The sequence below is a fragment of the Seriola dumerili genome, unplaced genomic scaffold (genome assembly GCF_002260705.1).
Source record: "Seriola dumerili isolate Sdu_G_001 unplaced genomic scaffold, Sdu_1.0 BDQW01000533.1, whole genome shotgun sequence".
In the NCBI taxonomy this organism is placed as follows: domain Eukaryota; kingdom Metazoa; phylum Chordata; class Actinopteri; order Carangiformes; family Carangidae; genus Seriola; species Seriola dumerili.
Window position 1 is genome coordinate 2,501,504 of NW_019174788.1, and position 131,486 is coordinate 2,632,989.

The 131,486-nt window shown below is 39.9% G+C and overlaps 10 protein-coding genes and 1 long non-coding RNA gene across 14 annotated transcripts; 5 read left to right on the top strand and 6 right to left on the bottom strand.

The window, feature by feature from the left end:
• Positions 1–9,401: 9,401 nt before the first annotated feature.
• Positions 9,402–10,468, bottom strand: LOC111235766 (hepcidin-like). Its single transcript, XM_022764299.1, has 3 exons — positions 10,175–10,468; positions 9,996–10,073; positions 9,402–9,827 (listed from the first exon to the last, which is right to left on the bottom strand). Exons 1-3 carry the CDS (start codon positions 10,259–10,261, stop codon positions 9,720–9,722), a joined length of 273 nt encoding a protein of 90 aa, XP_022620020.1. The 5' UTR covers positions 10,262–10,468; the 3' UTR covers positions 9,402–9,719.
• A 9,675-nt stretch (positions 10,469–20,143) lies between these two features.
• LOC111235811 (upstream stimulatory factor 2-like) lies at positions 20,144–32,418 on the bottom strand. 2 transcript variants are annotated; one of them, XM_022764369.1, is made up of 11 exons: positions 31,929–32,416; positions 31,384–31,424; positions 30,994–31,100; positions 29,663–29,782; positions 28,773–28,926; positions 26,432–26,525; positions 24,799–24,837; positions 22,843–22,901; positions 22,331–22,425; positions 22,093–22,221; positions 20,144–21,185 (listed from the first exon to the last, which is right to left on the bottom strand). In XM_022764369.1, exons 1-11 carry the CDS (start codon positions 31,961–31,963, stop codon positions 21,096–21,098), a joined length of 963 nt encoding a protein of 320 aa, XP_022620090.1. In that variant the 5' UTR covers positions 31,964–32,416; the 3' UTR covers positions 20,144–21,095. The 2 variants fall into 2 exon arrangements, with proteins under 2 accessions (XP_022620090.1, XP_022620091.1); XM_022764370.1 differs by lacking the exon at positions 24,799–24,837 and having other exon boundaries at positions 31,929–32,418.
• A 1,966-nt stretch (positions 32,419–34,384) lies between these two features.
• On the top strand, positions 34,385–40,339 carry etfb (electron transfer flavoprotein beta subunit). The gene is made up of 7 exons (XM_022764272.1): positions 34,385–34,513; positions 36,087–36,245; positions 36,828–36,986; positions 37,118–37,180; positions 37,927–38,085; positions 38,376–38,591; positions 39,675–40,339. The coding sequence occupies exons 1-6, from the start codon at positions 34,460–34,462 to the stop codon at positions 38,544–38,546; spliced, it is 765 nt and encodes a 254-aa protein (XP_022619993.1). The 5' UTR covers positions 34,385–34,459; the 3' UTR covers positions 38,547–38,591; positions 39,675–40,339.
• A 1,498-nt stretch (positions 40,340–41,837) lies between these two features.
• Positions 41,838–46,832, top strand: vsig10l (V-set and immunoglobulin domain containing 10 like; the record flags this gene model as incomplete). The annotated part of the gene is made up of 11 exons (XM_022764364.1): positions 41,838–42,009; positions 42,565–42,837; positions 42,945–43,211; positions 43,509–43,754; positions 43,856–44,134; positions 45,252–45,344; positions 45,670–45,888; positions 46,000–46,119; positions 46,204–46,244; positions 46,436–46,522; positions 46,625–46,832. Coding segments are annotated over 11 exons (1,872 nt in total), but the record flags the coding sequence as incomplete, so codon positions are not given.
• A 5,745-nt stretch (positions 46,833–52,577) lies between these two features.
• Positions 52,578–56,725, top strand: LOC111235754 (lens fiber membrane intrinsic protein-like). The gene is made up of 5 exons (XM_022764282.1): positions 52,578–52,616; positions 54,161–54,373; positions 55,802–55,951; positions 56,174–56,308; positions 56,664–56,725. The coding sequence occupies exons 2-5, from the start codon at positions 54,196–54,198 to the stop codon at positions 56,723–56,725; spliced, it is 525 nt and encodes a 174-aa protein (XP_022620003.1). The 5' UTR covers positions 52,578–52,616; positions 54,161–54,195.
• On the bottom strand, positions 56,459–60,279 carry LOC111235753 (free fatty acid receptor 2-like). 2 transcript variants are annotated; one of them, XM_022764281.1, is made up of 4 exons: positions 59,986–60,279; positions 59,385–59,453; positions 58,537–58,605; positions 56,459–57,994 (listed from the first exon to the last, which is right to left on the bottom strand). In XM_022764281.1, the coding sequence occupies exon 4, from the start codon at positions 57,983–57,985 to the stop codon at positions 57,083–57,085; it is 903 nt and encodes a 300-aa protein (XP_022620002.1). In that variant the 5' UTR covers positions 57,986–57,994; positions 58,537–58,605; positions 59,385–59,453; positions 59,986–60,279; the 3' UTR covers positions 56,459–57,082. The 2 variants fall into 2 exon arrangements, with proteins under 2 accessions (XP_022620002.1, XP_022620001.1); XM_022764280.1 differs by lacking the exon at positions 58,537–58,605.
• Positions 60,280–66,276: 5,997 nt separating this feature from the next.
• Positions 66,277–74,658, bottom strand: LOC111235781 (sialoadhesin-like). The gene is made up of 9 exons (XM_022764324.1): positions 74,633–74,658; positions 73,976–74,027; positions 73,269–73,616; positions 72,776–73,087; positions 70,783–71,046; positions 70,242–70,556; positions 69,238–69,316; positions 68,513–68,612; positions 66,277–68,427 (listed from the first exon to the last, which is right to left on the bottom strand). Exons 2-9 carry the CDS (start codon positions 74,019–74,021, stop codon positions 67,999–68,001), a joined length of 1,893 nt encoding a protein of 630 aa, XP_022620045.1. The 5' UTR covers positions 74,022–74,027; positions 74,633–74,658; the 3' UTR covers positions 66,277–67,998.
• Positions 74,659–75,471: 813 nt separating this feature from the next.
• On the bottom strand, positions 75,472–84,744 carry LOC111235724 (peroxidasin homolog). Its single transcript, XM_022764238.1, has 6 exons — positions 84,699–84,744; positions 83,722–83,982; positions 77,520–77,570; positions 76,644–76,958; positions 76,248–76,338; positions 75,472–76,135 (listed from the first exon to the last, which is right to left on the bottom strand). Exons 1-6 carry the CDS (start codon positions 84,742–84,744, stop codon positions 76,027–76,029), a joined length of 873 nt encoding a protein of 290 aa, XP_022619959.1. The 3' UTR covers positions 75,472–76,026.
• A 2,429-nt stretch (positions 84,745–87,173) lies between these two features.
• LOC111235818 lies at positions 87,174–88,228 on the bottom strand. Its single transcript, XR_002665699.1, has 3 exons — positions 88,157–88,228; positions 87,744–87,830; positions 87,174–87,260 (listed from the first exon to the last, which is right to left on the bottom strand). It is a non-coding gene; the product is annotated as an uncharacterized LOC111235818 (long non-coding RNA).
• A 4,335-nt stretch (positions 88,229–92,563) lies between these two features.
• Positions 92,564–97,437, top strand: LOC111235790 (sialoadhesin-like). Of its 2 annotated transcripts, none has more exons than XM_022764341.1 (8): positions 92,564–92,619; positions 93,479–93,880; positions 94,380–94,691; positions 94,787–95,050; positions 95,815–96,087; positions 96,546–96,648; positions 96,741–96,906; positions 97,030–97,437. In XM_022764341.1, the coding sequence occupies exons 1-8, from the start codon at positions 92,577–92,579 to the stop codon at positions 97,183–97,185; spliced, it is 1,719 nt and encodes a 572-aa protein (XP_022620062.1). In that variant the 5' UTR covers positions 92,564–92,576; the 3' UTR covers positions 97,186–97,437. The 2 variants fall into 2 exon arrangements, with proteins under 2 accessions (XP_022620062.1, XP_022620063.1); XM_022764342.1 differs by having other exon boundaries at positions 96,741–96,877.
• An 828-nt stretch (positions 97,438–98,265) lies between these two features.
• Positions 98,266–119,090, top strand: xrcc1 (X-ray repair cross complementing 1). Its single transcript, XM_022764385.1, has 17 exons — positions 98,266–98,767; positions 98,900–98,992; positions 100,941–101,048; positions 101,155–101,313; positions 101,701–101,778; positions 102,209–102,332; positions 102,566–102,672; positions 104,643–104,805; positions 104,892–105,135; positions 106,550–106,666; positions 112,389–112,470; positions 112,577–112,679; positions 115,368–115,413; positions 116,611–116,747; positions 117,034–117,124; positions 117,231–117,306; positions 117,947–119,090. The coding sequence occupies exons 1-17, from the start codon at positions 98,717–98,719 to the stop codon at positions 118,052–118,054; spliced, it is 1,887 nt and encodes a 628-aa protein (XP_022620106.1). The 5' UTR covers positions 98,266–98,716; the 3' UTR covers positions 118,055–119,090.
• Positions 119,091–131,486: the final 12,396 nt, after the last annotated feature.

Below are 131,486 nucleotides of genomic sequence, written 5' to 3' on the forward strand. Positions count from 1 at the left end.
ATGAAGAATAAAGAGCGGAGTGCCTTGGGACAGGATCTTGCCAGCAGTGGGGGAGGAGAGACAGAGGAGGAACGCCCGATCGATGGATGGTGCAACCCAAAGCTCATTTTTAAGTCCGAGAGGAAGTTATTTGTGCAAGAGCCGTGGCACTGGAGACGAGGGGGAGCAGTAGACACACGCACATTTGCCTACAGATGCGATGCCGTCAGCAGGAAACATGGCTCTCCTGGGACTCCGAACGGCCTGCTAATATCTGTCCCCACTGTACGGCCAACACGTGACCTTACAAATCACCAGCCTCGCAGCATTCAACTTGCCGCGCCACTGTCAAGCATATACACCGAGGCGGCTAATCGGAACCATCCATTATACGAGGGCATGCTTGTTTCAGGCCACCGGCCATTCATGGTGATGGATGTGAATGAAGGCCGAGGCAGAGACTAAGAAAGAGAGGGACCTTTAGAGAGTGAGAACAGATTAAGTAAGTCATCTACGGCATTATAGTATTACATGAAAATGCACTGATGCATGATCTCAGAGCAATGTATATTCCTTGTATTAGTTTATTACATAAATCCTGGACTAATTTGTCCACTTAATTCCTGACATGCTCTCACAGCTTAGCAATGCTTTGCTATAGAGGTGTGATTCTAGGTGTGACTCTTTACATTAGAGCACTTCTGACATGCACCAATCGTCAAAGCGTCTCTGTGGGCTGGGGTCAAGGAAAGAACCTCATTAACCTTTTTTTTTTTTTTTTATCTTTCATGCTGATCTGAAACAGTTACATTTATGCAGCGACGCTAAACGACATCCACTCTGGTGTGTCAGCGCACATTGGCTGGTAAGTGATGGAACGTGTGTGAAAGCCAGAATGACAAATCCACGCTGTATGATTTTGTAGCACCGTTACATTGACTAGAGACACACAGGGGAGGCTATACAGCTCCATAGTGGAGTGTGAGCCAGTAAAACAATGACAAGCCCTATCTATCCACCCCAGGGTGGCTCCTCCGAAGTCTGGCGTATTAAACTGAGCCCTGAGATAAAGCTGCTTCTTGCACAGTTCAGCCATGGGGGAGATGCGCCCACTCTCCTTATGTATTCCAGTCGTGTTGCATATTGTTTGATATAATCAACGTGGACCAGGGGGTACTGTGCTGCACTCAAACACATGGCCCTCCCAAGGGTAATATAATTCTGAGTAACACTGACATGATTTATGGAGATTTCAACACATGGCTATGTGCAATATCGCATGTGAGGGGACACAATTTTCTACAGGTTTTGGGAGCCACTGAGATGCGAAGAGGCTGCTGGGTGACGTGAGAGTGTATAGTAGGCCTACGCATATTCTGGCATGTGTACATGTGTGTATGTGCGTGTTTACAGTGTGTGTATGGTCACAGTCCGAGAGAGAGAGAGAGAGTATAGCCCAGGGGTATGTTCGGTTTTGTCGTGGCAAAATGTGTCAGAAGCTCGCCCAGTGGCTATGCTTCACCTCAGATGCATTATTTTACCCACGCAAGTTGCCTCATATCCCAGTGCAGGCTGGAAGAAGTGGGAGTGCACAATAGTTTTGTACACTGTATACGTTTCCACAGTTTGACTGGGGCTCAAGAAGCCTTGGAAAATGGGGGGGGGGGAGAAAAAAAGTTCCACATGTCTGAACCAAGATAGGACTTTACATACCAATGGGATTGCCAGAGTGTTGAAGGTTTCCAAAACACTGGACTTATTTTTCAGAACTAAGTCCGACAAAACCTCTGCAGACGCCCCCCCCCCCACAGTTTGGCATACATGCATTGTGAATATGCAGCAGAGCCTACGCTATTCCAGTAGGCTGGAAGGCTGTGTTGAGTATTTGACAGCAACGGACTGGAAAATTTTATAGGTAATGTAAATCATGGCATATGCCTCGGTAGAAAGGAAGGAGAGGGTGGATGGGGGTGGGGGGGGGGGGGGTGAGGTTGGAGGCAGCAGAGCGATTCTATCAGGAACCAAATCCTCCAAATGCAGCTTTGAATAAGAATGAAATAGATAAAGCTTGGAGGAGCCATCATAGGAACTGTAATATTAGACAAACAGGAGATTTGCAAGACTGTTTTCTGAAATATCACAAGACATTATCAGTGCCTACCGGCTAATCTCGTGCTTTTGCCTGAGTTTAGAGGACGGTGCACTTTCTTTCCCTCTACTTCAGCTAACAAGGCGTTTGCAGTGTGTGTGGGTGGAGTGTCGGGGGTAGCGTAGGTGATTTCAGGTCGTATCGGTGCAGGGTTGGAGAGGGGCCAGGCGATGTGCGAGGATGCTGAATCTACTGCTCAACTCGCTGCAACTGTCACAAGGTTAATTCCATGAAATGTCTGTGGAGAGCTGCCCACTTGATGAACCATGTGTCATTCTCAGTCAACTGACATTTCCTTCTCTCTTACAGCCAACGCAGATTTCTACAAAGGCTTCAAATGGTGCTTTATATGAGAAGATCTGCTATTGTATCAGAGCAGTTGGAACCAGAATAGGAAAAAATGACTTTAATTAACCAATCCAACTGAGCTCATCAGTATGTTGGCCTCAATATACGATTTCTTTCCCCATCCAAATAAACAATCCCTTTTGAATGAATGCAAGAGTATACAATTGATGTGGTAGAATGAGTCATTGTGGAACTGCTATATCAATTAAATACCAATAATAAAAGAATACATATGCAGCAGTATGTGGGAGCCTCAGTATTCAGCTGCTCTCCTCCAGAGGGGATGAGTGGGTGGGAGGGGAGAGGAGCTCCTATCACTCCCCTCTGCTAATTAAAACTAACGACTCCAGGTGCTGCACGACGCCGGGCAGAAGAGCGGCCGGGCGGCGTGTTTGTGTTGGTGGTTCGCCTTCATTACTGGCTCCATCCATTCTCCTTAGAAGCCCACCGCAGTATCGACTCGAATCCCAACACACAATGTGCAACGCAAAAAGAAAAAGGAGCGATCTAAATGCAAATGGTATGGTGTGATGCATTATACAGGGTGTGAGGAGAAGTGATATAGGCAGCTGGAAGAAGATCCTTTCTTTTAGTAAAGGCACTGGAATCTCAATGATGGCCACTGGTCAATAGCAGTATCAGGCTTCTAAATGTTCTCCAAAAGCTCGGGAACGGGGGGGAGGTTGTTTCTCAGCAGTCGATTAACACGTTCTCTCCTCGGCCTTTGAGCAAGCCCGTGATCAATGGGAGGACGGGAAGAGAGTGAGAGAACACCTATGTCTATTCTCAGCCTTGTCTTTTTAAATCACACCTGGTCTCAAGAGCCCTTAGGTCATCCCAGCATTCCTCTAACGCACACTCACACTGTGGAGTGTGGCTTTACCCAAGGGCTGCACCGCACAGATCCATAATTATGACAAATAGTTACCTTCTCGATACTGCCGGCAATATCACAAGTGGGAAAATACGCCTGAATTTAAATCTGAAAAATGGATTAGAGTAAAAGGCAGTCTGGAGGAGATGATGGTCTTTTAGTTCAAGCTGAATTCCCACTGACAGCAGGTATCACATCCAGCAGAAATTTAAAAAAATGACTAGAGGATTAAGAGATTTTAAATCAGATTTTTTTTGTGCACGCCAGCTGTACCACGATCTTACTGAAATCGTATCTGTCTGTGATATAGAAAGAGAGAGAAATGGTGTGTTTCCTGCAGATTCCGCCATCAAAGTATGAAGCTTTTCCAACACCAAAGTGTTTTCCCCTGTGTCAAAGACGCTGTAGACACAGAGGCAAGTGATCAGTGTAGAAAAACAGCTTCCTTCAGAATGATAATCGCTATTTTAAAAAGCAGCAAAAAAAAAGAAAAAAAAAGGCATTTGTGATTTGAGGTTTCTTCAAGTGAATTTGAAGATTAGTATGAAGCTTCCATGCTATTCAAGCTCTAAAACACAAGAGCTGGCTTCAAAAAACCCTCATGAGGATATCAAACATTGTCCCTGTCTTGACCACGGCTGCACCATCTCCATAAAAAAAAAAAAAGAAAAGAAACGCAGCATATTCATGTAACTTGTAAAGACTCATTTGTTCGGTTGCATTGTAAGTTCCACAATAAAAGAGTTTTGCAGTTTGAGCTGTGATCTTTTAATTCAACACATGATGGACAAATTGGCAAAGCAGCAGTGTAACTTCAGTCTGTTTGTAATTTCACAACATATCCAGGATATCTAGCCCAAGTTAGCGTCCGGTTTCCGCTCCTGTAGCGTCGGTCCACGTTATGTGATGAATATTATGCGACTGGCTGCGAAGGACACACCGGTTATATCCTCTAAGCTCAGTCAACCGGAGGCTGCATTTCTTGGAGACACTTCTTGTGCTTTCTTGATCTTTTAGGTTGGCATAAAATTGGGAGTAGAGGGCAGGCCACATCCAAAGCACTTCTTCAGGTGCAAGATCAAAAACTCAGACAGACAACAGAGACCAGACAAAACAACCTCACGCTGTAACTACAAGCTCCCAATGAATTCAACAGAACTTTACAATTTCACAGAGATTATGGATTTTTTTTTTTTTCATGGAAGATATTGTGACACGTCCCTGTAGGAAAAGCAGAGGTGTAGATAATAAAATTAACAATGGTTGAATTCTATTTATCTGCTCTGTTTTCAGGATCCTAGTATTGTGTATATTGGCCGTCTGTCATGCATCATGGTTTGCTGGGGCCTTTGAACCGTTAATTATGTCATGAGTAACATCTGTGCTTTTCCTTCTATCACACATCACAGTTTTACTCGTCATAGGTGAGACAAACTTGGTTAACAATGGCTCAGTGTCTGAGTAAATGCAGCCATCATTACTGTTCCTGAATACACCTGTGTGACAAAATGTCTGCTGTGAAAAAAGGCTGCGGTCAAAGAGTCTTTTTGGCTCAGGAACGTTCATAACCGAGTGAAATGAAAGGCAAGAATCTAGGTGGCAGTTTATGGTCGAATTCTCTAAATGATAAGGAAAGGAGCTTCAGTGCGTCCTATCTTATCTCCCCTAGCATAGGAAACACTGGACCTTTCTTTACGGAAGGAAAGGAGAAAGTGACATCCCATAATTCCTTGCTGCAGCAACATTTAAAACGACGCAACCTTGTCAGAGCCACGTGAATATAGAAACAACGCTGCACCTGTTTTATGTTTATGACACGATCCTAAACTTATGGAAATCCTTGTGTGATTGACTGAGCACCATATCATCATCATAACAAAATACTATACACATAAATGTAGGTCAGCCCCCCCCCCCCCCCCCCCAGTCTCCCCCAGGAAGTAGTGTACACATCAACACTCATTACTCAGGTGGCTGCAGTCTGCATAATTAAGATGAACCTGCTCCCACACTAAACACACACTGTTAAACAACCAGCGGATGAAAAGTATATCTCTGTGTAAGGACGGCAATTGGAAGATGTTTGTGCAAAAATGTGCAAAGTTTTCTTCCATTTTGACTTTAAAAGATGTGGCCCCATGAGTCGGGACACAGCATCTCTGTCTCAGCAGGAGGAGCCTTGGTCCCGTTGTGCTCTCCACGAGGGATTGTCCTGTTCTTGTAGAAAAAGGGATGGAAGATAGTGTTTGCACACAGTTTGCCCCATTCAGTCTGGTTGTACCCGGCGGTGGCCCTACCTGCCCACTACACACCTGCAGTGAGTTTCACCTGGCGACTCCCTGCTCGAGAGTATCTCACATGTTTTTCTCACATCATTTAAGTTGTGTGCCGGCTGAGCCGTTCATGTCTTGCCTGTTGATATTTCCACTGTTTGTTTGCCTGGTTCTACCCTCCCTGCTCGTTGCCGGCTTTGTACTTGCTCTTACACAAAGCAAACTTCCTGCCGAACCCCTTGACCGCCACGTGTACCCAGAGTGGACTCTTCACCACTTCTTCCTCCTACGCGTAAAATTCCACACACGCATTTCGTCACACTCGATGAGGTAACTTTAATTTACATGAAATGCAATAAACAAATTTGCCTGGAGTGGAACTGCTAAGCTATCAAGGATGAGACAACACAGGGATCATTTTGCATGTTACGCCTATGGCATCCTTGTTGTGTCATTAAAAATTCTCCTTTAAGTTGTATTTGCCCTCGCCGATATTGATTTTCTGACTCCTTTTTTTCTTGAACATATTAAAGGCCAGGTCCTGGCTTTATTAGGTTTATTGGAAGAACTTGGACTTGCACTGAGCACTTCAGGGTTTATTCAGCTATGTGCCTCTATTGTGTTGAGAGGAACACCAGTATGCAGCAGTCGCATGAGCAGCGACCGGATTTATAGAATAACTCCAGGTCTGGTTACTATAACTCTTATTAAATTATCGGAGGGCACAATATACGGGGCTAAGTTTGAGTAACTCTGAAATAAAACCTTTTTGAAACAATGGATTTCTCATTTCACCAGCCACTTAAATGAAAGGGCCTTTTAATGCATGTTGTTTTTCTTGATGAATCGCTTTTAGAAACCGAAATTTAGTCTGGCCAAAATAATGGGGATATCTTTTCTTGAGCTGGTTCCTTATTTGACGTGATTATCTGTGATATTTTTATGAGAACAGTCCATTTTTTCTACTTAACTGCCAGTTGATAAAATGTAATGGTGATTCATGAAAGCTTTTAAACATATTGTACTAAACAGTTCAAGGTAGAGCTGATCTGAAAGTGTCGTATTGCACATTTACACCAGAATGATGACCATTTATCAGCTAAATTTAAAAAGGGGATCGTATAAACTTTTTTATTTATTTAACGCACTTGTCTTGTACTTAATGTCTTTTGCCTTTTTTCCATTTGTCTTTGATTTTGCTGTGTGCAATTTATTATTCTTCTAAACTATATTTCCCCGTAAGGATCTGGGAGCGTGGGTTGGGGTGGAGAGGGAGGAGGGAGCGGGGAATTTACTATTTAAAATTATTCAATATGTGATTTGGACACATTTAAACTGGAAATGTAAATAAGCTGTTTTTTTTTTTTTCTTTAAATCTTCCAATTTATATGTATGCTCGCAGACAGATTGAAAAACAACTAATCAGGCCAGAATTTTAAGGAAATATTTCACTTCCACGTGTGTCCATCATGTGACAGTGACAGACCCACTTACAGATGGCTGCTGTAAGATTATGATAAATATTGAAGCATGTCAGTTGTAATATTACTTTTCAGTGTACGTGGCATGTGTGATGACATGACGCTGCACAGAAGACACGGCAATTTATAAAACGATCACCTATCCAGGGACCTTAATTATTATGAAAATGATTGTCAGAAGTGACTGATTACAGTCAATTCTGGCTGTGTGTGTGTGTTGGTGTATTTATGTATGTGTGAATATGCTTCTCATGCACACACACACACACACACACACACACCACAGTCTGCTGTGTGGCAAACATTAAACGGGATGCTTTGTGGATTGAAATAAATAAGACTTTTTTTCCTGTGTTAGCATGCTGGTCACAGCTTATCACAAATTATGTGCTTGTTTATTCTGGCAATGTCTCTGATGTTACTGTTGTCGGCTCATTGCTGTAGAGTTGTGCTGCACTTCCCAAAGATGATTCAGTAATAGCAGCTTTGAAATGTGCTTAATATCTTTCAAGGTCTGGTATTATTATAATAATAATCATAATAACAATAATGACATGACATCAGTGTTACTAAAAAATGATCAATTTTCATGCTTTTTATTTATTTGTCCAGTTGGGGGCAGTGGAGACGATTTGTGAGCACAACACTGACTTTTCACATCCAGTAGCTGGTGAATAGAGGCCCAGCATTCCCTCGCTTTTACCTCCGTTTTTGGTCTCTACCAACTCCTCAGGGAAGTACCTGGCTCTTTACATGCTCCACCAGCTAGTGGCTAACTGTGTCTGTTGCTTGGTGCTGAGGTGGTAGTGTAAAGTGGGTTTGTGGAGTGAAAGCATTGCAATGGGCCGAAACTCTAACTCTATAAAGCTTTGCAAACCTGCAGATTCAGGAGATAATTCTCACTACAAGCAACTCTATGTGTTGTTGCATTGTTTTCACTTTATCATTGTTAAGTTGATTGCAGCTGCTTGAAGTTGAAGTATATTTAATGTTAATACACACTACAGCACTACAGGAGAAACCTGGATTAATGAGTTGAGAGACAAAATGGTTCGATGTGTTTGTACGTTATACAAACAATATGTTATTGTCTTTACAGTCACCAAACATCCAACCTGACGGAGCACCTATGGGAGATTTTGAACAGTCGTGTTAGACAGCGCTCTTCAGCTGTGACGGAGTATAATCTGGAAGCATACAGGCCGGACGCTTTGCTAAGATGTTGTTCTTCCTTTTAGTTCATCACCTATTTGTATATAATCATAGAAGTGATGGATTATGATAAAAAAAAAACATTTTTGATTTTATTATTAATGCTTTTAATGTACGGATGATGGAACATTAATGGCTGTTCGGAGCACTTATACATGTCACTGCTCCACTGTGTTTTCACTCACTATGTCTGGGTTTTTAACACACACCACATGGAACAAAATATTGTGAACTGCTGTGAGGAATAAATCAAAAGTTGCAGTTTTGATTTTTTCTTTTTTTTTGTTGTTGCTGTTGTTTTTAATCCAGATTGAAGTATCAATCAATCTGTCTGTGAGATCAAATGATGGTCTGCTTCATTTTTTCTTGTAGATGGAATTTGAGTTTCTGTATGTGGTGCTCTTCCCCTTTGTTCTGGTCCAGCTGTGGTGTCTGCCACTGCTTTGCTTTGTTTGTGTTTTCAATTCTCAAATGAACTACATCAGCAATTGCTTGATGATACCCAGCATGACTTCCTTCAGTGGTTAGTTAATAGCAAGTAATAGCAGCAATGTAACCCATGCAACACATACAACCTCCTGTAATTACTAAGACAAAATATATAGATTTACTGATCACGACTTGAAAAGGACGGTTATATGTCCTGTGTAAATCTGACAATCCAGTTGATAATCCTTTTTTTTTTTGAGACCTCCTACAACACAACTGTATTTATCCTCCCCGGCTCGTATCGTGACTTGCCAGGGTTCAGCTGCGGATATCTCACTCACTGTGGTGGAATAGTGAGGGCTACACATTTCATAGTTATTTTTTGGATTTTCACCACCAGAAGCTGCAATAACTGGCTCAGCAAGCAGGGGGCGTGCTGTCGATATTAGTGATCTGAAAGGCCTCAGGATTTGTCACACAGATACTGAAAGAGCCTCTCTGCCGCTCGCACAGCAAACAACCTTAAACAAGACTTCAAGCTCATATTCATTTCATGTAGGTAACATGTGAAGTCATGATGAGGATCTACATGCCCTGACGGTGACATTACTTTTTGCTGTTTTAAAATGCCTTTTCTTATTAATCACAACAACATGTATGTTTGCTTCAAATGTTCATTATTTATTACAGATTTAATTTAGATAAAAAGAAACAGTCTTGACATGCCATTGAGTTTACAAAAAGAGTTCCAGGGTGAAAGTATTACAAACATACAAAATAAATACACAGAATAGCTTCTCATTTGTTTCCAGTGCTCTTCTATGAATCATACCTCTTTTAAAAATGATACAAAAAAAAAAAAGTGAATATCACAGGCAATGCATCGGAGAAAGAAGTCAAGAAAAAGGGTCATTTCCTGGGGTAAAGCAAAAAGCGTAAAATAAATTAATATTTCGAGGCTGTGGCGGGAATCCTCAGAACCTGCAGCAGAAACCGCAGCCCTTGTTGGCCGTGCAGCAGTTGCAGCACCAGTGGCACATGGAGAGGTGGCTCTGGCGCTTCTGCCTGACGGGATTCGGCATCTGCGTGGAAGACAAGAGACATGAGACAAGGTGTTCCATCTCCAGCGTTTCATCCTCCCCTTGTGTGGAGAGAGCACAGGGGGAATACTCCGTTGGGGAAAACGCAGCCACTTAAATTTTAATTTGCTCACAGTAATTGGTTTAATTCATCCAGTCAATTGAACATACCATCCACGATGCCACTGACATCTCTTGACGTGCCACAACTGGAGTGTCATTGCTTCCTGCCTCTTCCAGCTCTCGCACCTGTTAATGAATTACACACATTTAGGAGCCGCGTCTTAGCATCCTGACAAAACATTTATAGCTAATAAGCAAATTAAGGGAAGTTTAAGTCAAATTCTTACCCCGTGGAATGGGACAGCAGAGCTCTCCAGAATGCAAATAAAGGCGAGCACGAGTGTCACTGCAACTGCAATGCTGAATGCCTTCATTTTATGGGATGTTTTAAATGATTTAGTGATTAAATCCTGAGAAGATTAGAGTTGAGGGTTCCTCTTTCTCATGGGTGTCAGGCCACCGAAGAGCACGACTGCGTCTCTGTTCTTCAGCTCCAGTGATGGATGGCGATTGTCTGGGCAAGTGGATTTCTTCAGATCTTTTCTGTGACCCCTGTCGGCTCCTTCTCGACTCCTTCCGCCGTCTGATCTGTGGATGCAGAGTGTGCTGGTATTTATACACACTCGGTGTTGCCTCATCACTCCATGAGGCCCAGCCCATTCCTGGCAGCGGTTACCTAACTCCACTGGGGAAGTTTTGGCCTCCTCATTTCTCCTCTTCAAACTTCTGCAACAATAGGGGAAATTCTCTGATCTATTTTTGATTATGAGGTCCACTGCATGTTCAGCAATATCACACCAACTAGCAACTTTTAAATTAAATTACTTTCCACAGACAGAACGCACAATTCCACTCCTGAGCATAGTTGCTGCTGGAGATAGTTTTTTACAATACATGAGAGCAATATGATTCTGTATTGTAGTGCTTAATACTTGTAGATGTGACTTTTCCTGGAGCAAACAGAGAGGGAGCATTGGAAATTCCCACAGCAAAGGCCACGACTGCATGGGTCAATGTATTGCACGGCTGACTGAGCTGCACTTGTTTTTGACCCAGGAAATCCTTCACTAAGGAGAGGGAGACACTTTGGAATATCCATTGCTCGGTCTAAAGGATGTAATTATAACCTCTCAAATGGAATAATTAGCCCCTCATTTTCAGCACATTCAGTTTTTGCATAATACACAGGAACCTGCAGTTGAACCAAATTAAATCCCTTTGAGAGCAGCAGAATAGTAGCCAGGATTAAAAACTTGTATTCGAGAGTCAAGGTGTTTTCAGTGTGCATTAGTTAAAGAAGAATATAATGTAATCTGATGAGGTTTAGCACATCTGAACAGGTAAAAAAAAAAAAAAACATTACTTCAGGTGTTTTTCCCCTGCAGCAAAACAAAACACAGCACATACATATACAGTACATCTCATGACAGTCTATTGTTGTGTGTGCTTTGTACTTGATTACATCATTCTTACATAATGAAGATCCGAACATGCAGGACATTCAAAAGCACGAAGAACAGCTGCTTTCGTTTCATTCATTTCCTGCCACATAGCTGTTAACAACTGTTGATACTGTACATTCATAGATGTTTGAAAGAGTGAAATGAAAACGCTGTGTATTCAAAGACAGTGACACAATTATAATAACCCAGATTGTTAACAATTGCATAGAAAAAAAATCCCCACAAATCCAAAACTGTGTAAGAATGATTTCTCCCCTTATCACAGAAACGGCAATAAACACCTTTAGATTAATTAACCTGTCAGTGCAAGAAAACTATTGCACAACAACACCAGGCTGTGAATAAATACGAAAATCAATAACAGTGGAAATGAAATAACAAAAAGGCGAAATAAAGGGACAAACTGATAAACGGTGGGCTGTGCACGTTGATAAAATCAGGGGCCATTTGAATTCTCATTATACCTTCAAAGTCTCTCCAAATTGCCTGCGCTGACTCAATTAGTGACACAACATGTCGCAGGACCCCTGCGTCAGTCTGTCTCGTTCACTGATAACCCCGCTGGCCCGTGTGCTTGCTTTGGATGACCACAACATCAGTGTCAACACATACAACCATGAATGGCTCCACATCTGTTGGAAGCTGCCCATACTATTCTTCTTTTTTTTTTTAATGAAGGAAGGACATCAGATTATCTTTCCCTTCATGAAGCTTGGTTTCTGTGTGTATGAGTGAGGGACAGAAAGGAGGCTCCATCTACACTTTGGACTAGCACATCATCTCCACTCAGTCACTTTGTTTGCCTTGTTTCACAAAGCATGACTCAGCTGAGAGAAATGTGAGTGTGACACTGGTTAACTGTACTAGATATATATCCCGACGGTCTGCGAGTGTGTGAGCACGTGACAGAAGAGGAAAATACACAATTTTTAAAAAATAAATAAATAAAAAAAGAGTCAAAATGTAAAAAAAGCGAGAGTTTATAGATCTGGGTTTTCCAAGTATGTGTGTTCGGGCTTGTGTTTTCCCGAGCATGCGTGTTTCTTCACAGCCACCGAGGCTATCAGTAATCTTCTGGCCAAACAAAGCCCGGCACCAGCACGGCGGACAGATTCACCTCAGCAGGCGCCACTCTACCTTTCTCTCCCCGGTCGAGGGCATTGCCCCCATCTGTCCCTGTTTCATCACCGTCCTGTGCTCCTGTCCCTGTTCATTTCTCACCCCCTTTCCCCTCCCCCTCCTCTTCCTCTCCGTCCCACCACACAAAACACTTCCTAACCCCCACAAAACATTTGCCCTCAAAGCAGCCGAACTGTGGCCCAGAGTGTTTACATCTTCCTACAAAACTGGGCCACAGAAGGACCAGTGTTTACGGGGCTGGACAAATGCAATTTAACTGTCAGACTGAGTGAGCAGTGTGGAGCTCAGGTTGCTGCACTTTGACAGTGGCGACTGTGGGAAATTCCCCAGCCGGTGTGGAATGAAAAGCATGTTACAATATTTTACTGGAACTTAGTGAACAGGGCCAATCCTAAATCCATGCCAGAATGAGTCATAATTCCCTTCACTCCCGACAGCGTATATGATATTAACTATGTTTGACTAGTTAAGTGTTTTTTGTTGTTTTTTTTTTCATTTGATATTAGCTGCTTTACATGATGTTTTACTGCTTGAAAAGTTGTTCAATCATGGTGATATTATATCTATTTTTGACCTTTGTTGCAGCTAAAGTGGTTGTTGCCCAGGGCATCGTACAGTTAATGTGCTGAGCAGGCGCCAGCGAGTGAATTAAATGCATCCAGAAGCCGACTCAGAACTGTGATATGTCTGAAAATGCACTCTAAAAAATACAATAATGATCAGAAATACTGATATCAGACAGTAATATTTTCAATGTGTATTCCCTCCCTATTCCCTCGTATATTAAACATTTTTTCAGGCACTGCCACCAGCCCATACTATTTCTTCGTCATGTAGAATCTGATCCTCTAGTTCAGTGTCTCTCCACTGACTGCAGATGGTTATATGATGTTGAGCTGAATCGCAGTAATGTCTTGTCACAATCATCTGTTTACTGTTAATCTGGTTGTTGTACGCGGAATCAACCGTTTCATATACAGGCCTCACCGAGTGACTCAAAGGAGCTTAATGGATTAATGATATTAGAAAATAATCATTTCAGAGAACACAGTGTGATTTCTGCTGCGGCATCTCGAATCTGAGCCGTGCGACGTTCCTGTTTTCAGTGTTTGTGACCTGCAGTATTTTGTTAAACATAATCACTCCCCGCTCTTTCTTCTTCTTCTTTGTGGGTTCAATCCAAACCATATGCCCGCAAGCTTTGAGGTGGAGTCAAATAATATCTTTTGAACATATGCAACATAAAGAGAAAATGTTGAACTTTCCTGATGGTTTGATCAGCGCCCGAGATACTATTGAATCTGAGACTGTGGAAAAAAAAAAAAAAAAAATCTGAGCTCATTTCTATCCCCCATCTCCTGACAGCAGCAGAATACATACCTTTGTGCTGGTGCTACTATTATGAGCAAGACAGGTGCTGTGTAGTTATTAATGTTAGTCCAAGAAAGATGAGAGTCACTGTGGTACACAAGGTATGAGGAGTATGGTATGTCAGACGGAATGAGGCTCTTTCTGTCAGCCATTTTCAACAAATAACAACCTCCAAGAGAAAGGGAATGTGGGACCGGCTGAGGCGGTGGACAATACCCGCTCCTGACAGTGAGCTCCTGTAGCTCAAAAAGCACAAAGGTAAGACAAGCCTATACGGGACGTGACGCGGCAGCAGAACGTGTTGGCCAGCGTGACTTCAGTGAAAACCCGTCAACCTTGTGCTTTGTGCTTGTGCCAAAACAACAACAAAAAAAACTAAAATTGAATAAAAAATAAATAAATAAGGGGGGGGGGGCTTTTCTAATTCACATCAAGGATTATGCAGCAGGCGGCTTTGTCCCTCCCTCCAGGCAAACATGGAAACAGACATTTGCTCAGTACTGACCAGACATAAACCAGTGTTTCAAATCCATTAAATATAATTTCAGCAATAATAATTTATTGCTCAAAGCGGAGACACTTCCCCTCCTCCAATTAATACTTCAATTAATTGTAAGTGAATTATCTGCACTGAGAGGTGAGAAGTGACATTCCCTGGTACATGCTGAACATTACATTTGTCAGAGAAGAAAACCTCATGTCTGTATGGTATTTAGATTTCCCTTCCAAACTTTTCATCATTTTTTCTTTTTTTCCAGTAATAATGATTTAAATCACAATTTCAGAGGGACAGGGGCTTTAACTATTTTTTTTACCCGGTTCATTTTACCTATAGTACTAATTCTTTTTTATTGTAAATACTTTTGTCATGCAGTAAGGCGAAACAAAGTGGGACAAACTGAACAAGCAGACACTGCAAAGCAACTAGACAAAATGTACACGCACAGATGAGACAAGACATTGAAAAGCCGAGCTAATTATCAAATCCGTACAGGCGTAGAGTTAGGTACGTTGCTGGGAGACAAAACATAGTATCAAACCATCCAAGATACAAAAAATAATACACAAAAAATACAAAAATGGACATATATATTTTGTAAATAATAATAAAGTATTAACACATTACAAATTAGCATAAAAACTAATATTCAAATTAACAAATTTCAACTGGAAATGGTTTGTGTGACACACTTGGTTATACTTGTGAACTGTCTGTGTAAAGTGACCTATGTGAGTGTGAGTGTGTGTGTGTGTGTGTGTGTGTGCATGTGTGCATACCTGATGCCCTCTACTCTCTCCATTCAAAGTCTGCACTGTTTGTGATCAATGAAAGAACCTTGGCATTGACGGACTGCTGCTTTTCAGATTTCTTTTTCTACATCTCGGTTCCCTTGTCTTCATTTACCTTGAGAATCTAGTGCTGCAATTCTGTGGATGATCCAGACACTAATTGAATTCACACTTGAAGTAAAACTTGGAGTCAAAGGGAAACACTGATCTTAAATTGACTATTGATCAGCGGTTATCTGTGAATTACAAGCGTTAGTTTGAAAAATACAAGCAAGTATTTGGAAAGTTACACACTTACAAATTTTAGGGGTTTAAATTTAATTGGCTACTAAATGTCTCTCGTGCAGCTGTGTGTCAGTTCGGTGTCGTGCACGAAGGAGCGCGCATGTGACTCTGAGTTGACAGAGAGTTGAGGGTTGCCGTTCAGTTTGAGCTGAAGTAAACGCGCCACAGCCCGGCTGAGAGTGAGTCTGGGTGTTTACAACCCATGACAAAGCGAGAGCATTATACAAAAACAGAATGTGGCACAAGTTTAATCTCCATTGTCTCGTTTTCATCATCTTCACAGGCTTTTAACGTGTGTCAGAAATGTGTCCGAACCTCCACCGCTCTTTGGTTTAAGATAGCATTGACTTTGAATCGTTTCACTTCAAGTCTTACCTCGGCAAGAATCCAACAGTTGCTCTCAGTTCTGGTGGATAACTGATGTCGAGGCAGGGGCATGTCGCAAACATCAGTATGAGGGCAATGCCACTGCAATCATGAAACGTCTCGCTGTTGGAGGAGAACTCCCTACGGCACACAACAGAGGAAAGAGTCAAAGATAAAAGAACAGACTAACATGGTGACTGTCAAAAAACTGCTGTAGAAATATTTTGCCATTATTTGGCTACAGCTTTGCACAATAACAAGAAAACATTCACATCTTTATAACGCTCTTATCCGAGTTTTACCTTCAGATCATTCATTTAGTTGTTTATTTTTACTGGTGGTCACATGGTCAATTACGCAATCAGTGAATGGTGGTGCATGTAGAATCCCTAAATGCTGAAAAAGCTCGGCATGACCCCAGAGAGCCCTGATGTTTTGTTTCATGACCTCTTATTCCCATCAACAGTCTCAGTTGTTTGGTTTTCAAGGGCGTCTCTCCCATCTCTATCAACAAGGCAGGTAATGGAGTAGTGTGAAACGCCCCAGCGTATATTCTCAGGGCTTTAGCTTGTACAGTATCCAATTTTTTAATCACTGTAGGTGATCCATAAGCCATGCATCCATAATGAATAACCGATCTAATCATTGCTCTATTAATCATCATTGACTCTCTGTCAGCCCTCCAGTCAGAAACTGCTACACACCTACGAACATTTATGATTTTTTTCACACTTCTGTTTGTACTTTTCACATCATCCTTTCATCCAACCACAATCTCCATCTCATGTAGGTCACTTCCAACCCTCACCTCTGCTGACCTTCTAACAGATTTTTCTTTTCTTGAATATTGGGAGGCGTTAGTTCTCTGGAGAATCACAAAGTGATTCATCAAATCTCTTTCATCCAGCGGTTGATTCAGTCAGTCATACATTCAGGTGTTGACCATGCCTTCCTCAGTACAATGACCTTTTAATGTTGACTCTCATTCATTTCCTCTGCTCCCAGCGTTATATGGAGAGAATAATAGTCATTTGACTGATATCAAGATACAATATGGACACGATCCTCGACGGCTGTATTACTGCAACCTGCTCTGTTTGTAAATAAATGAGTTGCAACATGATGGCTTTATGAACTATTCATAGAGTCAGTGTCATAGTTGACTGATGTGTGTAAACATGCCGCTGGAGGAATAGTGGTTACATAACATCCTTAGAAAATGAAAAACGTACACGTCATAGGTGCGCTCCTATACTTAAACAAACAAATAGCACTGCACCCCTGGAAGGGGGGGGGGGGACTTAAATGTGTGGTGGGTGTCATGGTGTGATAGGTGTATGGGAATGTGTGGGTTTGTTTGGAGACGGGATCAAAATGAAAACATTTCAACTCGGTTCTCTTCAGAGAGCTTTTACAGGTTTGGGGTGGAGGGACGGACAGACAGACAGACAGACAGACAGACAGACAGAAAGACAGACAGATAGATAGACGGACAGACAGAATGACAGATAGACAGATAGACAGAATGACAGACAGAATAACAGACAGACAGACAGATAGATGGACAGACAGAATGACAGACAGAATAACAGACAGACAGACAGACAGACAGAATGACAGACAGACAGACAGAATAAGACAGAATAACAGACAGACAGACAGATAGACGGACAGAATGACAGACAGACAGACAGATAGACGGACAGAATGACAGACAGACAGACAGACAGACAGACAGACAGACAGACCGTATGTCCCAATCAGTGAGGAACGTGGGATCAGAGATCAGCCACTTCAAACAGAGACAGGGACACACAGACGCCCGCCTGCCTGGTTAGCTTTGTGTCTTTGAATGGCAGCCGACAAGCATGAAGACATTGGCGGGGGGGGGGGGGGCACCAAGACAGAAACCGAGGCAAATTTAACTCATGGTGTCAGCCTAATGAACACTGATAAATAATGAGTCTTTATGTTATAAATAGTCTTACTGTTTGGACATGTGCAAGCTTCCCAGTCTGGAGTTAAAAGATGATCCAAACCCTGGCTGTTCTCTTCTCTAAGAACAGAGGAATGATGATTAAATGTCTCAGACCTGCGGCGTCAAACTCAGTGTCACTGAGCACTGATATGCACCTTTGATCCACGATTGATCTCTTTCACCCAAGGTCCCCGCCATGTGTTCAAACTACTTACTGGTTTCACTTTTACCAGCTTGTTGATCTATTGATTTTATGAACTAGAGAGCATGCGGAGGCTGCGGATTTCCTCCAAGGACATGCAATCCTCCTAAATTTGTTATTTCTGTGACTGAACATGACTAAAACATTTTATTTGCATCCAGATCTGAGCTCGAGTAAACAGTGAATCATGGTGATTTTTATGAATGTTTGGGAAGGTAAGAGGTTTGTACGAGGATGAATTGCGCACAATCTCAAGCGGGATTTTGACTGAAGTGAAATGGGCTCCAATGGAAAAGGTGATGTTATGTACGTCTGAGCACCGGGGCAGGATGCAGCATTGTTTGAATCTAACTCTGAACAACTGGTGGGCTGTTTGCTCATGCTGTGTGCAGTTCATCAAATCACACCAAAACAGTCCTGATGATGCAGATCAGCTGATTTTTTTTTATTTTTTATGTGAAACCTTGATAATAATAATTACTATCCTTACTGTTAATACTATTATTATTATTCTTATTATTAGAGAAGTAATTTTTTTTTCAAACAAATGCCTAGGATCTGACATCAGCTTTTTCAGAGGTTTAATTTTTTTTTTATTTTATGCACCAAATTTGTTAAAGATTGAATGAAATGTGTAGCACAGCTGAAGTTGTTTTGTGGCTTAGTGAACGACTTGTTCAGATGCAGCAAAACCTGAATTTTGTTTTTACACAAAGAGACAAAACATCAAGTGAACCCAAGGTTTTTGAGATGTTAGGGCAACCGGATTTGGGACTGAAACCAACTTGACTAAAGTAATAAAGTATTGATTTTTTTGATGTCTATGGCCTGGGTAAGAACAATGAGCCACAACCAAAATGAATCAAGGTTATTGGCTAGTGAAAGTTTTATTTTCCACCATTTTACTTAGAAAAGATGTCTTACGGTCTAACCTGAGAACAGTGAGGCTGCTACAGAGAGGAAAGGAGTCTTTTTTTTTTTCTTTCTTTTGCCCTTTCAAAAAAAAAACCAAAAAAAGGAAAAAAAAAAAAAAGAAAAAAAAAAAAAGGATTAGCCACGAATGACCTTTCATTTGTGAACATCAGCCTTCCAAAGCATTATTCATGTCTTCACATTCTCTGCTGTCCTCTCACTGAGGTGTAGAAAAATCCTACTGCAAAACATCTATCATTCAACTTTGCCTAGGAGCCTTGTTTGATAGATCAGACACTTGCACTATCCGTATCGGGTTTGGATCTAGCAGTAGTAGCAGAACAGCACTTCCAAAGCGCAAGCTGTTAACTGACAGAGTCAGAGGTAAGAGATATTAAAATGTGATAAGTCTGCCTGATTTTGCCAGGGGTCTGAGTGTTGGTTTTGCTTTGTTGCATCCTGAGCTGTTGATACAAGGAGAAGCACTCGTGCTCTGGTAAGTGGCTCCGAAGCTTGATATCTCTCTTCCACTTTCACTCACACGGCCCCAAAGCGGAACAAATACACATCATGGATATTCATTCACAAAATCATCAGCAATGTTAATATCGGCTTTCTGCTGTTTGTACAGCCAATTACAGTTTACTTATTGTTCGCCTGAGCGGGTGGAAAAATGTGAGATCACTTCCAAGTTTCCCACTTTCCAACTATTCCATCTTTTCATGGAGAATGAGTTGTGCTCAACTAAGAAGTGCAACAGAGAATTTCTGTATACTCCTTTTCCATAGTGAGCAGAGTCTTTGAGTACCGCTCTCCAGGGTGCCTCTTCCCCCCCTTGTGCGTCGAGCTCCATTTGAAGTGTTGCAATACCAAAATAGAGCAAACAGCTTGAAATGAAACATGTGGGGATTATTCCTACACATACTGAGACACAAGTAAATCACACGTGAACAAAAGATGAAAATAAAACCCACAGTACCTATATATATATATATATATATATATATATCGTTTGGCAAAAGTTGGAATATGCTCTGCGCTCCTCTCCAGTCCACAATCCGAGGCGCTGGGTTTGTCAGTCGTCTGCGTGTTCCACACTTGTATGTTTCCGTGTGTAATTGAAAAGCATTTAAAACAGTTGGATCTTTACAAATTATTTTGGTGACTTTTTGTTGAGTTATTTTTCCGATTAAGCAAATGCCCAACAATTCAAGTATACCACTATTTTTTTTTTTTTTTTTTTTTTTTCTCTCCAAAATCACGCTTCAAGATTGCACACACTTCATGGTAATTACTATGACAAAGGGCCAGCATGAAGTTAATGAGTTATTGATTGTTTACTCCCAGACATAATCTGCTCTAACATTCTGTAACATCTGTATTAAAAAATGAAAAGTGATATTTACATAAATCAGCCCAAAAGCAAAGGCCAGCACAGCTCCTTGTTCGTCTTTGGGTCTAGATAGGCTGTGTGTCGCATTATTTTCTGTCTGCGGAATCATAATGTTTTGCATACTTTGATGTTTCTTTTCACTTAAAATTCAATCTGCTTCTCTGGGGTGCATGAGCTTCAGTGTAACTGGTCTCCATCAAGGCTTCTGTCAGCAAGCGGACTAATAAATTAAAGCAGCTAAAAACAACATATTAATACACAACTCAAAAACACAAACAGAATAAAAGCATAGACTAAGTCAAAATTAATAATTGGAGGGGGAGGAGGGGGAGGAGGTGTGTGTGTGTGTGTGTGTGGGGGGGGGTGGGGGGGGGGGTACACTGACAGGAAACAAAGTTAAATGACAAACTTCATAGTCCATGAGTGAGGCTACATAAATACAAAACAAGGGAGGAGTTCAGCAGAGGTTGTCTTTCATAGCTAGTGCTAGTGAAGCACTCTGATGGTGGTGAGTGGGCATCTTTTCTTGGAGCACGTTTCTACTGAGTTGTAACGGGGTGGTTATCTCAATATGATTGGAACAGTCAAGTACAGCCACAATTGGCCAGTGAAGGGTTCGCGACCTGGGAATCCAGGGAAGGATGCATTCACTAAAAAGAAAGTGATTCTTCACAAGTCCTTGTTTTCCTCATCATCATCATCATCATCATCATCATCATCATCATCATCATCATCTCGCCGCCTCTTCCGCCATGTCGGTTGTGTGTCTTGAGTGGTGGTGCTCGTCCCTGCTCTTTCCGTCTCTCCTTCACTGCGGTGGCGTCTCCCCAACCATCTCGATGCCGTGCTGCTGGAGTTGCGCTCGGAGCAAAGCATTCTCATTCTTCAGCTCTTCAATCTTAAGAACAAAGGACAAAAAAAAAAAAAAAAAAAAATCTCATTATCAATATCCTCATCCCCGTGACAGCTAAATATAGCTCCAAGTTTACAAACCAAACTTTTTCGTTTGAAGACTGAGCGCCGGCTGTGTGTAATGTACACACAGGGCTATGCAATCCCTGGGATTAAAGAGTAGTGTGTGCAGCCCTTTTTAAAGACACCGCTGTCCACAACCAACTGGATTATCACATCTTGATGAGGTATGTCATCTCCACTACATTTCCCTCGAGTGAATCCCAAATTCACTGCCTCCCAGCTGAGGGACTGAGGAAAGGATATTGAGCTTTGAGCATCAGAATAAGAATATATTGCCGAGTGCCTTGCAGGCCTGGGATTCAATGGGGGAGACGTGGCGGGCTCAGAGCTGCAAGATCTCACAATACTTTGAGTGCATTAGCATGCAGTTAGTTCTCACACAACCCCTGTGTATATTATTCCCACAGTCTCTCAAAGCACTGATTTCAGGTAACACTTCTCATTATATGAGTGCAAACTCTTTGATCCTCTTTGTCAGGCTGCGATGATCAGCTATACGGGCTGAAACCTCGAGGGGGTTTGTTTTGGAGAAATGAAGATGCATATGGGGCTTGGTGGTTTTCATGCGTCTGAGGTTTAAGTGAAAGGATGTAGCAAAGCAAACTCCAAAGCAAACTAATCAATTCAATGCAGTGGCAATCTTCATAGCCACATACGCAGCCCAAGATGGCTGCCTTATTATGTATAAGTTTATTTATCTGTCACACCCAACCACCTCAAAGGAAGATTTGGACATTATCATTCATAGACCTTCTTTACCCATTATTGAAGTCACAGAAACTTCACTTGATGCTACATTTGCAAGCCGCAGCAAAGACTGGTATTCATACCTGCTGCCTGCACAACTCATTGTCCACTTGTATCCTCTCCACTTCCTTCAGACTCTCCTGCAGTCGCTGGTTGCTTTGCCTCAGCTCACGGATGTAGTCACAAGCTTTGGACAGGATGCCACCTTTGCTCTAGAAGAACGGAGATGTTGTCGCACGGTCGGAAAGGTGACATTTTAAAACAGAAACATCATTACGAGGTTGGCAGCAGTAGTTAGGAGTCAAGGAAAAGACTGTTTACCGCTCCGGTCTTGGTGCTGTCCATACTGCAGTCTGGGATGATCTTGGAAAGGGTGACAATCCAGTTGTTGATCTTGTCTCTTCGCCGCCTCTCAACTGATGGAATGTTATAAAACAGGAACAGATTACAGAGATAAAAAAAAAAAAAAAAACAGGTATAAATAAAAGCAGAATTTCCTAATTTATCACGTTTATAATGAGACATCAGAGGTAATTTTGGTTTGAAGAGCTGCGGTTTCATTTCCAGGATGTTGTCATGTCAGTGATTGGAGGTTCCTCCTGACTTTGACAGCTAAACAGTATCCTCTAGTGGCCAGTCCTAAAACATATGCTGTCATCTATTCTTAATAGAATATTTTGACAGGGCTGGGTGTTTTTTTTTTTTTTTTTTTTTTTCAGCAAAAAAAAAACAAAACAAAAAAAAAAAAAACCCTGCTGTATTAAGGCACAACGCTGCATTGTGTTTTGCACCGTCTTATGAAATCAAAAGCCGCAATCATAGCTATCACACACCTTCATTATGTTGCGCTCTTCTCCTTTCATCTCTTGGTGTTCGTGGTCCATCCATTTTCCTGCAGACAGACGGGAAATAAAACAACTTTTCAAATACTACAACATCTCACATCTTTACCTGCCATACAATCAGATACAAATTCAATCTAATCCCCCCAAATTCACCTAATCTTGTGCCTATTAAAACCTGTTCTTCAATGTTATCTCTACATTCAAGCCTTTTGTGATCACATCCCTTTGCCACTACCAATGTGCTATTTAAAAAGGAGCCTCTGAAGTTGTGTAATGCCTTTGGTAGAAACACTGAGAGATACGCAGCCATATGAGGCTGTATATTCAGGGCTGGACTGCTTTGACTAGAAACCTGAGAACCACCCAACCTTCTTATTCTCGCTGGCTGTCCTCTTCCCAGGTGTGGCCCGGAGGGAGCGCATTGCTTTATTATGCTGTAAAATTACAGCACTGTAGAAAACCAGATGCTGTCTATTGGAGTCTGGGTGTACGGCTAATGACACAACTGTCTCTTGTCTCTGTGTCTTCCCTTAGGTATTCTGTTAATTAAGTTCCTGAGACGTGACAGGGAGACTTATCCAACCACCCGCCACGGCTTGAACAGGCCAATAACACACAGGTGGCTCGCATGGTTCTGTCTCACTATTAGAACAGAATATACTTAACTCACCAACCATGCTCAACCAGGCAAAAGAACAGAAACAGATCAGAAAAAATATCTTTTTCCATAGGAAATCTTGTTCTGAGACACGTAAGGGAAAGATAATTAATGCAAGTATTGTTTAGTGGACATGTCTGCCTATTCGTTACATGTAGTTAATAAACTGTAAGGTGACTCTCGCTCCTTGTCTTTCCTCCACAACACATCTTTATTCTACAGCAGTGAATTTGTGATCCATCAACACAACTCGACTGCTTCGTCTGAGATAGGCAGGCAAACCTAACTGCAGTCTCTCTTGTATCTCAAGACATCTTAATGGGATTTCAACTGTATTATGGATTCAGCCCAACAGTACTCTTAGGCAGAGCATTAAAAAAAAAAAATGTGGATGACTGTAGGAATAACTAAATGTACAGGTCTTTTTTTTTTTTCCTACTTTCACAACTTATGGAGGCACATCTCAAATAAGTGCTCCTGAGAGTTATTGCCAAAGGAATCCAGAAAATTAGCAGAGTGCAATTCCACAGCTGATGCACTTTATCCATATAATTTGAAGCATAGACTAAGATTGTAAAGTCTTATATTGATCTTTGAAAGAGAAATACAATTTTCACTTCTCCCTGCCTGGCTACAGTATTACACCAAGCCAGGGCCTGGACAATGAGCCAGGAAAGTGTTCATTGAGATACAAGGGACTGTAGCTCAGCCTTGAAATTCTGTCAATGGATGATATGAACAAAGATGAGCCTTAGTGAGCATTAACTGCTTATGTGCTGACAACTATGTAGAAGCGATACGCTGATATTGACAACATATGGTTTTCATGGGCTTAATTTGTCCCAAGATTCAGGTTTTTACAAATGTCAAATGTTGTCCAAATAGTGAAACCGCTAACTTGCTCCAAACTAGGCTAAATGAGAACAAAACTACAACAGAGGACACTTTGTAAATGATACTAAAATAAAAGTGCGGAGCGAGCCATTTGTTTCCAGATGGAGAACAATGACCTAATTTCTAAGTCCTAATGGAAAAAGACGTTTGCCACAAGCACAACTAACAACAATGGATCGAGGTCAGCAATGAAGAAACGCTACATCTGTGTCTCACACATCAAGAGCAGGGAGAATCACCGGGGACTTATGGGAAGGGAGAGGCGGAGAGGAGAGGTGGGCAGAGGTTTGTGTGCTTCTTCTCTCTTCTTGTGATCTAATTTGATTAGTTCATTTGCTGTAGGAAAAAAAAAATAAATAAAAGAGTGGGAGAAATGTGGAAACTGTCCTCACCAGTTTAAACCTTCATGTTGCAGCAGCTCGTTTTCATCTCTGCGAACGGCAGATAGGGTGGGAGGTTTTCATTCATTTTACTCACATGTCAATGATAATGTCACTGTTCATTAGATTACACCTAAATATAACTCAAGAGGCTTGTTTCAAAAATCATAAATAATTAATGTCAGAGGAAATAAATAGAAACACATATTACAGAAAGGCATTCAGAGATGAAAAAACAATTCTCTTCATGTTTCAACACAGCAACGCAGACATACACTGCAACAAAGCTTTCTTTACTCATGACTGGAAAGCAGTCTGTTGTACGCTGTGAACATCAAGCAACATCAAAAATGGCAGAGCTGCTGCCAGTTTTAAGGCGGATCTAGAACTCCCCGTAAAGCTGCCCACAAGAAAGGAGCTTAAATCTTTGAGAAATCTTTGAGAAGTTCTTGAAAATCACAGAAGCACAGAAGCAGTGAATATCCTTGTTGTCAAACCGTATACCGTGCATACCCAAATGGACAAACAATAAATGAAAGGCAGAGCCTGTTAATAGTGTGCTGTGTCTCCCGCTTGTGCAACGAGAAGGTAAATGTAAGTTTATATGTTCCCCACAGTTTCACAAGCTACAGTTTAAATATAAGCCTGGTAGAAAATGAGGGACCATTCACTTGGGTTATCGCTAACTCAATTTGATAATGGGTCATGTGTTCATTTTGGGTGACCAAACAAGCACATGGCTGTGCCTCAGCTTTTACAAAGCGAGGAAAAAACACAGATGACATTTAAGAATCCTGCACCCCTTATCACTATTACCCATGTGCCAGTTGGTACAAAAGTGCACTCTGAAAATAAAATAAACCATGCTGGAATTCTTTATCTGAATAAGTACCCGCAGCAGGCCAGAACCAGGCTGGTATGATGCAATTAAAATGACAACTCAGTTTGTCTTTGCTCAGGTGAGCCTGCTGATTATCTTAATAACAGCAATCACCAGCATGTGGCTAACAGTTGGAGTGAGTCTGTCATGGATTCTGTTTGGATGCATGATTATAATGATGCATGTTGTGAGTTTTAGAGAGAAACAATCTGAGAAGATTTCAGAGGAGAATGAAAAAGCAGGCCAACTGGGGTGTGCTAAAATGAAGATCCTTGATACCAGAATGATATTAAAAAAAATCAACCTTCACAGCGAACGAGGCGAGAGACGAGGAAGACTCCCGCAGGAGAAACACAGTCAGGAGTAAAAGAAGAACTACAGCAGCACTTCATGTTATTCAGCCTCACTGTAGTTAGGATAGGCGTGGAGGTTGTTCTATAGTCACATTTCCATACAACATCCATCATATGAAACTATATCAAACATCTAGGTTGTCCTTTTAAACAGTTCTTTCTCTCCGCCTACACTACTGCAACAAATTACACCCCTACCCATGTCTCAGCAGTTTAACTTCCACCACTTCCCCATCCTGCTCCTGCATTTCGATTTGTGTGAATTCAGCATGCTTTGTTCACTCATTATGTGTTGATGTTCATTTTAATGTCGTCGGGAGGGGAGGGGGGGGGGTTCTTGAACTGGCTGCCAAAGTCAAATGTGTGTTGTTGTTGCAATTATTGGCTAAAGCCTTGAAGGACTGATACTTACGCAGGGAAGGGCTGTGTGCGCGGGGCGATGGTTCGTTGCGTGCCTGTCTGAATGACGTCAGGTGGGGTCATCATCACGTAAAACTGACCTGTGGCTGTGAAGGGCATGGGAGTCATTAGCAAAAATTAATATGTTGTTTATTTTAAAAATCAAAAATGTGATTAAAAGATAACATGGCAAAATCTTGATGTAATTCAGTTGAAAAAAAGCCTCTAGCCTTTTCAAAAACCCCTTTCAAAAAAACAAAAAAAAAAAACTTATGATGAGGGACTCCTGCGCACAATCAGCAACTCTTTGGCATGTTTTGGTGAGAAATACTATAAAATAAAATAGAAAGGTCAAGCACTTCCCACCCCTGGGTCCAGAATGTGGTTCATCGTCAAAGCCTCCAGCACTATCCTCCACTATCCCTCACCTCATAGGAGAAGGCAGCTTGTAAAAGACTCTCCCACCTACACCCTACAGTGCACTCCTCAGCCAGTATGTCATGTCTGCTTAAACTGCCCGTGGCTCAGAGACGAGAAGGACAGCAGCCCACTTCCTCCTGCGAGGCCCTGGCTTTAACTGTCACCCACAGCGGAGAAACCTCATGGTCTTCTTCCCCTTCCATGGCATCGCCAGGCAGCCACTCACAACCCCCAGAAGGAGAAAAACACAACAAAACAAAACAAAAATAAAACTGCATTTCCCCAATGAAACCAGCAAGGTCAGTGCAGAGTGTTGGGCAATCACTCTAGTTTTCCAACCTCCTGTTACAGCAGATTTTCCCACTGAGTAAAGCCACAAGCTTAATGTTTTAAGATTCTCAACACACCTCAAGCGCTTAACTTCATACATCAAACTGCTTCAACAGTCAATTGATATGGCCTCAAGGGTGTCAGACTGCTATGGGTGTGTGTCATGTGATTCAAGTAGACACACAAAGCTCAGTGAGGGAGACAAGCAGGGTGTGTGGATGCGCTGCGTTAGCCTGACAAGCAAAGTAAGTAATCAGTAAATGATAGAATACATTAAAAAAATGCTAAAGGGGAACTCACCATGAATCTAATAGTTTGGGGAAACACAATGACCTTGTATAACCCTTGATCATGCCTGTACATTTGGTATTTTCTGGAATATGACTAAACTGCAATGTCTAGCTGGGAAAGATGTTGTTGGTTTACAAGCCTGGTTTATTTATTTTTTTTAAAAAGGCAAAAATGAGCTTAATAACTAACAGGCAGGATAGATGGTTTATTACTATGAAATGTTACGGTGTCATGTGCTGGTACGTGGCTGATTTTTGTGTAACAGTACCGCCACAAACACATGAGGGAAAAAAAAAAAAGTTTGTTACTTATTGTAAGCTATTGTATGCTTTGTTTTGTGGTCAGCGCTGCGTTATTCTGGGTGTATCTCATACACCTACATTATTTATTCTGTTGGATCCCACTTTCATCCCTTTTCAGACCTCAGGGCCAACAAGGCAGCAAGAAGCACAGAAACTCTGGATTATGAATTAAAAGTTCCTTCCATAACTCCTGTCCAGGCACTGCACTCTCCCTCATAAAACCTGAAGAAACCTGCAGTGTTCTGCTCCTCTAAAACCTTCAGAAAATAATCACAATGCACCACTTCAAGCGCCTGCCATCAGCAACACTGTGTCTGCTAGATCTAGATCTGGCTGAATAATACAGAACAAGCAGATGCTGATCGTGTATAACCGAACCAAAAGGCTACATCTTTTTCTCCAGGTCAACAAAGCCCTGACCCCCCCTCATGGAAAGCAGAGGACAGCAACCTGCAGCTAGTGATGTTCTCCAGATAACAACATATGGCAGTAAAGAGGAAGAGAAGAGCGGGTGGACATGTGACGTGGAGACAGTAAATATGATCAGCGCAACTAATTTCATTTCAGATAACATTTACAAAGACTGTTACTGTTAGAGGAAGCATATTTCAAACTGTTTCTGACATATTACTGAGCAAGGAATCTGACATTGAACAAAATATCCTGCTGAGTGCATATGACAGAAAATCTTTAATTATTTAAAGCCGTATTAAGCAGCATCTAAATATCTTTCAACAAACAAAAATACTGATGCACTGTTGGGGGACATTCTGTGTCCACCTGTATCACAAATCATGTTTCAATTACAGTGTCAGCGTGAAAGAGCAATATAACTGACAATCTACAGCGTCCTTCTTTCTTTCACATCAGCCAAAGCTGTGGGGATCACGGTCCATTTACAACTACTGAAAAAAGGACTGTTGCTCAGTTTGTCACTGAAAATAATGTCTAAATTAGCCCCGTAGCACTGTGGTGAGCTTCAACCCAAATTAAGTGTTAGAACTGACTCACCCCCTGCCTGTGTGAGTGTGGGGTCCGTGGCGGCCTGCACAGACACAGTCCCATCGCTCACCGCAGTTGCGGGGAAGTAAGCGAAGCGCGTCTCCCCTCCCACCGCCTCTCCTGCTGGGCTTCCTCCATTACTGAAAGGGTTTTGGATCACAGCCTGTGACAGATAAGACAGAGACAGAGGAGAGCTTGAACAAGTAGCAATGGAGCAGTCACAGCAGGTAAACGCACACCTCAGTCTCTGTCAGACTCAATTCCGGTATCCCCCCTAGACCCCCAAGAAAGACACAGTGTGGTTTGACAGCTGGGATAAAGGGAGAGGGGGAAAAAGTAGCAGTGATCTTGTTAGCAGAGATAACAACAAGTCCGGTAAAGCCATGAGTGCACTACAAAATGAAAACAAATTTGTTCTGTTCTTCCGAGGAAAAGTACATGTTTTTGACTAAAAACATGTTCTAAATCTGGCTGGAACTGTTGTGCATTAAATATTTAACTCTGCAAAGGCATCTTTAGTCTCTGTGAGTCACTCTGCTTCGGGCAGATGCAGGCACATGCTTCTTTACACCACTATGCTAGTTTTACGAGCTCAGAGGAGTTACCTACACTTGAAACTTTAATCAAAACAAAGGAAACTGGATGTCTCTTTCAGATATTTTTAGAAATGCTTGTAAAACACTGGAGTTGTGTGGCATCAGTGACATCACACTGTGCCTGCAGAAACACAACTTGTTATTAGGAGAAATTCATTGTTGGTTTTAGTCTTTTCCTAGCGAATGTTGGAAATAATAACACTGAAATAGCAAGTCTTATCCTTTGAGACATGGATAAAGAATACAGTTAGTCTTTAAAAACAGTCCGTGTTACCCGTGAGTTCTAGGGGAAGATTGAGGTACCTGAGCAACGGCCTGAGGAGCCCCAGTGAAGGCAGCTGTTGACACAACGCTCACTGCTCCACCCCCATCATCTCTTCCCTCGAGGTGCTGATCGGTCACCTGAACAACTCGATACGTCACCTGCAGGGTGGGATGAGACACGGGTAAAACAGAGAATGAGGGAACAAACAAACAAAATCAACACCAGTTGTTTTATGTAATTTTTTTTTACAGTCCCTATGGTGGGTTTACCATGCACAAATCAAAACAATCTTACCTGACTTGCAGATTTGTTTATCATATCTACTGCTTCAGTTCAGCTGAGCCAAGTATCTGACACTATATTCCCAAACTCAGTACTGCACTGCTCTCACCATCCCACACAATACGCCTATGCATCAGAATGTGCCTGATTCAATTTTAAAAACAAGTCTAGAAAATGAGCTTGTTAGTTCCAAGAATCAGTATTTGTATCCCTCCGTCATGTGACTCTCCACCTGACTGACATGTGACAGCAGCCACATGCCAATCCTAGACCAGACTGGAATCACATGATCGCTGTCAAATGAGCCGCATGGATCATTGACTTAATTCCCTCCAATGTAAATCATCCATATAAGGATAAACCAACTTGTATTTCACACTACTTTTTCCAGTTTACTTATTTGCATCACTGACCACCGATGCTGTGAATACCACCATATTAGTGGACAGCAAGGAGACACTTTTGACAAAGGTCACCAGTCAATCATGGGACTAGAAAAAGGAAAGCACACATTCAGACCTTCAGGCAATTAAAAGCTTGCCATCCTCCTGACTTGTCTTTGGAACAGGGGAGGGATTTGACGCACCCGACGAAAACACACAATAGTGTAAGAAAACGCAAACTTACACAGACAGACAAAACTATTCATGGGAGGAACTCAGGTTTTCTCACCATGAGGCGACAGCACTTACACCAAAACAATCAGAATGACAACGCTTAAATCACAATGAGTGCTCTAAATAATGAATACATACACGTGGTACAAAATGTTGTTTACTGACAATCATTTGATCTTCCACTGTCTTGATGCACTATGCTAAGTGGCTAAATCCTTTCAACTACATTTATCAATATGTAATGTGACGCTCTATCAGAAGCTAATTATGTCTCTGCACAAACACCCCTTGGACATTTATTCAACATGACGTCTAAAGTACTTTTTTGTGTTATGAGCACTGAAAGGATGCAATCTTACCCTAAAACTCTAGGCCCATATGACATTAAACGCACTGAGTGTCTTTCTGAAATGGGCTGTAAAACAGAACAATCAAATGTAGTGTCACTATCCCATCCGTTAGTTACTTACCTGCCCACCCTCAGTGCGGAACTGATATTGTATGTTATGGTCACCAAATGCTGCAGCCTGCTGAACACTGGCTATTGTCACAGCTGTCTGCTCTTCTCCTGTTCCGTCTGAGGCAGCAAAGAAGACAAAAGCCAGTTGTGAGAATGGAAAACTAATAAAGACAGCTACCAAGCCCTGTGTTCAGCTGCATAAAAACAGTATTGCCACTGCATGTTTAACAAGATAATGAAATACATGCGATTTTGCTACACGTCTTATTTACCAAATGAGACAGTTCATAATTATGTTGTAACGATCATTGTATGCCTTGGGCTATTAAACAACCTATACACATCACTGCTGTGCAGGTTTCAAATGTTGTCAATGACGGTTTGGTACATAACTTCTCACCTTCAGATACTTGGACAACTTCTTCTTCTTGTTTGTCTTGGCTGCAAACCAAATACACAGATAAGTAGTTTTAAAAAAACAAAAAAACAACGCAACCAGCTTACCTTCTTGGGGATAAAATTAATTAATAAATTAGTTACCCTAAACTTCGCCTTTCGTGATGCAAAAATCGTGCAAGAAGTCAGTCAACCAACAGAAAAATCGCAAAGTAAAACACAACATTGCTACTGTTACCTACAGTGGCTGACAACTGAGTTTTGTTTTAATAGCTAGCTGAGGCTAACTTAGCTGTTATACTGCTATAAGCTAATTATGATCATGTTTTTTAAAACTTGACGTTTGTCGTCTAGGATACGACTAGTCGAGTATCTCGCTAGCAAAGTCTCCCACCTCTCTTGCTAACGTAAGTACAGTCTTTACATTGAAATCGTTTTGACAACAGTTTTTTTAGGTCAGGCCTTGTTTAGCGCCGTAAACTAGCTATCCGAAATAGCATGTTGTAGCTAGCTTGTCTCAGTTAGCCATTTTGACCGACTCTCGGTTACCTTGCGGTGTCCAGACTCTGTTCAAGCATATCCATCAGGGTTACAATAAAAGTGATATTCGGTGTCACAGACGGAGATGGAAGTGCTGATCACGGGAACAAACACTCGGGTCATGTGAGAGAGACAGCCCAGGACACGTGAGGTATGGCTCGGTGTCGAAGTTAAAATGGAGGCCGCTGCTGCCGCTGGGTGATCCGAGGTGACTCCGCTCGGATCAGCTGACGCGCTGTAGGATTTGCAGTTCACCGGTGACCACGGTCATCACGTTCAGAGCAACTGTTTCTCCCACACGAAAACTCTGACCACAACATCATGAGACATTGCCAGCTAATGTCATATCTGCGATGATGGTCAGCTGAAGGGACAGTGGAAAGGACAAAAACAGTTACAACAGACCATTAAAAAAAACAAAAAACAAAAAAAACAACACTGAATCGTCTGTCTGTGACCTGGGAGCAACATAACTGTCTGTAAATGGATGCATCTGTATAAAGTATCTTTAATGGGTAATTTTAGATGCATTAGGTAAAGGCTCGTTTAATGGTCTGGCTCTGAACTGAACAAGTGAAACGTTTATGATACTTTAATATTATTACTATTGATCCCCAGAGACTGAACATACCAGTTATTTGATACCAGAAACCAGAAGAAAGATCTAAAGATTAAAACGAGCTTTGGATTCCGATGTAGGAGACACTGCATTTTGCAACCAGCCTTCATTCTTCATTCTCCGGGGATCAATAATAATAATATTAAAGTATGTAGTAAGTAGTCTCTTTTCAGTTAAACTCCGTGTCCTCTTCTAAATCTCTTCTTAAAGCTCACTGTTATCTTATAACCTTTTCTTAACCAATGGTATTTCTTGTAATTCTTTTAATTATTTAGACTGTACTTGTTTTAGATTCATGTTTTAGGTTTATTACTTTTATTCTATTTTTTTCTTTTTTTTTTTTTACAGTGAGGCACTTTGTAACTGTTTGAAACGTGCCCCATATTATTATTCATTTCAATTTTAATCACTCTTACATTGTCAATCAGTTTGTAATTTTGTTTTTATTGAAAAGTTATTAAGTTTATTTAAGCAAGGAAAGTCAATACGTCCAGTAACTCACATGGAAAAGTGTGTGTAAAGTGCTGTGCTCATACTTTTGCTGAGTGTTCAGGTTTAAGGTATTCTGCCATGGCCCATAACATGCACTCACTTGCCAGTTTATCAGGTACATCAAACTAATGCAGTCTAATACAACAGCGACAATAAATCGTCAGTTTTTGTTGAAAGTGCTGAGAGGCAGTGAAACCTGGCAAGTTATTTAAGATTATGGTCATTTAGGATGCTGTAGTTTGACATAATAGTCTGACATCGCTGAATTCTGTAATGGATGTTTCTAATATTTTGTGCATCCTGTTTATGTCAGTGAGGGTAGACTTTTGGAAATACCTCTCAGTATACAATGCAGTATATTTTAATAGCACCTAAACTACAGCTTTGATACATCTTTGATATTAGAGACTTGTTCTCCAAGGAATAGCCAGACATAATTAAAAGATAAATGTCAAAATCTTAAACTGTCATCACAGGTCACTAAGTCATGCTTATGTGTAACTTGGAAATGTGTCATTTAAAGCTAAAGTGACTTGACCCACACTAGACTCAGTTGGCAGTTTATTAGGTACACATAGATAAAACTAATGCAGTCTAAAAAACAGTCCTGCAACAAAACCTACCTTCAAGAAGGTTATAATGTTCAGGTTTTATTGAAACTGTTTCAAAGATGTGTTGATTCAACTTTATGGTCATTTTGGAGGCTACAGTTTATGGTGCTGTTGAATTGTATCGCATTGCATGGACATCCGTTTCTATTATTTTTCCACGCTATTTATATCAATAAGGGTAAAAATAAACACCGCTCTGTTAAATGCAATGCAGGTCAACAGTACCACAAACTACATCCTCCAGAATTATCATATAGCTGAATCAAGATGTCTCTAAAACTGTTTCAATAAAAACAGACCATTATAATATTCATGAGGTTAGGATTTATTGAAAGACTGTTGTATTAGACTGCATTAGTGTGAACTTTGCCCCACATAAAGCGGAACCTTTCTTCTTCGGGTTTTGTTCACGACACAGCTGTGTGAAGCACCACATTATTCACAGGTAATTTGCATTAATTCGCACATTTTAAGCACTTTGAGCAATAAGACAATCGATATCGTACATCAAGAGAGATTACACGCTCATTATTAACAACACTAAACAGGTTTTTAGCTATTATTCACTCACTTGACTGAAACAGCGGCATCGACCTACTTTGTGTTGAATTTAACAACGAATTCAATCGTATCTCGGCCAATTGAGAAGGGAGAGTTGTTTATTGGCAGCCTCTCATTGGTTGATACGGTAGGCGGTCCCCTCAGCTCCCTCCCCCTGGTGTCACCGTAAAAAAATTCCGTCCTCTCCTCCTTGGGTGAAGGTTCATTGCGGTGACAGTGTTACGTCTCCTACAGCATAGTTAAACGTTTTATCCACAATGTCTGGTCGTGTTCTCGTTGGAGTTAAGCGTGTCATTGACTACGCAGTCAAGGTAATGTGCTTCTACTGTTTCGACTGTCTTATTTACACTTTAAAATGTTTTTTTCCTGTGCTCACTCATTTGACTTTCTTCGTTCTACTAGCTTATGTTAGCGTGCTAACGTCAGTTGACTGTGGCACAGGGGCTAAGCCACACCACTGACTGTTCACATATTTGACAGATAACCTGTCAATCTGCAGGTAAACTCATTTACGGGATGTAGCATGATGAATAATTGGGATTGTAGTTGGCAACACTGCAGTGTGTGACTTCCTGCTGCGGATGTTTACAAGTTGTGTAACCTAATGATAGACTGAATCATAGGTAAGTCCTCCTAAGAATCAGCTTAGGAGTTTTTCCCCCATCTTAAATTGCTCTGTGAGACAGTTGTGAACGGTGTAGACACACAATTACTGTTATCTCAAAGTACTTCTTTCACTTTTATGGCTCCTGGAGATGATATGAGACACCATAATCATAATGTGTTTGCAGCTGTTTCATGTAACAGCAAGAACACTCCTGCTTCAGCTGCCCTCAGCAGGATCTGTACAGTGTCACTGCTCAATACTGACACTGTATACCTTTTGAAAGATGATAAAAATATTATGAGTCAGGAAAAGTACTTTTTGTTTGAATTTTCTGTTATTTTGAAAATGTTAATTTTTGCTTGTAATATATGCTGCCATGTCAGATTGTGTCTTAAAAATCAAAATCAGTGTAAAGTCAATGTTTAGTCATTAAGTCAAGTCATTTGTAGTGATAGGTCATGATGAGTTCCATTACATTCTTAGCATCATGCTTCACACCTGGATCAAATATTGCAAGAATAAATATTTTAAACTTATTATAAGTTATATAAGTTAGTAACTTATAGTATTAGTATTTTGTATATGAAAAAGTATATGATACACATGCTATATTTGGCCAGAAGTATATGGGCATCCTTGTATACATACTTTTGTGTACATTTAGTCTGGCGCTGTCTTTCATAGATTTTCTTAAAGTTACATACAACTCCAGTAGACAGACGATATACTTCCAAAGTTGAGGCAACAGTTTGGGGAAGATCCCTTTTGTTTCAGCCTGACAATATCCCGTGCACAAAGCCAGGTCAAATTGGAACATGAGCTGTGAGCCAGGCCTTATCGCCCAATGCCAGCACCAGACTTCACAACTACCCTTGTGACTATGTGGGATCGAATCCCTGCAGCCAGGTTCCTGTTATAGCAGCTCTTCAGTGCCCATGGTTTTTGAATGAAAACCATGGACACTACATGCTTTATATTCTTAAGGGAAGTTACTCTCGATCATTATCTGGTGACAAAGCAATGCAGAGCAATAAAAGTAGAGATGACAGCTTTTCCAAAAATGAAGACAGCTACAGGGCTCCTGTTTTAAACGTGCATCAAAATGTCTCACCCTTTTCACCTCTACATACTGTGGTGGCACAGTTTCTGTGTGAGTTTCAGTCATTGTGTCCGACAGTTTGCCCTAGAATCCAGACTGCCTGAATTGATTGTCAGCTGGCACACCCACAGCTGTCACCGCTGTAGTGACTCTGTCCCGCTGTCTTGCTCCTCCTCAGATTCGTGTGAAGCCTGACAACAGTGGCGTGGTGACGGATGGTGTTAAGCACTCAATGAACCCCTTCTGTGAGATCGCTGTAGAGGAGGCGGTCAAACTGAAGGAGAAGAAGCTTATAAAGGAGGTTGTGGCTGTCAGCTGCGGGCCACAGCAAGCACAGGTGGGTGAGATGGGGCCAGACTCTGCACCCCCTGCCTTGTTAATATCCTGGAGAAATGCACTGTGGTGTGATAGGTTGCATAGTTTTGGAAGGTGTGTTTCTAGTGGTTTGGATCTTGTATAGTTCTTTGCTAGGCTTTAGCATTACCTTTTAGTAGAATTGTGTTAAATTACTTTGCTTATTTAATGTGTCATTAGTGTGTATTGCAGATAAAATTATATACTTACATTGTCATTATATGCCGTAGTACTTATTATACACTTTTCATTGAAATACATTGTTTTAATCCCATGTATACACGTATACATACAGTGACATATAATCAGGATTTCATGTCCAGAATGATAAATTATTCATACTGTAATTCATCAGGGCAAATTTCAGAAGCAAGTCGACATGATAAAGGCAATATTATACACTGACAAAGCAGTTATTATTACACTTACTGATTCTGAGATATATGTAATGTTTGTGTTTTTGTCCTTTTGGGTTTGGTTGTAAATGGGGAGCAGCACCATCCAATTATTCTAACCCCCCTCCCTCAAAGACAAGTTCTTTGACCCATATTTCCCCCTCACTCAGGAGACCATCCGCACCGCCCTTGCCATGGGGGCAGACCGTGGCATTCATGTGGAAGTTACTGGGAAAGACTATGACACCTTGGGACCCCTCCAGGTCTCCAAGATCATGGCTGCTTTGGCTAAGAAGGAGGACGCACAACTCATCATCCTTGGCAAACAGGTTAAAGATCAGGATTAATTTCACTCAATATCCTCATTTAGAATCTCATAACATTTCTGCTCTCATACTCTGATTAACACACGTCTTGAACTGCTGTTACCTTCATTTAATGACTTGTGCTGCTTTCATAGGCCATCGATGATGACTGCAATCAGACTGGTCAGATGACAGCAGCCTTACTGGACTGGCCTCAGGTGAGTTCTAACTTTAATGCAGTCTTTGAATAAGTCATGTGAAATAGGACCAAGTCATCTTGTCCCAAAAATAAGTCTGTTTTGACCTAGATTGATCTGAGTGAATACTTTAAGTTAGAGTAAGTCAGCTGCTATTTTCTTCTGTTGGTTATCACAAGTGTCACATGTGTGACCTAGTTGTGCTGATATCAGGCTATGACACTGTCCACACTGCCTTATCAAGGTTAGTGGATACTAGTTTGAGTCAGTAAGAGCTACAGTGAACCTGTACAGATCAGCAAAGCAGGTTAAAGGCTACTTGGACAGCTGAGGTTCCACTGGCTGACCAGTAGATAGAGCACTTTGACATGGTGTATACATACAGACTGAGCAGTCTGATGCACAGATGCAGTTTAAATCCAAACATTTTAACCAGCCCATTTCCAAAGTTACCAACATTTCATGTGTGTTGTGCCATTTTCATATAATTATTTATCACAATTTATGACTAGTGTTATTTTTTTATTGCGAGCAGTTCATTTTAAAGACACATTTATCTTGGATTATTCACAATATAAACTGTAGTTACACAGGCAAGCCAGCAGATGGGGCACAATGACTACCTCATGACCTCAAGTAAACTCACATCAATCTTGCTTACTCTTTATGTAGCAGGGTTAGAAATGATTTAAGACAATGTTCCCCCTCCCCTGGTTAAACAATAGTTGTACAGTTTTATGAATCACTGCTGTATCCTCATATTTCAGGGCACTTTTGCATCAGAGGTGTCAATGGATGGAGACAAACTTAAAGTGGTGAGAGAAATTGACGGTGGCCTGGAAACTATTAAGATCAACACACCGGCAGTGGTGACTGCAGACCTTCGACTCAACACCCCCAGATATGCCACTCTGCCTAATATCATGGTAGGTTGCAAGGAGGAAACACAAGAGGCAAAAAAAGGCATGAAAATCATACTTTGGTTGCCAGGAATACAACTTGGATTTGTGTACAGAAAAATAAACTGTTAAAGGTTCAATAAATCCAGAAATAATTTAGATTCGATACAGCATTCACTGCATTCATAATTGTTGAAATGACAAGTACTTTTTTTTTTAAAAACAAAGTCTTGCAAACACAGACTCCTCAGTTAAGATATTTTTAAGTATTACAGAATATGTACATTGCCCTTCTCTCTGTGTTTCCTTCCTTCCAGAAAGCCAAGAAGAAGAAGATTGCTAACGTGAAGCCTGCAGATTTAGGAGTGGAACTCACATCACGGTTGGAGGTGTTGAGAGTGGACGAGCCCCCGCAGAGGCAGGCTGGGATGAAGGTGGAGACGGTGGACGACCTGGTGGGCAAGCTGAAGGAGGCAGGGCGGATATAGAGACACTAGGAGTGTAAGCAGGGGAGCACCGAGCCGACCAGAAGGGTGAGTGTCACTGTAAATACCAGTGTATAGTCTGACTTGAACTGGATTTTCATTACTAATTAATATCAATTCATATTTTCAGTAAGTGTAAACAATTTGCAATGATTTGTAACAATATACTTCATTATGCTAGCTATGGCTACAATCAACAAATGTTTCCATGAACAACTAATCTGTTGATTATTTATTTGATAGTTTAATAAATTCTCTGGGAAAAAGTGAAAAACGCTGATCTCTTCATCCAATCAATATTCCAAAACCCATAGATGTCAGTTTATAATGACTTAAATCAGAAAAGCAAATCCTCAAATCCCAGAAGCTGGAACCAGAGAATTTCTGGTGATTTTTGCTTAAATTGACTGACACAGTTAACTGATTATCAAAATAATTCATAATTTTTCAAGCCTTTATTAAGCTTGTTTTAGATAAGGCCAGTAGAGAGATAACAGGAAATGAGTGTGAGAGACAAAGGTTTCCAGTCAGACTCAAAAATGAGGCTGTTAATGGTTGTCCCATTATCAAAATGGTTGCAGATTAAATTTCGATCTATTGACTAATCAACTAACCACTCTAATGTAAGATGGTGACATTAGATGATATACTGGCTCTTTATCAATAGTTCAGTTTCTTCTTAAGAATCTGAAGTAACAACCTGTAAGTTTCATTACTTGCTTAGGGATGAAAATCCTTTTTATATATTATAACAAGAAGTATTTGTAACATTTACATATTTTTGACTAGGTAACAGGCCAAGTTTTATTTTCATATTTTCTGGGAAAGAAAGCAGTGGGAATACTCTATACCAAAAATTAAATATTCTTGATAAACCTACCTTTTGATTATTACTTGATACAAGCTTGTGTATGCAGAAAAGTTACCTCATGTGATGAATGATAGAATTGTTTTCTTGGAATATTAATATCCTTTTTATATCAGCGTCTCCTCATGGCAAAAAAAAACCTAATTAATTGCTCTAACAAAGAGTATTATGTGTTTTGCGCTTACAGAAGCAAACCTAATTAAAGATTTTAATTGCAGCTCTTGTCTTGAATTACATATCTACATTCTCTGCTCTCTTTGCAGGACTCTTCAAAGAACAACTGGACTGCATTACATAAGCTTACCCAGAGGACTAGCTCATGTATCGGCCTAATCCCTTTGTTGAAGACTGTGACTCCTGAGGATATGCAGGGAGGTAGTTACAGGAGAGGAGGAATACTGAGAAACACTGTCCTGCAGCAGACCCAGACAACTCCAAAAGGATCTTCTTGTCTTTTATGTGCATCCTAATTTACATGGATGATTCCTCTATCATAAGCTATTCTGATAACTTTAGACAAGTAGCCTTTATGCAATAAATTAAACCCAGAAACTTCACTCATGCTGCTGTTTGTATTGCACTGTACACTGTACAGTACACTTGACTCAGCTGTTTAATTTTGTACATCTGTTGTCTCACATGTTAAGAGGGGCAGTTTTTGTAAATGATATATGTAGATATGGACCCAAACCTGTTGAGATGATTATATCCGCCAAGATTAGCATCATGTCTACTGGTAGTCTGTATAGTTTGTAATGTAAAGTCTCACTGGGTTTCAGTGCTCTGCCTAGACGGTGTCTCTCAGTATGAGCAAGGGAGGATAACCATAAATCTGAATTTTACCATAAGCGCCTCAGTTCTCAGTGGATTGTACAGAACATAACCATGACAATAAAGAAGCCAGTCTTTTTCATATCTAAACATGGTACACATGTGACTGTTCTTTTGGTCTTTCTTTTTGTTTGGAGTTAGCAGTTGCTACGCTGGATGGATGCTTATGAGGATTGGCACTGATTAGTAAACTCACTATTTATTGTCCACAAAAATCATGTCATCTCAACACTCAGATTTTTACCAGTAGTAGTATTCTTAACACCTATAAATAAATGTGTAACAAATTGTGGTATTCAACATTAAAAACCATGAAATTGTGAAATAACTTAATCCAATTCACAATCCAGTAGAATTTATTTCAGGTCATTCAGGTAATTTCATTCTAGTAATTCTTGTTTCAAAAACGTAATAGGCTCTTTCAGACCAAAGCAACAGCCTCTTCCCAGTTTGTTTCATTTATGACATTTAACGGTCTTTTGGAAAAATGACACCGTGAAATAAACTGTTACTGTAACAAGAAGCAGGATGAAATTACTTTTCGTAAAAAATGAGCGTGTTAGTGAGTTAGTGTTAAACATTTGCTGGATTATTTCACAATGTCATGGCCATTTATTATACTTGTATTTATCCACATGATTATTTATTATCGAATTTCTTTTTTATTTTTATTTAATTAAACATTCGAGGTCTCTACACAAAGGTAAGAGTAGTGCAGGGCTTTTATATTTGACTGCATTCATTTTTGCTACACAGTGGTGGTGGTACAACAGCATCAGGGTCTTTTCACTTTCTCACTTTACTAGTTGTCAAGCTGACTCCTTTTGCTAAGGGGGCGGGGGCGTGGCCTCACCTGCACAATCAAGTCTTTTGACTCGGCACAGGTGAGCTATTCACGCGCCGTGATGTCAGCTCCAGCTCGAGAGCGAACACACACAGGTGGCTCAGTCACTGCTGTCCAAGACACCAGGGACATTTCTTCACCAGTGGTTTTTTTTGTGTTGGAAATATAACTTAAAAATCAGACGACTCTACTTTGTTACAGGGTTCTGTGGTATTTTTGAAATTGATAGCTGCTCGGCTTCCGTCCTGTTTAACTGAAATGACGTGGTTGGATGGATTTGGGAGATTAAGACCCGTTTTTCTGGGCATTTTACTTAGCTTTTCTTTTCAAGGTAAGATTAAAACTAATTTCCAGGTGTGAGTTTTTAAACGTGTTGCTTCCTTGCTGTGCTTTGTCGAGGACTCACGTTGAACCATAGTAATTATATTCATTTGTGCTTATTTAAAAAGGAATACACGTATAAAATTGCTTTATATCAGTATTGACTGCATTTGACTGTTTTGAAATGTGTCCCTATGACTGACAGGCCATCACATATTCAGAGAAAGAAGGAATGAATGTTTCCTCTCTAAACTAATTACTTGGCTCCATGCTGACAGGTGTATGCTGTGAACTGGTGGTTTCTGCTGCTGGTCCTACTTGGGTGAATGCAATAGCTGGCAGCAATGTGACTTTGGCTGTGTCCTTCAGTGGTGCCCCTGATCCAGCAGTTACCTGGTTTAAGGAGAATTTACCTGTCGTCACATGGACTATTGGCTCCAGTGCTCCCCCAGACATAGCCAACAGGGAGGTGCTGAGGATTGAGCAAAATGGATCCCTTACCTTTGTAAATGTGCCTCTCAGCTCCACCAGTAACTACACTGTTGAAATGACAAAGTCTGGACTGGGTATAGCTGTGATAAAATTCACTCTGACAGTATTTGGTGAGTACCTGACTGAGCTCTGATTTGGAAATGTGGTGTTGTAATCACGTCGCAATCACTAGGTTTTGTATACTTGTTCTACAGTTTATATTCACTTTTAAAAATAGGGAATCTGGCAACATTGGGATCTTCTGTAGTAGATTTTAAAACCTGCTATCGAAAATCTTCTATAATCTCAAGCAACTGGTTGTGTTTACAAAAGCAGTTACCTCAAGTAAAGATGGACAGCCATGAAAAATTATTTGAGTCAAACCACACACGTACTGCAACAATTCAATATCTAATGACTGTATATGCCATTTAATATATAAAAAATGCATGAAATATATTTTTCGGCAGCGGGGTGGTGGAGGGCGACTACATCTCTACAGGACCGTGGTTCAATCACTGTTTCTGGATTATGCTAAACCTAAACTCCTTCCCAGCTATGCGCCTGCTAATAGGTGGTTGCCTCTGCACTGTGAAATGTGAAAGCAAGAAAATGGGTATAATAACCTTCATGACTTAAATACTTAATCCTCCTGTTCCACCATCTCTTCACCTTTTCTTTCACAGAAGAGATCCAGAATGTGACTCTGAGCATGCAGCCTGATTTTGTCAAAGAGGGAACTGACCGGTTCACCCTGCAATATAGCTTTTCGCAAGGAGTGGTTGAGCATCAAATGTGGCTCTTCAGTGGCAGAGAGATAAAAACCAGCTCGCACTACTTGGTGGAGCAAAGGAGCGTCGTGATCCTCAAACCAAACCGAAACGACACGGGGCGGTACACAGTGTCGCTGACGAACCCTTTCAACCACGTGCAGGCTCACATGAATGTCACGGTGCTGTGTAAGTTTAACAACACTGATTGAAATGTCTTCACTGCATCCATCCTGAGTGTCTGTTTGTATCCTTTCATTTTCCTATAACTCTCCTCTCTATTCTTTTTGTTATAGATGGACCAGATGAGCCTGTACTTGAGGCCCGTCCATCCCAGTCTTTCTATGTACTAGGGGACTCTCTGAGCCTCTCCTGCCAGGCTGAGGGATTCCCGCAGCCGACAGCTGAGTGGGAATTTGGTGGTCAAACCCTTTCTGATTCCCGTGAAGGAGTCCTAAATCTAACAAACGTACAGACCAGTCAAGGCGGCGTTTACACGTGCACTCTGGTCAATGAGCAGACAAATGAACGGCGCCAGAAGAGCATGATTTTAAATATTTATGGTATTTATGGCATGAGTTTTATCTTTTCAGTGTGTCTGTGTAGTAGGATTCAGCATTTTCCATGTGTCCATATTATAGTAATTTGTGTTAAATTATTCTCAATCTGATTTAAAGAACCAGAAAGTTTTAAAATTCTTATATAGTTTGTGATGTTTCAATGTTTTCAGGAGATCTTATAAGATTACAAAATCTTCTCACAAGCTTCTCACCCGACATTGTTCATGTTTGTTTAGCTTTATGTAAATATGGACCCAAACACAAATAACTAAGCTTTCAGTCAATTTCCTCGGTGAACAGAGAAGCCGCCGGGCAGCCCGACATGCTCTGTACAGTCGGCGAATGGGAACGCCGACCTGCAGTATCGCTGTCGGTGGTCGGGGGGAACCCCACAGGCCCAGCTGTCTTTCCCAGCACTAAGCAACACGAGCAGTGGAGCAGGGGACTTCAACCTGACCGTCGCTGCCTCAGATAACTTGAACGGCAATACTGTCACATGTATGTTAGTCCACCCAGTTGAAGAAAATCAGTGCAACGTTACTGCACGTAAGTTTCAGAAGTTTCATTGATTTATCAGTTGAGGATTTGTAAATGATCAAACGGTTGTTCAAAAAATTAAAACCTCTGCCAATCCTCATCTTCCTCAGGTAGTCCAATGGAGTTCCTCCCAACTGTGGGAACCACAGTTGACTCTGAGGGCAAAATAGTGGTCGCAATCCACTGTGTCAGTGCGGCTTCGCCTGAGGCTGTGGTGTCATGGTCCAAAGGCAGCGAGGCTGTCACCAGCGGGACAACTTACCAGATCAGCAGTGACACCACACAGCTCAAGATTCGCAGTTACAATGTCAGCAACTTTCTCCTGCAAAACTACATGTGCACCTGCCGCAACCCACTGGGCACCCAGAGACGGAAAATACAGTTACGAGGTATAGTGTTGTTTATCTCAGCAGGACAGGAACCAGGTACTTACTCCAGTACTGCTGTTACATACTATTTTAAGGTACTTGTCCATTGATTATGTTCATCTTGTGTAACTCTTCTACATTTCAGAGGGAAATATTACTTACTGTACTGCATTTACAGTATCAGCCCTCAAACTTAAGTAAAAGAACAGAGCTATTATCAGCAAAATGTACTGCAAGTACCAAGAGTAAAAGCACTTGTTCTGCAGAAAAATAGACTGAGATGTTATTATATTATTAGACTTATACAGAAATGTGTAAGTAGCATTTTACTGTTGCAGCTGCCTGAGGTGGAGCTACTTTTAACTACTTAACTAACATAGTTTTGTTAAGTGGTTCCCAGTCTTGGGTTTGGGCCCCTCCAAGAGTCACAAGATAAATCAAGATCAATGTGATGGGTCTTGAGATGAATGATGAGGTTAGAAAAAGGTTCTGACACAACACAAATTTGTTTTGGATCTTTGTTGTTTTGTGAAATATTGAATCGTGTCTTTAGGCCTCAAACATGCGCTTAAATGAAACGGTCTAAGCAGTTTTGATATTTTTGTTCTGCTCATAGTAACCTGAAGTGTGACTACAGGACAGAGGACCTCAAGTTAGTTAAGTAGTAAATCGACAGAAATTTATCAACACCTTGAGTGAACGCAAATTTGAGATCTGTATTTTTCACAGGAAATTTTGTAGACCAAACATTGAATTGATTAGATAAAAAAATGAACAACAGCTCACTAAATAATTGTAAGTTACAGCCTTACTTCAGTGTGAGCACTTTTACTTTTCATGTTAGACTTTTCTCCTTTTACGTAACTTCTTCCGCCACTGCCATATGGTACAGTGTGTTGTCCTTCTCTTTAAATACTGTAAGGATTTTGTTGCCTTCAGCTTCTGATTTGGAGTGCTACTAACATTACCCTCAGACAGAGAGCTAAGTAATACCCAAGATTGCTCTTTCCCTTTTAAACAAAGCTCTCCAGTCTTGGTATACCCTCCACCCCCCTCGCCTGTCCTCTTGATCTCCCCACTCGTTCACAATCTCTCTCTCTCTCTCTCTCTCTCTCTCTCTCTCTCTCTCTCTCTCCAGGGCCGTCGATCTCAGATTCCAGTTTGTTCCCTAATCACGAAGGAACCATCGTCACGTTGACCTGGGAGGTCCCTCCTACCTCTGTTGTTACAGGTAAAGCAATAACGTCAGCAGATTTGCTTTGGGAAGAATGCCACCACGGTGTTGAAAACAGAAACTGTACCTAGAAGATAGGGGTGTAAATATTATATCATGTGTGAGCAGCGCTCAGTGTTTGGGGAAAGATATTTTAAGAACAAAAGTACGGTGAAAAGCAAATGTCAGTTTTTGTTTTGTCTCTTTCTCTCTCTGTTTGCATGTACATAGAATAACAGCAAAACAGGCCTGTAACATCAATCAGTGACATCTTGACATCTGGCACCGCTCTCTGGGTTTGGTCAACTTTGATGCTGTTAACATTTCTTGTGCTTTTGCAAAGGGTTTGACATCCAAATGAAAGGACCAGACCTCCTGAGCGGGAATCGTACTCAAACTAGAGGCACCTCAGACAAATATCGCACCATCCAGTGGAAACCTGGCTCTGCCCGTAGCACGGACATCTTTGTCCTCGATCCCAACTTGACGTACCGGTTTCGGGTCATCCCCAGAGCTCGTATGACTGAAGGAGAGCCGTCTGAGGTCCATAGAATTGGTCCAGGTATGGTAAATTGTTAGTGATTGTGTTTAAGCATCACAATTCTTATTACAGGGTGAGGGATGATGCTACAGTTGTAAAATCATTGGTCGCTGTCTGTCCCGTTGAGACTAGGTGAAGGGCTGAGTGGTCCCGCCATTGCTGGCATCGCAGCTGGAATCCCCTGCAGCCTTCTCTTCCTGCTCCTGCTGGCTGGCCTCATCTACCTCTGTGTCTACTGCAACAAGAACAAAAGTATGTGAACCCTTTTTAAACACGGTGACTTATTTTCTTTACATTCTGTGATAAATCATTTTGACTTTTTTCTCTGTTTTGTAGGTCGGCAGACAAGATATCCAGTGTCCAGAGCCGTTGAGAAGGTTAGAATCAGTGATCAATGTTAAGGAATTTATCTGGGTAACTTCAACACCAGCAGATGATATAGTTACAGTTGTGTACCATACTCTTCATACCATGCATCAGATACAGTGTGAAGTCATTCACTTAACGTGTTCCACAATGAATTATGCATCTGTCACTTTGTTTGAGCTTCTTTCTTCTCACTCAACAGGCAATAGCAACCCAATCAGATCCAGCTCCTCACAACCTGCTGACAGGAGGGCTGAAGTCTCCTCCTGACTACAACAGATTGCAGCAGGTAGTCTTTCTAGTAAAAACCTTTCTAAGTGGAAGATTGCTTCTTTTCTTGATTTGCAGTAAATAAATTGGTTTGTGCCTGTTTTTTTGTTTTTTTTTTCAGACTCCCTCTGAAAGATCAGGGGCTCTCCCCACATTCGTCCCTCCGCCGCCTGTCAGAGTCGCTACAACTGTCTAAACTCCAAAATTTTCTTTAATGTGTATATTACTTTTGTATAGCATTCTTTATTGTTTATGTTTTATTTTAATCTGGGATTTTCTATATTTTTATCGTGATTTTAAGTAAAACGAAGATGAATGCCGTAAACTGATCTCCGCTTTGTTACAATATTTATTGATAATAAATATAAAAGTGATGTCTGTACATTTATTTACCTTGTTCTTAAGGAAAGCTTTACAAGTTCTCAATAACACAACTGTAACTAACTGTATTGATTTCATGTCCCAAGTCACTCAGTACATCATGGCACACAAACTCCTTTTTGCTCTTCATGATCAAAATATTGATCAATGTAATTTAATTTCTGCTTCCATTTATAGTTATTTTAGAGAGGTAATTAACAATTTGAATATTTACTTTATAAAATGTAAAACAGACTACGCCCTGAAATCTCTTCCATAGTCTGAAAATCAGTCAAAACACTAAAACACTCGCACGTTTATAAGAGAAGCTGTGACCACCGTCCTCCCACACACTGCTCTCGGTCAGCAACATTATTTAATGCTCATCCTTAACGTTTCTCTCCCTCTACATCTTCATCAGAAATATTTTACACACTTCTTACAACCAGGATGTTAAAAAGAGATCATGCTGCACCCATCATATGTGTACACGTGTAGACTCTCACATGAGTGTCTCTTAATATTGACTGTGTGCTGTCATATTATATTTCACATATGTGTAAACAAGTGGGATAATACATAAACAGTATACAAGATTATTTACCAGAATTATTATCTATTGAATGAAAATCAGCCCTTTCTCAACGTGGGTTCTTTCAAAAACAAAACGCACAGATCGAAATTGTTTCCATCACACGGGGTCTATCAAAAATCAGTTTTTCAGACTCGGATGAATTTGTCACACCACATCAATAAAATCCCTTATTTTATTGACAAATTGGTAGATATGAATCAAAGGTTTCCAGAGCGGGGTCAACCATCTGATTGTGTGGAGGAAGCATATCGTATGGCCTTACAGAAATCAGGAAATGAATTGTTTACAAAAGAATCCCCTGCAGAAAAAGAAATGCCTCACAGACTGGGCTCGGTTATTAAAAAACACCAGCACATATTATCATCAGATCCAGCAATATCTATGGATTTGAAAGCACCGCCATTCATAGTCTACGAAGCGGAAATAATCTCAGAGATATCCTGGTACATGCTAACATATATCAGGGAAAAAAGTACATAGGCCTTGTTCAAACCTCTTCCAAATGGATGCTATCAATGCAAAGGATGTGCTCAGTGCAATAATATGATCAAAGGTAACAATTTTACTCATCCTCATGCTGGGAAAAAGTACTTTATCAAGGAGAGTAAGTGAACACAGGTTATCGATAAGGAGAAATGATAGAGATTACCCACTAGCAGTAGGTTTTATGCGTTTTAAACACGGCATCTCATCTTTTAGGTTCCAGGGCAGTGAAAAGGTGAGTGGCAGAGAGAGGTGGGAACGCTGGGAGTCAGTGCCGTCCACTGGGGGAGGTGGAAGGTGTTTGGTTTATTAGTCTGTTTTGTTACGGTCTAGTGATACAAGTGTGCGACACTGGGGAGATGGGACGTCTTTTGTTTGGTTTGGTTTTGTGTTGTTACGGTACAGAAACACAGGGCTGTGTCGGCTACATTTTCTTATTACCAGTTAACATTGAGCATGACTTGGGGGAGATGTTCTGTCACCTTTATATTTATTTGTGTTATTTAATGTCATCTCCATTTTACATCATTCTCATGCTGTGGTTACTCTTTAGTACAATCTCTGACACTTCATTGCCTTCAGGACTACATGCTGTATAAACTGTTTTGGGCTTGCTGCATGATGCATCAGACAAAGTGGAAGTACTGGTTTGGTTCACACATGGAAAAAGCAGTGGGTGCAGAAAACACTGTATCAACTGTAAACCAATAAGGACTCTTTTCTTATGTTTACGCTTTCCCTCAGAACAGATCATGACCTGATCATTACCCCGGGCTTTCCCAGAGGGCCTCGCTTCCTTGTTACTCAAGGTATTCTCTCCTGGAAAAATAATTTCTTGAAAATGTTTACAAATTTCAAGCTTTGAGATAAGCTACAGAGACAAAGCATTTATAAGGATGCCAGATGTTTTGTTTTCCCGAGGAGCATATGCTGTTGTTGCTGCTGTCATAATCCTCATGCTGTGTGTGTGTGCCTATCATTCTCTCTTATTTGCTTGAGGTTTGATCAGCTTCCTCTCTGTTCGTGGCTGCACAAGAAACACATACCTAGCAACTAAATCAGCAGCTAAATCAGCGATGCGAGTCAGTGGGAAGCGTGCAGAGGGAGGTGTTGACAGGTTTTCCTTTGAAATGAGCAGCTCCTGTGTCTCAGCAGCTCCTCCCTTTCCCTCACCTCTTCTTTGAGAAGTGCAGAGTTGAAGAGGTGATGAACAACACAAAGAAGGAAAATGTTGAGTGACGCCTCCAACAATAATGTTTGATGCCTAAGCAAAGGATCATGGACAAGTATTTGGCTTTAAGGTGAGGTCACACACTGAGGAGAACAGCTTGCCAGCCTGAAAACACTGAGTCAGTGTTCAACCCTGATGTAGGCAGTCTAATTTTGTTTTGAGGAAACACATTTTAACGTTTATAGTTTAAATATAAACTGATGTTTTCTGTCTGTGCAGTAGATGGTGCTGTTGAGTGTCTCATTTCTTCATCCCTTGATCAGCTTTTACCAATATTAATATCAGTTAAACGCTTAACTGAATGAAAGGAAGTTACAAGGTTGTATAAAATATAAATCAGCATTAACGTGTGAAAGACTCAACCCCTGATCCAAATATAAAATAATCTCACTCTCAAACATTAAAAACACAGGACTCGTCTGCTATCACTCACAAACTGATTGGTATTTTAATGCAACCATTTTATAGAAATACCAGTAGGAGTCTACAACCCTACAGACTGCAACTAAAAGTAAAGTTGCAACAAAACAAGGTTACATATTGAATTCTGGTCAGTTACAAAATACACACACACCATGCTCAGCCCGCGCTTTGAGAAAGTTCACCTGCTATGATGAGAAGAGGAAGGCCGTATGCTAATTGCGGAAAGTGACATTGTGGATTTATTATTATCTATAGTTTGCACAAAAATGTTGATCTTGTGTGTAAAACAGAAGGAAAAAAAAGAAAAAGACAACAGTTACACTTTTGTTAGTCCTGCAACTGCATCACCCGAGTCTCCACGTCAGGCAGCGGTGTCAGATGTCTGTCCCATCTCTATGTGCACGACAGCGGCTCAGTTTGGTGTCACTGATGGTAAGCAACCAGCTAGCTGCTTCCTGTGGAAAAATATGAAGGGTGGACTTCTCACAGCTCTTACCCGAAGAGCACAAATGTGAAAATATTTTACATTTCACATCGGTCAACGCCCTGGGCAGGGTCATTACAACAGGGAGTTAAATAAGTTCATAAGATTTTTAAGTAACACTCATTGCCTGTTTCCACACTCAAATACAGACCTAAATGAACATAATTCATGTGACAATTCAACATGCTCTAATGTCCTACCTCGGGTGAGACAGCCATTTGTGCTTCAGGTCAGCCCTTTTCGATCACGTTGTTCACATGGTTTGCAGGCAGACAAACCTGAGACCACTTCTGCTTCCTCCCAGAGGAAACAGTCGCCTGCAGGTCTGACCTAGAACATTTCTCTGATCTGTTTGGGCAACAGCAATCGTGGTCAGCGTGAAGTACATCTGCATCATCAGAGCTTCTCAGTCTTTTGTAAATCTCTCTACATTTAACACAATCCCATTATATGTTTCTCATCATGTAACACATCCATGAGGAAAAGGGGCTGAATGTGTGAACAGTGCAGTATGGTCCCCAATCATGACGAGTTATGAATGCTCTACTGACTATGCAATATTTTACAGGGTGCAAGACGCTTTTTATTGGTCGCTGATGGAGGTCAGTAAAGGTCAGTAAAGGTCATAAAGTAACTGATGGTTGTTTTAAGGGAATTTTTGATTTATGATTTATACACTATCATGCCCATCTCTCTCTCTCTGTCTGCCCAGGGCTCTACCATACACACCGTGCTTGGCGGTGGTTGGGTGACTGTGTGATTGATCCACATCCAACATCAGGCCAACACTACCTGGACACTGCTGCAGGCAACTAAAGTGGAGGATCCTGACATTAGTTCTCATTAGATCAAAGAGCAAAAACTTAATAATAACCATTGAAACCTTTTTCAGAGCCCTTAAGAAGCAATTCCACACTATACATTTATACACATTACCATAACCATATAATTTAGGTCAACATATCATTTATTTTGGTATTTTATTTCATTTGTGGCACATGGATTGTCTGTTAGATTTACTGGGTGCTAGTGCCTTGTTGCTAGTGCTCCTGTTTATATTCTGATTGTTTTGCACTAATCACAGGCAAGTGTAGGTGTTAGCTCTACCTGAGCAGACAATGCAGACATGAGACGTAGACCACATTTGAGTTTGGTTTTATTTCTTACGAAAATTGTGGTGAATGAACTGTAGATAACAATGGAGATAAAATTATACTGAAGAGTTATGTGTTAACCACAAAACACTTACTTGCTGTTAGAGTGTTAGTACAAGATAAACACATCAATAGCTGTGTGCAGTTTAAGGACTGAGTTCATTTTGACATACAAGACAAAAAGATTGTCAGAATATTTAAATCATTTTTTTCCTGCATCCACAATGGAAATAAACGTTTAATCTTTCATCTCTATTCTTATGTTTATCTTTAGCAATCTTTGTGCTAAAGGCAGTTTGTATTGGATTATTAAATAAATGTAATTCTTTAAAAAAATCCCTTCAATTAGGCAAATAGTTGCAGATAGAATTGCAGCTCCCAGAAGGCAGAGGTCCCTGAATATAAACACAGACCGCCCGAGGTGAAATCATATGTGTAATCAGATCTACTGCTATTACTTGATTCTTTTCTTAAATAATCCATCCAAGGTAGAAGCTGTGACTATTTAGACCCGGTGTGCACGCCAGGAGAATTACAGTCCCTCGCTAATTTATTAGCTACACTTACACCATATAGTGCAACCCAGTTCAACACTTCAGCAAACTACAACCTCAATAAAAAAACAAAAACAAATAGTGAAATCAGTATAATAGCTCTCTGACAGTGTCAATAAAAACAAAAGACTATTGTCTTTGTGAAGGTAGACTTTATGGCTGAGTTGTTGTATTGGACTCCATTAGATTTAACAGGTATGCTTAATGTTATTGTTTCTGTGATATATTGGTCAGCCTTTTACTGTCGGTGCAGTGTTTCCACAATATGATTACATATTCATGGTTAACATTTATAGCACCCTCTGAATGCGGTGTTTCATTTTTATTAAGCAGCTCTGGGGTCATGTGTCTGTTCTAAGCGTGTATGTGTCCCCATGACCACACCCCGGCTGCCCTGAAAGAAAGTGTGCACTTCAGCATGTTCCATTGACCACAGCAGTACTGCAAGCCTTTGCACATCCACAGTTCCAGAACGCCTAATAGAACAACAGACAAGGACTGCGGTGCAGCGGCCTCGCATCCCAGACCCTCCCCCATCCCCCAGCACCATCACCCCTCCCCTTTCCCCTGACCCCCAAAATACTCCCATGTAGTTCAATGTGGAAGAGTCACGTGGCCTTTGGCCCACCAGCTCAAGTGCATTTGTTCTGTGCTGATTGTTTTAAAGGATTTTGCCTCCATCAACAGAAAAGTGGAGGGGATAACTTTTTGGAATTCAGCCTAGGGCTTCCTCTTTGACATTTGCTCACTCCTGGCTTGCACTCTCTCTCACTCTTTCCCTGAGGAGAGGCTGACACTTAAGAGGGTTAATATATCCTGAGGAATTCAGGTAAGATGACGTCGGGTCTTTTGTTAATGGCTGATAGAAATAGGAAGTAAAAATAACAACGTAGAAAGCATACCATGGCATGCTAACCAATGAGTCTCAATATGTCTCACAGGTGGAGAAAGAGGGCCTTCACGATGTGACAGCTACAAGCTTTCAGGATTTTAGCTCAAATCATTTACATTCAATGTGAATATTTTGTAATGCATGTTTGATAGATTTTTTTTTTGTTGTTTTTCAGAATATCCATTTTCAGTATTACACATAGGTTGTTTTTACTTAATGATACGTTTCTAAGGATTTCATGTCGATCTTGAGATAAAAGAATGATCTGGTTCCATTCACGGATACAGATAAATCTATGGTATTCAGACCCTCAAGCCAAGAGTGTGGATGATGATGTATGTTGTCTCTGATAGCTTAGAGCAAAACTGACACGACTGACACAGATGTCTGACGTCTTCTGCTTTGAAATGCTGATTTCTTCACATCACTTATCAAACTCAGAAGCCACACAGGACAACAGGATTGAAGCTGTCAATATGCATTTATCTTCAAGGGGTCTGACTAATTTACGAAAGAAATGGTCCTATTCGTTTTCATTTAAGCTGATGTCATTGTCCTTGTTTGTTAAATATCTAATTCTAGGCTTCGTTTGTATCAGTCATCAGCGTCACTCACAGCATTGTGAGTTGTGTGTGAGCTGACTGCGGTGCTCTTGGGCAATTTTCTCATTTCAGTTTTGTATAGTTAGTGTAGGAAGTATGCACATTTGTGGCTTGTGCAGTAGTGTGTATATAAAAAAAGCATGTTCAAACAAAGAGAGCTGAGGTTCCTATGACCTGACTATATTGTGGTTGGTATAATTACTCCATGCCAGCAACTCTCATGGCAAGTTCTTTGCTTTGTTGTTACAGCTAACTGTGCAGTCAAGACAAATTGAAATGCATTCATAGATAGACTAGTTCCAACATCCCCATGTGTCTTCAGGCAAGAATGAGGAACTGCAAATGTTGCTGCTAGTAGAATAGAGAAGGCCCAGTATTCATAGGACAAATATAGCTGATATGACAGTTGATAACTTTGCACACTCACAGATAGTCTACAGGAATGGGTCGCTTATGCCTTTGAGTAAATGCAGTGGTATAAATTCAGCGCTGTTTCCTTTAGGTCAAGTAATGGCTAGTGAAGATGGTGTTTGCCAGAAACAATGGTGGTTCAAGCCCCCAGCCTTGCTTAGTAAATCTAAATGGGAAATATAAGTGAATGTCTTCCCTTCATCAGATACTTAAATCACAGTGCCCTAATGCTATCTTAAATTATTATTAAAGATAAGCCCCAACCTGTGGTTACCAACATCACTGACTACATTTGACAGCTTCTACATATGTCAGGCTTGCTTCCTGTCTTTGCATCTACACCTTCAAACCATTTCTGTTTCCTCAACCCTTTTCCTACTGAATGAACATTCAAACCTCTTCTTTGAAAAATTTTAACATCATTGCTACAAGTTCACCACTGAGTCTTCTTATTTTCTTTTTGCACAGTGCATAAAGCCTTAACCGCTGTCATAGTGTCACTCATGATGTACAGCTTCATGGGAGGGGGCCTCTTTTGTGCCATCGTGGGGAACATCTTGTTGGTGGTCTCTACAGCCACAGACTACTGGATGCAGTACCGTCTGTCTGGCAGCTTTGCCCATCAGGGCCTGTGGAGGTACTGCATGTCTGGCAAGTGCTACATGCAGACTGACAGCATTGGTAAGTGGGAAAATATCTTCTTGGACCCTTAAAAAATTTCCCATCGGATCTCCCTGATGCACAGCAAGAGTCCAGGTCTACACATTTGCATACAATAATAATTGTCCTTACTTTTGTGGAACAATAATAAGAATTTCTAGGTGACTCTCATAGCACGTGGCTGCCATACTAACAGACTAGAGCAATAGTAACAATGGTGTAAAAAAAATATACACATCTCTCATTTAAGAATAAGAGGCTACAGTCATGCTAACAGCTATTTGAGTCTGTACTTAGGCACACTGATGCTTTGAGCTAAATGCTAATGTCAGCATGCTAACATGGTCACAGTAACAATGCTAACATGTTAATGCTAAGGAATATATAGCCTAATGTTTACCATGTTCACCAACCTGGTTTAGCATGTCACCATACTAAAAGCTGCAAATAGCACAAACACAAAGGTAAAGAGCAGGACAATGGGGCATGTGTTAGGCTATTTGTTTTGAAGGTATTTGCTCATAAACCAAAGAAATTGACAAATAAATATAAATAGATGAAAAGTCGTGAGATCGCCCAAGTTATTAGAATTCATGAAGGTCTGAAGCAAATTTCATGGCAATCCATCCAACAGATGTTGAGATGTTTCACTCAAAACCAAAAATGTCAACCTCATGGCACCACTAGAGAAAACAACAGTGGATAACCAAAGTCATTAGGATATGTCATTTGGAAACCATGAATTTCTGTAGAAACTTTTGTGGCCAGTGTATCTTATAGTTTCTGAGATATTTCAGTCTGGACTAAAAGGTTGGACTGACTAACTCACTGACCGACATTGGAATCAGCTGAGCCACACAAGCAGTGCGGCTAACAACAAAAATATTGCAATATAATGTACGTTATCATTGTGTTAACCTGTGTTATATTAACTTTCTGAACTTCCTCCTTGATTATTTCACGCTGTGCAAGAATAGGCCTAAGTGTCATGACATTTAAAATGGAGGCGTACAGAATACACAGGATGTGCAATGCTGTCATACAGTCTGAATGGAAAATTCTCAAGCAGCTGAATTTATCAGCTTGTCTGGGTAGCTACTGAGTACAGTGGTGGCTACTTGTAGCACTGCATTAAACACATAAAACCAATGCTTTACATGTAAAATATTATTGGTACAGTAACTGTTGTTGCTGCTACTGCTGCCAGATAAACAGTATTGGTTTCAAATTTAGAGAAGTTCCTTTGAAATCTAAAAATGTAAAATGTTATGAGGAACAAAATGTTCATGTTTAAGGTGTTTAGATTCATTCCCAGCAAGTTTTGAAATGGCACTGAGTGTGTTTTAGAATGAAAATGTTCATATCAGATGGAATGATTTATAATTTTCAAATATATCTTATGCATGTCTTTATAATGTTTTTTCTTTCTCTTGCTTTACTCCTCCTCAGCCTACTGGAATGCCACTCGTGCTTTCATGATCCTCTCTGCCATGTCATGCTTTGCTGGCATCATTGCAGGAATCCTCTCCTTTGCCCACTTTTCAGCCTTTGAGAGGTTCAACCGCTCATTTGCTGCTGGGATCATGTTCTTTGTTTCAAGTGAGTCACAGTTACAGTAACCACAAAAAAAAAAAAGAGGAAAAAAAGTCATCGTAGTTTTGTTTTCAACATCACATTTGCAATGATTTGCATACCATGTAACTCTCGGACAAAGTTTCCAAGGCTTGCCATAGATACTGTGCAAACTAATCTTCAACTGAAATGACCTTTACCATCATGGATATTCATTTTAATATGTGCCACTCTTTGCCCACATGCCAGCTCTCTTTGTCCTGCTTGCAATGGCCATTTACACTGGAGTGACAGTGAACTTCCTGGGCAAGCGTTTTGGTGACTGGCGCTTTTCTTGGTCCTACATACTAGGCTGGGTTGCACTGCTCATGACCTTCTTTGCAGGTTTGTTCATAGTGCAAAAGAGTTCCATGAAATGATTATATCTTTCTGATTGCAAACAGAAATTCTTCTTCTTACGACACTTCTGTTTGTTCATGAGCAACAAATGATGAAAGCACAAATATGCTGATGTCACACAGTGTCATTTTCCTGAAATTTTATTGACAATAATTCTTGTAAATAAGTTGCTATAGTTTGTTATGCATTAGTGCACTCTCAGTTACGCACTCGTGAAAATGTCATCTATATATTTTCAAACTCACACATCAATAAGCTTTAGATACAACAGAAAACTCACAAAGCTCTTGCCATTGAAACCCCATACCACTTTATAACTGACTTATGTTTTGTTTTGCAGGTATATTCTACATGTGTGCCTACAGAATGCATGAGTGCAGAAGAGTGGCTGGCCCACGTTAAAAAAAAAAACGGAAATGCTGTGTCCAGGGTGCAAAGGATCACAGGTCCCATTCAAAAATAGAGAACCTACTGTAAAATAATAAAATTTGGAATTTTGCATATGCATAAAACATGCTCTGCCTTGGTTTTGTCATAAAACAGTCTACATTGTTTGGGATGGAAAGCAGAACAGTCCCAGACATTGCTTTATAAAAACAATACATAAACAACTGTTAAATACGGCCACAGGTCAAGTTACAACAACTGTTAAAGAAATCTGTATTGTATTACACATTAAGGCATAATGTCAGCAATATAAAAAAAATAATAACAATGAAGCTGGATATGTAAATATAGCATTGGAAGTGTATCTTGCTCTTAGCCAGAGCTTGTGGCATGCTTCTGTAATCCTGAAACATGCTTCCTGAAAATAGACTTTTCACTAGTGCAGCGGAAGGCGGAGGAGGAGAAGTAGAAGATGATGGGATCAATACAGGTGTTGAAGGTGCTAAGCAACAAGGTGTAGTACCTCCATTTTGGGCTATCACCCTGGAAGTAACCGACTAAATGAGAGACATTGTATGGCATCACACAAATGAGAAACACGGCTAGAGTCCCTAAGGCCATGCCAGTGGCCTTCTGCTTCTGCATTATGGGTATCCTTGGGCGGCTGTACAGGATTATTATGCAGCGCAAGTAGCAGTAAACACAAACTAGAAGAGGTATAAGGCAGAGCACAAAGAAAAACTCCAAACGTACTGGGAGGAGGATGTCAAGCTGCGTCTTGGTGAAGTTCTCATAGCAGAAACTGGAGTTTTTGCTGGATAGGGATGGGTGGTGCTGGGTGATGAAAGTGATGCTGCAGTGTGCTGCTGATATTAGCCAAATAACAGCACTGACCACTACTGCGTACACAGGTTTGTGCAGCTGATGATAGGTGATGGGGTAAGATATGGCAATGTAGCGAACCACACTGACCGCCATCAGCAACAAGGAGCTGGTGTAGATTGTGGAGAAGAAGGTGAATGAGGTGATTGAGCACAGGAAGTTGGGCAGATTCCACTTCATGCCGGACGCTGCCTCATACATCTTGAGAGGAAGGATGATCAAGAAGAGAAGATCAGAGACAGTCAGATTAAGAAGCAGGATGTCTGTTGGAAGTGGCTTGGAGCGGATTTTGATACTGAAGGCGTAGAGAGCGAGGAGGTTGGTTGGCAGGCCTATCAGGAAGGAAATGATGTAAACCGAGAGAATGACTTCACTCTTCACCATTTGCTCCATATTGCTACCCTAAACAAAAGAGAAGTGAACAAACACCAACACCAACTGTTAGAAATGACAGACTTGATAAATCAGTGATGTCTGTATGCATGATGTAGTCCAAATAAACAAAAACTTGTAGCTTGTTTCTAATAATGAACAGAGAATGAAGTCAGCCTCGGCGTTAAAACATAATCAGATCTGCCATCAATCGCAGAGTAAATGAGAGGTATTTAATAACTGCTAATGCTGTAGGTGATACGCTATCACCAGACAACATATAAGTTATTAATTTTGGTGCAGTTATATGTTTATTTACAAAAGGTATGTAAATATGTATGTATGTATGTAAATATACTACAAATATATCTAGTCAACTCAGTATCTTTAAATATACTTTTCTATTTTATGAGAATGGATAATGTTGGTTAGGAAAATGGCTTTTCATGATTCTGATCACAGACCAGTTCCAAAACAAATCAGCCATTGTCAGCTCCAAACAGCAGATGTGGAATATCAAGAGCAAAAAGGATCTCAAAGTTAGGATTAATAAGGTAATCATATTCACTTACCTGGCAGGAGTGGTTTTCAAAAATGTCACAGCTTTTAAAAATGCAATTAGAGCTCAGCTGTGTCTCCGCCTTTCATCAAAGACAACCAGTTTATAACTTGTGAGTTCAAAGATAAGCTGATAAACAATGTTATAAGCCGGAAACAGAGAGTCATACACAGTTCAGTGTCACACACTCCCCTCTACCTATTCTATACTGAGCAACAAGCTGACACCAGTTGGTTAATATTAACCAAAATGCAAAACTGCAGCTCATGCTGACTTGTATGTTGGATGTGTTAATAAAGGACCTCCTCCTGACTATATCAACCCTGAACCTTAGATTATTAGGTTTGGATTCCATTGAGCCACGAGCCAGCATTTGTTCAAGGTTACACCTACACCACAAGCTCTGAGAGTAAGTCATAATTTCAGATAAACAGAAAATATTTCCAAATAGACGATCAATTTAGGGTTGTTTTCTGAGTTCAATTCCAGCTTGGCATCATTACTATAAAATAATTTGTGTTTCAGCAATAGAGTGGAGGATAGCTACATAGCCTTAGCATAGTACATTTGTTTTCTGCTGCTTAGGAACAATTTGACTATTGGGTTTCCTTCCTTTCAGCATATTTACATTATCATGGTTTATCACTGCAACAGGAAATAAATACAGCCTCCCTTTGTATTCTACTTAAAATGGCCACAGACACTTCTGTGTATGTAATTCAAAGTCTTTTGCAAAACTCGAGTCGCTATGAATGATATGTTTAAGTCTGAATATTTATCTATCTAACTAGCCATGCTCAAGTCAACAATGAATTTGTTTTAAGCAATGCACATAAATGGGAGCTACTGAAAGGAGCCTACTGTGTGCGAGCAGCAGCAGATGTCCTCTGATCAGCAGTTTAGATATATGTCCATATCACAATCCACTCCCTGTGGGAAGTCAAAAGTATAATTTCAATACCTCTAAATGTTTGAACAATAAACACACTAGCAGAAAAAATACTGATGTGAGACTTAAAAAGGATGCTCATGGTGGAGAGACTAAACAATCCATATTCATATAATCCAGCTATAAATCAAATTTGATTTTGTGAATTTAGATCTATGTGTCACAGTCTCTGTGAGCTCCCAATCTCATCCATGTATAGTATTTTCATGTGATTTATGATTAAAATAAATGATGGTCTACAGAAGGCAAGTGAAACTTTTTTTTTTTTTTTTTTGCCAGGATAATTTTCTAAATTTCTTTTTTTTCATCTGTATAAATGACCCTTGAGAGGCAAGCAATTTTTTTTATATATATATATATTTGTTATTTTTATTTATTTATTTATTTTTCACTTGGCTTTTTCACAGATGAAAATGATCCTGGCCAAAAAAAAAAATACTTGCCTTCCAGGACTTCCATAATGGTCTGTTGTGAACCTTTGAACATTTTTTTCATCAGTCACATTCACTGCACCTTTGCGAGTGGCTGTATTCCACCTCGTCTTTGGAGGGCTGTTTCATTATTCTTGTGCTGTTGAGCTCTGGTTGGTCTACGCATTTCTTCCACATTGTCATAAACACAGGAAAGTCTGTCCACCTCAGGGTTCCTCTCTGATCCACATGGACTTGATTGTATGTCTTCATCTTGCCATCTAATAGGAAGAGAGAGAAGGAGGCTATTCACACTTTTCTTCAGCTTCCTCACTACGTACTCAATACCATATTAACACATAAAGCCAAGTATGTCACGGCTCTGGCAGTGTGTTAGTTTTTCCTCTGTTTCCTTGTGTCTCCTCCTCCACCGTTTCTCTGTTATGTGGGTGTACATGTGTCATGGGCGTGGTTTACTGCTCCTGGCTCCTGGTATCTCTACACACCTGACTGCAACCAACTCATCTCCGACAGTTAAAGGACTGCCAGATTGTTAAGTCTGCTTCAGTGGTAGAGAATCACTTGGTCACTCAAGTAATTTCCTCTGTTCTGCCTTGCGCTCCAAACTAAACTGGTCCCCTTCCTCAAACAGCCAGCGTGCCGCCACCCTCACCCTTGTCCACCCTTCAACTCCCTCCTGAAACTTTTCTTAATATACCAACCTCAACCTGTATCCTGTTTCTGCATCTGGGTCCAAAAATAACCTAGCTGTCACAAAGTATTTGTGCTGAGACTGACAATGAAATTGTTCTCTTTACCTTTGAAGACTGTTGTGTCTTTTTTCTTGTACACAACCATAATCTATGAGAAGGAGAAAAGTCTACCAACCTGTTTCTGCGATATTTTCTGTAAATGAACACAAATGCAAATCCAAACAGCAATAAGGATCCAAGGATCATCGAAATTGACAATGAAATGGACAAAGAGGCTGTAAAAGGGAATTAGCTTGATTAATATGATACACATACACGCACAAACACACACACACACAAAACGAGCTGTTATTCGCACTGAGTAACTTACATGACAAGTTGCCTTTATGCAGCTCTTTGGTGTCCTTGCCTAGTGAGTTCCAGGCTGTGCAAGATACAATAGTCTGGACTTTAGCTGGGCCACTAATTTCCTCAGAGACTACATTTGTATCATTTGTGGAGACCAAGCGGAAGGAGGATGGAAGACTGTTATTTCCATCAATGGTCCAGTTTATAAAGGCATTTGGGGATGCCTTAGCTCGGCAAACACACCGCAGAACTTCCCCGGTCAGGTGGCAGGAGGACTCAGGCAGGATTACTGGGACATCTAGCAAGATGGAATAAAAAATATTGTCATTCAACAAGTGATCGAACCATTTTGGATTTCCTAAATTTCAAATGTCAACGATACATTAAGCTAAAAACATGGCATTTTTCTACCTAAAAACTTGATATTATTAATAAACCTATAAATAATCTTATGAACAATGATGGCTTCATATTTGTTTCTATTGATTATTTTGGCATTTTGGTGGCCTAGTGGTTTAAGATGTGTACCAAAACATCCCTGAATTTAACACTGATGGGGACCTTTACTGTAGGTCTAACACTTTCTGTCTCTCCATGTGTCCTGTCTGCGACTGTGTACATACAATAAAGGCAAAAGTGACTATAAAATAATGTTTAAAAATTGTATAATTGCATTAAATACTTATGTATCCCAAATTATTGCATACAAACAGTTCTCTATCCACTCCAGTAACATTATCTTGAGAGATAATGAACCTACTTCAGTGATATTAGAACAAATCATCTCAGAGAACCTGATCCCTAATAGGCTGGTAACAGTTGTATTCCTTGCAAGATAGGTTTTGTCCAAACAGTCATCTGTAGTGGAATCGGGGCTATAGCTGCCACAGATAAAGTTTGTTTACTTGGCTTGCAAGTAAAAATCATATGTTTGTGGCAGCAGGTGAGGTCAAAATATTATACATTTCTTGTATAATAAACTTGAACTGCATGGTTCTGATTATTTACGCTCTCAGTCTTTACCTTATGTCTGTTTTACTAATTATGATTAAAGTAATTAAACTTCCCACTATTATATTTACAAAATAACATTTGATTTGTGTGGTATCACGTTTCTTTTGAATCATCTCCTCTCACATAGGTCTACTTGAATGCATTTCATCTGAAAACAGAGAATATTCTCTCCTGATTTTTTGTCTGACTTTGTCCCACCATAACCCATATTGAGTAAGATTAAGGTAAGGTTTTCTTATCAGTTTAAACGACTAGGTGGCTGAATGAAGGTAGCTATCCAAAGTGAGAGAAAAAAAACGACATCGGGACGTGTTTAAATCACTTCCTGTTACCTGCAGTCTACACCTGCCGAAGCGAGGCCAGGTGCAAAGTAAAATGAACGAAATCAAGAAACACCATTGCTAACGCATGGATCGTTGGTTAGCTCCCTCCGCCATTTTTTACTCGTTAACGGTACATTGGGACCCTAATCCAATAAAAGTGAATCAACAGCGTTACTCTATCGGTTTAAAAAGTGAAAGGCATTTGTGAAGCCAAGGCCAGGTACAAGGGCGACGACGTTTTACCGTGTCTTCAGTTATGCTAGCTAAATACTACTCAGCGTCGCCACGGCAACTCTCAGACCTACGCAGATTCACAAAAGACCTGAGGGACGTTAACGTTTTTCTGGGACGATTTAACACAGACACTCCGCACCCGCAGTTTTGTTAGTGGTAAGTAAAGCTTATTTTTGTAACACTGACTTTATTTTGCCTGCCTTACGTTTCGCAAACTGAAAATCGCCCGTGGTTTGTTATACTCAGTAGTGGGAAAAGGATTTAAGATCCTTTATTTAAGTAAAAGTACTATTAGGCAACAGTCATGTAGAAATACTCAATTGCAGGTAAAAGTGCTGTGTTCAAAATCTTACTAAAGGAACATAAGTATTATCAGATAAATCTACTTTGGATATCAAATGTAAAGGGACCAAGAGCATGAGATTATTACATGACATTATTAGATGGTTAACTGCATCCCTGAGCAAGCAATATTTAGGTTACTACTGCTACTATGAGTTTGTACTCGGTAGCTTTTTTTTTAGGGTGTGCTAAGCCCAACAAAGTTTGGAACAGCTGGTTTAATCTTTAACAATGAATTGTTTTTAGTAATGTGTTTCATACATTTTTTTTATATAAAGTCTGAAAATCTGAAAAATCTGAATAGTAACTAGTAATTATAGTTTTAAAGTAATTTTGTATTAATTATTATAATTGGAATATAAAGTAGAATAAAATGAAAGCACTCAAGTAAAGCACAACAAGTGCCTCAAAACTGTAGTACAGTACTTGAGTAAATACTTAGTTACTGTCCACCATTGGGTATACACAGGCAATGGGGTCTCATGTCTGTTGTGTATCAGTCGCTACCAGATTTTTTTTTTCCTGTCTTGTTTAGTGTCAGTGTCCTTAATTGCTTAGCTGCTGGGTTATTCCTGTCTCTTAATCTTAAACGATCTTCCTCATCAGATGGATTGTCATGGAACTGTAGATAATTCATTTATGGTTTGTTTGAGGTGTTTAAGAGCTTCTCCTCTGTTGACTGAAAAGACTCCTGACCTTTAAAAAAGTGGTTGACTAAACCTTCTTGCAATGTGGCCTGTTAGGTAGCTGTCCTTGAACTTTTGATCATATTAAAAGGTCTTCCTCAGCCGATGGAATTTTGCATGACAACTACTGAGGAAGGTTGTGTGATTCGACCAAAAGCTTCAGGACAGCAACAACAATGGCCTTGTGTTGAGCTTGTTTGGACAATTACTGTTTCCAGGGTCAAGAGTAAAGTGTCAGTCTCAACTATGATCTATAACTATGCTTTTCTTGTGTGGTTCTGGTACAGAAATCAATCAAATCAGCACTGACATATGTGATTGAATAGATGATCTCTTGTAGTCTCTTTTATAACCAAACTGTGTGAACTTTCCTACTCCTTAACGTAGTGACAGCAGTATTTCGGTGCAGTGTGTCTTTAGCCTTCGTCTTTGGTGGCTGACATGAGATGGTAATGTTTCAGTGATATTACAATTTTTCTGTCCCTACCAACTGGACCACAACCACCAAATGGTAACAAATAGTTTTTATACTGAGAGTATTTTTTTTAAACAGGGCCTGGTTGTGATCAGCAGCCTGCAAATGGTTACACTGAGCAAGTCCCTGGTGTGAATGTGTAGCAGTGTATTCCAGATTAAATTAGGAGTTCATGAGGTACAGTGGAGGAAAATGTAATGTAAGTTTTTTTTACGTTGAACATTCAGATCCAACCAGTCAGATTGCCCCATTCCAATGTCATTGTGAGCAATGCAGGAGAAAGAAGTATCTTGTGTAATGTTGCTGAAGAACATTTTTCTCTGAGTTGAATTCATGTCGTTGATCTGACCCATCTGTCTTTTAAGCCATGAGTACATGTATGGTTGTGGGTTACAATCAGCCGTACACTCCATGATAATACTGCCACCCTCTGTCACCGTTTCCTTTTCCGGTGTCAGGGTCACAGTCACAGGTTTATCTATGGATATAGAAAATCATAACATATAATTAAAATAGTAAGACAGTTCACTGATAACATACCTGACAATTAAATGTACTTCTATCATTTACTTTCAGTATTTAGAACAGGCCAACTGTAACACTTACATAAAATGCTGAGTGTTATTTGTTCACTTTCTGTGGTGAAGGATGCGAACTGTGCAGAACATGTCATTATGCTGTTATGCATTTCATATGTTGCCCATCCATGCAGCATCTCTGTGTACAACCATTGCCCTTGGACCTTCTGGCTAAAAGTTTCATTTCTGGAAAAGCCCTCTTTAATGGCTACGTTCCAATGAAGGGGTGGAGGCTTGAAAGGGCAGGAGTGTCTTATGCTACAGTTAGCCTGGAAAAACTCCCCATCCACTATTTTCTTCTGAATGGAGATAATGGGAGCGTGTCTCTCTGGAAGTCAAAAGAAAGTGATCATAGAAAAATTGCAGGATCAGCTTTTCATTTCAAAATGAACTGTGTATAAATGAGACAAAAATCTATACCATACAGTAAATATGGTGCGTCTGAATTTGATTTTAGGCTGGATTTTCCCTTTAGATTTCTTAGATATCAGATTGGGTATGTGCAGATTGAGTGAGCAGTGTGTAGGAGCTGTACTTTTGTAGGGTTCAGATGTAGCAAGGAAGGAACTGTATAATGTGTAATAATAATGTTTTTTATGTGTTAGTTCGTTTTGGTATTGTGGGTGTAATTCAGTTTTTTTTCTTCTATGGTTTATATTTGCATGGTAGAGTATTAAATACACAATCAAGCCACTGAATAAATGCTCCACTTGGATAGTCAGATCTAACCTTCAAAGTGATTTTTTGAATTTTTAATTTCACATGCAAGCTTGGGTTTCCTAAATTAAATTACATTTAAATTTACAAATATTTACTTACCAACAAAGATAGTTACTGTTTGATCATAGAATCTTTGCTCTTTTAAGGCTGGGTAGATCCACACGTAAACTTGCAGGTTGTTGTCATCTCCCCTCACATTATCAATCATCAGGGTGCAGTTTCCATCTGCAGCATTACCTTGTACTGAGGTGCGTCCTCTGAACTGTTCTTCAATTTTATCTGGGTGAAGTTTGTCATACACCACAGGATAGTGCAGTGTATGGTACTGGTACCAGTTGACCTGAGAATGAGGTTGTGTCTGACATGGCACCACAACACAGCTCCCCTCCACTGCAGTAATTTCTGTGGGTACATTGATGATCCAGCTTTTCACCTGCTGTAGAGGTGAGATGCCTTTGTGGGGCGAGAAGAGGAGGAGGGAAGGGTGTATTATAGAACAGGACCAGGGTTAGCTGTGGTTGTCGTGTTTTTCTGGTGCTATTTGTGGTGATGAGTGAGAAAGTAAGCTATGTGACACAGCTGGAAACTCAGATGCATAGATAAATGTGACTTTGAAAGCCACTGGACCACAAAGCAGAGTTTCCAGCAGTAGTTAGAGCTATTAACCTTACTAAAGAAAAATCTATTATTTCTCAGAGAGGATTTCTTTGTTATATACATATAGTTGTGACATAATATCAAAGATTATCAGTTTTCTACAAGAATATATTACAATATATATCAACCTTTTTTTATCTGCAGATACACTACATCGTAAGTAGTGTTGAAAAAATATGTGGCAAAATGCTGCAAATATTTTATAATACTTTTATTACCATACTATCAAAGAATGTACATCGCCATAGCTACAAAATGATAACTTTACAATTAAGTAGTAAAGAATGACACCACCAAAAAAAAAAAAAAAAAGTTACAGGTTTCTAATAATAATGTTGGTAATAATGAGGAGTGTGGGCAATAGTTAAATTCTTAATTTTGCAGGTTTAAAGCTGTTTTTTTTTTTCTCAGCTATATTCCCAGAAGTTTATCATAGTTATGTCCTTATAAGATGACACTAATATTCGAAATATAAGCATATTGTCATATCTTTATGTTTAATATACAATACAAACAGAAAAACGAAATACAAACAGAAAGCTCAACATTACCATTAAATAAGATCAGCAGTCTGAGCAGATGAACAGTCTCCATGAAGAGAGTAGTCACTGTACACCATTCAGTAAGTCACCTCTTAATTTCTGAAACACAGCAGCTGTAACAATGTGTCTACTGTTAGATCATGATGATTTTGTATTGTACTATTTCTGCACATTACTATGCTATTTTACACCCTGACACAGGAGACGGTGTTTAAAATACTGAGCAGACGTTTAATGATGTCTCGTATTTTAGTCATGTATTAGTAAGTCACCATGTCACTACGAATCCTCTTCACACTTAAAGGCTTCAAATACCTCCAGGCTTATTACAGTTCAGAAAAGGTATTCTTAAATCTCTGTTCATACCTGCACAGCCCATTATTCTCTAACATGTCATAGGGAAGCAAGTATTATGCTTTGAGAATTAAAAAAAAATAGTCACTGGATTTTATATTTTTCTTTGACTGATATGGACAAGAGGGCTTACCTTGCTAGATGAGTTGCTGTGTGAATGTGTCTGTGATGCTCCACTGATCTATTACTGGACTTACCAAGTCCACCACTTTACCACCACCTAATCCTCTCTACACCCCCTCTGCTCTATTCAGTCTTGAACAGGAAACTTGCTGGAGCTCATTTAAAGCAGTCAGCCTGGAAGACGAGAAAGCTTAAAAGAGAGGCTCTCTTGCCTGTTTCTAAAATCTCGTGTACTAAAGACTTGATGTACAGTACATGTCTAAAACACAGTGGCAAGGGTAAGATGCATTAAAGATATATTAAATACAAAATCGCAGATCGATGGAAACTTTCAGCTATAGACATTTTTCATGGCACACGTTTTGACATGTTATAGCAGGTCCAAGTGTCCCAGTGAGCCAGCATGTGCAATAACAGGACTCTGGATCCAACTCACCTAAATGCAATGCGTTTTTTATTTTTTTTATTTTTTTTTATGTTGTCAGTTACATTTCCTGAAATAACATACCAAATTGTCTGATGTGAAAAAAGTCCTGAAAGAATACACACCTGCAACTCAAGACCTAAAAGATAAGTTAATCAACTGTTATATTTGCAAAAAAAAATTAAAAATCCATCTCTCTCTTCATCTACATATATTTACAGTCAGCACAATTTAAACAGAAAAGCAAATGTTAAAAACAATCTGTAGAATAAAATATTATTTGCCAGACTGTCAAATAAATGTAAAACAGCAGCGTCTTAATTTACATATGACCAACATCCGCATAAAAGCAGAGAACAAATCTGAATATACGGCATTTTATAAAATTTTGCATGAACACAGTACGCCCTAGCAATAGTAAAAAATGTTCATTATTATGTAGAAAAAAAACCAAACTAAAATCAGTCATGAGCTGAAAAACAAATGCACGTAGTAATCCTGTTTTTTTTTTTTTTTTTTTTTTTTTTTTTTATTTCTATGTCGTAGTTTGGTTAAAAGCAACAACTACCAACAAAACAGTGACCTATTTGCTCTTAGCACTCTTGTCTTTGAATTTAACCTGAGCATATTCACATTCCACTTCCTCCTTCACAGTTTTAGGCTCCACTTCTTCATATAGGCTCATCTCCAGTGCGTGGCTCACAAAATTTCTGCCCATGTCTCCCACTATGCACCTCTCCTCCTCCAGATAGGAGGTACCAGGTGGAACCATGTCCACAGAGTCTTCTTGCTTCTTCCTGCTTTTGCTCCTCCAATTCACAGTAGAGTAAACCACATCACTCCCATCTTCATTCGTCTTCTCTGAGCTTTTACTGGCTTCTTCTGCATCGTTTGGTCCAGAGCTTGGCAAGTTGGTGCTGTTTGGTTCAGAGGTAGTTGCAGGTTGGGTGATGTCTCCCTGTCTCAGGCCATGGGTGTTGGCATAAATGTCCTCTTCTGTTGTGTTGGGTGCCTAAATTAAAGAACGAACATAAGTGGTGTAAATAATCTTTTTAATTACGTAAAATTTAAAACTGCTTGTCTCTAAATCAAGTTACCTCATTTCCCTCGCTTCTTGTTAGAAGTTGGTCCATAGCAAATGCGCTGGTGTCACCAGTACACTGACTCTCAGGAAGCTTATGATGAATCCTCTGAACCCTGAAAAATAAAGCAAAACAATGTACTTGGGTATATTTGATTCCTCTTTGTTTTTCCCATCTTCATCTTTGTTCGCAAAAACATATTATAGGAATGGGCTTAACCTCTGTAACTTTCATAAGAACCACTGCTACAAAGGTGGATCATATTAGTTTGCTAAAATTTTAGTATTGGTTTTTGACGAGAAACACAATAACTGACATAGCATTCAAGGGGCTGAGTCAAGTGGGCTTAAATTGCATGTGATTGGTAAAAACTCTCAAATGGAATGTTAAAACTAACCAATAGGGAAGTGATAGATAAGTGTTATATAGGGGACAGGTGTTACATATGCCAGTGTTAGCAATGATGATTAACTTAATAATTTTTTTTTTTATAGTTACTATTTGTCTATCCACAAGAAATAGCAGTGTTATTAAGTGTTGATTTTGGAGTCCCAATGTGATAAAAATTAACTTGTTGCTTTTGGACAAGATCTGGTCCATAGTTCAAAAATAAAAGTTTTGAATTTGTTCTGATGGAGGACAGTCCAGACAAACACTGCACAGAGTTACACTATTTCTACTCAAAAGGAGTCCAAGTAAAAGTTAATGAAACATTTTAGTGTCTAAAGCCGTTACCCTACCTGATAACTAACAGCAGAGCACATACTAGTACTAGTAGAGTGACGACTGTGGTGATGAAGACTGGCAGCGTCACTTGGACTGAAACATACAAGGACAATGGAAGAAGAGGATGAAGAAATAATTCGGGTACAAGTAATTTTCGTGGGTTAAAGTGTGGACATACATGAATGACACATAATGAATTTATCTTGGTGAGTTGTTACCTCAGATCATATGAAACATACTACAAAGTATACAAGTGTATATAAGTATTGAAGAATATATAAAGTACTGATGAAAGAAAATCTTCAAAACACACAAGTGAATAAAATTAGTTATGAACACCTCAAAGAGTCAGATATATGTATTTACACACACCTATACCATCCACTTTCTGAAAAGTTAGAAAAAGTGACTAAAGACTCAAAGACCAGACCAGTGGAACCATGAATCATTGAGAAAGGTGACATTGGCACTGATAGTGAAGTTGTAAACGGGAGCAGTCAATGAAAGTTGAGTTAAGTTAGTGTTGGTAGCTTATGCTTCTACCAAAATGCTTGCCATTAACTCCTTACTGAAACCATAAACTGTTTTTTATATATTTTCTTCAAGTGTATTGTTTCAAAAACATGTCCCAGTATAGCACAGTTGAAAATACAAAATTTACAAGAACAGCACTGAAACTCGGACTGAGGTCGACTGCATTTCATTAAAAGAAAAAAAAATTGGTGACTGGTTACAGTATATTACTATCCATGATTAACAATATTGATGTGGCAGTAGAAAAAAAAAATCAGGGCATTTCTGATTCATTATTTGAAACAAAGATTGAGGAAATACTTCGGTCAAATAATAAACATAAATCCATTAGGGTTTTGCTTATTCCTGGCCTGCACCACAGTATGCATATCGGTAGTCATTAACCAAATATATAAACAAAATTAAAAATAATTTGGAGTCTAGTTCACAATTCCTAACGGCTCCCAACTGACTAACATTTACAAGCGATACACATAAGACAGACCTTGACTTCCTGCAGAGGTTTGTTGCTCAAAGCTGGTGACACAGAAACGTTGACTGGCAGCTCCCAGAGAGTTGGAGCTGTGGCAGACCAAGGTGGAAAGATCGCCCCATTGTGGCTGACTCACAGTGATGACGCTCCTCACACCTGTGTCATTTAGCAACTCATCGCTGATTGCAAACTTGTCAGAGTGATCTACAGGTAGCCCATCCAAATTCCAGTGTAAAACAGGGGAAGGGTTTCCCACAGTCTCACAGGAACAGTTGACCTGGCTTACAGTTTTGGTGCAAACAGATGAGTGTAGAATCTGTGGAGGAACTGTAATAATGAGAAGACAAACAAGTGAGGAGTCAAGTGAAGCCATGTTGAACCAAGGTCACAGAATTGAGTGGTAATATGTACTGATATAACAAAATGATTAAGAATTAAGAACAGTAGCATCTTTAAGCCAGTTTACTGAAATATGTCAGGCAATAGAATTTTTGAATTAGTTTACTGAACTAGGCTTTACATAACATACAGATTTAAAACATGTTATACACACATTGAACATCTATTTGTCTGATGTTGGATCGTCCAGCTCCAAGAGAATTTTCAGCCATGCAGATAAAAGCAGCAGTGAGTTTAGAAGCTCTGATATTTAAAGTTTGTCCAGTCCCGATGAAAGTCTCCTGTCCTCCATCAGCTCTGTACCAGGTATAACTCCTGACTGCTGGTTTGGCATCACTAGTGCACGTCAGTGTCACATTGGTGTCCTCTGGCACTGGACCAGAGGGACGGACTGACACACTGGTGCTTTTTGGTGAATCTGAAACATGGAGAATAACTTTATTTGTACAGTGTTTCCTCTACATTCATTTAGCAGTGGCGGCCCGCCACTGCTAAATCATAGCCACCACCGCCACATCTGTCCACCTTCACAGCACAGCCTGTGTATGATGAGCGCAACAGCGGGGGAGGGAGGAGAGGGGAGGGAGTGGGCTGGTTGGGGGATCCTATTGGAGTTAATTACTCGCGAGAGCGCGGCCTTGAAAGTGACGTCACGTCAGGCACCAGGTCAGAGTCAGAGAAGTGTAGTCGTGAGGAATAAGGCAGCGAACTACCGGGAGAAAAGGTAGACTTATTAGCCAACTCAGTGACGCTAACTTGGGTAAACTAATTGATAGCATTAAGCTAATATCTACACGTCATTATGTATTAACTGCTGACTGCATTTTCAGATGAGCTTGTTCAGATACTTCTCTTAGAGAGAGAAAGACAACAGATGAAGAAGACGCTAGTCAGGTAGCCTATCATAAGCCTTTTACTGACTCGTAAATGATGATGGTTAGGTAAAAAATAATATTTTAATGTTCACACTTGTAATCAGATGTGATGTGAGTGTAAACTATATAACGCTGAAAATCAAGTGCTCTGAGCCTGGGTGCAAACTTTGCCACTGACTCTACAGCCCCATCTAGCTGATCTTTATATGTTTATTTATTATTTTTATTTATTAATGTTATTGTTTTATTTATTTTTTACTTTTTACATTTTCAACTGGTTAGAGTTGAAGTAACATTTATTTTCACAAACCAAAGCGTTAGTGAACCCCCCCCCCAGAGAGCATGCCCCCCACTGCTGAAAAAAATCCTAGAGGAAAGACTGTTGTATTATTTAATTATATAATTATCTGTCAATAAAAAGGTAATAAATGAAGCAAATCAAAGAGAATAAATTATATGTATTATTTATAGGTGTAACAGTCTATTGTATGTTCTTATATCTGTAATGAAGTAAAACCAGGTTATGTCAGAACAACCCACTGTAGGCTACACACATCCTTATCATTTACTACATTTGTGCTGGTGAAGTAAATGGTTTTCAAGACCAGTGTTACCCACATTTTACACATTCGACATTAAACAACAACATGTAGCTCATGTTACTTAACAGCCTGAAGAGGACACCACGGTTTGGGACGTAGGTCTGACTATACAAGACTACAGTTTGACTAATGTTACTGTACTGAATGGGTCTGGCAGTGTGTTGAGACAGTGATAATCCTGAACTTACCTCGGTCATAAACACAGGAGTGGGACGAGCAACGTTAGACTGGAGACAATGCAAATAAAACCTACAAAGTAACAGGTTGTACAGACTGGAGAGGACAGTTGTTTACAATCTGGTTTTGATTCTGATGCACGTCTGTATGAAGGCTGCTGTTTCCCAAAGTGACAGATCTGACATTCGAACTAGAGCTGGAAGTAACAATTATTTTCATTATCAAGTAATTTATTGATTCTTTTAAACTATTAATCGTTCAGTCTATAAAATGTTGGAAAACTGTCTTAAAAGAACCTGTTTTGTCTGACCAACTGTCCAAAACCCAGATATAGGATGAAGATAAATGAATCACTTATTCAATTTGTTGACAATTATTTTTCTATTGATTGATTAGTCAATTTATTGTTTAAGCCCTAATTCATACTAAATACAAGCAAAACATGGGATCAATTCAATTACAGTGTTTTTTAGGAGAGGACAAGTCAACTCACATGAAATATCAGCTGTTAAAACACTGCCAGCAGATGACGAAGAGCTGCCATCTTGTTTGTTGTAGGTGGCAGCACAGGAGATGGTCTTTCCATGATGGAGGTGAGAAGCAGTGAAGGTCAGAACAGAGGTCACGACTTTAGTTTTGTCCTGATTCTCTTGCAGTGTCTCCTGACTGTCCCCCAGCCTGGGGGTCCATGTCAGAGTTGGAGGTTGAGACAGACAGGGAGCTGGAGCAGAGCACTTCAACCTCACTGAGGTTCCCTCCGTCACCTCCAGTGTGGACGGAGTCAGAGTCGGTGAGGGAGGATCAGCTGGCAGGAAGTTACATTTCGAACTGTTACTAAATAAATGTTTTAAATTTCTGAAAGCTTCCTCATATGATTTGTAAAATGCAGTGAAAACAAAAAAATAAAGTAAATAAAAATGAGGACAGATCAGCCCAACAAATATAATTCATTCATGAATTATGTGTAAATAGATATAAAAACATACCTTTGACAAGAATATTCACAGAAACATCCTGAAAAGTCCATTTCAGTGGATTGTCACAATGCAGTCTGAAGTAATAGTCATTGGTGTGATCAAGATGCATATTATTGAAGGTTGTGGTGCAGTCTTTTCTTGTTAAGTCTCCTGTCATTTCTTTTGTTGTAGTTAGTTTTGGATTATCGCTGCTATAGATATTCTCATCTATGTTTTTCCATATGGCTTTACATGTGTTATCTAAGTCATTTTGATATGTGCTCGTTATCTCAAAGGAGCAGGGGATGGTCACACAGGATCCTTTCAGAACCTCTATAGTCTTCGGCAAAGTGACCGTAAACTGTTCACACAGGACGCCTGAAACACAGAGCACCGATCTTTAAAGAAGAAAAGGAAACAGTACTTTACAGTAGCAGTGTAGTTGTAATTCTGTGCTTGTTCTGCTCAACAACGATTATTGTTACTATATCATGATTTCAGGATAATTTTTTCATCATTTAGATAATAAAAAAACCCGTTTATCTCAGTTAAATTAAGAAAAGGCTGGCCAGAGATTTGGGTAGTTTACTGCGTCTTTCATTTTGTAGGAAATCATCCGGTCGTCACAGGCACTGACACCCTGTTCTCTGAATGCTTTAAACCAGCAACAGTGTGTTGTCATGATTTTAAATCATCTTTATAGTTTTCAATGCAGAAGTGAATGCACTTGAACTCACCGTTCAGCAGACAGCAGATGAGGAGGAAAGTCAGAGCTCCAGCCATCTTAGTCTGTTCAAGAGAGAGTCAAGTTTACAGGAGTCTGGAGCTTACAGATGGAAAACGTCACATTTGGTACATTTCCCCCTGTAAGCTGCTGAGAGCCAATGTCAAGATACAGCACTTATTTATCATTCACTGAGGAAAACTGTGTTTAATTATTACTTTTAAAATGAGCATTTTTTAAATATGAATTCATTATTTCATCAATTCAGTGCTATTTTGAAAGATTTGACAGACAACTTAAGTAATTGTGGTCATGGTGATTCATTAAAAGGCCAATGCTGCTTTATAATCTCACTATAGAGATAAAACCAAGATATCATATGCCAGAAAAATAGAGACAAGGATTTTACATACTCTATTGTTGTATTTGAAATCTACATATGTATCAGGTCACTAATTTACTCACGAGCAACAACCTCCAAACAACAACAGGCTGATGCCTTAAAAGTGTCCACATTAAGAAAAGAAAATCTCTCACCTATTGCAGTGGAATTGTGACTTGTTTACATCAATCTTTTTTTAACATGATAATTAATGTAAAGCCCAGAAAATGAAAGAATTAGAGGAAATCTTAGACTTGCCACTTGGTATTCATTAGTTTCATGACTTACATTTTCTTGAGGTGTATAGAGGAGCCCAGTTTCTCAGAAGTGAGGCTGAATTTTAAAGTGTTCAAGAAGTGACTTAAAAATGAGGAACTGACATACGTGTGAATTATACCCAAGATGAGATATACATGTAACCAGAAATAACTCTAAGCTGTACCACTCTGTTTTCTCACCTTCATCTCTGCAGGAAATCTTACATTACTAAATACATTGTAAACGTTTGTATTCACTTAGTGGTCGATGGGAAAATCTTTGGTTTAGTGAAAGTGAATTGTACACTCCAGCCAAATTCTCGTCTTTCTGCATCTTACACACTCAATCATGTAAAAATAATTGAATGAATGAATTTGGGACTGTTGGGCGAAGAAAACAAGCACAGACAATTTTCTGACATTCTATGAATCAATAATTAAAAGAATCATTTGCAGCCCTAATGGGCTTCACATCGCTGCAAAACCAGAGTGAGAAATTGGTCCTGGTTAATTTTACTTCAGCTCCATTCTCCTGATGTTTCCCACCTCTCCACTGCCAGTTTCAATAATATTGATAAAGGAGAAAATAACCATGCAGGAAGTATTTTTTGTGGTGATGTGACAATTTGACACTTGGTGGCTGTGTGTTCATATGTTTTAACTGAGGAAGTCAAAAGTGGGCGTAGACAATACAGTGAAAACAGCTTCTGTGATGGCAGTTTAAAAAACACTGTGACAAAGTTTGGTCATGTCAGGTTCAATGACGGTCATCAACTTTAAAATTGATCTTTCAATTAGTATTGAAATGTTTTGGGTTTCAGAGCAACTAAGACGGAGAGTATGAGGAGAACACATTGGGACACACTTGGATCAGTGACGTCTTTGTTCATTTTATTTTCACATCAGCTACAAATATATTGGATCAAACACATAATTACAATTATATTGATCTCACAGTCAAACAAACAAACAAAAAACCCAACACCTAATCAAGTGCTGAATTCAACAATTGCGTAATGGAGTTATTCAGCTTGGTGCACATGAAGAAGACACATCAATACACAATGGCTATACAGACCTACTGTAGAGATACATGTTCAGCCCTTTAATCTGAGAATGGAGACCTTTCACCAAAAGTGAAAACACCACCAGCTTGAAAAGCACCACATGGGTAAGAGTGTACCTTTGTGAGGAAGTTTAAACCAAAATTGAACATCATGAGCTGTTTTAAATTACATTAAATAGCTGTTGATGTTTTGTGCCCAACACCCTGTTGAAAATGGATTCATTACGTAACAGACAGAAGACATTGCAGCAAAGAGCAGATTGACAAGAGGAACGTTTGTTTCAAAATAAGCAATACAAGAAATCTTTAAGTAAAACGATCTGATAATTATCATGATCATCATCAGTGGAAGTCGGCCGTCACTTTCGAGTTTGGGCAATGACATCGTACTCTGAAGACATGTCTCTACGATCCAGTGAAATGTAAGTTGTGTCCTCTTCTTTTGGCTTCACATTCCTGCGTGCTCTCCTGTGGTGAAACAAAAGAAAAAAGGCATGTATAGCTCCTCATCTCAAATATTTTGTTCTAAAAACATCAGCTGAGCTTTCAAATTAAAGCAACATCACGTGTAATCACATACCAAAGGAATGCCATGAAGATTATACAGAAGACATTCACACAGAGAGACACACCAGCAACAGCCCAAGGAAGGACTCCACTGTGAGGTCCACCTGCCATGAAAGTTGGGAGTAAAAAACAAATCATCTCGCTTGGTGACTGATTACAGCATCTCATTATCCATGTTTAAGAATATTGATGTAGCAGTTGAAAAAAAATTCAGGTGCATTTTTTGATTCAGTGTTTGAAACAAAGATTGAGGAAATATTCAACTTTGAATAATAGAAATAAATCCACTAGTGTTTTGACCATTCCTAGCCATTAGCCAAATATATAATAAGATTAAACATAATTTAGAGTCTTTCAAGTTCACCACAATTCACCGCTAACATTTACAAGCGATACACATAAGACAGACCTTGACTTCCTGCAGAGGTTTGTTGCTCAAAGCTGGTGACACAGAAACGTTGACTGGCAGCTCCCAGAGAGTTGGAGCTGTGGCAGACCAAGGTGGAAAGATCGCCCCATTGTGGCTGACTCACAGTGATGACGCTCCTCACACCTGTGTCATTTAGCAACTCATCGCTGATTGCAAACTTGTCAGAGTGATCTACAGGTAGCCCATCCAAATTCCAGTGTAAAACAGGGGAAGGGTTTCCCACAGTCTCACAGGAACAGTTGACCTGGCTTACAGTTTTGGTGCAAACAGATGAGTGTAGAATCTGTGGAGGAACTGTAATAATGAGAAGACAAACAAGTGAGGAGTCAAGTGAAGCCATGTTGAACCAAGGTCACAGAATTGAGTGGTAATATGTACTGATATAACAAAATGATTAAGAATTAAGAACAGTAGCATCTTTAAGCCAGTTTACTGAAATATGTCAGGCAATAGAATTTTTGAATTAGTTTACTGAACTAGGCTTTACATAACATACAGATTTAAAACATGTTATACACTCATTGAACATCTATTTGTCTGATGTTGGATCGTCCAGCTCCAAGAGAATTTTCAGCCATGCAGATAAAAGCAGCAGTGAGTTTAGAAGCTCTGATATTTAAAGTTTGTCCAGTCCCGATGAAAGTCTCCTGTCCTCCATCAGCTCTGTACCAGGTATAACTCCTGACTGCTGGTTTGGCATCACTAGTGCACGTCAGTGTCACATTGGTGTCCTCTGGCACTGGACCAGAGGGACGGACTGACACACTGGTGCTTTTTGGTGAATCTGAAACATGGAGAATAACTTATTTGTATTATTTGTATTATTTAATTATATAATTAACTCAATTAACTCACATGAAATATCAGCTGTTAAAACACTGCCAGCAGATGACGAAGAGCTGCCATCTTGTTTGTTGTAGGTGGCAGCACAGGAGATGGTCTTTCCATGATGGAGGTGAGAAGCAGTGAAGGTCAGAACAGAGGTCACGACTTTAGTTTTGTCCTGATTCTCCTGCAGTGTCTCCTGACTGTCCCCCAGCCTGGGGGTCCATGTCAGAGTTGGAGGTTGAGACAGACAGGGAGCTGGAGCAGAGCACTTCAACCTCACTGAGGTTCCCTCCGTCACCTCCAGTGTGGACGGAGTCAGAGTCGGTGAGGGAGGATCAGCTGGCAGGAAGTTACATTTCGAACTGTTACTAAATAAATGTTTTAAATTTCTGAAAGCTTCCTCATATGATTTGTAAAATGCAGTGAAAACAAAAAAATAAAGTAAATAAAAATGAGGACAGATCAGCCCAACAAATATAATTCATTCATGAATTATGTGTAAATAGATATAAAAACATACCTTTGACAAGAATATTCACAGAAACATCCTGAAAAGTCCATTTCAGTGGATTGTCACAATGCAGTCTGAAGTAATAGTCATTGGTGTGATCAAGATGCATATTATTGAAGGTTGTGGTGCAGTCTTTTCTTGTTAAGTCTCCTGTCATTTCTTTTGTTGTAGTTAGTTTTGGATTATCGCTGGTATAGGTATCCTCATCTATGTTTTTCCATATGGCTTTACATGTGTTATCTAAGTCATATTGATATTTTCTCAGTATCTCAAAGGAGCAGGGGATGGTCACACAGGATCCTTTCAGAACCTCTATAGTCTTCGGCAAAGTGACCGTAAACTGTTCACACAGGACGCCTGAAACACAGAGCACCGATCTTTAAAGAAGAAAAGGAAACAGTACTTTACAGTAGCAGTGTAGTTGTAATTCTGTGCTTGTTCTGCTCGACAACGATTATTGTTACTATATCATGATTTCAGGATAATTTTTTCAACATTTAGATAATAAAAAACCCTGTTTATCTCAGTTAAATTAAGAAAAGGCTGGCCAGAGATTTGGGTAGTTTACTGCGTCTTTCATTTTGTAGGAAATCATCCGGTCGTCACAGGCACTGACATCCTGTTCTCTGAATGCTTTAAACCAGCTAAAACCATAGTTTTCAATGCAGAAGTGAATGCACTTGAACTCACCGTTCAGCAGACAGCAGATGAGGAGGAAAGTCAGAGCTCCAGCCATCTTAGTCTGTTCAAGAGAGAGTCAAGTTTACAGGAGTCTGGAGCTTACAGATGGAAAACGTCACATTTGGTACATTTCCCCCTGTAAGCTGCTGAGAGCCAATGTCAAGATACAGCACTTATTTATCATTCACTGAGGAAAACTGTGTTTAATTATTACTTTTAAAATGAACATTTTTTAAATATGAATTCATTATTTCATCAATTCAGTGCTATTTTGAAAGATTTGACAGACAACTTAAGTAATTGTGGTCATGGTGATTCATTAAAATGCCAATGCTGCTTTATAATCTCACTATAGAGATAAAACCAAGATATCATATGCCAGAAAAATAGAGACAAGGATTTTACATACTCTATTGTTGTATTTGAAATCTACATATGTATCAGGTCACTAATTTACTCACGAGCAACAACCTCCAAACAACAACAGGCTGATGCCTTAAAAGTGTCCACATTAAGAAAAGAAAATCTCTCACCTATTGCAGTGGAATTGTGACTTGTTTACATCAATCTTTTTTTAACATGATAATTAATGTAAAGCCCAGAAAATGAAAGAATTAGAGGAAATCTTAGACTTGCCACTTGGTATTCATTAGTTTCATGACTTACATTTTCTTGAGGTGTATAGAGGAGCCCAGTTTCTCAGAAGTGAGGCTGAATTTTAAAGTGTTCAAGAAGTGACTTAAAAATGAGGAACTGACATACGTGTGAATTATACCCAAGATGAGATATACATGTAACCAGAAATAACTCTAAGCTGTACCACTCTGTTTTCTCACCTTCATCTCTGCAGGAAATCTTACATTACTAAATACATTGTAAACGTTTGTATTCACTTAGTGGTCGATGGGAAAATCTTTGGTTTAGTGAAAGTGAATTGTACACTCCAGCCAAATTCTCGTCTTTCTGCATCTTACACACTCAATCATGTAAAAATAATTGAATGAATGAATTTGGGACTGTTGGGCAAAGAAAACAAGCACAGACAATTTTCTGACATTCTATGAATCAATAATTAAAAGAATCATTTGCAGCCCTAATGGGCTTCACATCGCTGCAAAACCAGAGTGAGAAATTGGTCCTGGTTAATTTTACTTCAGCTCCATTCTCCTGATGTTTCCCACCTCTCCACTGCCAGTTTCAATAATATTGATAAAGGAGAAAATAACCATGCAGGAAGTATTTTTTTGTGGTGATGTGACAATTTGACACTTGGTGGCTGTGTGTTCATATGTTTTAACTGAGGAAGTCAAAAGTGGGCGTAGACAATACAGTGAAAACAGCTTCTGTGATGGCAGTTTAAAAAACACTGTGACAAAGTTTGGTCATGTCAGGTTCAATGGTTCAATTCATCAACTTTAAAATTGATCTTTCAATCAGTATTGAAATGTTTTGGGTTTCAGAGCAACTGTCAGAGCTCTAAAGGGGCGTAATTATCCTTTTAATTTGAGCTGTTTTACTCTGATATCAAAGTGAGGAGAAGTTGTTTGGAGTTTACTGTAGTGACAGAATAAAGACAGAAGGATGCGACAGTTACATATTTAGTGCAGCGGAGGATTTGGAGCTGATTTTTCAAGGACCAGATAAAAAACACCCATAAATTCTGCTGCAGAGAATGAGCATATCTCATGAACAGATAAAGATAGAAACTTCAAATCACCTCTAGAACAACTCAAACAAATAAGTACAATTTTTTAATGGGCTATTAACCTGTGTTATACTGTACAGAAGTCTTTATTGTTTGACATTTATTATTAGCTGAAGTTATGCTGATTCTGAATATGTGTAACACTTGGTGAAACTGTTAAAAATGACAATTTTATTAGGAAAAACACAAAGTTATAAAAAAAAAAAAAAATGAAAAAATTTAATTGTGGGTCTAAACTGACTCAGAAATTTGGAATCTGGATTTCGACTGCCGCTTGAAACAAATAACAGCTAATAATAACAAATAATCAATGCAGTCATGCCACAATAAATACAGCTGTAGAAATCAAATCAAATTGACATTTACAATTCAGACATTCAGTCTCATGGTGTTATAAGACACCATAATAATGTCTAAACATCCATGAGAGCATCTTTTGAAACTGAAAGAACTGACATTAATTTTCCATTATCATACATTTGGGGAAAACACAATTACACTGACACACTTATGGCTTTATTTTCCAGTTCAATCTCATAAAAAACGTCATTTTTGTGAAACTGTTCGACAGGTGTTAAGTAGAGTCTGTGGTCGTTTCTGAGGCAGTTATTTACAGTGTTGATAACATACATGACCAATTTATGTATGTGCACGTAAGGGACAAAACACTGGAAATATAATGTCATGCATAATAAATATCAAAAAAACACCAACACAAAAATACAGTTTTAAACAAATATTAAACAGAGCAAAGTCTGTTGGTTCATGATATTGTCGTCTCTCTAAAAGTTAACTTGGTCATATACAGTACACACTTCCTCCCTCACATCTTCCAGTCTTCGAGGCGTAATGTTGTCATAAACGCTCTCCATCTCCAGTGCGTAGCTACCAGATGGATTCCTGTTCCCAGATCGTCCTCTGGCCTTCTTTGTCTTGCTCTTCCAAATCACACTGGAGTAAATCACATCACTGTCGTCCTCACTCTTGTGAGGATGTCTCAGTTGAGTGTTTGGTTTATCTGACATTATCATCGTATCTGTGTTGACATAAATATCTTCTGGTGTGATCGATGCCTGGGGACAAAAAGAAAAAAATAGAACATCACTGGTACCAATATTCTGCTATATGTTCCCGTTTAATACCTAAATTAGTAAAATGTCTGCACCTCATTTTCTCTTTCACTTGTCAGGCCTTGACTCATCATGGTTGTACTGGTGTCGTCTGTGTACTGTCTCTTTGTAGGATTATGGCAGCCAGTCCTCTGAGCCCTGAAAAACACAGTAGGACACCCCATCCAACTTTCATGGATTTACTCCTCCCAACTTAGGTTTTCAGTCTGCTCATGTATTCGCTGATTGAACGGAGAAGTGTGATCAGTGAGAAAAGTTAAAAATGAGGGAAGACAAACTCAACAAAACAAGCATGTCTGAAACATTGCTAATACAGATAAAATCACATTCTTCAAATATTGAGGTTTTCAAAGCAAAATGAGACACCTGACATACTATAGCTTTAAAGGTCCCATATTGTGTAAAAAGAGATTTCCAGGTCTTTTTTTCCTTTCATTAATACTGTGTATCAAAGCGCTCAGTCCACAGAGAAATGCACACAGCCTATATTCAGAAACTGAGCCTTAAAATGAGCTGTCCGGAAAAAAAAGAAATCTCAAAAAATGATTTAAATTGTTTATTGTTAGTGGGATTGTTGGGCACTAGGATTTTATTTAGTGTTATATAAAGATAAGTTCTTTCTCATGAAATGTAATAATGTATTCATTATTTTTGCAGGTATCAGAAATAGATTTTGGTTCATTTTGAGGTTAGTCAATTGGCAGAGTAGTAAAAGCTGGAAAAGAAACTGGTTTTGAAAAACACTAGTAATAGTTTACTAGTAGTAGTACTAGTCTCAACCACCATGGTTTCTCAAGCTGATACCTACCTGATAGCAAAGAGTACAGCAGATACCAGAGCTGCGGTCAGAACACCAACAGTGATGATTAAGATCTGCAACGTCACTTCATCTGAACACTCTGTGCAAGAGAGAGTACAAGATTACAGAGGTCAGTGACTGGTATTTTTGGTATTTGGATATATAAGGAGCTTGATTGGTTGTCGTTAGAGGTATATATGTACTTTTCTTGTATCAAAGTTTGACATTCAGTGTTCCAAGAGTGTTACAACATATAGTTATACTGTTGGGAGCTTGCAAGGCAGGAAACATTTAAAAACAGAAACAGTAAATATAAATATTGTGTAGATATAGAGAATATAGCACTTCCAGATCATGTTCATTTGAATTCCATGAAATCCTGATAGTTTGCAGCTAATCAGTGAAACTTGTGTTCGGCAGAAAGACGAACCTGCACTTTCTTCACGCACGAGGCTGAAAACATAAAACCACTGAGTAACAGATCCCAGGGAGTTGGTGCTGTGGCAGAGGAAGGTGAAAGCATCCCTCTCGAATACTTGACTCACAGTGATGAAGCTCCTCAGAGTTGTGTCATTCAAGTCCTCATACTTGTCAGACTGATTAAGGTTCAACTCATCTGAATGCCACTGTAAAATGGGGGTAGGGTTCCCCACAGTCTCACAGAAACAGTTGAGCTCGGCTTCAGTTTTCGTGCAGCCAGAAGTGGACAGTATCTGCGGAGCAACTGTAAAGAATGGGGGTTCGGGGTTAAAAAAGGGAGGTTAAGTTATATAATAATAATAAGAAGTAAATACAAGGAAACATTAAAAGAAGAAGAAACTCCTGCTATTTGACTGCTGCACAAGAGGAGTAAAGAGGCATGTGTCGAACTGATCAGCAAAGCCCCGATCACAGAGGCTGACAAATGTGTGTTCTCTTCATTAAACAGCCTTAAACACACAGTAACAGTGTCAGCTGTCATACTTTAATTATTTATAAACTATCATTTCTGCAGTCAAACCATCCACAGTCAATGTGATATAAAACCAGCTGTAGCTAATTCTGCCCTCTGAGCCAACTGGGCGGTTTCTTTAGGACAGCATAATGAAGATTTTCCGCACATTACCATCTTCTCATAAGCTGTCAGACGTTGCAGTATGTTCTCTGCCCCACTGACGTTGCTCAGAAACCCATCTACTTCACCAGCAGGTCGGCACGTTCTTTTAATACGTAATGGGTCCACAATCAATATAATGAAGAAGTCAAATAGCATCACCTACAGGGTGATGCGGCACTGAAATGCAGTTGGTGTTTCCCAAGATGAAAAAAAAATGTATAATGCTACAGATGAATCTGAATGTGACAAATGCACTCACATGAAATATCAGCTGTTAGACTTGTGTTGGCAGTAGACTTGGTGCCATCTTGTTTGTTGTAGGTGGCAGCACAGGAGATGGTCTTTCCATGATGGAGGTGAGAAGCAGTGAAGGTCAGAACAGAGGTCACGACTTTAGTTTTGTCCTGATTCTCCTGCAGTGTCTCCTGACTGTCCCCCAGCCTGGGGGTCCATGTCAGAGTTGGAGGTTGAGACAGACAGGGAGCTGGAGCAGAGCACTTCAACCTCACTGAGGTTCCCTCCGTCACCTCCAGTGTGGACGGAGTCAGAGTCGGTGAGGGAGGATCAGCTGGCAGGAAGTTACATTTCGAACTGTTACTAAATACACAGTCATTAGCTTAAGATTGTTTATTTGATTTGCAATACCCAGTAAATCCACAACATGGGTGGAAAGAGATCATGAATTGTCAGTTAATCAATATCAAAACTTACCTTTGAACAATATATCCACCATCTGGTTAGCCTTATTAAAATTATATTTGAGTTTATTACACTCCAGTCTGAAGTAATATGTGTTGCTGGTATCAGGAACTATGTTACTCAAGGTTGTGGTGCAGTCTTTTTCTGTCAGTGTTCCCTTCAATTCACCATTTATTTTGGTTTGTTCAGCACTATTAAACACATCTTGGTCATTACTTTTTCTTTTCCATATTGCTCTGCATGTCTTATCCAAATCTTTTTTAGATAGTTTCTCTATGTCAAAGGAGCAGGGGATGGTCACACAGGATCCACTCAAAGCCTTTATAGACTTTAGAATAGAGACCTCGAAAACCTGACACAGGACACCTGAAACACAAAAAACAATCTTGAAGAAGAGTACATACAACTTAACAGTTGCAAGGCCATTTTACTCTCTAAAGTCTTGGCACAATAAAATATCCATAAAATCATACAAAGTGACAACTCTAAATGTTATGGGTATATTTCGATGTATACAGAACAGTAAAAGATGTATAGATGTATAGTTTCTCATCAAATTTAAAGAAATCTTGTCTCCCATCTCACCTTGCAGCAGACAGCCAGTAAGAAGAAGATTCAGAGCTCCGGCCATCTTTGTTTGTCAGGAGAGGCAGAAACTCCAGTTTAAAACTGTCTGGAGATTGTAGATGGAACATGTTTTACATGGTTAACATGTTTGTTACATTTAAGCCCTAACGTAGTAGGATTTTAGAGCAGGGTTTATTTCAAGGCCAGTACTGAAGTGGTCATATTTATTTTACATATTTAAAAAAAAATTTCATCAAGGTGGAAAAGCAACAATAACATGTAGGTGAGCCACTAAACTTTCCAACAGAATCTTACACAAATTAAATTGTATGTGATTCACACAATGTGAAGGCAAAATATGAAGGCAAAATGATTCTGTACACCTGTTTATCACTTGAGAGAAAAACGGTAATAGATTACTGCTTTGAAAATAAGTATTTGTAAAACTGCCATTAAACAATTCTATGACTAATTTTATAAACATTTCTCGCAAATTTGACAGATTTTATGAAATTTCGATCATGGCAACAATGAAAGGGAAGAAACATGAACTGTTGTGGAAAAACAAGCATCTGCTTGTCACACATTTCCTAACATCCTAACAAGATAGAGAGATATTTAGACATAAAGATAAAAAGGAATCAACAGGAAAGTGAAAACTTTTTTTTTTTTTTTGTTTTATTTAAACAAATATTTTTTAATGAACTAATACAGACAAAGAAGGATTTATTGCATGACTGTTGCATTAGACTGCATTAGTTTTAACCAGGTTTCCCTAATAAACTGCCAACTAAGTGTATATTCAAGAGCAATGCCTAAAAATTTCTCTCATCTTTCAGTGACTGTTAGCAAATTTTCTTGCTTTCCTCTCTAAATTTACAAATATTTCATGATTGATCTAAAGCCCAGTGAGTCAAACTTAAACTCTATCAAAAACGAATGCTATCTTAATCTTAAATATGATTCTTCTGAAATTAAAATGACTTACGTTCTTATTAGCTCTGTTATCCCAATAGATGAAGGATGCAAAAGCAAGTCCAGTTCCTAAGAAGTGAGTTTGCAACTTCAGTTTGGAGGAATTATGCTGAAAATTAGGAACTTGCACAACAAATGTAAGTAGGGGCATTATCTTTGCACCACATTTTTTACCACATAGCTACAAAGTTTTCACTTAATATGAGCATGTATAAACTTGTAGTCACTTTACAATAATAACCTTTGGCCCCTGTGTTGTTTTGACAGCTTAAAGAACAGACATTTACACAGTTAAATCTTAACAGACAGAGACAGAGAAGAATCTTATCAGAGAAGTTGTCAGTGTCATTTCAACTATTAAATTATATTTAATTTACATTGTCTTCACGTCCTCCTTGTGTTTACTCTTCCATTTACCACAAATTGGGTTTGCACATTTGGTAAGGGTGGCAAAATGCAGAAATTACCATTATCATTACACCAAAGAATGATCCATATCATGTTTACTTTGCATGAACAAATATATAAATTACATTTGTTTTGTTTTGTTTTGCCTAAAACAATCACAGAGAGGTCTAACTCCAGGGAGACCTCTCATGAACTGTGAAAACTGTTATAAAACACCAACAAAAGTGTAAATAGACTTATTTGGGATTTGGAAGGGGAGTGCTGCACTAAAAGTACTGTCAATCACAAATAGAGAATGTGATAATCCATTATTGTGTGTGTGTGTGTGTGTGTGTGTGTGTGTGTGTGTGTATTTTTACAGCAGACTTCTGAAAGAAAAAAAAATGGTGTTATATCAAAGTGTGTTTTTGAGCAGTTATAAAGAGCTAAGAGAGCCCGCAGAGAACATTAGGGTCAATATGAATCACACTCTTACTGATAGAAGTCAGAGTGTTAGTTGACTCATGGTGGGTGAGATAAACATCTTGTACTTCAGATAGAGCCCTGTACTCACACAAAATACACTAAATAACTTGAAGTCATCTCTGTCCAGTCATATCCGTTGAAGTTTTGAGCAACTCCACAATCTTTGTATGGAGCTCCTTGGCTTTTTCTGCATTCTCTCCTTTCTCCACCTGTTCTCCTGCCAACTTGAGCCCCTTTAGCACTGACTGCAGGGCGTCTGCATTCTTCACTGAGTCCATCTGGTCTCTGTCAACCCGGATCTCCTCCACCCAGTCCAGGTAGGCCTGAAGTAACCCAAGGTCATCCACAAAGTTTGCAATAATCCGGAGTCCCGGTCGACTTTGCCCCAGCTCCTTCAGCCTCCTCCTCCCCTTATCTCCGATGTCATTCCCAACAATGCTGTTGAAGGAGAAAATGACCAGGTAGGAGTTATAATTTTTCATTCTGATAAGTCACACTAGGTGGCACTGTCTCAAACATTATAACTCTGAGAACACTACAGAAGTTGGTGTGTTTTGATCTTACGTCAGTGTCTTCAGAGAGGTGTTTTTGCTGAGGCAGTTGACTATGTTTTCTGTTCCTCTTTCTGTGATGCCAGTGATGTCCAGATAGAGTTCCTCCACAGTGGTGTTGTGCTCCAGGGCGTTCCACAGCTCCAAAACCCCCTCTGGGCCCAGGTTGTTGCCACACATACTGTATACATGAATGGAAGAACTGTGATGCAGTTAAATACATCAAGTATAGTGTCTAATGACTCATATCAAGGGCTTGGAGCCAGATGAGTCAGGGTGTCTGCAGGTCTTGAAGTATCAAAAAGCACTGAAAAAACCCCCCACTAAATTCAGTTCCCTCAGAGAACGGTCTTAGAAGGTCTTAAGAGGTCTTGAATTTCATCCGCTGTAGACTGAAACATTAGTTATGACTTTTTATAATGTAGTTACAGGCAGGCTGTCAGGAGACTTATTACTTACAAGCGAGACTGGTATGTCAATGGTTTGTGCGCAAAGGAGGTTGAAGTTTCAGTCACAATGACTTTCCATAATAAATAATGACTTAGACTAATGTGTCCATTCAAGCATTTGCTAACTTATGCATTTTATGACAGTTACATCCTCATAGTGCTGAGCCCCTTAATGTATAATTTGTGGTGGTATGCTAGTTGTAATAAATACTTACAAGAGCTTCTTCACTTGACACTCATTTGATCTGAGAATCGCAGACTCTAAAATAGCTGCTTGTCTATCCAGGCAGTTGTATCTCAAACTGTAAGAGAATAGAAAAACATTAGGGTGACATTATTTTTGACAGTCCATTCATTCTCAGATGTTTGAGATAATATGCATTTCCAAAACTGGTCAGGTTCACAGGCAGGCTGCAGTCTGTCATAGCATGCATTAGACTGAAGGTGGAGTTCACTAAGGTTGCCAGTGTATCTCAAGCAGCATTCAGACAGACAAGCATGCACTCACAGGGAGAAGATGCAAACTCCACACAGCCAGGAAATTCAAAACCAGGCTTGCTTTTAATGCCCAGTATTCAAATGGTTACTCTTATTTATTTGACAGTTCAATATCAAATCAGTCACTCACTAGAGAGATTCACAGCGATGTAGGATTGGCCCCAGTCTGTTCAGTCCTCTGTTTCCAATGTTGGAGTAGCCTAAGTTGAGCTCCTGCAGCTTGTGTGGTGAAAACTGCAGCACATAGTGCATTGCTGCACAGTCCACGACGCTCAGCTTCATTTTAAACAGGTTGAGGGTCTTGATCTCTGGCGCTGCAATACTGGTAGCTTCCTTCATGTGAAACTCCGTCAGGCAGTGGAGAAGATTCAGGGCTGTCTGGTTCTCCAGCTTCCTGCCTTTAAACTGGTCTTGAAACCACACACCGAGCCTGGTGGGGATGCCATCCCCGTGCTCCATCGGGGAAAGAACGAGGCCATCCAACTGACCTGCCAGCCGTGCTCGCAGTAATCCCATGAAGAAGCGTGTGAACATCTGGAGGCTCTCCAGCTTGTCCATGTTGAGGTCTGTGTTTTGCAGGGGTGCGGCAATGGAAGATGGAGGATGTACCCCAAAGCACCAGAAGTCGAGAGCTTGGATTATGTCCTCCTCGCTGAAGAGGTTGATTGAGCAGTAGAGGGCAGCCAGATGTTCTTGAACAGTCAAGTGGAAGAAAGAAAACATCTCCACCGTCTCCTCCTTGAGAGGCTGGAGGATGTGACTGAGAAATGTGCTCTGAACATCAGCAGGTGTCACACCATAGTTCTCCAAATCCGCTCTGGTGAACATTATCTTCTTCTGTAGAAGGTTTTCATAAGCCAATTTACCCAGGTTTGTCAGTTGTTGCTTAGCTAGTGAGAGAACCTCGGATCTAGGTGTGCTTCTCTCAGCACTCCCCCTCAGTGCATGGTGCTTGACTGCTGTGAACAGGTAGCAGAAGTAAACCTCGCTGACTGTTCTGGGCGGGTTCAGCTCCAGTGATTTCGAGTCACCAACATCGTGAGTCCCTGAGGAGAAGAACTCAGCCATCGCGGTACAGATGATGTAGCAATAAAGAGGGATGAAGGACAGCACGAAAAGGTTGTCATTGTTCAAGATGTAATCGTAGACTTTTTCAGCAACTTTGCTGTCTTTGTAGAACTTGCTGGTATATTCCTTCACCTGGTTCTCCTCAAAGCCCAGCACCACACAACATCTCTGGAAGAAATGCTTGGGAGCTTCAGTAGATGGTCTTGTCGTGAGGATGACTGATGCCTCTGGGAGAAAGCTTCCCTTGATTAAAGCCACCATCAGCTCTGCCACTGGCACCTTCAAATTTACGTCAATGTTTTTGCCAGGACTGTTCCAGTCCAAGGGAAAATTGAACTCATCTAATCCATCTAAGATGAAGAGCAAAGAGCTCGGTGAGGCGAAAAGATCAGGTAAAACTGCCTTCAGGTACCGGAACCGTTCCCCAAGGAGCTCCATTAAGCTCAGTGGTGCTTCAATCAGATTGAGCTCTCTGAAGCGCAGGTCAAAAACACAGGTGAATTCACGCATGCTCTTCCCGATTGCCCACTCATAAACGAGCCTCTGTACTGCTATGCTCTTTCCGATACCAGCAATACCCTTCACTTTAACCCTTTTGGGGGACCTTCCTGATGTTCCTTCGGGGCTCAATAGATGGCACGGCCGGATGCGCTGGCAGGCCTGATGCACATAGATGCGAGCTCGTCTGCTCGCCAGGTCAAAGTACTCATGTTGGCTGCTGTCAACTAAGTCATTATCTTCTGTTACGAAGAGGTCAGTGTAGCGAATCTCGATGTGAGAGGCTGAGTTTGAAGCCACTCCCTCACCCTCTGAGTAACACTTCAACTGCTCTGTGCGTTTCAGTAGGGTTGTTTTATGGGCAGAGATGGGAACTGCAGTGATAGACAAGAAAGTGAAATATATGGTCAAATGAAATTACTCTTCCATTTTCTGTAAGATAAACATGTGGCTTATCACCACAAGTTCACTTGTAATGACATACCTCGAATGCTGGCCAACTTTACACTCCTGCCAGGTTTCAGTTCTTCTTTAGCTGCATAATGAATAGATTGTGAGATCATTTCATTTGAATACATTTTCAATTTATTACAAGTCATGGGTAAATTACATGGTTACCTTCATAAATGATCATTTATTTAGCGATTTTTATCACTAGAAAGAAAATGCAATATAAATAATCTATGTATTCTAATATATATCTGATATATCCATACCTTTAACCTCAGGAGTTGGGGTAAATCTCTTGCTTTTTCCTTTGAGCAGTTTAGCAAATGGGCCTTTAGGCTTCTTATCTGTGGATACCACACATTCAAATAATAAACAACAGATATGATATATATATTGTATTACATGTTGTAAATTATGTTAATAAACACCAAACCACAGCAATCCACCTGGCAGTTGTTGAGACTTATCACTCAAGACAACAAACCACAAATATCTGTGCTAAATTTGGTGCCATTCATCTAGATTGAGCTATTTCACTAAATAGGTGAAAATTTTGAGCTGCTGGCGACGCTAGAGGAAAAGTCAGGGGATCGGCAAAGTCACTAGGATTCATTCTCAGGGACCGTGAATGTCTGTACAAGATGTCATGGAAATCCATCCAATAGTTGCTGAGATGCTTGAGTCTAGACCAAAGGTGGACTTTTATACATTTACACTTCTTCATTGCCAAAGTCAGCAAAAAAATTACTTGGCAAGACATCATAGTTGATTGTGCCCTGTTAATAATTTTCCCACACCTCTGTTACTCAGCCAGTAAAATTTGATTGCCTTTAGTCCTTCACTTTGCCCTGCAAGGTTTTGAAAAATATTATTATTTACCTCTCTTCTAACTTTGAACGCACCTTTTTACATAAATACTCAAGCTAATCCACCACAGTCATCATCACCTTCCTCACCTTCAACTTTTACAGGTTCAGCCACTGGTTTACTGACAGCATCTCTTCTGCAATGTCTCTCCACCCAGACCTGCAGATCTCCGCAGTAATAATCCTGCACCTCCCTCAGCACCAGCAGGAACTTTTGGCTGCTCTCTTCCGTGGCACATACTGTCTCTAGAGCCTGGGCCACAGCATTGACAGGGGACCTCTCCAGCAGAGAAAGGTACTGGGGGGAGGATAGCACCTCAGCATCATGCAGCCAACGCAGCAAGGGCGCTGGGTGATCACACGTCCAGTTCAGCAGCAAGTCTCTCTGAGACCGAAGCAGCTGCTGAGCCGAGGCCATGACTACGGAAAATGGTGCTAGACTTTCAGGAAGAATAAAGCAAAACAAGGTTTGATTCTAATAATGATTCAAGCTTTAAAAGAATGGTTACCACACTCAGTTCTCACACACACTCTGCAAACTGCACACTCATGGAACATGGAAAACAATAAGGAATTCTGCACAAATACCATGCACATTGATTGAAATGCTTACCTTCAAAAATATTTTCTTGTTATGCTCTGTTTCTTTCCCTCTTGTCTGCTTTGGTCAGTGCCGTCATGAGCATTGGCACGGAAGCTGTTTGTGTTCTGTCTTAAGGTGCTGTGAGGTGGATTGCCATGAGCAACTCAAACAAGCTTTCAATGGGTCCATAGTCCATACAGTTCAAGTCTTTGTCTCCTGACTGATAACACAGTTCTGTTTGATCCCACAGAAACTTGCCAAACACCTTTAGGTGGCAGTGAGTGTTGCATATGTTGCACATAATATTTTGTGACTTCAAAATCCAATCTAATGCTGAAAAATTAAACGGACAGTCACAATTTATACATATATATATATATATATATATATATGTGTGTGTGTATTTAAACATATTGTTTGACCAGCTGTCTATTGTAGTGTAAACCATTCTGAACCCTCTGTTGTAATGCAAAAGTTTTAGCATGCCACCTTTTGCCTCCTTTTTACATAACAGAGATGACCCACCATTTATTTATTTATTGTCAACAATAAATCAATGTTGGGTCGGAAAGTTAATCATTAATAAGTTTTATTCTACTTTCTGTGGAACTTTTTATTTCCGTCACTTCTGTGACACTGTCAGACGGTCTGTGTAGACAGAGGGAATCAGAAATGAGCACATTTAGTCGTTGGAGCTTTTGAGGAAATGGGCAACAGCATGTGAGTGATTCACCCATTGTCATGTGTTGTCTCACAAATACTTGCTGAGGTCTTTCTTTCCCTAGCAAACAATCCCTCATTCCACCACTTAAAAGATTATATTTGAGTCTTTTGAAATGTTTGTTGTAAAAAAGTTGTAACTCTATCATTTATTTATTCTGAAAGGATACTGCCAACCATTAGAATATAACTCAAAGGAATGAAATGAATTAATATACAAACATAACATTGGAAGTTTAAGAGGAGCCATCAAAGTGAAGTCATAGTACCAGTGGCACAATGACATGACCCCCCCCCCACACACACACCCCACCCCCCACACTCATCCTTCCCTCTGTCTGTGCTGGCAGAGCAGGGTTGCAGTCATGCATGTGGACACTGTCTCTCTTGTGTGTCCCCTGATTTTTGGTGAGTAAATCGACCCATTATTTAAGTTTTTATGCATTTACTTTGGATTTTTGTTTGAATTTAAGGGACTTTTATTACTCAGGGATGTAATGCCTCAGTGAAGTTACAGTCTCTGATACCACTGACTTTACCATAATTATTACAGTAAGAGAAGTAGAGATTGTTATTTACTATCTGCAAATGTCTCCTGTCGAGTATACTGTGCTGGTCAATTACATTATATTCATAGATAGGAATCCGTTCTGTTGCTTTAAAAATGATCTGCTTGTGAATTTTCTCCATGAAGTGGTTGACAGTTTGAAAATAAATATGCAAATGTTCCCTAAAATAATGAAGATAATTCTAATTCAATTATTTGACCATGTAATATTCACAGAGTAAAAAAAAAAAAAAATAGTAGTAGATTAGTTCTAGAGCCAAAAGTGCAACTGCCCTCTTCCTTTTTTCTAAATATACATCTGTTGCGAAATGGTTCTGGGTCATGTTATGCATTTGCAGACAGTACAGTGAAATACAACAATTCCAACCTCATGCTAAATGAAATCTGTCCTGCATGCTGAGCTTCCTACAAGATTCATTCAGTGACAGTTTTTTGAATGAAAGTGAAGAGCTCCATAATTTAGACTCTAAACTTTTCAATTTGGGAAACTGGTCTTTGGCTTCACAGAGGTCAAATTAAAACTGAAAAGTACTTTTAAGTGCATAAAAGGTGAACATCACAATTATGAGGCACAGTTATATGGTTGGATAGCTTGCTAATAAACCTGCTTTCTCCCATTATTAAAACTTAAACCTAGAATAAGACATGGTCACGACAGATCCTGCTTGGGAAATGATTGTCTGTTCTCCATCACAACAGCAGCCCTGTGGAGGGGGGTCCGGACTGCCTCTCCTGTACCCTCAGTCCCTGACCGTGTCCAAGCTCTGGTGGGCTCCTGTGTTGTGATTCCCTGCTCGTTCACTCCTCTAGCTCCTCATCCTCTCAAGGGGAGGAAGGAGAGGGTGGACGTCCGGCTGAGGTTCAGAGGTGGTGGCCACTTATTTCCTCTTCGGAGCACCGCTTTTAACAGCGAGCACAGGGATCAAGTGAGCAGGGATTTCCAAGGCCGGACGTCCCTCTCTGGGCGAATCACAGAGGGAGACTGTTCGGTGAAGATAGAAAGGATCAGCCTGGATGACTCAAGGATGTTTGAGATCGCTCTGAAAAGAGGTGATGACTTACTGTGGGGAAAACCAAGGAGCTTTAATCTGGATGTTGTTGGTGAGTAGGGAACTGCCATCTTCCTAACCGGCTTTGAATATTTCAACCAGATCATGTGGGTATCCAGGCTGTAGGACTTTCCTAAAAATTGTCATTGCATAGGAGTAGCAACACTTTAGTACAAACAAACAGAGAGGAAGCCAGTAATAATTGTGCATGAAGCGCAGATGTATTTTCCCCTCAGATCAGCATCATGGCAAACAGAAGCAAATGAGTAAATGAATATAAACATTTTTTTTACTGAATGAGCAGTCAACAAGTAGCCTACCTTTTACATTTTGTCTGAAAATAAGAATGAAATAAAAGAAAAATACTATTACACATTTGCTAATTGATGAAATTGTTCCTAAATCTTCATAAATATGGAAATCTGGGACAAACAATCTGCAGTAATGTCATTGGAGATTCCATGTGATGTTTAAGTTCAATTATCATTTGGCTTTAATAAAACAGTCAGCAGCAGTAAAACTCTAATGTAGGAGCTTTTCCTCACTGACAGACACTCCTGAGGCTCCTGTCATCAGCGGCATGTTGTCGGCCACAGAGGGACAGCTGGTTACCTTGAACTGCTCGGTCAACTATTACTGCCCCTCCAGACCTCCTGCCCTGCAGTGGAGCTGGGAGCGAGGAGGCCACCTGAACAGCACCGAGCCCGGGGAGGTACAGACACTCTACCCAGAGCCCCACAGGCTGATGTTACTGGCTCCTCTGTCCTTCACTGTGTCACATCAGGTGAAACCCAGGCTCAGGTGTGAGGTCAGCTACCCAGGAGCCAAAACACTGGCCACTTCCAAGGATCTGCATGTGACATGTAAGCATAGTTTTGACTTTGTGTCTTTGTGTCTCTTGGCTCAGTTTGCGCTAAAAACCTCTTCTTCTTTTTTTTCCTCCTTTATTGCTCTATAGTTCCACCAAAAGAAGTGAAAGTTCAGGTCCAGTCCATGACAGTGCAGGAGGGGGGCAATGCCTTACTGGTCTGCTCATGCAAAGCTGACCCTCCAGTGTCGGAGTACCGCTGGTCCTACACTCAGCACGGCCGTACAGTGCACCTCCACCAGCGCGCACACACAGTTCGGTTGTACAACGTGACTCGAGACATGAGGGTCCGCTGCTCAGTACAGAACCTGATTGGTCGAGGAGAGTCCCGGCCCACACCACTGAACATACAATGTAATCCTCTTTCCTGTAAACCTACCTCCATACATACATTTTGACTATTTCTAGACAAGCCTACCTTGCATATGTTTGGTTTCACTGCCCTTAACTGTGCAAAGTTTCAAGTTTGTTGCAACCTGTCACTGTTTGGGTGTGGTCAGAGTTGTTCTCCATAACACCTGTAACCACCGCCAACAGTGATGTCACAGTGAGTACACTGTGACATCACTGCAGCAAGGAGAGGAGTTAAATCACTAGTGGTCAGCAAAAACAAAATTGTGTGTTGATGATGTGTTACCAGGGATTCTAGTAAAATCAAAGTTTCCTCTTTTAATTTAGCCAAAATGGAATTGTCCTCCTTAAAGGAATAGTTCAGCATTATGGGAGATACTCTTATTCATGTTCTTGTCAAGATTTAGATGCAAAGATCAATACCACTCTCCTCTCTGTAGAGTAAATGTGAAGCTACGATCAGCCGCTGGTTAACTTAACTTTGCCAAGCAACCGGCGGAGACCACAGGAAGATCCTGAACCGTAGTTTCACATTACCAGTAAAGACATGAAAGTGTTATCAGTCTTCTCACCTAACTCTCAATAAGAAAGTGTCAAATCTACTCACCTTTATTTATATTGTGCAAAGTCACAAGCTTGTATTAAGTTAAAATATTACATAAATGTAAAGTATAATTCAAAGAACATAAAGAATATTCAATAAATATTTGGTGTGATAAGTGAAAGAGTTGTATAGTATAAAAAACTGCATCTTTTCCCTCATCCAGACAAACCGGTCATCCTCCGGCTCTCCTCCACCTGTGTGCTAGAGGAGATGGAGGTGCTGTGTCGCTGCTCAGTCGACTCCAACCCCAAACCTGCGGTCACCTGGAGCATTAATGGGACTGTTCCACCTCGTGATTACAATGTGTCAGTAACATCAGAGCCTCACGTGCTAACGGCTACTCTGAGGGGCCGCATGGACAGACCCCTGACAGTGATCTGCTTTGCTTTCAACGCCCTGGGAAATGATTCCCTGGTTTTGCTGCAGGGAGGACAGGGTGTGTTCAAAGCACAGTTTTTCCACACTAACAAAGACAACAGCGCTGCCTCTTGTTTATTCACTCTGATGTCGGGCTCGTGCTGAAACATCCGTGCAACATGCCTGCAGCTTGATAACATTAGTAAAAGAGAATAAGCTGAAGAATGAATTGGGAACTGCTGCAAAGAAAACAGTGTGTTGTCGTACTTTTCTTGAATGATGAGTGCAGCATCACATTTTCTATATTGCATTGCTTCATATTTTACATTTTAAAAAGCTTTTACAGATTTTATTACTAGGAATATCTAAGTGAAGGCATAGCATCAGGCATGAGTGATGAGCAATATGTCTGAAAGGGCCAGATATAAATCATAATCCATATTGTTCTACTCATGATGGAGAGGGAAAGTTGTAATTATTATATCATAGTTTTACACCATGTGCTGATCCATCACTGCTCTTTCTGTCCATATACAGAGACAGCCCCCTTGTGGTGGATGGTGTTACCTGCTGTGGCCATCTGCTTGGTCATTTCCCTTCTGTCTCTTATTTTGTATTGCTGCCGAAAGAAAGCTGGAAAGTATGTGAAGCAAACCACCCGTTTTAAATGTTCACTGAAATTTGTCACAAATGTTTGCTGTGGGGTTCATACTCTTATTCTGCTCTTTCCAGAGATGTCCTGAGTAGACATCCAGCTGTTTACCCCGAAGGACTGGGAGTTTATCAGGACAGGATGCCCCTCTATATTAACTGCACGGAAGTGACTCATATCTACACCAACGGCAGCTACCAACTTGTTTATCAGAACTGTACGCCTCTCTTTGTCCATACTAACCAGGTACTGGGTTAACTTAATCTATGAGTGTAGGTTATATCCTTGGAAGCAGTGGGCATTGCACTGATAAAAATCCCCAAATCTCTCCTTCCTTTGAGAATTTATAAACATCTGTCTCTTTTTCAGATCCGTCCAATGGGCAGAAGAGGTGGGGAGAGACGAAGAGGAGGAGAGGGTGCAGGAATAGACAGACGAGCCCCTTCAGGAGTCAGAGGGACAAGAGAGGTGCAGGGTACTACTGTGGCTGATGCAGAAACGGCCATCTACCTGGAAATCATCTGAGTCACATTATTCACCTGTAACATTAAACTTGCATTAGTCTTCGGATTCATTCTCTTACTAATGGTAATCCATAGCTTTCAGGTTATTGTATATAGTGTTCGTCTATATATATAATCAGCTTTTCAAAATCATACACTGTGATCTCTTGAATAGCTAGTAGTGGTATTTCTCTCTCATAATCTCCATACTGAACTATTTCTGTCTCTTTGATTGTTGGCTTGTGACCTACCGCTGTGCTCTTTTTATAAAAGATGAAAAGGTTTGATAAAAGAGGTTTTTTCATCATTTTATCTTGTGTATATACTACACGACTCCCCTCCTCAGGCAGTGCTTAAAGTTCCTGTAGAGTCAGAAAGGCTGCAGCTCTGCAGCTCAAGCTGTAATGAAGTTTGCACCATTTATTACACTGGTGAGGGAGTGTATAACAATGTTTGTGAGAGAATGCATCTTGTCATAGTAGATGCGTTATTGCAGGAAGGGAAAGAAAATTCTCCAAACCAAATCAACCCACACAGTCCTATCCATCTACCCAGTAAAAAACTAAACAAAACAAAACAAAAAACTTTTTTCAATAGATTGTTATTGCAGTCTGAAATCACATCCAATTTACATATAAATTTTAAATTAGTCAACCATCCCTAAATGTTTCAATGTTAGGAAGTCATTAACATAGAGGTTTGTTGTGCTCTTGAAGGGGTGAGTCTGTTGTTTAGCCTATCCTCATTTATTTCATGTTATTCAAACAAAATAATAGGAACACTTGTCAACATTAGGGTGCCATTCACCAGCACCACAGACTCCAGAATGATCATACAGTTCAATGAATGCCTCTTTAACCCACTCTCAACACAAACTGGCCGGTATAACCTCCATGGACACTGCATTATACGTTTTAGCTAGGTGTTCCTAATAAACTGACAACTAAGACTAACACTATAATACAAATTTCTTAACAAGTACGTACTCTAACCAGTTGGTGGCGACATTGCCCCGGTGATGCCCTGATTAAATTACAGAAGAAGAAGAAGAGGGGACCGCTGATTGGATGGAAACATTGCGTGTCACAACACAACACGACACCCATCAGGCTTTTGGTGGGAAAATGAGTTCGCCTCCGTGCACATTTGTCTTAAAATTTAGAGTATAATATGTATTTTCTGAGGTTTACCGTGACGCCAAAGTAAGCGGCTATATGTCAAGTACATAACAGATTGAAAGATTACTTCACAACAGCACTTTGGGTGTGTTAAAACCAACAAGCTAATCGGGAAAAGTTCACTCTGCCTATTGTTTGCTAGCGTGCTAACACGTTAGCCAACGGTCTGTAGTTGAATAGAAACAAACGGTTTTGTTACTTTTCGGGGCTAAGTTGCTCCCACTGAACGGAAGCTGTGTGCGTGTGTGTTTTATGTTTTATGTTTTGTTAACCGGCCACGATAACGCTTAGGGGCGAGGCAAGCGCCCGGTTGGTTTATTCACCTCCACACTTGCTAATTATTCAGTGTTGAACCTGTGAGGAATCAACAACAACATGCCTGAGATCAAGATCAAGCACGTCGTGTCTTGCAGTACCGAGGACAATGTAAGTTGTTGTTCTGTCGCTTGCACTGAATTTGTAAAATGTGTTGAGAGTCATGTTCCACTCGCCGAGATGGAAGCATTTAGCCAAATATGAGCCTCCCTGTCACTCACCTCTTGTCTTCATGCAAAACAGACTCACAAGGCAGACAACCTGCTGAGCTCTGATACCTACAGAAAGTGGAAAGCGGCAAGACCCGGGGAGAAGCAGACATCAGTTATCCTGCAGGTATGTTTTTGCAACTCTACTCCCACATGTGTTGTTAGCCGGAAAAATATTTTCATTCAGGGTATGTGCAGGTCCTGAAAAAGTCTAAATGAGTTTGTTATAAAGCCTTAGAAGTTCCTGTTTTATTTACAGAAGTCTTTAGTGTTCCTCTTATGTGCTGTAGACAGTGTCATTTCTAACTGCTTCTGCGGGTCATAAAAAGTCTTAAAGCATTGAATTGATGTTAAATTTAATTTTCATTTCACTACCATAGACATTAACATTAGCAATAACTTTGTTTTGTATATGGTTGTGGGCTGTTGAGAGATGCCATACGCCTGTAAACTACTCGTCAGGCTGGTGTGACAGTGGATTGTGCTGCACGCAGCCTCCTGCAGGAATTCAGTTTCAGTCAGAACCATTAGCAGACTCTCTCTACTGCTTGCTGAAGTTGATAGGAAGATCATTGATTTGATTGATTGATTATAACTTGGAATTATTGTCATATACAGCTTGGAAGTATTGACAAATTAGATGCCAGTAAATTAATAATTGTAGGCCTTATTATCTGTGCTGGGTTTGGGTTGTTGGGAGATGTTACACATGCACAAAAAGTGAGACTGGTGCAAGAGTGGATTGTGCATACACGAGGCTCTTGATGTATTATCATCTATTATTATTGTTGTTGTTGTTATTACTGTGTATGTTTCAGTAAAAAATAATTTATTATTTATTGGTTAGTTAATCCACTCTCTTACGCTTACTATGAATTGTTTTTATATAAAGCTGGGAAGGAGTGACAAAATGTCAATAAATTCACATCCTAATTATAGGCCTTATTGTTCCTATTGGCTCTCTGTCATTATATGACTGGTTTGACTGTGAAAATGGTGTTAGATTGTTTTCTAAGTGGAGTATTAAAGGGGTGTTAAAGTCTTAAATCCCCAATGTGAAGTCTAAATACTTTCTCCAAGCACCAGGTGATCCAGCTAATTTGATCCAAATTAAACAATGACGCTGAGATCTAAATTGTTGGGTATCGCATCAGAATGTATTACAACTCACTGAATCTAAAGCCAAGCTCTTTCTATATGTCTCTAATTGTTCTGCCAGTTCATCGTCTGGCTGCCTTTTGTTATCCAAGTGATTAGATTCATGCAGTCAAGTTTTCTCCAACACACAGTACATTTGTGTGGTACATTATCATCAGCATCGTCACCATCATCACCAAATACTTCTCCTTTGTTGATATATTTGTGTCCTTTTGGGGAATCCCCTTGTTTGCATTGTCTTACACCTTCCTCAACAGGCTGCCTATGATTCTATTTCCTCTTTTTGACCACAGACTATCTTGAAAGCAGTTATATTTTAGGGATTAGACAGCAATACATTTGCCAGCTCTCAACTAAGTTTGGGAGACAAGACCATATTGCAATCATCTTTACCTCTCTTCATAGGCAGCTTAAGGCTGTAGGATCTTACAGAACATGTTAATGACACTTAAGAAGTGGTTTCCTACTCACATTTGAAATCTTAGATGTCTCCCATCTGGTGTGACTAGTCCTTTTCTGGTTAATCATACAACTAAGAGTATCAAAATCTTTTTAGTCTCTGCCCCTCTGCTTTAAAACTCCCTGAAAACCGAGCATCTTGAGCATTTCAAAATAATATTTTCCTTTATATCACCTCCTATATATAGTTTTAAACTTTTACAGAAAGATATTTGCAGCTTTATTATGTTTTATTCCGTTACTTTTAATAGTAATATCTTTGTAGTTGTGTTTGGAACAGTGCTCATTAAAAGTAATATAAGAATAACATCACAAAGTAATTGTGTCAGTAAGGGACAGTAAGTCTGTGCTCACATGTAAATGTTCCCCTTTAATTTACATGAGGATATCTAAAGCCAGGCAGCTGCTTTAGCTTTTTAATTATTTAGTCCTTTAAACTGGTGTTTTTCTTCTCTCAGCTGGAGAAGGAGGAGCAGGTGCACAGCATCGACATCGGAAACGAAGGCTCAGCTTTCATCGAGGTGTTAGTTGGGAATTCCTCAGCTGTCAGAGACCAGGACTATGAGGTATTGTCACAAACCAAACCAGTTCAAATATTTTTCTTCCTAACTATCTTAACTAGTAATTAAACCATATTATGTACTTATTCTTTAACTTCAATCTCTGCTTTAGGTTCTTCTGGTTATGTCTTCCTTCATGTCCCCAACGGAGAGCCGCAATGGCACCAACATGAACCGTGTGCGTTTCTTTGGGCCCAACCAGTTGCAGAAGAGCACAGCACAGGAGAAGTGGGACAGAGTGAAAATTGTGTGTAGCCAGCCATACAGCAAGGTAATGAGCCCAACTATTTAAAATAAAAATAAAAAATCTCTTCAGGTTTTATAGAGTGCAAGCCAGTATATCTGTCTAAATGTTAATTAAAATCAAATAATTAGCAAGTACGTCTGCATTTTGAGGTGATATGTTAGATTTTATCACAGAACTGTCAACATAGGACTGACTGACTGACTTGAAATATAGAGCACGTGATCGCCTTACACATGCAACATAAGGATCTACATCAATACAAGCAGCATGGTTCAGTAGTTGAGTTAAGGTAACTAGAATTCAAGGTGATTTCTATAAAAAAAAAAAAAAAAAAAGGTGTAAACTAATTGCATATATCTGTTGCTGCAAGTGAAATGAAATGTGAGATGAATTTGTCTTTGCATCTGATAGAACATAGCATACGGACTGGCCTTTGTTAAGTTCCATTCACCACCTGACAAAGATGATCCTCCTTCCACAGCTTCTCCAGTAAGTAATGCAACGTCTTTTTCTTTTAATCTTTTTAATTAAGATCATTGGGATAATTTAGTGTTAATAATATACCTGAGTTTTGGCTATGATACCAAAGCGATGATTTGTGATGCTTTTGGGAAATACAAAACAAACATCTGAGCCAAACATCTTAAAGGTTCAATATTGTCTAAATACAAGGACATCATAGGACACTGGCACACAGTAATAGTCTAAATTTAGAAACTGCCTGATTATAAAAAGAGTAAGAATATGAGCAGACATTTATTGCCAACTATTAGTTCTTGAACGTTTTGACATGTGGCGTTTTACCTTTCCTCCGAACTGCACTACATTTTAGCTTTACTGTCTTAAGACAACAAGGACTTAAATAAGTCCCTCCATCTTCTCTTTTGGTCCTGAACTTTACCTTCTTCTCTCCTGTCAGAAACTGACAAAGCTGGGACAGTTCAAGATGAAGGATGAGTCTCCTTCATCTGGGCCCAGCCTTCAACCTGGCAGTCTCTTCTTCAGTCGGGACAGTGCAACAAAATCCAGTCCTTCACTCAAAGGTAAAGCCATTTATTTAAATTTAGCGTCCGCTGAAGTCCAATAAAATGATAGAAATAAAAAGCCATCAGAGCACCAGTTACCAGTTAGTTAAAGCCTTATGTGTATCAGGAGAGGTAGAGCAAAGACTAAAGAGCAAAAAGGTGATTTCAAAGACATTCTTTATTGTAATGCCACTTTGTGGGAATATGTCTCCTTTGTTCCCTCACCATCCCTCTGCACTTCTCTACTTTAGTGTCTCCCCAGAGTGAGAAGTTGAGTTATGCTGCCGCTGCCCTGCAGGCTGGTGGCACCACCCACTCGCCAGGCCAAGCTTCCTCCTCCACCTCTGCCTCACCACAGGTACTAAACATCACCATCATTTTCTTCACTGAGGGACGACCAGCAAACAGCTGTTCCCTTAATGAGCAATGGTTTTCTGTGTCATTGTAGAACAAAGGTAAAGCTGAGAGAAGATGAAACTGGCAATACAGCTTGTTTAAGGATGGGATCTATAGTAATTGGGAGTTTTGAATACCACATCACGTCCGGGAAAGTTTATTCAATTTGATTCACAGCTAAATGGTGTCTTAAACATCAATAAGATGACCTAATAACTCAAGTGAATTTAAATCAGATTTAAAGTCGTTTTGTTTTCACTCCTCTCTCTCTTCACATTACCTTCACAGTTTCCGAATTCAGCTCTGTCTAAATCAAATTTAGCTTTCAAACAATAGTCTCTCAAGTCGAGTAAAACCTCAGGCACAGGTAAACCAAAAATGATCTGATATGCTGTCTCAACAGCCTTTCTGCCTAAAACAGTCAAACATTTTAACAAGTTATCTGTGTTGTAGCTTTTTCCACACGTTGAAAATATATTGGTTCATATATTCTCAAGCAGATTTCTTTGTAGTATGTTACTTCACCACAAACCAAAAATTCCAGGATGTTTATGAAAAAGGAATTCAAACATTTCAATGTAAAATCAAATTGTATTGTATAACAGGTTCTTAAATTTTACAGCAGAGATCTTGCATGATGGGTCATATTTTTTTATGGTGACACAAAGACCAGAACAAGCAGCGTCCCAACACTTTATTTATTTCCTCATCTTCAAAATTCCTTTTTGGTGCCGAGTGCCGAGTGCATAGGTGGGTGGTTCATTCAAATGAAGCAATGCAAAGTTAACTGTTTTTGTTTTTTTTTGTTGTTTGTTTTTTGGTGGAAAATGTCTTTTACACTGAGAATAGACATCTCAGACCCACATCTGTTTCTGTTGCAACATTGATCTGCAGCCACTTTTTTACTCTTTCATTACGAGAACAAACTAAATACACAGAGCGTGTGCACAGATGTAAATAAACTTTTAACTGATCACTCCCCAGCCAGTTTAAATAGGAAAAAAAAATTGCGTTCATTGTAAATCAGTCTGCATTTATCTATAAATTATTGAATGATTCTGAGAGTAAAAAACTGGAGTGAAAAAATGAAAAGCTGCTTTTTCAGTTGATTAAATCTCTGCAGCCATTTGAAGGCAGCAGGGCACATGCTGATAAATCTGTAGCCTCTGATTTCAGAAGTGCTGCGTCAGAGTGCAGCGTCACTAAACATAGCTGCCTACTGTGTTTACGTTTATTAGATAACATGCATATGACACCAGACCACTGCAAAGAAAGCCTGTACATTACTACACACGTCTGCTTTGTGCTTGTCATTGCACTTGAGTGACTAAAATAAGGCCCTGTGTTTAAGCTCATCATGTCCCTCTGTTTTCCAAAAGCACTTTATTAATTGGTAAAATCCAATTTATTGAATGGAAATTGTCACGTTTGCAGCAGCTAAATGGTAGCTTTCATCAACTTTAAAGAACAGCTTGCTAAAAATACATTTCCTGACACAAATAAAAATACATTGCTGTAACTTTGAGCCCGCTCCGAGAAGGAACGCAGCAGGGGCTGCTGACACAGGGGAATGACACCATCAATACCAGCCGCATGTCACTTTGACTTTTAAAAGAAAAAAGTGAATACAAAAGATCTATTTGGGTTAGCTGCACAAATACATGCCTATGCATAGGAAAGTCGTCCTAGTAGATATCCTAGTGATTGCAGTTCTGTTTCCAATTTTCTACTGTAATTGCTTTGCAACCCCTTTCTGAAAGCTATAAGAATATACAAATTTGCAGAATCATTGTTTTTGTATGCTGAGGGAAACATCTCCTCAGCATCTCCTTCAACGCACCTGTCCTAACATACGGGTGCACATCATTCTTTCGGTTTAAGCATGAAAAGGTTCCAGTTTCTAATTTCTTAAAATTAATTGCTTCCTCACAGCCACCAGCAAAAAGAAAATTTGAGTTCAGCAAAGAGCGGCAGTCTGTCCCTGGCCCCCCTCCTTCGAAGAAAATAAGCCCCGCGGGCTCACCTGAGGGCAAAGCTGCGACCCCCAAACACAAGCCGAGCCCAGCCAGCACGCCCAGCCCCAGCGCTGCGAAAGGTAACTCTTAATTTCGTGTCTGAATCTCAGCATGCGGATTATTTCCTCACTGAAACCTTCCTTGACGGTCTGATTTGTCTCTCCAGCTTCCCTGGCTCAGAAGTCTGCTGACAAGAAGAGGGAGAGTCAATCCAAATCCGGACCTAAACCCAAACAACAGAAGGCAAAATCCGAGGGAGCGCAGCAGGTCCCGTTCAACCGGATCATGGAGGGGGTGGTGTTTGTCCTCAGTGGCTTCCAAAATCCATTCAGAGGGGAGCTGAGGGAAAAGGCTCTGGATATGGGAGCCAAGTACCGGCCTGACTGGACACCCGACTCCACACACCTTATGTAAGTAGCTGGCAGGAATGCAAAGGGGACATATGTGAAAACTCCATACTATAAGTTGTCCTTGCTTTATCATTCATAATTGTTTATGGATGCATTACTTGTATGGTATCCTTGAAGCAATAGCTCCACATTTTGGGAAACACGCTTATTCACTTCCTTGCCAAGAGTTAGATGAGAAGATTGATCCGAATGTCAAGTCTGCAAAGTAAATACGAAGCTACAACCAGCAGCAGCAGCTTAGTTCAGCATGAAGACTGAACACAGGGGAGACAGTTAGCCTGGCTCTGTTTAAAGGTAACACAAACCCGCCTACCAGCTTCAATAAAACTCACTGACTAACAAGTTATATCTCATTTTTTCACTCGCACTTTGTGCTAGGCTGAGATGTCTGGCTGCTCACTGTAGCCTCTAGTCTTATATTGAATTGACAGATGTGACAGATGTGAGTGGTTTCAGTCTTCTCATATAACTCTCATGAGGAAGGCAAATACACACATTTCCCAAAATGTAAAGCTATTACCATAATCCTGTATGATAGTGTTCTGTTGCTACATGGGTTATAAAACAGTTAACATTGTTATAAATACCTGTAGTAATAAAGTAGTCCACACACCATAGTCTGATGGTGCGTGTGCATAGATGGATGAAAAATTCATTGTAATTTTATTGGCATTGTTGTTTATCAGCATCCTTGTCTGTCCTCTGTGTGGGTTTTGAGACATCAGAGAAATCAGATTTTGTATTCCCATCACAGTTGCTGCTGTAAGGGAAACTGTTCACTATATCACCCGAGTAAACGGAGTACTCGGGGGACAAGGACAGCTCAGAAATATGGCTCCACAACGAGTAAATGAAGAGATAAATGGGAGCAAATGCGAAAGAGCTGCAAATAAGTCAAAAGATCAATACACGAAACTGCTGCATGTTGGGAGATAAGATTAAAGAAAGATGAGCAGAAAGAAAAGAGGATAAAAAACAGATTTATTTGCAGGTTTCAGAGCATATCATAAATAGTTTTAAACTGAAATGTTATGGTAAAATATCTGAGGTGTAATGATGTTTAAGTTGTGGAACTAATGTGATAAATATGATGATCGCAGTAAATAATTTTGATCTTGTTCCAGAGATGTCCTGTCATGAGAGATTTCTATCTTTAGTTCATGTTTATCATTGAAACAGATTACAGGATTGTGTCACAGCCGTGTTAGCACTCTCAGTAATTCAGTTTGATTGCATCTTGATCTCCTATTGCCTATTGCCCTTGACAGCTTCTCTTTAGTGATGTAACCGTGTGTGTGTGTGTGTGTGTGTGTGTGTGTGTGTGTGTGTGTGTGTGTGTGTGTGTGTGTGTGTGTGTGTGTGTGTGTGTGTGTGTGTGTGTACCTGATGTCTGTTTCGACCCATTAATCTCCAGCTGTGCCTTCGCTAACACCCCCAAGTACAGCCAGGTGAAATCAGCAGGGGGCATCATCGTACGGAAGGAATGGGTGATGGACTGCCATAAGCGGAAACAGAAGATCTCCTATAAACAGTAAGAGAAGATGAAATGCCAAACAAACTGGTGCAAAGAGACGACTTCATAGTAATAATAGTGAAGTTAAACTGCACTGATTTGGAAATTCACACCTGTAGAAAAGCTTGGCTTGACCACTGGAACAGCTGGATGGCATTCGCTGCCTTGTTAAAGGACACTTCCGCAGGATGACAGCCTGGTTTTAGTGTGGAGCATGTGTCCGCTGTATGAATCCACATCTGATTAATACGTTCTCTTAAGCCACGTCTGTACGTCTATACCGCACAGTCTGCTCACAGCACTCACACTGATTGAAGCGTCCAAAAATACACCTCTCACAGCAGTGATGCCCACTTGCTACAGAGAACATTGTAACCTTGAGCAGCTGATGCCTGCTGTGATCACAGATTCATCCCAGGCAGCTCCAGCAGCTCTCTAATTATATGCCTCATTACTGGGGGAGGTTTTGCAACATCAAGGTTTTCTGTCATTGCTCCACATGAATCTGTGTCTACTGAATAATGTAGAGCTGAACACTCATCGCAGGCAATGGAAGGTCCACATTAATTGGCATAATACTGTACTTGTGTTATACTGTACAACACTTTACTTAATCATTTAAGGAATTCCTTCATACTTGTTGCTTCCATAATGATTGTTTCTGGCTTGAAGATGAATCAATTTCCAACCAGGCTGCCACACTGCTTTATCCAAGTTATCCAAGGTTACTGAGCTCATCGGTGTCAGGCCTGTGATGCATTCAGATAATCCCAATATGCAAAATGAAGAGTATAAGATGTCCGCTTCAAACTTAAACTGCTGGTTTCTGGAGAAAGTGCTGATATAGCAGTTTTACTATATACCATGGTGAAACATACTGATGAGCGGGATCCTGCTATATTGCGGTTAAGAAGACCCCTCATTATGCCGACTTTGTTTGTTTACACTGAACCAAACAAAGCCGCCATAACGCTGCCACAGTGTGTGAATTTAGAGAGCGTGCTGGTGTTACAGAATCAGAGCGTGATGTGTAACACAACAGCGTCTTTCCCGCCATGGTTGCTCTCCCTTTTTCACAGACGTCGACCCATTCAGGGTTTGTACCTTTTTATACAGAATGGCGAGGTGAAGTAAAGGCGCAACGTTCCCGCCTTGAACAGGCTGTGTAAAAGGACAAATGCACAAATACACAAATGACCAAATGAGCAGTTGACAGCAGATTTTACTTTCAAAACCTATTTATTGGCTGCAGTTGAAAATGCTTTTATCGCTGCCATTGAACTTTTACAATATATCTCAGCCATATACAATGTCAAGAAAAATAAATACCTTTGGTTTGTGAAAAATAAATGTTACTTCAACTCTAACCAGTTGAAAATGTAAAAAGTAAAAAATAAATAAAACAATAACATTAAATAAATAAAAATAATAAATAAACATATAAAGATCAGCTAGATGGGGCTGTAGAGTCAGTGGCAAAGTTTGCACCCAGGCTCAGAGCACTTGATTTTCAGCGTTATATAGTTTACACTCACATCACATCTGATTACAAGTGTGAACATTAAAATATTATTTTTTACCTAACCATCATCATTTACGAGTCAGTAAAAGGCTTATGATAGGCTACCTGACTAGCGTCTTCTTCATCTGTTGTCTTTCTCTTCTTAGAGAAGTATCTGAACAAGCTCATCTGAAAATGCAGTCAGCAGTTAATACATAATGACGTGTAGATATTAGCTTAATGCTATCAATTAGTTTACCCAAGTTAGCGTCACTGAGTTGGCTAATAAGTCTACCTTTTCTCCGGTAGTTTGCTGCCTTATTCCTCACGACTACACTTCTCTGACTCTGACCTGGTGCCTGACGTGACGTCACTTTCAAGGCCGCGCTCTCGCGAGTAATTAACTCCAATAGGATCCCTCAACCACCCCACTCCCTCCCTCCCCTCTCCTCCCCTCCCCCCGCTGTTGCGCTCATCATCACACAGGCTGTGCTGTGAAGGTGGACAGATGTGGCGGTGGTGCATTTGCGACAAAAAAAAAAAAAAAAAAGAAATTTGAAGGCGTGGCGGTGATGATTTAGCAGTGGTGGGCCGCCACTGCTAAATGAATGTAGAGGAAACACTGGATAATGACTAATGCAGCTCTAAGCCACAAGCAGCACCTTATGTCTTACCATGCTAACTTCAGCTCTACCCTTGTATGAAAAAAATACTCGAACAATACACGCAACATGCTGCATTCACAGTAATTTCCACTCAGAAAAACTGGACAAGCTTTAAAGTTGTTTTTCTCTTCTCACCACAGTGATTTGGGGAGTAATGACAGTTCTATCACAGGCTGCATCACTGATGGTTTTGAAAACTTATCTTGTAGTGAATGATTGTGTATCTGGATGATTGATGATGGTCGTCGGCCCTGGAGAACGGTGTAGATACCTTTTAATTCAAACTTCTCATCAGCAGCCTCTGGGCTTTCCATCTTTATGCAGGTGTCGGTGCATAGTTCAAATGGGCTTGTTTCCTCTCCTTTTCAATACTACACTTGTTCTCATGCTGAATGTACACATTTTGCTGGACTTTGGTGCTGGATAGTTTGATTGTTACTGTGATCTTCCGACTATCTTTTCTCTCTTTGTGCCTTGCACTAGAACTGATTTTGTTTCATCAGTTGAACGACACCATCTTGTTAAATTACCTGCTCATTTTCAGAATGAAGTGCATGTATCTGATGCTGGTATTATTAATATCTCAAATGGATTTTATCACTAAGCATTAAATATTTGAATGTAGAGGTGAAACTATTTGTTGATGGATCAATTAGGTGATAACAGAAATTGAATTTGTAACTAATCTTTTCAGTCATTTTTCAAGCAAAAATACCAAATATTAGCTCGTTGTAGAATCTCAAGTGTGAGAATTTGCTGCTGTTCTTTATTTTATATGACAGTCAATAAAATATCTTTAGATAGACTGTCGGTCTAAATTTCAAGATGTCACCATAGATGCCATCAATTTTTAACTTTTTTTTTGGACAAAATAAATCGAGTAGTTAAACAAGTAATTGGCAGATAATGGAAATAATCATTAGGTTTCAGCTGTGGTTGAGTTACAAAGGCACAGGAGGAGGAGTCACAGACCTTCATTAGTCTGCCTGTCTGTGGTTATGATTAGTTATGTGGATGTGACTGTCATTTCAAAGATATCGTTATCATCCAGCTCCAGCAGGTTACATCTGTAGATAAGACGGAGTGAACGAAAATCAATTTTTGCTCACGTTAGTCTTCAAAACCAGAAATGAAAGCGATCAGAGTTATGTTTTGATGGGATTATTCTAGACAGTCAGACAGTATGCATATGAGCTATGCAGAGAGACTGAGGGAGTAATGTGGAAAGCCTTTTTAAAAAGTACTGCTGAAGGGCGCTGGAGAAACGATGCTGTGGTTTTATAAGTCTGCTCCATACTTCAAGATTCTCAAAAATGCATTGTAATGAGAAGTTCACTGCAGCCCATGTCATCATTCCCCCTCATGTTCGCCTTTCTCAGTCAGTTTCTGATTGTGCCGAAGATCCCTCACCCCCACCCTCCCCCCGCTGCATCCCCCTCTCTTGTTGTCAGAATAATCCATTCCCCTGCCCACCTCTGCTATTGTGCAGCGCGTGGAGTGTGCAGCTTTGATGATGTATCCTTTATTTAAAAGCTGCATCTGCTATGGGTAATTAAAGGGACCACTTACTTTGATGATGACAAGTACCCAAACAAATATGCACGCTCACACTCTCAAACTGTTGCCCAATCATGCACACAAACACTTTATCACTGAGCATCTGTAGGCAAATGTACAGCTTCACTGAGCTCCTGTTATGCATAAGGATTGTAGTGTATATATTAATGAGATTGTGACATCAGCTAAGCACCCCAGAAATGCTTTCTCCTTAGACATTGTCTGATCTGTGAGGATCCAGAGATGGACAGAAAGAGGGGAGAGTAGAAAACACTCAAGCAGCTCTACAACATCCCATCACAATAGAACTGAATAAGTAAACAAATATCTCATTAAAACCGAGGCTCTGTTGCAACATCCCAAGAGGACTTGGCGTGTCGGAGCCAAAATATCAGCACAATCGTGCCACGATTAATCTACGACACACACAACTTCAGCACATACAAAAACCCAACACATAAAAGTTGTAATGTGAAAATAGTCGCTGCATCCTCAAGGGCTTTGTGCCAGAAGTGTATAAGGGTGTCAAGTGCAGACATTTCGTTATCGCCATTAAAAAAATTAGCATTTATTAAAAACAAGCAATTCTGAAATTGTGGCCTTGGGCTCTGGGAGTGTGTGAGACTATTTTTGGTGTTTCTAGATTAAACAATTAAGCAGATCTGTCAACAATGAGAAATTCATTTTGCCTATTTGAGCAAAGTCATGATGATACTGATCTCGGACAAACTTTAGTCCTCAACAGGTGGATTTCTGCATAAATTTGCTAAAACGAATAATCAACAGAAAATGTTCAGTAACAATTATATGTGTTGCTCTCAGAACTCCAAAGATATTCATTTAATTGCTTAAAAATGATCATGATGAATGATTTAGAATCATTTCAGCTTTATTATAATCTGGTTTTACCCTGCTCAAATAAACCACCTGTGTCTCCAGTTCACGTGAAGCCGAACAGATCTCGCTCCTTGCTCTGCTTCTGAGCTAACGGCACTTTCATAAGCAACAGATACTGTATTACTCCCCTTGCCGACAGTGTCTGTTTTCATTTTTCAATTTCCTGGGCCCTGAGTTTTATGAAACCAGAAAGCGTAGGTCAATGAAATGTCTCCCTATAGTGTGCGCGGAAATGATTGGACCTTTACGCTGGTATTTGAACTCCCGGCACTTCACACTCTCAGGCTGATAATGTCCAGGTGACTTTATAGTGGCTTGAGGAGATATATGGAGAGGGTGGGGAGAAATGTCACATCCTCATTTCATTTCTGTGTCTGTGCGTGAGTACAGGAGGTAGGATTTTCTAATTGTACCTTGCCTGTTTTTCTGTATGTCCCATCCATTTCCTGGATTGTTATCACCACTCTTTTGTATTCTCTGTGGAAGTGATTGTAACATTTGGGTTTTTATTTCTCCTCACACTCCTCTTCATCTTTGCAGATGGAGTCATGATCTCTCTTGTGCCAGAACAGTCCCTAAATCTTTTATGGATCTTTTATCTTCGGGTGTTATCTGATTGTTTGTTGTACATTTAATTCATTTTTGTGGAAAGTTCAGCTTTGGGGACAATGATTAGTTTTTGATTTGGATCCAATGATTATGTTGTGAGATAGAGCATCTAACCAACTCTCATGGGAAAAAAAAGATTTTATCGGGTATCAGAGCGTCACAGTCCTGTCCAGCCATGTCAGCTCTCACTTTTACACATCAGTCTGACCGTGTGACGTCCTCCGCTGACGGCTTAAAGTCAGTAGATTAGACTTTTTTCCCCAGTATGCCATCTTCAGTGTATTTAATATACAGGCAGTGGTAATGTTTTAAACATTGACATCCTGGTGAAAAACTATTACCTTCACTTTGATCCTTGCTTTTGTTCCACTATCGCCTGACAAAAGGTCCACTGAGGTTTGAAACATTGTAAAGCTGATAGGGAGCAAGATATATTGTGCAGACATCATTTTGCCTCTGGTCTTAAATCATGCTGACACATTTTGTTCACTCGTTTTTTGTCTTCCTCCAGGTATTTGATGGATGGAGCGGAGTCGAGCTCAGAGAGCGAAATGGAAGTGGATGACCAGAGTGAAGAGGAAATGAACACAAAGGTACATTTGTTTTTTTATTAGAAAAATATGATAATAAATGAAAGATTCGTTTTCCATCTTGAAAGTGTCAGTCAGTTTTAACATTCTGTCCTTGCTGATCTTGCAGACTCCACAGAAGCAGGAGAGACAAATCACTCCCAAAAAGACGCTAGAGAAGAGGAAGGAAGATGACGATGAATACGCTGGCTCCACTGATGTGGATGAACCAGGTTTGCATCAAACTACTTAAATGGAAGTCCCACTGTGAAGTAAATGTGACTGAACTTTACCTGATGTTTCAGTCAACATCAGCATTGCCACTTCAGTGACTCCCCACTTCTCTTACTTTCAGAAACTGTTGTTGGGATAAAAGACAGAAAGCACATTATTGTTCTGGAAAAGGAGCTACAAGGTGACAGCTTTACAAAGTCTTAGATTTTAGTTTTTGAGTGACTTATAGCCTACAGGCAGACAGACAGGGTGTAATGACAGGAAAAGAAGTAGGTAGTCGGTCCACTGAAAACATGAAATAGAGGAAATGGAAGAATGACAGCCACGGTCAAAGAGGCATTTAGAGTTTGGATACAGTGTGGGTGGAAAGAAATAAACAAAGAAAGAAAATATTCTACAAAAATGAAGGTTAAAACAGACATTTTTCTTGCAAGTTGTGTGGGATAGCTCCTTTTAAAACAGCACATTTTCAAACTAACTTAAAAGTTATGTTGAACTTAACAGTAGCACCGTGGGTTGTGAACGGTAAATTCTCAAAGTACAAGCTGATGTACAAATGATAGCCAGAGGCACAGTATGGATGAGTGGAATGAAGTCCAGGTCCGAAAAGACTGGGTAGAAGAGGGAGGAAACTAAAGTGTCTGAGTTACGCAGCACTCATGTACGTGTTGGAGGCTTCAACAGATGCTTCTCATTCACTCTAAATGGGGTGACGTGAAAAGTTTTCTCAAGTGGCTGCGCAGGTATCAGGGTATCAAATCGTTCAGTTCATTCAGATGTTCCAGCGTAGACACTAGCCATTCAAATCACGTTGCAAAATATCCAGAGAGAGCAGTGTGCGTGAAGGAGAGGTTGATTAATGCGTTTGGGAATCAGCCTGTTCCCTAGGATCACAGTTTATTTATACACTGGGACACAAACTGGAGAATTCAGTCGTAGAGACGTTGGGCACGCCGACCATCAAGTGTTAATGCAACACGAACATGAGTGGTCTGTTAAATTCATGCAGAGTTTATACATACTACATACATTTACACTGGATATTAGTACTCACCGCTCAACTATGAGTTTCTTTCATGTCTGAACCAAAACACTCTTCTCCTTCACTGATTAATTCTGATCAATGACTTGCTTTAATCATTGTTAAGCTGCCATTTAAGAAAATGAACAAGTCCCTCAAGAGAAGGAAGTGGATTTTACCTCCTTAGCTGCTGGAAGGCTTTTAATAGTTTTCAGAAATTTATAGTCAAACAAACAGAAGTCCTCCTGCTGGGAATCGATAACAACATGCAATACATATCTGAATCCTAACGCATTTAGTGGCTGACATTCATTTCCCCACAAAGGAAAGATCTTTAAAATCCCCTCACTTTACATCTGACGCCACCAACGGGTCACAATTTCACTTTGTCCAGTAACGAATTCCCTTCAGCCTCAACTGCGCTTTGTTTAGTGGTAATTAGCAAACGTTAGCTTTATTTGGGGCTTTATTTGACACTTGACGGTCTAGAGAGAGACAGGAAACAAGGACAGAAAGAGAGGGGAACGACATGATAACAAAGGTCCTCCTGCTGGGAATCGAACAATGGACGTTGTGATTATGTGTTCTACACTTCAATCACCGGATGCCCATAAAATTTTATGAATTCTTCTTTCTGCTTTTATTAATTCCTCTTTTGTTTGTCTCTGGGAATCAGAGTTTCACATTTTTTCTAGTTATTTGAAATAGATGAAACCAGTGAATTAAGAGAGACAGGGAAACACAATTTCCCGTACAGATCTGCATTGCAAAGACAGAAGAGCTGAATTGTATGTGGCTATGAACCATAGGAAGGGATTCATTCTAATAGCTCAAATAACTAAAGAGGGAGAGGGGGAAGCACTGTAGCTGCAGAGGACTGAATGAATTGAAAAGGGCAAGGGGACAATGTGAGAGGCCATGGGAATAGACAAAAGGGATCATCTTTGTGAAGCACTTGGAAATGGATGAGTTGACAACGCCATCAATGTAAAGAACAAGAACAACATACGTACTGATAGATGCTGTTTGAGGGAGACACCAGAATGGAGGAAAGACGTAATCACTGTGAAGGGACTTGTGCATGATTCTCATTTCTATGTTAATGCAAGGCCAGAAGTAAAGTGCCGAGGTGCATCAGTGAGGACACAACAAACAGTGACCTACCAAACACGTATAGGCAGACAGCATTTTAATTAGAGCTTCCTCTCTTTTATCTGCCGGCAACAACACATGATTGTATGGTAATAGGAAGTGTTTCCAACAAGGCTACGTTCTTTTAACTGCTGATGCATGTTTCATAGAAATTCACCTGGAATTCTTCTCTGCCTTCTTTGCATAATGAAAATGAATAGCATCTTGTAGAAAATATGATAGCAAGATTAAACTCTTTTCCTCATATGGGCAGATTAAATTCTTTGACATTTGATTATCATAGTAAATTAGTTTTTAAGATTAAGGCCAGAGTGCAGTGATGGTAATTTAAAGAACTGAGATACAGCAGCAACCTTGTGTTCTCAGTCAGTTGATATATTCCTCACTAAAACGTTTCATGGTTATCAACTTCTATTTAATTTTCAGCTCGGCCTTTTCTAGTATTACAATAAATCAGTTTTCTGGTAAAAAAAAAAAAAATCCTCTATTGACATATTAACAAATCATTTCATAGGAGGTGATGATGAATCTGCCGTGGACACAGAGGACGAGCTGCAGAGGTAAGCACAACAAATAAAGTCAATGATGCTCTTTGTAATATTGATGTGGACAAGTTTGTTCTTCCGTGTCCTTCATGGCCGTTGCCTCCATCTCTGCTCTCTCGTTGCTACAGTAGTAAAATGACCATTGATTCATTTTGAAATCTTTAAGTTAAGTCGTGTAAGTGTCTTCTTGTCACCCATAAGGGGATATCTTGAGAAAGCCTTCCAGGAAATGACTTAGGAAACTATTACTGAATTAGAGAGACATTATTTACTTCTATGTTCCATTCGTACTGAAATACAGAACTAAGAGCAATAGTCATTGGAACAGCTACATTTTCTACATTTACTTAAAGTGGCAATGTCAAAGATTTTCATTTAAATAACTGTTGTTTGAGTCCCGGTTGTATGTCATTTGATACTCCATATCAAATGACAATGTGTAATGTGAAAGGTGTTGTTTGTTTTAACAAACCCACAGAGAATTTTCACCCCACACTGCAGTACAACTCGGCTCTATGGAGCGTTTTAGTGTCTTTTAGCTCATTGTTTTGGTTTTAAAACTTGCAGCTTTATTGTTTCGGGTCGATCTTGCTGCTTCTCACCACACACACAAAAAAACCACCCTGAAAAAATCAACTGCACAATTAGCAACGAGCTGATGAACATAGTGGAGCATTTAGCTGCTAAAGAGCCAATTATTTCCCTCAGGAGATGGTAGAGACCAAAATCAGAGCTAAAAGAGAGTGAGTACTGGACTTTGCTGGAGGTGTAAGTAAGCAAATGTTTGTATAGATGTTTGTTGCAGCAACTTAAGATGAGATGAAGATGATAATGTGCAAATGTTGTGATCATAGCTTGTTTTCACTGCCTCCAGAGTCGCCAAACAATCTACTGATACACATTTTTTTAAATCCTGCATTGTTTACATCCATGTTCACAGCTTTCAGCTTTCTTCTTCCCTGCCTTTGCTTGTGGGATTATTCCATTTCTTGGCGTGTTAGTGCCAGCTGTATAACAGTGGAATAATATGAAACCGATGGCAGGAATGCAGTTTACATCTGCCAGGATTTAGGATTCATTATTTCCATAAAAATGAGACCTGCTGTGTTCAGACAACACAAGAAAAATGAAGACAAATGGGGAGATTTCTTCTTTCGAGAGGCAGGTAACATGTAGCGTACAAGATGTAACCTTTTTCTGTCCTTGTGAAAGAGTGGAGAATGAGAACAGACAGAAGAAAGCAGCAGCAGAAGTGAAGATGGTGAAAGAGGAGGATCCGTACGGGGGGTCAACAGATGAAAACACAGACGCTGAGGCTGAAGAGGATCATCCCATCCCGGAACTACCAGGTATGTCTCTCTTTGTTCTTATCTCCATGTCCTGCCTGTCTCTCTTGTCTGTTCCTGTTCCTATCACAGGAAAAGATGTTCTTTCTTCCTCATGGGACATTACAAACACTGACAGAAAGTAATTGGATTCCTTTCTGCCTTTCAGGGACACCACTCACATTCTGTGTTGTCTGTGTTTTCTTCTTCCTTTATCAAAGAGGACCTATAATTACTGCTCTTACATATTGTGTAGTCATCAGTTGAACTCCTCTGCTCCTTTCTCTTCCCATTTTCTCATTTCTTCCAGACTTCCTGAGCGGAAAGCACTTTTTCCTCTACGGCAAATTTCCTAACAACGAGAGACGCCTAATGTTGCGATACATTATTGCCTTTAATGGGTGAGAAAGATTTCTCGAAGTAACTGGCCACAACTTAAATTGGTCGCAGGAATTCAATGCCTGTAATTAAATCACATTGTAAGACGCGCTGTTGTCTCTGCTCCAGAGTGATCGAGGACTACATGACAGAGAAAGTGCAGTTTGTGGTGACCAGTGAGGGCTGGCATGACTCATTTGAAGACGTGAGTAGAGTCTTTGCTTCTTTCTCTCTTCGTTGTTGCATCAGTGTTGCTTTGGCAATCACAGCCAAATAATAACATCTTACTCAGACCTGAAGATTTTGAGTATTTTGTGCAAATGAGGGTTTGAACATGCGTGTGGCATGACTCGCATGCTTCCACAGACAACATGATTTTGTTAAGGTAATTGCTTTAGGGACCTGAAGTGCTGCTCAGTTACATTAAGTGCACAAATGAAAATCTCTTCTCATAAAGCCGCAGAGGGGGGAAAAAAAAAATCAACCCTTTGAACATGTCTCAATGAATCTGCCAGCCGTTTTCTGTTAAACAGCACTTATTTTAATTTTTTGAAGGTATAATCAAATAAAAGCAAAAAGGTAGCCTGAGTGTTTTAGCATCCCCAGTGAAAACGCTGCAGGGTTCGGACCAAGCAGCTTTTCAATCTGTTTGAAATTGTGGTCCAGAGTTGGTTTTCAGCCATTCGAGAGCCTTGTTAGCATCTGATTTACCAGTTTGGTTACACAGTCTTAGCTTTCAGTTTTTCTAAGGGTTTATACCTCTTCCCGTGAGTCTCTTTGTAATGCAATAAGAACAATTCATTACCTCTGTGTTTCTCTCACCTTCACTCTCCCCTCCATCGCAGGCACTGATGGAGAACGGCAATCTGAACTTTGTCAAACCCGCATGGATTTACGCAATCAATGAACGACAAAAGATGCTGCCCTATCAACCCTACTCTGTCGTCCCCTGAACAATACATTGTATGTACACACAAAAGTGTGTCCAGACACACTGAGACGTCACATCCTGATGAAGCAGCCATGGGGAAAGCCATAAAAAAAAAATGTTTCTTTTTCAGATTCACCACTTTTCTTAGAAGAAGCAATAAACCAATTCTAGTTCATTAATGACTTTATACTTGCAATTCATGAAATATCTTCAGTCCTTGTCCAGTTTACATAAAAGCAAAGTTTTCACCACGGATGTTCTCACCTTTTGGTCAAGCTAGGAAAAATGTGAAAAATATTTAAATGGTGTCTGTTGAAATTAATGCTAGAATGAGGTTTAGATTTATTATAAGTATTTTATTTGAAGCTTGTTAGCCCTAGCTTGGCCACAAAGTAACATCATCAGTGTGCTTCTCAGTCTCTTGGGCTTTATGCACGAAGAACACTCTCTGATTCAGGACTTGTTTGAATTTCTTGGTTCCTGTGCTGCAGTTTGCTGCTGCTTACCTCAGCTACCTCAGGCTCTGTCTGGAAATGAGTTATCATCCTGTCCTGACGTCCAGCAGCGCTGATAAGACGCTGACTTGTGTAAGCGGGTAGACTGTTATGAGACCAGCCCAAAGTCAGGTGAAAGTTGCCTGTTATTGAAGCCTTGCAGCCACCAAACGCAAAAATCAAGGCAACTGAAAACTGAAAATGAAATTTAAGACTGGGGTGACTGGTGTTTGTTATTTTCCTTTTTTATTTTATTAAATGCCATAAGTGGTAAAGTGATAGGTTTCTGTGTGTTGTTTAAGTTTGATAAATATCTGAATTTGTGATTTGGTTTTATTGACGTTAAGTATTACAAGAGATGTACTCGACAGATGTGAGGATGTAAAAGACGTCGGCGTTCTGCGCCTGAGGTCACATGGAAATGTCGGGTCTACCATCTGCTTTGGTTTGTTCTGTTGTCCAGATTGGTTTATTTGAGTCACTATCTTAAACTTCTTTTTCTTATAGTACTTAATTATTTTGTCTAAATAAATAAAAATAAAAAAAAGAAGATTTTTAATTAAAGGTATTGCTCTCCCTTTATTCATCAAGCTGTCTTTGCACTTAGCTGCTCTCATCCCTTCCTATGCTTTCCTCTGTGTTTGCAGCTCGAGTGGCACTCTCTTCCTTTTCGTTCCTTCTCTCATCTCTAGCCCTCTCTCCTCTCTCTAATTTACTTCTCCTCCTGTTTTGTGGCCTGGAGCACTGGGTCTTCTGCTCTTCAGTCAAGGGGATTAGAAAGCTGGAATGTGGATGAGAGACAGGGAAAGAGGGATGGTTGCAGGGGAGAGAGAGGCTTCAGGAAAGATGAAAAGGTTTGGATTCTCAGCAAGTATGTATTTTTAAAGTAGCCAAGGATCTGTCTGTTTTATTCTTCTTCTTGTGTAAGGTAAATTCACAGACACATACCACCAAGCGTGAGGCATGTTCGTACCGCTTCCTGCAACTTTCTATCAAGCCTTGATTTGCTTTTCATGAAGGGAAAAACGCGAGGGCAAATCCATTTAGGTCTGGAAGCAGGAAAATTTACAGCAGCTAACGGCACCATCCTGATACAGTGTCACGTTTCATTTCAATGCATATCTGTCCCCGGGACGCACAGAGGATAGATTGTCCCATTTGACAGGTTGGCTTCGTTCAAACAGCAGCGTTTCCACCCTATCCCTGTCACATTTGTCTTTTCCAGTCAGTTTTATTTATTTTTTGCTTTTAGCATTTTTACTTCTCGTGAATCTCGGCAGTGACCTTGCCTTCTGATTTAGAAAGCCAAACATTGTGTGGTTCTGCAGTTTTAATGCTCATTATCACTGATGCACAGTATTGGGTGTCTGCAGGTTTTTTTTTTTTTTTTTTAATTGTTATAGGGTTTAATTTCTCTATTCCCTCTTATTGTTTGTTTTCCTTATTCTTTCTTGTTTTATTTTGTTCTTCCGTCATTATTGAAGTGGAGGCGGGTGAATACATGTGCAAAAATGTTTTCTATTTGTAATTCCTTTAGATCACTTTTGTAGAGATCTGTTTTCACTTTGACACTTCAGACTGTTTTTCTATTTGTCAGTGTAAAGAAATATAATAAAATCCACATTAAATCTACTTCAGTTCAACTTTGTGCAATAAAACATGAACATTTCCAAGGAGGCTCAATAGTGTACATGCAGAAATTCACTACAACATTTCCCTCAAACCAACCACCTCCTATCACTGGTGCGGGTGAGCTCTTCAATACGCTGAGACCAAATTTATTTACGTCCTGGAACTTTCCTTCTAACTTTCTGTGTGATATCTTTCAGCCAAAAGTACGACGAAAAAATGATTTTCTCTTCATTGTGTCTCCCATCATTATCATGCAGGTACCGTATGATGTAAAACAAAACAAAACAAAAGAGTAAAAGGTTATTCACTCTGAATTTTAATTTCAGTGTATTATTGATGAATAGACTGACCTTATATATTTCCTCGACTACTAAGTCAGTTCAACAAAAGGTTTGATTGATTTTGCCCCTGAGAGCTGAGGTATTTTCCCCAGGGAGGCTCAGACGCTCTTGCAAATTGAAATGATGGTTCCTGCTGGCTGCTGGTGTTTCAGGAGTGTGCTAAATCAAACGGTGCAATCTGGCTGGATGGAACCAGTTGCTCTTTTTTTTTTTTGTTTCTTTGAACCTGTAGTTTGCGATTAGTCGACTGGAGCGGAGAATAGAGCGGTTAAAATCATGGGTATTTGAAAACAAACAAACAAACAAACAAAAAAACTTTTAACAAAATCATGTGATGCATATGAAATATTTTTGGTGTTTATAAATAAAAATGTGGATTCCCATTTTGGAGTCAATATTCAAAGTACCAAAAGTAAAAATAGTCTTTATGCAGAATGCAGCATTCAGAATAATATATATATGTATGATATTGTATTTGAGTTATTGTGCTCTTGTCACAGGGTTTTCTGCCATATGGACTAGTTTGCGCCTGTTCAACTCCAGTTGGCATGACGTCTCTGGAACCATTTCTATTTTTTATTTTTTTTATTTTACCATTAGAGAGTTACTGTACTCTTCATCACTTAGATTTAGTACAAGTTTATTATGATCTTGGACTCATTTCTTAATATATGACACTTTTTGGCGACTTAACACAGTTTCTTTGACCTTCCTTGGCAAAGGTGTATTGCTGCCCTCTGCTAGAGAGAAGAGAGGGGACAAATTCAAATCGATTCTTTTAGCGAGGAAGCAAATAAGCGCATTTCCCAGAATGTGGAACTATAGGTTAAAGGTATAGTATACCTTTAGTAGACCTTAAAGTTATAATATGTGACTTTTCCACATTAGAATGTCTAATATTGACTACACCTATATTTTATGAGTTATTTACTTCCAATATCCTAAATGTATCCAGCACTTTTCAAACCTAGAGAAATCCATGATTTTAATCATGGTAACAGTTCCTTTAAGTTGGTCGCCTGTCAATGACATCATATACCCTTTGCGCATGTATCAGTCCTGTGGTTGTGTGCCAGAAGCTTAAAACTTACTTTTTTATCCAGTTTTAAGCCACATATTTAAGATAGACTTTTTATACCTCAGTCATTTTCATGTATTTCAAACCGAATGAAGGATTTTAGTCGTCGGATATCTGGATCTTAAGTTATAAGAGAAAAAAGCCTATTAAATGTTTGGCAGATCAGCTCCCAGCCCCTCCCTGATGTCCCGTGTCCTCCGTACAGCATCGGCAAAACACTTCAGCTCCTGGTAAAAACCTAAACGACTGCACTGGGAGAAGCTGATTGCAATGCCCATGAGGACAACAACTCCCATAATCCCACGCTCCCTCAGGATGTCACTAAATGAAGTCTTTTGTTATTGTTTTGAAAGAGAGAAGTTACATACTGTACTTCTGAGGAATTGTACAGAATAGTAGCTATACCTTTAGTATAAGCCTTCGGTAAGGTAAAGTATACCTTAAGCTAGGCTATAGTATTAGAGGTATTGTACACTAAGGTATACAGTATAGAGTACCATTAACCCCTAATAGCGAATGTATTTTGGCCCCGCCCCCAATTTTCATCTCTCCCAATAACATTACAGTATTTCTGCCGCCAGTGCAAATTCTGCCTTGACTATTTTTTTCTTTTAAGTGTGAACAAACCAAACTCCCATTCCTCCTCCTCCTCCTCTGCAGCTCGCCAGACTCTCGCCGCGCTGACCCGGACTATACCGCCGACCAGCACAGGAGGGCAACTATGTTACCGAGGAGCGGGGACTCGGTGAGGCTCCGTGTGTGGCTCAATTTCAAGCCCCCTGAAGGCAAGTGTTTGTTTACTGAATGCACAGTCAGTATATGGTTCGGTGCTAATGGTTAATGTGAGCTGCTTAAAAACTCATGTCACACAAAAAAAATAAACTTGAAAGCCATTAAGAGCCTTATTGGTAAGTTTTCTCTGCTGACAAATGTGCTTTCTTGGCAGGAGGCGGGTGGCGGTGATTCTGGCTTGACAAAGATCTGTCGGCTCTCGCTGCGTTCACAAGACAAGAGGTATAATTTGCCCTGTGAGAGGTTGCTCGTCTTAAGAGCAGATTGAGCTACAGTGATATTGTAGACATGCCGGGGCTAGCTGGTTAGCAATGCCCTAACTTCATAAAGAAAAGATGCGATAGAGACGAAGTTAACATTGGCATACTTTCCACCGTGGAGACAGCTCTTAGTGTGTGAAGGGAATGAAGTTTGATGCTGAACTCCAGTACTTCTTCTAGACTGGTAAAATAAACAGCTGTTATGCTGACAGCTGGCTTATGTAGCATAGCAATAACTTACAAATAGCTCCTAAAGTGCCAAAGCTCAACAAGGCTGCATAATCTTGGTGAATCAAATCTTCTAATAATAGAAAGTGATGAGGAAAACTTTAATCTGGATATGCATAAAACTACAGACATTCAGAGGACACATCGCCAGACTGTTTTTTGGTAATAGTCACGAGGAAGAAAGCAAAAATGAAACCAAAGATGAACTGTATTTGGGGTTCGCACTGAAACAAGATATTTGGGATGGGCTCTTTTTTTTGTATTTTTTGAGATTTTATAAAAATAATAAAGGATAAATTAATACAGTAAATTAAATCAACATCACATTTACTCATTTGGCAGACGATTTTAATGCCAAAGCAACTTTACACTAATATTACATAAGAATTGATAAAATTAAAATTAAACAGGTTTTATTTTTTCTTTCTTTATCAGGCGTACATACTTTCTATTGATCCCCAGAAAAAATGTTCAACAGCACAAAGCGACGACTTCACTGAACCGATGGTTGTAAATGAGAGAACAGTGAGGGAATCATTTCTGATACAAACCAGGAAAGGAACAATCTCTCTTCAGCCATGTTGTGGAGTCGAGCCAATCTCTAATTCGCTTCGGTCCTCCTTCACATAACTGAGTTCAAAGATGTCAAAAGAGCGAGATGCCCCAAAGGACAGAACCAAACCAGGGAAAAAAGCATGTTAGCCAACAGACTGCAGCGCTGTGCTTCAATAAAGCTGCTTGCAGTCACAGTAATCAGCCGAGGAGAGGACGGAAGACCTCTCTACTGGCCCTATGGGCGCGTGCTTTGCGTCAGGGCAGTCATCTTCTCTTTTCCTAAATTGAACTAAAACTTTGTGTTTACAATTGAAATGTTTTTAAGATAGAAACCTAACAGAGATGATTCCAGCAACTGTATTACTACTAATCGTTGATCACACCATAAAAATTTGTCTTTCAAGCCAAATTGAACAAGGCTGAGCTTGTGGTGAATGTTGTTTGTCAGCTGGAAGTTGTGTGCTTTTACAAACTGCAGCTAAACAGAAAAACTGTGAAGCACAAAACACTAAAGGATCCTTACATATGTGATGTCCACTAATCAAATTTCAAGTCAAGGCTCCTCCAGCCGTATGCTGAAGTTGTCCTTGAGGCAAGATACATTGAAATGCCAAAGTGCGGCCCTGGTCGGCCAGCTTCCATCACTGTGTGAATGCACTGTACACTTGTGACTGGGTGTATTTGAGTGGTCGCTAACACTAGAGAATACACTATGTGAGTGCAGTCCATCTTACCATCAATCTAACTGGTCTGTGAAATCATATTTTTGCAGATAAACAAATAACTTCTTCTGCAATGGTTTCAATGGCACTAGTCCACTGAAAGGTGGGTCCAGCCTGTGTTTGGTCTCTATCTCGGAGTCCTCATGTAATGCACATGTGGCATTAATCTCTCCTAACATTTCTTGGCGTAAATAGTTAGCAAGTCTCTTGACGTATTAAGGTAGTTAAAATAGTTTTACTTGCCTAAAAACTTTAAATCAAACTTCACCGCAGACTTTGGCTGAATACAAGAAAATGCTTTTAGACTGAATTATTAATGTGAAGAGCATGAAGGCGATGAAAAACTAGCTTCCAAACGCTTCTCAAATTTTAATTTCATGCAACTCTAGAGTCAACAAACACCTGATACGAATCAGCAGTCTGTCCAAACCGATGCCCGACCTTCAATCCATAAGAAAAGACAAGACAACAGCAGCTACAGTGTGGACTTCACAGATAAAACGATGATTTGACAATTTTTCACAAAGAGAAGTTTACAGCTCATTCAATACCAAAGAATAATCTTTTACTGAGCGTGACATGTGGGTTGTATGGAAAATGAGAGCTTTATTATGGGGGGTTGCAAAATAATAAGCGCTGCTTTTGACTGACACTCTTCTGTATGTCGCTGGCTCCACAAAGCTGAGCGACGAGCCAATGAGCAGATTTTATTGATTGTAATAGGGGAAGGCCTCCATTAAAGCATGAAGTTCATTTAGTTTTCACTTTCAAAACAGAGTGCAATTTGAATCCTGCGCTGAGAAGCTCAAGTTTATAATTTCACACCATGGCCAACACGGCAGATAAGCTGCATAATGGGTGTACAAGTCTTAATAACAACGCACACACAACAGGTTCCCTTGGGGGTAGGGCGATCAAATGCACTTTATTTTCTAGTAGGATGAAGTTCTGAAGGCGTCAGATTTTACAAGATTCACATAATTGGTCAGAAATGCTTGGTTCAAGAGTCGGTGTTAAGGAGGTTTTTGTTTGTTTTCTGCTCAGTGCAAGTATGGCGAACGCTCTTGACGCGTTGGTTTTGGGATCTTATGTGTAATATGATTTTTTTCTGATTGGTCTTTTCATGCTTTTCACCATGTAATGTCACGAATATATGCTTGGATGACGCAATGCTCCCATAGACGAGCTGAGTCTCCAAAACTTTTGTGAAAGGACTGAATGTGTGAAAAATTGCAAATGTGTCACACAGGATTACACAACTTCCCTCGGTGAGAAAGGTCGGAAAAATTGCAGTTGGGTCTGGAAACTTGTCCAATTAGTTTTATGTACTGATGAGCGTTTATAGTAAATTAAAGATTGTTTTTACTTGAACCTACGAACTTTAATGCTGAGTAGAAGTTCTCTCCAACCTCTGTAACCCACGTTTTTTTTTAACTGAATGTACATGATCAAGTTCAGAACGCACTGAAAATGAGACATCCACTATTTGTGGTGCTACGGAGCATGCCACAATTTAAATCAGCATTTCGGAAGTTTGAGCTATTTATCAGGAAGAAAAACGGCGTGGACAAGACAGCAGCCCAATGTTTTCCACGTGCAAAATGGTTGCAGTGTGTGTTTGAAGCAGCTATTCTGATGCAACTCCTGTGAGTGCTGTAGCTCATTAGGACTTTAATTTACTTTGCACAACATCACTTCATCTCATTGGAAGAACAAAGTCTATATATGAGTCTGAGCTATCAGCGAGCCATAACATCCAACTCAAGGAATTCACAAGGGAGATATAATAGGTAGATTGGAAAGCTAAGGTCGCATGCAAAAGGCAAGGTTGTACTTTATAGACCGCAGCTAGAGATGTTGTAAAGGATATCAAACAGATTATTTAGTGAACGATTGTTCTTGCTCTTGCTTTGTTAAAACAATCTCTCAAAGTGGAAGACCTATCTCCTCAATATTTGGTGTTACTATGGCACTTACTGCTGTTGAAACATGATGTTCCGGCTGACCTGTCCTACAATAATGTTATTACTGCTCTTCACATTGTTGACTTTAACTTCAAAGATAGAACTGACGAAACAAGTCAATTATCCATCTTTACTTATCATCCACCACTATCTGGCCTCAGGCTGTGATCATATGTTTTTCTCTGGCCCACACTTTTTAAAATGCATGAAGCTAATAATGCATATGAAACAAGGAGATTCTTTGATGGAAATCGCATTTTGCAAATTGTGGACAAATGTGAATAAGGAGAGATGCACGATTTAGAAAAACGGCACTGACAGGCAAAAATACCCAAAATCTGTGTTTGCTGGTGATTAAGCGTTAATTATCATGTTTGTGTGTTTTTAGAAATAGTAACACCTTATTTGTGAACCGCTAAGAGTACAAGTCTTGTAGAATTGTACTTTTCTACTTCTCCGTGTCATTAAGCATTCACTTTCGCTATCATTATTCTTCTTATGACTGAGCCTCTCACTGCTCCAATCTTGATGCCCTTCTGGCCGTAGATCTCTATCTGCCGTCGTACTCATCCATGTTCTCTTATCTCCTCCTCCTCCTGTCTATCTCTGTTTTCTCCTCCTCTGTATCCTCTCTGGAGACACTTGACAGGTCTATTACATCCTTGGCCTCTGTCTGCCCAACGACGCACTGGAGAAAAAAAAAAAACAAAAAACAGAAGACTCCTTCAATTTTTTTCGCCCCAGCTTTTGCTAAGGCTGTGAGCTGACCTGCAATAAATCTGTCATTTCTTTCACTGAGAGGCAGGATGGAGTCGCAGCCGATTGGGGAGTGATGTGGATGTTCAGTCTGCAGTATAATCAACCTTCTGTTGGGATAGGGACAGAAACGATGTCACTTGTTTCATACGTCATACTGTTTATTTTCTCTTTGACGAAGAGGAAAAACCGATAATGGATTGGATCAAGAGCAATTCAGAAGCACAGCTGTTAATTATGTGGGTTTGTTCCCTCCTTTGCTGCTCTAAAACCTGCTCATTCTCCCTCATATGGTAATATAACACTCAATCTATCCTGTCTGTTGCTAGATGCTATGGCACCAATTATGATCAATATGACTTGTGCTGTAATTTGTGACATGTCATACGCTACACCCACAGTATATGACTTCAAGTGTTTTGTGAGCGAGAGGGAAAAAGACAGAAAGAAAAGTCACACTTCATATAACTTAGAGATGAGATTAGAGGGAGCGGAGGATCCACGCTGTGACACAATGATAAATCTTCTCTTCTTATTTGTTATAACAACTCGCAAAGCACCAGATTTTTTCTTTTTTTTTTTTTTTTTTTCTTGTCGTTCGAGTTTTCTTATTTGATCTATTTGAACAAAAAGGGAATCACCTCAACAATGAGTCACATGAGGAGACCTCAACCAGAGGCGGTGCTCTGACAAACCACGAAGCATCTTTTATTCAAGAAGCAATTTTGCATCGTCTCCATCTTTTATTTAGAATGAGAGACCTGCAGCTTTGGAAGTCAGTTCCAGATGATGTTGCAGACTTGAAATTAAAGTAAATTAGAGGCAAACACATGATCACATTACCCGCTGTGTGAGGAAAAAGTGCTTCAGTGTGGTGTGTGATAACAGAAAGATAAACAGCAAGCCGATTTAATTCTCCCTCTTTGCTGTTAGAGAATCTCATACAAGTATAACAATTGGTCACATAACACAGATGGTAGACGTGTCAGTATATATCAGGGTGGGCTGCTATTTACACAATTACCACATGTTTCGCTGTTTATCGTGCCTTTATATACATCTACACTGCAGTAGGTGTGGAGGGGGGGGGGTAACACAGTTTACCTCGCCTGAGCTGGATTAATTTTGAGAAAATGCTCCAGACCAAACATAATGACACTTTTGGTGCACCAGAGGAACTTCATATACGATATTATATTATGTGTTCTGCAATCCAACTGAGACATGGTGAATTTTATTTCATCAAGGCAATCTACTTTGGAGCTTCTGAGGACAAGTATGTGATGTGGCACTATCTAAAATACAGATATAATATAGGAAGAGTAACATGGATGTTTATTTGAAGCATCTCTGGGGAATAATAACCAGGCAAGGTGTGAGTAATAGAAATTCAAACTTCAGGAAGAAAGGGAGGAAATATCAATAATAATAAACATTATTATAATATTTAGAACTATTTAGAGTCCTGTACACATCCTCTGCATATATTTTAGCAGCAGAATAATGTGCACTACTCCCACTGTGCATACTGGTCTCAATCTATATCATGAAATTATTACATATTGTATTTATGGTCCATCTATACTATCTTTTTAATGGTTATTTAAACAGTGTTTATTATGAAATATATAGAGAGATTTTTTTTTAAATTCAAGATTCCTATCTAATATGTATTTATATCCTACAGTAATTGGTTCATTAAGACGGGATAAGACTGTGGATATAATGTGATTTTTTTTTATAGATCGATAATGTATGTCAGTGAACATCTTTCATAAACTGTAAAATATATTGTGTATATTTTTAGATTTTTAATCATCTTTAATTAGCGCTCACTTAAAAAAAAAAAAGTATGATTCTAGTCTGTATATCCACCTGTATTATTATGTTTCCTAATAATCATTTTCAAATGCAAAGCCGGTCACTGCTCAGTCAAATTTCAATATGTGGTGGCGGACAGTCAGTCCGAGCACAATAACACCAAGAAAAAGTACAATAAATTTCTTGTGTAATGCGTTAGAAAGTAACTGCAACAATGTCCCCACTGAGAGTGTGTATGCTATGAGTTCATCAGAATTGACAGAGGTTTCCACATGGACATTAAACGCTTTGAAGAGGTCGAAACACCGACTTTAAATCACTTACCCTCTTCCTCCGTCACAGCTGCTCACATTCAGGTCGCTCTCCTCGCAGGAACAACAGCGGGCAGTCCAGGCTGCAAAGCATCCGATCTAACGATTCACAGCCAAACCTCCCACCTTGACCTCGCCAGTCATCAGCAGCCAGCCAGTCAGCCAGTCAGTCAGTCAGTCAGTGCATGGTCCGCATACACACAACAGGAGCCTCACCGAGTCCCCGCTCCTCGGTAACATAGTTGCCCTCCTGTGCTGGTCGGCGTATAGTCAGGGTCAGCGCGGCGAGAGTTGGCGAGCTGCAGAGGAGGAGGAGGAGGATGGAAGTAGGTAGAGGAGAGGAGAGGAGGAGGAGGAGGAGGAGGAGGAGAGGAGAGAGAGGGAGAGGAGAGGAAGAGGAGAGGAGAGGAGGAGAGGAGGAGGAGGAGATGGGAGTTTGGTTTGTTCACACTTAAAAGAAAAAATAGTCAAGGCGAGAATTTGCCACTGGCGGCAGAAAATACTCGTAATGTTATTGGGAGAGATGAAAATTGGGGGCGGGGCCAAAAATACATTCGCTATTAGGGGTTAATGGTACTCTATACTGTATACCTTAGTATTTACTATACCTCTAATACTATAGCCTAGTCTAAGGTATACTTTACCTTACCGAAGGCTTATACTAAAAGGTATAGCTACTAATTCTGTACAATTCCTCAGAAGTACAGTTATGTAACTTCTCTCTTTCAAAACAATAACAAAAGACTTCATTTATGTGACATCCTGAGGGAGCGTGGGAATTAATGGGAGTTGTTGTCCTCATGGGCATTGCACATCAGCTTCTCCCAGTGCAGTCGTTTAGGGTTTTTACCAGGACTGAAGTGTTTTGCCGATTGCTGTACGGAGGACACGGACATCAGGGAGGGGCTGGGAGCTGATTCTGCCAAACATTTATAGGACTTTTTTCTCTTATAACTTAAAGATCCAGATATCCGAACGACTAAATGCCTTCATTCGGTTTGAAATACATGAAAATGACTGAGGTATAAAAAGTCTATCTTAAATATGTGGCTTAAAACTGGATAAAAAAGTAATTTTAAGCTTCTGGCACACAACCACAGACTGATACATGCGCAAAGGGTATATGATGTCATTGACAGGCGACCAACTTAAAGGAACTGTTACCATGATTAAAATCATGGATTTCTCTAGGTTTTGAAAAGTGCTGGATACATTTAAGGATATTGGAAGTAAAATAACTCATAAAATATAGGTGTAGTCAATTATTAGACATTCTAATGTGGAAAAGTCACATATTATAAACTTTAAGGTCTACTAAAGGTATACTATAACCTTTAACCTATAGTTCACATCTGGGAAATGCGCTTATTTGCTTCCTTGGCAAGGTGTATTGCTGCCTCTGCTAGAGAGAAGAGAGGGGACAAATCAAATGTTCTTGTTAGCGAGAGCGAGATAAGCGCATTTCCCAGATGTTGGAAACTATAGGTTAAAGGTATAGTCTACCTTTTAGTAGACCTTAAAGTTATAATATGTATTTCCACTTAGAATGTCTAATATTGACTACACCTATATTTTAATTTAGCTTCCCAATATCCTCAATGTATCCAGCCACTTTTCAAACCTTTATGAGAAATCCATGATTTTAATCATGGTAACAGTTCCTTTTAAGTTGGTCGCCTTGTCAATGACATATATACCCCATTTGCCCGCAATGTATCAGTCCTGTGGTTGTTGTGCAAGAAGCTTAAACTTACTTTTTTATCCAGATTTTTAAGCCACATATTTTAAGATAGACTTTTATACCTCAGTCAATTTTCATGTAATTTCAACCGAATGAAGGATTTTATCGTCGGATATCTGATCTTAAGTTTATATAGAGAAAAAAGCCTATTAAATGTTTGCAGATCAGCTCCCAGCCCCTCCCACTGATGTCCCCGTGTCCTCCCGTACAGCATCGGCGAGAAAAACACTTCAGCTCCTGGTAAAAACCTAAAACGATGCACTGAGAAGCTGATGCAATGCCCATGAGGACAAACAACTCCCATAAATCCCACCTTCCCTCATATATATAAAAGTGTTTTGTTATTGTTTTGAAGAGAAGAAGTTACATTAACTTGTACTTCTGAGGAATTGTACAGATAGTAGCTATTCCTTTAGTAAAAATAAGCCTTTCCCGGGTAAAAGGTAAAAAAGTATACTTTAAGCTAGGCTATACGTATTAGAGGTATAGTATACTAAGGTATACAGTATAGAGTAACATTAAACCCTAATGCGAATGTATTTTGGCCGCCCACCAATTTTCATCTCTCCATAACATTACAGTATTTCTGCCGCCAGTGGCAAATTCTGCCTTGACTATTTTTTTTTCTTAAGTGTGAACAAAACCAAACTCCCATTCCTCCTCCTCCTCCTCCTCCTCTCTCTCCTTCTCCTCTCCTCTCCTCCCTCTCCTGCTCCTCTCCTCCTCCTCCTCCTCTCTCCTCTCCTCTACCTACTTCCA

What these genes read in the sequence shown, in the direction of transcription:
- LOC111235766 (XM_022764299.1), bottom strand. Translation starts at nt 10,261, where the DNA reads ATGAAGGCATTCAGCATTGCAGTTGCAGTGACACTCGTGCTCGCCTTT. An exon ending in CTGCTGTCCCATTCCACGGG is followed by an intron (nt 10,074 to 10,174) that starts GTAAGAATTTGA and finishes ATTCATTAACAG; the next exon opens with GTGCGAGAGCTGGAAGAGGC. An exon ending in TGTCAGTGGCATCGTGGATG is followed by an intron (nt 9,828 to 9,995) that starts GTATGTTCAATT and finishes TCTTCCACGCAG; the next exon opens with ATGCCGAATCCCGTCAGGCA.
- LOC111235811 (XM_022764369.1), bottom strand. Translation starts at nt 31,963, where the DNA reads ATGGATATGCTTGAACAGAGTCTGGACACCGCAAG. An exon ending in CAACATGAAGGTTTAAACTG is followed by an intron (nt 22,902 to 24,798) that starts GTGAGGACAGTT and finishes GTCTGTCTGCAG; the next exon opens with GAAAATGGATGGACCACGAA. An exon ending in ACAGCACCAAGACCGGAGCG is followed by an intron (nt 22,222 to 22,330) that starts GTAAACAGTCTT and finishes CCGTTCTTCTAG; the next exon opens with AGCAAAGGTGGCATCCTGTC.
- etfb (XM_022764272.1), top strand. Translation starts at nt 34,460, where the DNA reads ATGTCTGGTCGTGTTCTCGTTGGAGTTAAGCGTGTCATTGACTACGCA. An exon ending in TCATTGACTACGCAGTCAAG is followed by an intron (nt 34,514 to 36,086) that starts GTAATGTGCTTC and finishes GCTCCTCCTCAG; the next exon opens with ATTCGTGTGAAGCCTGACAA. An exon ending in CCTTACTGGACTGGCCTCAG is followed by an intron (nt 37,181 to 37,926) that starts GTGAGTTCTAAC and finishes CTCATATTTCAG; the next exon opens with GGCACTTTTGCATCAGAGGT.
- LOC111235754 (XM_022764282.1), top strand. Translation starts at nt 54,196, where the DNA reads ATGATGTACAGCTTCATGGGAGGGGGCCTCTTTTGTGCCATCGTGGGG. An exon ending in GATCATGTTCTTTGTTTCAA is followed by an intron (nt 55,952 to 56,173) that starts GTGAGTCACAGT and finishes CCCACATGCCAG; the next exon opens with CTCTCTTTGTCCTGCTTGCA. An exon ending in GCTCATGACCTTCTTTGCAG is followed by an intron (nt 56,309 to 56,663) that starts GTTTGTTCATAG and finishes TTTGTTTTGCAG; the next exon opens with GTATATTCTACATGTGTGCC.
- LOC111235753 (XM_022764280.1), bottom strand. Translation starts at nt 57,985, where the DNA reads ATGGAGCAAATGGTGAAGAGTGAAGTCATTCTCTCGGTTTACATCATT.
- LOC111235781 (XM_022764324.1), bottom strand. Translation starts at nt 74,021, where the DNA reads ATGGCTGGAGCTCTGACTTTCCTCCTCATCTGCTGTCTGCTGAACG. An exon ending in CAGACAAATAGATGTTCAAT is followed by an intron (nt 70,557 to 70,782) that starts GTGTGTATAACA and finishes TCATTATTACAG; the next exon opens with TTCCTCCACAGATTCTACAC. An exon ending in AACCTCTGCAGGAAGTCAAG is followed by an intron (nt 69,317 to 70,241) that starts GTCTGTCTTATG and finishes TGTATGTTTCAG; the next exon opens with TCCAAGTGACGCTGCCAGTC.
- LOC111235724 (XM_022764238.1), bottom strand. Translation starts at nt 84,744, where the DNA reads ATGGCCGGAGCTCTGAATCTTCTTCTTACTGGCTGTCTGCTGCAAG. An exon ending in TACTGGCTGTCTGCTGCAAG is followed by an intron (nt 83,983 to 84,698) that starts GTGAGATGGGAG and finishes ACTTCCTGCCAG; the next exon opens with CTGATCCTCCCTCACCGACT. An exon ending in TTTAACAGCTGATATTTCAT is followed by an intron (nt 76,959 to 77,519) that starts GTGAGTTAATTG and finishes TCATTATTACAG; the next exon opens with TTCCTCCACAGATTCTACAC.
- LOC111235790 (XM_022764341.1), top strand. Translation starts at nt 92,577, where the DNA reads ATGCATGTGGACACTGTCTCTCTTGTGTGTCCCCTGATTTTTG. An exon ending in CTTTAATCTGGATGTTGTTG is followed by an intron (nt 93,881 to 94,379) that starts GTGAGTAGGGAA and finishes CCTCACTGACAG; the next exon opens with ACACTCCTGAGGCTCCTGTC. An exon ending in TCTTTGTCCATACTAACCAG is followed by an intron (nt 96,907 to 97,029) that starts GTACTGGGTTAA and finishes TCTCTTTTTCAG; the next exon opens with ATCCGTCCAATGGGCAGAAG.
- xrcc1 (XM_022764385.1), top strand. Translation starts at nt 98,717, where the DNA reads ATGCCTGAGATCAAGATCAAGCACGTCGTGTCTTGCAGTACCGAGGAC. An exon ending in CAGAAGATCTCCTATAAACA is followed by an intron (nt 106,667 to 112,388) that starts GTAAGAGAAGAT and finishes GTCTTCCTCCAG; the next exon opens with GTATTTGATGGATGGAGCGG. An exon ending in AAGAGGAAATGAACACAAAG is followed by an intron (nt 112,471 to 112,576) that starts GTACATTTGTTT and finishes CTGATCTTGCAG; the next exon opens with ACTCCACAGAAGCAGGAGAG.